Source organism: Falco cherrug, chromosome 4, assembly GCF_023634085.1.
Source record: "Falco cherrug isolate bFalChe1 chromosome 4, bFalChe1.pri, whole genome shotgun sequence".
NCBI lineage: Eukaryota > Metazoa > Chordata > Aves > Falconiformes > Falconidae > Falco > Falco cherrug.
This window is the reverse complement of record NC_073700.1, coordinates 95,495,492-95,639,670: the sequence shown is the minus strand read 5'-3', so window position 1 is coordinate 95,639,670 and position 144,179 is coordinate 95,495,492. Positions and strand designations below refer to the sequence as shown.

The 144,179-nt window shown below is 40.5% G+C and overlaps 1 protein-coding gene and 1 long non-coding RNA gene across 4 annotated transcripts; both read left to right on the top strand.

Annotated features, from left to right (window-relative positions):
* The first annotated feature begins 30,071 nt into the window (after nucleotides 1–30,071).
* Nucleotides 30,072–65,924, top strand: LOC114016745 (uncharacterized). The gene is made up of 4 exons (XR_008732148.1): nucleotides 30,072–30,299; nucleotides 56,766–56,871; nucleotides 59,997–60,090; nucleotides 63,489–65,924. It is a non-coding gene; the product is annotated as an uncharacterized LOC114016745 (long non-coding RNA).
* Nucleotides 65,925–66,158: 234 nt separating this feature from the next.
* STAC (SH3 and cysteine rich domain) lies at nucleotides 66,159–140,965 on the top strand. Of its 3 annotated transcripts, none has more exons than XM_005442451.3 (11): nucleotides 66,159–67,054; nucleotides 90,891–91,167; nucleotides 111,970–112,070; nucleotides 114,280–114,361; nucleotides 116,101–116,216; nucleotides 121,142–121,223; nucleotides 125,383–125,447; nucleotides 126,357–126,445; nucleotides 129,671–129,722; nucleotides 129,845–129,982; nucleotides 137,980–140,965. In XM_005442451.3, exons 1-11 carry the CDS (start codon nucleotides 66,938–66,940, stop codon nucleotides 138,076–138,078), a joined length of 1,218 nt encoding a protein of 405 aa, XP_005442508.2. In that variant the 5' UTR covers nucleotides 66,159–66,937; the 3' UTR covers nucleotides 138,079–140,965. The 3 variants fall into 3 exon arrangements, with proteins under 3 accessions (XP_005442508.2, XP_027665806.2, XP_027665807.2); XM_027810005.2 differs by lacking the exon at nucleotides 66,159–67,054 and adding an exon at nucleotides 67,472–67,569; XM_027810006.2 differs by lacking the exon at nucleotides 66,159–67,054 and adding an exon at nucleotides 71,936–72,035.
* Nucleotides 140,966–144,179: the final 3,214 nt, after the last annotated feature.

Genomic DNA, 144,179 nt, shown 5'->3' with positions numbered 1-144,179 from the left:
CTTTGTCCTCTGTTTTCTGTTGAATGTGTTTGTCAGCAAGTAACCAGCTGTGCTTTGCTGGGTAACCATACTCAATTCATGTAAATAATCCCATACATGGCTTGATAACCGCTTAAATACGTGCTGGACAAGCTGAGACTCATTAAGTATATGATGTCCAGTGAGAATAAGTAACAAATCCAGTGAATTTTTAAATCATACTATCTGTTTGTAATGATAGCTGATCACAGTGAATAGATTTGCTTCCACACTCTGCAAAAAGCTCTTGTGCATTTCTTATTATTTTTTTTTCCCTCTGGGGCCAACTTTTCCTGTGGAACTGAAATGGACTCCTTTGCTTGTCTTGGCCTATGGTTTTGTCATACGTGACAGCGTTAACAATTTCCACAATATTTCTGTTCATCTGAGGACTCATATAAAATGTATTTGGCTCTTTTCCTAGGTCTATAAATAACTTCTGTATCCTTTATAACATGTTCCTCTGTAACATCTAAGGAGTCAACATTCCTTTGGCATTAAACAAAATCCCCTCTAGTCCCTAGAAAAGCTTTTTAAATTGATAATGCTGCTGAGGCATTTGCTTCCCTGGCCACCCTATGCTTACAGATGGAATTAGGCTGCTCAGACACTGCTGCTCAGTAGAAGCTCTGGCAATCATAATTCACGTACTCTTTGAGACCAGACGTTTGTGCGTTGGTTTCTTTTAATGCGACAGAAGATGTATTGAACACATTTATTGAATGCTCCAGGGAGTCTGTGCATGTAATCGCTGAAATTTCCTTGGTTTGGGTTTTCCTACTATAGATTTGTAACTGAAAGCACAACCTCTTTGTTCTCAAGGGTGGGGATTTTTGCTATGCCCTTGTATCTCTGAGTGCTTTCATGTGTCTGGTGGGGCACTTAACTACTCTGTCCTTCCTCTAAGGGTATTCCAGTTTGTTCAACTCCAGGTCTCCAGCATTCTTCAATAATCACTTGGAGCCAAGCTGCCTGGAAGAGATTGGGTTCATTGGGTGCCTGACTGTCCAGTACTGCTTGGTGTAAACCACTGCATAGCACAGTGTCAAACAGTTTTCATCCTGGAGGCTCTTAGCTGCCCATATCCATGACTCCTTTTCTGAAGATAATATACTTTAGCTTAATATTTCTGCTGTTAAAATACAGTGGACCAGATATTCTCTATGCCTTTGTGGAAACGAGGTCAGTCAGCCTTGCTGATAGGAAATCTGTTTGTATTTTTTAATTCAGGCAAAGTAAGACTGATAAGACAAGTATCATTAGAGACACCAGAGTAGATCTTGGGAGAGTAAGAACCCTTGCATAGGCATTTTTCTTTCTCAGTTGTTGGTTGGGGTTTTTGTGGTTTGGTGGTGGTGGTTTTTGTTTTTTTTTTCATTTTTCCATGTATTATTCTACTTGGTGTCCTTAACTAAGGACATTCTTAGTTAAGTGCCTGTATTTTAAGCATTACTTTAGCTTTCCTCATGCTGGTATCGCCAGCACTTTTTGCCCTCTCTGTTATGCAGACATAGTAGCTTGCTCCGGCTTTGTTAAAATCTTGAAGATTTGAGTATGCATTTCAGTACTTACCCTTGGCATATTTAGCTTTCATATAAGTTAGTCAACTCATATCCAGAAAAAAATATCAAAGTGAAAAATGGGTATCATTTACTACAGCAATAAGAAAAGGGCCTTGATTACAGTGAGTAATGCAAAAGATTTTTGTCTCTAAGGACATAAAACACATTGATAAGCACTTAAAGGCAGAACAAGATGTTTTGGTCAAAATCTGAAGGATGCCTAGAGCAGGGGTCCTCAAACTTTTTAACCAGGGGGCTGGCGCGCGGATGAAGTGGCAGGCAGTCATCTGCAGCTGCTTGGTTTCCCCCCCCCAACCCCTGGCAGGGGGCGGAGGGGCGGGGGGGGGCAGGGGGGGTTTGTAAATACCAGGGGCCGGATTGAGGACCCTGGGGGGGCGTATCCAGCCTGCGGGCCGTAGTTTGAGGACCCCTGGTCTAGAGGGCTCACTCTCTACATCCCCAATACAGTAAAATGCAGAAAAACACAATGCTAAATTTCTGAAAGTTTCCCAGTCCAGTTTTTGGGTTGCTGAAGAAGGAAGGTAAAGTGCAGAGTAGTATTATTATTATGGTGGTGGTGATTGTTGTTGTTGTCATTATTATTGCATAACTCCTTACCCACCATAAATGCAAGATTTAGTGTCAGGAAGCAAATTCATCTTAGACCAGGTTATAATGATTGTTTTGCTTTGCTTTGTAATGGAGGACAAGAGACAGGAACATGATTCACTTCTGGGGTCAGTGGAGATGTTGACTAACACATTTCCTGCTATGGCAAGGCCTTGAGATGCTGACTGTCATGTCTTTGGCTTTCTGCATGTAGCATTTTATTAACCGACTTTTTTTAACTTTGGCTTTCTGCTAGAACAGAAGGGTAGAATATGAGGGTGTTTGGGGGCCAATGGTATAAGGGGGCACTCCAATGACCCTTCCGGAATAAATTCTGTTTCTGCGGTTTGGATGCAACAGCAAGGGAGACTGCATTCGGCGACCCATTACTCCTTCCTAGCACAGCTCTCCAAAAAAAGTAGTTGTTTACGTGTCAAATGCATGTGCACCCCCTGCCCCAGCCCCCAACTATCACTAAACTGAGCATCCTACATGCTAGATGCTCAGGCATTCACTGTTTTACAAGGAAGTCCTTGCATACTTTGACTGTGGACGATAATAAAAAGTTAATAAGTGAATAGCTGTGGGATGAAATTATAGGAACTCTCATAGGAAAAGGCCAGTTAGATTCCCTGCAAACCCTTCACTCCTCCGTAGTGCGGCATTGCTGCCTGATTATACATTCTCTAATAAGAATGTGTTTGTTCAGTCTCATTTGTTAGGCATCTGCTAATAAAATATTCATTCTCTCTTCTGTGCAGCTAGAGTTTTTAGCATTATGGAATAAAATGTTTTCTCCGTTTTATGAATTAACAAAACTCAAACTTTTTATTTTCCCTAAGTTTTTAAGTAAGTCATCAAGCTATTGGAAAAACATGAGTCACTGCTTATTGGGAAAATGTTCATGGCAGTGTTTCCTCAAAGCTGTTTTAGTCCTGGGACATATATTCCTAGAAGTACTTACTTTTGTGAGTTTTACGGAGAGATGCACCTTTAACAGTGGTCAGTGTTGCCATCAAATCAGTGCTCACAGGAGATAAACACCCTGTGTCTGGCACAGAAGACTGGAAATGTGCATATCAGGGAAACTAGTAGGAATACCTGGCCTAGTGTTATTTCAAGACAGTAGTCAGTAAAATATGCTTCGACAAGGAAGGTATTTAAATGTTTAAATTATACTATGTAAAATAGTGAAGTAATTTTCTTGGCAGGAGAATGGAGTTTGACATAATTCAGAATGTTTTGATCTTGATATTTATAAGCCTGCCTACTTTATTTTTCCTTTCAAGAGTGCCTTGTCTTATGAAATACTTTGGCTAAATATTAGTTTGTTTTGGTTTGGTTTGTTGTGTTGTTTTTTTTTAATTTTAGGCAGCGTATCCTTGCTGTATTCTGACAGCAGTAAGCAATGATGTCTGGTTGACTTGGCAATTCCAGCCACAAATAGCTCTGAAAGTCTCCCTTCCCTGCCCCCTTCTTCCAGCTTAAATAGGTCTATTCATTTGATTTTTCACTTTACTGGAAATCTTCCCATTTTTCTTTCCTTTATCTTTACATATTGTCCTGATCTTTTTGAGATACTTGGCAAATTATATGCAGTAATCAGGGCAGGGGCAGAGTGCTTGCTTCGTACTAGCAAGAAAGACTACTATCAGTGCTAATACCCGGTGTTAGTTCAAATTCCATTTTTATAGGCAAACATCTTGTTTTGGTCTTGCTGCCACTTTGTGTTGATAACATGGTCTTCTTTAACTGCCCACTGTGATACTCAGATCTTGAGCAGTTACAGATGACAGATGAAGCACATGTAAGCAATACAAACTGCTTTTTCCCTGTGTTTTCGGTCTGAGTCCTTAAAGCAGAATTTTGTCTTCTGTTTTGCTCTGGATGCTTGCTGTGCTGTAGACGACTCCTCCCCACCATCCATATATGAAGCTGAACGTCTCTGTGCAGTTCACAAGCTTTACTACCTTGTTACTCCTCCAGATGGTTTGAAACTCTGATACAGTCCAGCCTGTTACTCTGTACAAGTGTCCTGAAAAATTTTGTTTATGTACTGCCTTGTCCTATCAGTCCCCTTGGCAAAGATTTGGGCCAAAACCTGAAACAAAAATGAAATAAATAAACTAAGCAAAAATCTGGGCTAAACTTAGTTTCATCTCTGCTTCCCAAGTTAGTTTTCCAATTCAAGTTTTTAAGTAGTGAAAGGAATTTCTCAGATATTGGGATCACGAGGATAGTAATTGATCTGCAGATAACATTTACGGGAAAGGAGAAGAGGTAATGTAAAACCAGATTAAATATCAAAGAAAACCAGATGTACACCAGGAAAAAAAAATAACAACAACAACAAAAAACTATGGAAAATTATGGCAATTTACCAAGATCGCTTTACTATACTACCCTCCTTCTCAAGGGAATGAATATACTTAAAAGGTGAAAAATTTAATTTATCATTTTTTCAAGCATCTGATGTTATTTCAAATGTTCCACACCATGTATTCTGTCTAAAACTGTACTGTAAATAAAGATACTTCAAAATGTTCAAGAAAACTCACTCCAAGATATTCTGACAATCGGATGGTTTCATAAACTATGAGAATTTGTTTTAACTAGCGTCTTATCACTTACTTTTGGTTTTCATGTTTAAGACTGATAGTCTAAGAGTTTATTTGTAAATGTTTCATTAACATTTTTGAGCTGTAATACTCTACATATCAATATTAATTTGGCATAGCACGGAAATAGGTTGTTCAAGCTTCATCAGCTTGTGTGAGACCAGCATGTGGTTAGGTGTGCTTCTGAATCAAAGTAAAAACTTTGTTTGCAATTTCTGCACCTGGTCTGCTATTGCTCTGAATAGGGCTTCACACTATCCTGTTGGGTGAACTGCTTTGTGCTCATAAGTCATTATTTTGTGTATGCAGAGGCTGCAGTGCAGTAGAACTGAGATCCACTTTTCCTGGCAGAAGTCAGACTTCATATTCTGTGCTTGTTGCAACGCTTGGGTCAGAGGTGCCTCTGTACGGTGAACAACATGATGCACAGTAACAGAGGGAAAGGAGGGCAATCCAGTTAAGACTACAGAACAGTATTTTGGGGTGAGACTTGGCCACAGTGGCTTTTTTGAAAGTCTTGCCTAGAGTGAATGCTCAGGGCACTGTGACCTTTACCTTTTTGTTCTGGGGTATGTTTCAATGTCATGCTGAATCCTTTGTGCCTCAAATCTCTACCATTAAAATATAGAATAATTTCTGAGGTATATAAACCCCATAATCATTATTTCTTATCTCATGTTTATATTAACACAAACTCGAGCAACGCTGCAGGTGTGCATCCAGCCAGAAAAGTAGGGAAATGCCCAATGCATGTAGTAATATGCAGCTCCGGTAGCCTGACCCCTACTTGCTCAAAGGGTAAGCAGTGATCTCAGATGGTGTAGGGTAAGAACAGAGAAATCCAAAAATCCAAAAGATGTCACGCAAACTGGGCAAAATCTTAATTGCAGTGGTTCCAGGTGGAACTGTTCAAATTTGTGATGATGATATTTTGCACTTCCCTGAAACTCCAGAATCCTAATGAAGTGTTTGCAACATTGCTTGTCTTACTAAGTAATTTCTACAAACTAATAGATTTCTTAGAAAATAAAACAATAGAAAGATTATACACAAATAGCCAGAGTACTTGAGAATGGATTAAAACTAGTACAGTTCATAAATCTAGTGTATCAGGGCGTATTAGTCCATCAGTGATTTAGTGTGGCAGTGAAATTACAGTGAAACTTCTCTGCAATGAACCTATTTCTTTGATGAAGGTCCAAGTCTTTGAAAAAGGAGAAGGTGAGCATTTTTTTTTTTTGCTCCCCTTCTCAGATCTATTGATGTACATCACTTTAACATCAAGTGATTACTAGTGAACAGATTGAGAACCGGAGTTAAGTAAGTGTTGATTGCTTTTAATCCAAGAAAAATATACACTTCAGAGCTGTTTGTTTTCCTTCCTTCTTTCTAGACTCTAGTTCAAACAACCTATTGAGGGACTATCCAGTGCCAGCCATCGAGAAATGTTCCTTTTTTTAAAATCTGACCCCATAAGAGGCTGTGCTGGGCACTGCAGTGTGTGTGGGTAAAAGCCTCTGGCACGGAGTGCTCAGTGCAGACATGCAGCAGGGTGGTTCAGTGAGAATCTGAAGGCAATGGGCTATGCAGGAGCCTGATCTGGCAGATTTCACTTCCATTAGAAGAAATTAATCCCCTGTTCAACAGACCCAAAATAGAAGCTCTTTTGCCTGCCTTGTAATTAGTATCTTGCATAGTTGCATCTCATTGGCTTTTTCTCTATACTTAATGGTGCAGCTGCTTTTTGCTCATGATAAATTAGAACGTGGATCAGGAAAACATATCCATTTGGTAGTAATGGTGTGTCGAATAAACTTGTTGCCTCTTGAGTTTCTCCATCATAATGGTCATCTATTAGTTCCAGGAATGCTTTGCTTCTTTGCTTCCTTCCTCTCTGTTTCCTATTAGATGAAGCACAGGTTTAGTGAAACAGATTTCTGCATCAGCCATCTTTTATTGAAATCTCAGCTATTATTGAAAAGTTCGTACACCCCATCAGCCATTCAGAATTGGTGCCTGCACAAGTCTACAAATAATAAGGAGGGGAAAAAAGAGCAAAGTAGGGAGAAAATGGCTAGAGCAATTTAAGCAGAAATGTATTTTTGCTCCATTGCCCTTCACCTACAAGCTGCATATAGACAAATTAATATTGTCCTTGTCTGTTGCTCCCATGTAATGACTGAAAACCTTACTTTCACATCAGGATTTGTATGCACCTTGCTTTAGCCAACAGGAAAACTAGGCAAGCCCTAGTGCTTAAACAGCCTGTTAGTTATCTCATCCCTCAATGGAAATGATGAGTACAGTGGGGAAACGAATATAAGCAAATTACTAACTCTTCATTTGAATAGCTGGTGAGAATTTAGGCTCTTAATTAGGAAGAAACATCACTGATGGAGCTATGACTCATGGCAGAAGTCTGTTGACCACCAGGTTTATGTCAGAAACTTCTTTGTTGAGAGCAGGGGGAGTCAAATAGCTAGAGGCAGCTTTGTTGGTCATAAACCAAAGGAAAATTAAGCCGACACAAGCTGTATGAAATTTAAATTAGAAGTTGGAATGGGAATTTGTTCTGCACTGGATTCTGTTGTGTGAAATCGCTGCAAGAGAGTAAGGACCACAAGAATATCTCTGTCACTAAAACGTTACCAAGGAATTCCATGGTTGCCTTACATCTCTAATACAGAACCCACTGTGCAAGCAGCAGATTCGGTCTCAATACTGGTCACATTGAAAGTTACGTTATGGTTGGGTAATAAAAATAAGTTCTTCTTCTGCAGAATGTCCTGACGTTTCCATTTTTATAGTAATTTTTCCTTCAGATCGTCTTTCTCTGAAAGTATTTACATTTCTGGCTTTGTTTTCAGTATCAATGTTTCTCTTACTCTGTTCCTATTTTACTCTTTTACCTGAAACTAGTTGTTGTGAGTAGATTGCTGATGTCAGGGCTTAGAATTTGAGATCAAATTCTTTGCAGAAACAATAAACTAAGTGCATGTTTTGATCCCTGCTTTTTCCAGTGTAAAACCTTAAAATGACATTATTAGTCCTTTTACTCACACCAGTCAAGAATTACTGAAAATGTCTTGGCATTTCTGCTTTTTCTTTTGACATTCATTAGGCTAAATCAAGTGATAAATACGCAAGTAAAACTAGAAGACTAATTACTTTAACCTTTCACCTTCTTAGGATTTGTTATCATGAAAAAGAAAAATGTTGCAAATGGTGAATTTGTAACAGTACCATGAAAACCATTAAGCCACATTTACAATTTGTTATATCTGAATGGACGTAAAACCAGTTTCCTCTTTGCTAAGTGACATGGTGTTGAGTCCTGAGCTGAGCTTACAGGAACATGGTGTAGACAGGACAACTAATCCAGCCCAAATTCTCACGGGTGTCACTGGTGGACTGAGTCTACACTGGTCATGATCAGAAGGACTGAAAGAAAGGCCAACCATAAACACTTAAAACCTCAGAGAAAGTATAACCAGAATCTGTGTTGAAAGGGGAAAAGAAACCTGGAGGCAGTCATCAGAGAAACTGCTGCAGAGCAAGGTGACGAACTAACTAGTTAAACATAAGTACACAGTTGAAATGATTATATATTTTTAATTTAGGATGATATTTTTATGTGATATGATAAATTTCCTCTCCAGGTCTTCTAAGGACCCTAAGGACCCTTTCTCAATAACATGGCAAAGGAAAGTGATGGTTCTAATGAAAAAAAAAAAAAACCAAACCCAAAAAAACCAACCAACCAAACAAACCCACCCAAAAACACCAAAAAAAACCCTTGGACTCATTTTCAGAGTTTAAAAAATTTAAACAGAATTTAAAAAATGCAAGAGATGTAGAAAAGCCCTAGATGAATTGTTTAAATTTTCTCTTTATCCCAGCCAATAGCTGTTTTCCTTTATTGGAGAGGAGACAAAGATATCCACTGGGATTTAGCTGAAGAGGATCATGCAGACCAGGAAAGAGCAAACAGGAACTGCAGTGCTGAGGGTGCCCTGGGCTTTCTCTAACAAGCACTTGTAATATTTACCACTGGTGTGAAAAGGATGAGAGTGAGTTGCTTTCTTGCTTCTAAATTACGAAGACAAGTGTTTCACTGTTGATGAACAGCTGTTTGAAATAATGTTTTCAGTGTGGAACTCTTGATTTCCCCACTGAAAGCGAGGAAGTTTCTTGTATTACAGGTGAGAAGCAAAAAGCATGGCAGATCTTTCCCTCCTTACTTGCTAATTGCCCAGAGATGAAGAGTTTCACTCCTACCACCTTCATCTCAAGCAGCCCTGTGCTATGAGCTCCACCAGTGCCATGTCACAGACATTTGGATCTTTTGCAGATCTCTGACTTTAGAAAAATGTAGATAAGTAGCATTTTATTGTTTTAGGGTTGTGTCTTCATTAATTTTCAGGTGTCTGTTATGGCCTGGCAAGAGGGAATTGTTTTTCCCATTGCACACCAGGAGGTTAAAGGATGGTTTTCTTTGAAGAATGGGTACCAAATTAAGAATATAAAGAGAAAAAGAGATGCAAAGTATGATAGTGCATAGTGGGTGAGATAAATGTTTCTTCAAATACATAAATTCATCTGCCTTACTAGCTATTAATATAGTTATTGTAGAACTAGAACATCCTCCTACTGTAAACCCTGAACAACCTCTTCTTATCACAAATCCTAGTTTAATGAAAACTAGGAACTTTTTCAAAAATGTTGGGGGTTTTCCCTATAAAGTTTATCGACTTGTTTAAAAAAAAAAAACAAAACAACACACACACAAAAAGAAACAAACAAAAAAAACCAAAGAGGGGCAGGAGGGATTAGAAAGTGGTGTTGTCCAGTGAGGCTGTAGAGATGCCATCCATGGAGGTTTTAAAAACCCAAGTGGAAAAGGCTCAGGGCAACCTGCTCTAGTAGATGCTGCTTTGAGCGGCGGGGTTGAGTGTAAACCTCCAGGGGTAATGACATTCAATTCTTTGGCTGTTGTGCAGGAAGATGACCCCCAGGCAGCACTGAAAAGCCTGTGTTCCTGATTAAACCAATAGAGAGGACGTCAGCTTACCCTACTTGCCAGCAGAGTGTATCTCTGAGAGCTCATGTAATTTGTTGTAATAAAGTGGCTGGTCTAAATGTATTTGCAACTCTAAAAATAACATTTCATTTCAAAATTAGCATATTTTCAATTAAGACTTTCCTGTCTATTACAAAACAAGAAACATGCACATTAACTACTAATTGTTCTGTCATGGAAAAATATATAAATTAACTTGACAAATGTAGGAATAGAACTCTCTAAGTACAAGACCTGTATGTGTGAAAGCAGTGAATTGGAGCAAGAAGGTGATTGAAAATTGATTGGTTAAACATAAGCTTAGCACTGAAGGAAGGGGATAAAAATGAAGCAGGCAAGAGCACTGAAGGAAGGGGATAAAAATGAAGCAGGCAAGATATAACCATCAAGGCACAGTATTGACTTTTGTAAGCACAGATCATGGTGTTGGTTATCTTTCAAAATGGTAAGGTGTTCTGAAGATTTCTGAAGACAACCTGCTGAGGAATCATGTGTATCACTGTTGCAGTGTTCAAATACCCAGAAACTACTTGGAAAATGCATAAAGTTGTGCTGTGCATGCATTGATAATGTGTTGTCAGCCACAGTTGATGTCCAAAGATGACTTCTAGCTTTGAAATCCTGTGTTCCTTCTCCTTAAAATATGGATATTTTTTTCCAATCTTTTTTTTTTAAGCTAGAGCAAACCAATTTGCCCTACCCTGTGCCATGTAGGTACTGCTCTGTGCTGGGGATGCTCAGTATCAGCCCATCTGGATAAGTCCTGTGGGAGTGATGGTCTGTGCAGACCACTAGACCTCTTCAGGAGGTACCAGTCCCTTAGGCCACGCCAGGTTTGGAGACCCAGTTCCATCCCCCCTCTCCAGCCACACAGAAAATTGGTGAGGACATTGGTAATTCACTAAGCCAAGCTGTCACTTGTAGCTATGCCTTGAAAATTCTATCTTAAATCCTGTAAATGAATGCTCACAAAGCCAGACTTTGAGCTTGTGAGCGAGTCCTGGTTGTGGAAGGGCATGAGAAAATAACCTACTAATAAACAAATTATACATCTTATCTGAAAAACTGAAACCAAGCAAAGAGCAGCAGCTATGGAAGAATTTTAGAAATCAGGAAGAATGGAAGAAAAAGGATAATCTAGTAATTAATCGGAATCTTTGGATTTGCACTTGGTTCTGGCTGTTACTTGAGAAGAAACAAACACAGGACACATTTTTATTTACTAATTTGTTTTGGGGTGGGTTGTTTTTTGAGGTTTTTTATTAATATTCTCTGGATGTGGCGATGATGTCTCTAAATAGTTATTCAACATGTGACCATTGTTGTCTTGATCACTGTTGTGGGTTGCGGGGAGGTTGTTTTGTTTTTTGCTGAAACGCTGCATGCCTCTAAAAAACAAAGCTTCAGTGCTTGGAACAAGCTTTCAAAACTGGAGACAAGAATACAGGCACTTCTCTGCTTAGACTTACCACCACCAAATACTTTATTTGTTGCAAATTATTTGCTCAGTTGTCATAATGAGAATAACCCTCATGATCTCTTTCAATGCAAATCAGATTGAGACAGATGGTGACATCACCAAGAAACTTCTCTCTGAAAGGTTAATCTGCTTCTTACAAGGAAACCTCGTTAGCCAAGAGCTGTCATTCTAACTCCAAAGCTTGCACCTGTAGTAAGGGAAATTGCCAAGTTGCACGTAGATTTGTAGACATTAATCACCTTTCAGCCAAATGCCTTCTTTCCAATACGTCCTTGCATTGCTCTCTCCTCTCTGTTGCTAAGCATTGGTATTTTAATATTTGCTCTTTGCAACCCAATTTGTTGGCTATCTGATTTAACTTCAATACATTTAGACTGAAGCTTAATCTGGATTCTGAAATTTGATCTACCTGTGCAAATAGTTATGTTTCCCCGGCTAAACTGAGACACTCTCTCCCCCCACTGAGAGACTAGCAAGTTAAACTCCGATGGTGCAGAAAGATATGAATGACCCTTACTGTGATCTGTTTTAACTGAGTCACTTTAGTAACATAGACTTTTCCATAATACATTGAGGCTGAGTGATACATTGCATTTATGCTTATGTCAAAACCCTAGATGCACATTTTGCAGGAATTTCGAACTTAATGTTGTTTGCTTTCCCTAGTTCAGGTTTTAATACTCTGATTAACAAATCTGTAACATGTTCACCTTTCTCCTGTAATGTGTGCACTGTTCAGAAGACAGTGCCCTCACCACCATTTCTTTTATTATAAGAGGCATGTTTACAGGTAGTGCCAAGAAGATAGAAAAGTGAAGGACTAGTCATAGATACCACGTGGGTGGATGGGCAGCCAGCCAGCCTAATCAAGCTGAGATCATAGGCACAAGATATTGCCCTCCTCCAGTGTTTTCTCACCATGCTACCTCTCATGAAGAACTTCTCAAAATACTCAGCATTATAGCACTGGGCGCTGAACTCCTAGTGTCCAGCTTCAACTGTGTATGGTTGTCATGTTAAAGCAGCTATAAACACCTTTTCTAAGGGTGAAATACCTGCACGTGAATAGGTTGATGAAGTGCTATAGTATATATATCTACTTACTTATGTGTTATATATATAAAAATAGAGGTAAGCCTACTAATCTGTCCCAGTTTTATTCTTTAATTTCAATTGGATATGCAATAGGTATGCACTACGGGGTTGTTTACTGAAGACTAGGAACATTCTCTTTGCTGTTACACTATGCTCAGGTTCAAGGCAGAAAAGCTTTTCCAGCATCTTTTTACACCCTGCTTGACTGAGATCTTCGTGTTAGCCCACCATTTTTGGCAATTGTTAGTGTTGGTGACCTATAGACACACCATGTGCTAAAAGCTTTATTAAGCTGGTAAGAACTTCAGTAGGTGTATAACAGCAGCTCCCTCATAACCTTAACTACTGGGTGAAGGCAGAAATACTTTCATTAGGGATGTTTTAGACCACCTGCATAGGGATGTTATCTTGTAGTCATGATGCAGTGCCATGGGGAGCATTCAAGGGTTTCTTACACTGCTAGGAAAATAAGCATTAGCAATCTTTAATGCTTCTGATTCATGGGAGTACTTTGAATCATAATACAATTGCTATAAAGAGGCCTTGGAGAGGAGGGTTTGCATCATACCAACAATTTCTCAGTTTTATTGTCCATTAAAATGATTTTATGCCTTGAAAGTTCTGAGTCCATAACAGGACAATTCAGTTTTCCTTTTCTCTATGTGTGCATGTGTGTTGTGTTCCATTGTCTTCCCTGTCCTTGTCCCTCAGAAAATTTTTCACAGTTACTGTTGCAGGTGGTAGAATTTCACTGTCAATAAAAATGATGCAGTTAAGAACCAGTCACTGAACTGCAGTGTTAGAGGCATCATTTCTGAATAGATGTTACCAAAACATACCTTAAAATACTGGTACATCTAGGAGACTGAATACCACTGTAGGCACTCTTTTTTTCCTACCTTAGAAAAACATCTGCCAAAAGATGAAACCTAGTACATAGTATTGAGTAGGCTTGGTGATGCTGAAAGAAAAATGAGCTAGGTAGCCAGTTTGATGTCTCTGAGTTGACAGATGATCTTTGTCAGAAACATGAACCACAATAATGTGTATGGGGTTTCTAATTTGAAGAAGCAGGTAATCTGAGCAGTTGCCTAGACAACAAACTATTCCATGATGTTGATCATCTATCATGACATCAAGACAAACTATTGAAGGAGTTAGCCTTAACACCAGTCATTAAATTCAGACACATCCAGAGGGGAATTAATTACGTATTACCCAGTAGTCTGTTGTGGTGAGAGAAATGGGCAAAGCTGTTCTGTGAGGTCTTGTACTTGTCCAGTAACACTTATGAATGAGATGCAGAGTTGCCTGAAATGTGGCAGTCCCAAACTGAAATGGGCCTCGTTTGTCAGGAGCAACCAGTAACTGTCACAGATCATTCGTAAGACCAAAATGAGTCGGTGCTTGAGGTGCTATACATACAATATCTTTAGTTTGCATACACAATTTATCACCTCTCTTGAGTTCTGTGCTCTCCTAGTGAGTGTTGTGCTCTCACCTGGTTTTCTCACAAGCTGAAGAATTTTACTCTTTCGTGGACAGAGGAGTGCTGAATCTGTGCAAACCATGTGTTTCAATATCTCTACCTTTGTCTGCAGTACCAACTTGGTAATAACTCAGTGCATTAAGTTGAGTTGTCCCTTAGCCATCAACTCAAACCTTGCATCATATCTTCCTCTTAATATAAGCAAAGAACTTCCCAAGACAAAGACAGAACTTTGAGCTCTTGCTAAATGATATTTAGCAAGGTCTGATGGGACCAAGTAAGATACTCTGAACCTAACATGGTTTCCTGCCTTCTCATTGCTTGCTGCACTGAACTCCGTCTGAAGTAATGTGCTTAAAAATGTTTGAATTGCATCCCAGCAAGCCCCTGTAAAGCCTGTAAGAAGAAAATGCACTGTGTGTGTGTAACAGCGCGCGCACACACACACACTGTAGTTCAGTAATAACTTGAGAGGAGTTCAGCATGAATTTTCTGCATCATGGAATATGACCTCTGCCTTTTTCTACTTTTTTCCTTTTGGTGTTTGTGTACATATATATATTGGGTGCATGAATTGTGGGGTTTGTGCTTTCCTTCCTTGCTTTCATTTTTGGCTTGGAAACCTAAGGTACCTGGGGTTACAGCAGCAGGTACAAGCTAGCAGTTAATTTGTATTCTGTCAGGACCAGGAGAAATACAAACTTGCAATTTATAATTAACTATGAGACACTATATTCAAGAAATAGTATGAGAAACTATACTCAAATGTGTGGAATCATTTTTCATTTTGCTCTTCATAGGGCTTCTACTTTAAATTCCTCTTTGAGCTTTGTTTCAAACTGTACTGGAGATCTCATACCAGGTTTTCCCAGGAACAATTTGGCAGTTTAGCGCCCTTAGGGTATCATCTGATAAACCCTTGCTCTCTTAGCAGTAGGATTTACAAAAGGTGTCCTCATGACCTGGTTCAGAAAACACATCTTCCTCTGCATTTCAGTGGCCTGGGCATATATATACAGTTTGTTCTTAGACTTCAGCAGTTTCAGTAAATTCTTAACAGCACAAGTACACACTCCAAAGTATTACACTAATGTCGTCTTTCTAGAAGTATGCTTGTGTTTATTAGAGGTGTGGGTTGTGTAGCTGCTTTCTTTTTTGTGACGCACCCCCCCCCCTTTTTTTTTTTTACTGATCAATGGTGCAGTCCCAAGCACACTTGTAGCTGTACACATAACAATTCTGTAATCTTATATCCTAATCTTCTAATGCTAGGGATATTGAAGTGATACATGTAGTTAGATCCATCTGTGTATAGGCAAGGCTTGTATTTGACTTCTAAAGACAAGTAAAGAGAAGTAGGTTTTTAAGTTTTTCTTCAAAATCATATTACACTACACCCATTTCTATCACTTTACATACCTGTTAGGTGACCTGCATTTTTTCCATATTCAGGGCTCTTGCACCATGTACCCATGGAAAAATATGAAATGGTCTTCTGTTCAGATTACTCTCTTCTAATTGCGACATGAAAAAGGAATTCTTGAGTGACTTATTTTGTTTTTCAATGAACCAGGAAGTTTAACATCCTGCTTTGCATTTCACAGTGTGTTTTCTATTGCATATGTCAGATGGGTCCAGGTGCCTGCAGGAAGCTTTGGTGAATCTAACAAACTTGGTGATGTGGAGATATCCAATTGATTAGAACCTCTGTTAGACTAAAACTGTCCCTATGGCCAGGCCAGCTTAAATGGGAAATAATGTAATGAGCTCCAATCTTCTATGTTTATTTATCCTTGTGGGTTTTTTTTTCCAGAATTTTCTCTTCAGTTTTGATATTCGAGCACTTAAGTATTTACATCGTATTTTTCAGAAAGCACTCTGAGTCATGTTCTGTGAATGCTGCTGTGTAAATCATGTATTTCAACTGATTAACAGTTTAAAGCCTTCTTTCCTTAGAGCAGTTGCTAAAATTAGTAACACCACAAAAAGACTCTGTCTGTAAGCTATGATAATGTCTTTGAAATAAAACATTAAATTATTCACTTGGACTTGAAGTTTGTGCAAGCTATTCTGGTTTTGTTCAGGGTATGTTCTCAAGCACGTTAGATTGTGTTAGTCCATAATTAATGAACTTATGGTGCTTTGAGACCTATCGATGAAAAATAGCTGTAACGACTTCTCACTGTTACATTTCTTCCAAATCAGAAAAACCAGCATCTTACAATTAGTCTGGATGATTTCATTAACCATAATCTTGATGGGGAATGTTATGAACAAGAGCTCCAATCTGAGTGCTTTCAGAGTTCCTACTATAGAGATGATTAAAGAAAGTGTGTCTGTTTTGTAATGACATTTAAAATGCATTTTTACTTGGTTATTTTACAGGAATCAAAATGAAACACTCCCATCTTCCAATATTATGCAAAAATCTTCTACAATCTGCTGTTTCTCTCATTCTTTGCTCCTTCCTGTTCCCACAACTGAATATATTAAAAATGAAGCTAATGGCAAAAAGACTCTAAAACTCCAACCTTTCTGAAATTGGACAAATTTTGAAAGTGTTTTTTTAAAAAAACAATAAAAATGACATCATGGGTGGTAGTAAGAAGAGAGAACGACTTGTACTTTACAATGCAATTCTAATTTTTTCTCTGCAGCAGTTCTTGGTCACATTTCAGCTTCAGATAATTTTTTCCATTGGTTAAGATCTAACATTTTCTAGCATGTTTAGTCCTGCATTGGTAGGAGGAAATTCCTATTTCTCTAGAACACAATTCAGCTGTTTCAAACACTTACCAATTCTTCTTTGGGTTCGAACACTCAGGGTGGAAGCAAGACTGTTCATTCCTGGTTAAGAAGATAAAGATACTGAGGAATTAACTGTACATACCTTCAGTTGGTCATTTTTCTGGACCCTCTTTGTCTCTGGGCCCAGAATGGAATTCAAAAAGCCAATTTTTACCTTTTTTTGGTCTTTGCACAGAGTGTGCTTTCCTCTTTAGCTTTCATTTAACTCTTCATGGGAAACTGGAGTACTCTAAAGCTTTCTAGGCTATACAACTCGTCAGGGGTCTTGACTACCATTTGGTGTGAATTGGCATATATCAGACCAGTGTGACACTGTTTTACTAAATATCAGATGGCCACATGGCTTATGTTTATGGTAGCTAGTAATGCATTCATTATGGTGGTACTGAACTTTCAAGGAAGAGCTCCAGCATAATGTAATACCACTCTGGTCTATCTGTAGCTATAGAGAAAAAGTATCACCCATTTTGGCATACGAAAGTACACTATTTCTAAGTAAGTTTCTCAAATTTTCTATGTTTACTTGACTCTATCAAACCGCACATCCCAAGGTCAGTATCTTCACTCTTTCTTGTAATAGCTGATTATGTCAGTGACTGTGCCTTCCCTTTCTTTCCTTTAGAAATAATGATTTTTCATGGTGTTTATTTTATGGTCCCATTGCAAGGTATCAGGCACAGATAAGTTAATGTAGGGACGCAAGAGGAGGATAATGGGAACATGTTACTTCCTCTTGTGTTCTCCTGGGATTGAAACACTGGTCCTGGGGAAGGCAAGATTTCATTCTCTTGGGAAACACACTTTAAAATTCTTAATAAAGCTATCTCTGAGTCTTCCACAGGTCTAATTCAAGACAGATTTCTTTTTTTCTTCTAATAGCTTTTGAAAATAGTGGGAGAAAATTGGCTTCTCTGGTGCTTTTTGTTGTACAGCATATATCATTGGGACACATATCATGCTTTCCAGCTCTGTATAAGTTGAAGTGTTTGGAGCTCTGAATGACATAAACATCTAATTTAGAAACACAAGGCACACTTCCTCCCCATGCATATTTATGGAGCTTCTCGCCCTGTGAACTCAACCCAGAGGACTTTGAAGAACAAAGCAGCACTCTAGTATTGTCACAATAAACTGTAAGATAGTTTATAAAACTGAGGGTTCTTTTTTACCAGTTCAAAACCTCCATCAAACAAGCGTGTCTCTATTTTATTTTAAAGGTAGACCAGCAAATGCTTTTTTCCTTTCTTTAAAGGTAGAATGAGCTAAACAGTGAAGATGAAAACAGATCTGTTGTAATTCTAGGGCTTTCAGAGGAAAATTAATACATATTCTATGTTCTTTCAGTCATCTGTCATTCATCATTCTTGCGAATACAGATTAAATGTTGCCCAAGTATCCTAAAACTGTAATTAAAAAAAAAAATAAATAAAAGGTAAGGCACTGCTTTTTTTATTTGTCTTTGAGCTTTGAGAGATAAGATGATACACGTAGTGTAGGTTTTCCCCATGCACGATGTAGAAATTCCTTTTGTTGTAAGAGTCAAGTTTTTTTGCAAATGGTGTAGATCTGTTAATTGGAGCACTGAAGATGATGTCAAATTTTGAGACAAAATCATGAGAGTGTTGTTGAGTAGATGTGGAAAGGAAGGATCCTTCCAGTTGTTCTTGTTTAGAGCAGAGTAAGAAGGGGTGTTGAGTATTTTCTCTCTCCCACATAGGTTACATATCTGTAGACATACTGAAGATGGGCAGTTGAAGATGCAATATGATACCTACCAGGAATTTTCAAAAGTAATTATCTGCATCTTTAGCTAAATACTAAAAAAAAAAAAAAAAAAAAAAAAAAAAATAAAAATAAAAAAAAAATTATAAGCTTCTCTATTTCTTAAAGTATTTTGATTTCTCTGCTGTAAGACAGCCTTTCTTCAGTGCTGAAATAAAAAGCTTAGACTGCCATAGCAAGTTTCCGTTATGTGCTGAAATGACCAGAACCCAAACCTGTGGAGCATTATGCTATGTCAGCCTATCTTTAGCGTGCTGTTAAAGTCTTTCTCCCTTGCAATTCAGCAAGCTATCTTTATGAGCTAGATAACTGTTCTCTCAGAGATCTGTGCCATGCAAACCACTGTTTATGCCTGTTTAAGATACTGCTGTCTCTTGCCATACAGTCCTGAAGGACATTCCAGCAGAAACATGCAGCCATTTCATGCAGTTTGGTGTTGATAACTGTAGGCACTTTCCCAAGACTAACAGTCTTCATTTCTTTTTGAACCAGACTTAAAACATCAGCATGGATTTCTATTACTCTCTTTTCTTGTACCCTTTGTAGGATTTACCAAATGATTGCACTAGGTAGGTGGACTGTGGCCCTTTCTTTCAGAGCATCTGTGACATCCATAGTAAAATATTGACTTAGAAATTATGCAGTTTTCCTCCTTTGCCCTGATCATTCCCTAGACTGGAGATAGCATGGCAAATGTTTCACAGGTGTGGGTGAGCACAAAACTGGAAACTATAGGGAGCCTTGGAGTTTTACACAAATATATACCATGACTCTGTAGCGTACTATATAGTTTGCATTGGGATGGTAGTTGTCCTGTAATGCTCCAGTACTCTAAAATGTCATCAGGAAGTGCCATTCAGGCTCCTCCATCAATGTAAAGCTGTGTGACAAAGCATATTTGTTTGAAAAGAATTGTCAAATATACCTTTTTGGTCATAGTGGTGATCTGTCTCTTCGTCCCTATCAGAGTACACTTTCCTAGAACATGTGTATGAAAACAGTCCCTGGAGCAAAGATCCAGCCAGCCCCGCATGCAACCTTTGGCAGTCGTCAGGAGATGATCCTTAGGGAGGTATGCAATAGCAGGGAAAGCATATCATACTACTTCTTTCAAAGACTCGGATTCAAAATAACCTGGGGCTCTGCCACAAAGCTGTGTTCTTGGGGTTTTTTTCAGTGAAGATGATATCTTTTTAATTACTTCAAATTGATTCCAGTTCCATGAACCTGTTCAATTAGGCCTTGAGCCTGTGCCAGCTTTTAGCACCTGCAGTATCATGCAGCACGAAGTTTCTGTTCACACATGTGCTCTAAAGAACTACTTTTTTGTTTGTATTGAGCCTGCCATCTCTTAGCTGTGGTCAATGGGAACACCTGATGTTCATTCGCGCTTTCTCTTTGCGTCCATCTCATTTAGAAGAGCTTTGTGGCAGTCCTTTCCTCCCCTCCTCCCCTCCTCCCTCTGCCTGTGTCCCTGCAGTGACCTCCTGGGTTGAGAACTGAGCTTCAGAAAAACAGTAACCGCTTCTCTCTCTGCCACCGTTCCTTTTTATCAGGCAACATGTTCGTCATAAATGGCATAGATGTTTAAGAAAGCTAATTACAAAAGGTGGTAGGTACCCCTAATCCATAACCACCACCTTAAATTTTAACATCATCCTTTCTACGTTTGTCAGCTAATGTTGTTCTGACACACTTTGAGTGATGAGCATTGTACAAAATAAGCCTCTATCCTTCACTGTTCATGTTTCTAAAACTTATTCATATGTGTCCCAAGGTTTTTTTGCATAGTCTGAGTCTTATTCTTCTGACTGTTTTGGTAACAAAGCTGGGTCCTGGTGTTTCATAAGTGACTGGTGTATTCTGGGCTACTGCTGGAAGGAGTAAAATGCACCAAATAAAAAAAAAGAATCCATCAGCAAAACATCAGGCTTGGGGTAGGTGGGCAGGGTGTTGATCCCCCATCCCTTTATAGATGAGGTTTGTCTTGCAAGCAGGAACTGTAGGACGGCTCCTTCATCAAAGGGACAGCAGTGTCCACAATCGTTGCGTTAGGGAAGTGATGGGGCACCTTTCTGCCTGTCCCCTTTGGTTTATGGTCCCCCTGTCTCCTAGAGTTTGAGTTTACAGAGCAACCCCACTGGTAATTAATTCTTTGTACCTATCCAAATGGTGTCTTTGTAGAGAGCTCCAGCTCCTTTACAAGCCAGGAGTAAGTATTTCTTACTTTTAAGAGAAATAACTTGGTGGGAGGGGGGAGGGAGGAGGGGGAAGAGGGCCGGGAGAGAGAAGAGTCACGGTATCATACAGCCTAACAGGCTGAGTAACTTAGTAGCTGTAGATACTGAAATTATGTTTTCCAGTTAACTTTTCTTTCTGAAATTATTCTGCTGCTTGTAACTTTCCTCAATAATCACTAATATTCACCTTCCGTTTTTGCTGGGATAATTTACTTCCTCTTTCTCCGATCCCATCTTCATGTCAAATTCTGACACTCATAAGCTAAAATTGCCTTCTGTTTGGGTGTTGTAGGCAAACACCTCTCCAGCTGTCATGAATTTAAGCAAGCCCTGTTCAAAGTACTTTTCAGTAATCTTGAGATCATTCAGGTGGAAAAGACCTTGCAAGGTAATCTAGTCCAACCTCCTGCTCAAAATGGGGTCAGTGTGTGCTTTCTTCACTTCATTAGAGAATCTGCATTAGTGAATCACAGGTGGATGAGTCTTTCATACTTTGAGATCATGCATTAGCCAGTTTGTACAGGATAAAATTAAGTTGTAAATTTTGCTGGCATGGTATGGATTTGTCATTGTTGGAATCTTGGCTATGTACATAAATTTGTGCTGACAATCCTCTCTGCAGTCGGCATGCTGATCCTGTTGAAGCAGCAATTAACATATCTGCAGGGCCTGTTCATTATCTTCCTCCTAACTGCCCTCTTCTTTTTCATCTATCTTTATTAAAAAAGAACTGGATGGGAAATTTCCCTAGGGGCTTTTGCACCTTGTATGTTCCTAACTGGAAAGTGAGGTAGAAACCTCTAACACAACCACATTGTTGTCAGGCACAGAAGGGCAACTCCTTAGCAAGTTGCACACATCTCCTCCTCCAAAGGGGTTACTCCTACCTGCCTAGCATTCTGAAAGAAAGTCATAAGGGAGCAGAAAAACAATTTTATATGCAACACGTGACATATGTCTCAGGACAAAGGCCTCGTAAACATGATCAGGATGAGAGTGTGTAGCATTAAAAGGAGACATCTTTTACGGTTACTTAAGTCATATCTTTGTTAGCTTAGGGCATATACACACTGTGAGTCCACAGCAGTGAGTGCTAGAAGTTTGACTAGCTACAAGCATGACTTCAGCAAACTTCTTGTGCTTCAGATCACTTTCATTTTATTGTAGTGTCCAAGGACTGCAAGTATGCTGCTGGGAGCAGAGAGCTGATACACTGCTAATAGGTTGTATGTCAAGAAGAGGATTTTACTAGAATTGTGTTAAAAACTGTATAGGTTTGGGGACGGAAAGAGGAATAGAAGAAACTTTGAGCCTATGAAGCAGCTTCTTCACAAACTACTTCCCTATTTTTTTTTTTTTTGCCAGAGTTGCTGTGCAACACCCCTTTCTGTCTCCAAACTCCCTTTAGCATGGAATGTGGAAACTGTAAGGCAGAAAGACAGATTTAATATGGTTTTACACTCTTCAGTTGGCTGGATCTCTACTGTGTAGTCAGCAGTATCTTTCTTTCTGAGATAAAAAGTAAGATGAAAGGCAAGGGAAGTTCTTGCTCTGACTTCTGAAGAGATTTTAAAACATGGAGAAATACTTTCAGCACAAGAATACCATCTCTCCCTTCCCTTATTTACTGATTCACATTTTGATTTAATAAGGCTCTATGCAACCCAGTCTCACTTTGAAATCGTCCCAGACTGTGCAATGAGTTTGGATCACCTCTAAAGTTTCTTTCCAACCTAAATAATTATATTATTCTAAAAATAAAGAAACAAAGAAAAAAACAACAAAAAAAAAACTCCACCCCAAACCCCAAGTCTTAATCCTATCTAGTAGTGGAAAGTAGATTTTTTTTTATTCTTATTTTTGCTTTACATTACTGGAAAAAAATTGTTTAGCCTAGAATTTTGGATATCTAGAGTTTTTCCAAAGACCGAGGGGCACCAGATGTGAATCTTGTCCAGAGTTTAGGGTCTCTTGAAGTCTGGCATTATTGTGTTGTATCTTGTCAAAGACAAGATTCTGGGGAAAGCAGATTGTTGTTTGAAATATATAACAGCCTTTGATTCCAGCTCCTCATGCAATTCCCATACTGTGCAAAGGGTCAGGCAAGCAAACAGGCAGCTTGGATTGCAAGTCTGCTACATCAGTTCTCCCTGACCCTTTCTGTGAGTTGATATGAGTGTCAGAGGCAGAAGTAAATCTGTAGCTGTATCTTTGTGTGTGGGACCTGAATTATGAACAGACTTTTGAGCATTTCTCTAAAATGTACTATTATTTGTTCTGACAGATGACAAGTAGCTGGGGGATGTTCCAGTGGATGTAATTAGATCTAATGGGCCATGATGAAGACAACAGAAAAATGGGGGAAATGATGGGGAATTCTTTATTCAGTACATTATAGCATCCTAGAGAACTTAGTTTACAGTGGTAGTAGAAGAAACCACATAGCAGAGAGGTGGGGACTGAAGCAGAATGGCAGCGAATCACTGAGATAATATGCAAGTTACAAAGGCAGGTGCAAAGTACACGTAATAAAACTGTCTTGGTTGACTCACTCCTTTATTGGCTACGAGGAAGAAATGGGACTTTATGGGTGTTCAAAATCACGCTAAGAAGTATTTGAATCCAGTCCCCCAAACACCTCCAGGGTATCAGCTGGCTAACGTTCCAAGATTACCTCAGCCTGGCCCTACATCGGCATCTTACCTGAAATGAGTAAAGCTGATTTGGAATCAACAGCAACAACAAAGGAACAGTATTAAATATTAAGATTATTCACAGCCACATTGCAGTTGAAGCATCTGAAAAGGAAAGTCTTCATCAATCTCTCCAACAGCTGCTTTTACTACTAAACTTGACCACTGGGACTTCTGCCTTGCTTCTGAACAGGAAAAGTGGTCACTGTGTACCCCAAGTGTGTACATCTTACTGTATTCCTAGAAAGCATAGTTTGTCTGCCTTGCTCTTCTTCCCTGCAGGAAAAAGTTTCTTGCATCAATATTTTCCATAAACAGAATTTTTTCTTTTGCCTATATACTGGTTTCAAAACCTCTGCATCACGTTCTCTTGCACCTAATACTTACAGGAAGGAATCATGTGTCTTGATGGATATAACTTAAAAAAATATATTGGCTCATCAAGAGCAAGATATTTCCAGCCATGGACTGCACTGTATAAGCAACACAGTGTACTTTTGGTGTCTGATATTTTTGTTCTGAGATGTTTTATTTGTAGGTGTCTAAGTAGAAAATACTTTCAAAAGTACACATCTGGGGTAAGTAGCAAAAGAAAAGAGAGGAATGGGGAGGAGCAAAGGCATTAGTGCCTGTCTAATCCCATCAATTACTTGCCTACCATTCTCCATTGCTAGGACCTAGTGCTCTGATTGTAGAAGGCAAATGTGAGAATGCCACTGTTAAAGAACAGCAGTACTTAATATCCACTTTGTACAGACGTGATTGACTGTATGAGATGAAGACACAGCCTGAGCCTCTGCATGTGCAAAGTGGTTTTTTCTTGTCCTACCCTACCAAAGAAAATCTGACCTGGGGAGAGAACAGAGTAGTGCCTTGTGTTTCTAATCCCTTACTTTCTCTTCTTGTAAGGTATACTGTTTCTACTGAAAGTTTATCCAAACTTCTCTTCTGCTTGTGATCCTCCTGCTGACAGATGATGACAGAACTGTGTAAAATATTGCCAAAAAATTTTAATACATGGTACATCATCTATCATCTAGGGTTTGTATGTTCTAAAGTCATTGCCCTTCTCTATTTAAACATAATGTGAAATCATAGCTTTCTGAGAGCTATGAAATACTACCCACACCTTTTCCAATATCAAGGATATAGTATGAGTCACTGTTTCATTTAATTCAGCCAGTGACAGCTGTGTTCATGCAGCCTTAAAGCAGGCAGAGTAATGTTGCAGAGTCCTTGAACAAAGCACGTTGTGGGAAGCATCACAAAAAGCTTCTGTAGAGCGACTGGGAAGCCGTCTTGGAGGGCTTTGGGAAGTGGAAGAAAAGCATCTGTTGAAGGAAAGGGCTTGTTTAACTTTTTTACTGCAGCCAGTTGTTTTGGTTGAGTAACCAGAGACTAGAGTCTGAAAAGGAAATAAAAAAATGAAGTTGTGGGGTGATGGTCTCTTTAAACCCACTTTGCCTTGAAATTGTTTCTGTTGCACAACCCTTTTCCAGAACCACCTCTCTTTCCTTTTAATCATTGCTATGGGACAAGAGTGATGCTGTGGAGGTAGTTACATGACAAAGACATCTGGGAGGTAAGGGAGTGCAGGGACTACCTTCTGTTCATTTGCATTTAGGGGAGTCAGTGTTGCTCCTAAGTAGGTAGTGCTTGGGCAACACAGCTCTTCGGGCTCACAGTCTCCTCCTGCACTAAATAAGATGCTTCAAAGCATTAACTTCAGCCTCACAGAAATTCATCTGTTGGGTCTGAGGCCTTTGGTCCTAAGACCAATGATGGCTGAAGTAGAAAAGACCGCGTGTATGTTTGTTTATACATGGGACCCTGAGGCACCTGCAAGTATATCCCAAACGCATAATGAGGGGGGGAAGTGTGAGGGCACAAGTGTATGTGCACCCGCAGGAGTCAAGAGAGTGACGTTTTTACTGCTTTCTATTAAGGAAATTCGGAGATTCTATGAGGTAAGAAGAACAGACAAGACCAAGGTTTCTCGGTCTCTGACTGCCTGGTTCTTTTGCTCCCACCTGAGATATCTTCACTGGCTGGGTAGAGTGACTTTGGCATGCACACAGCTATTGCTAGCCAAAGTCTCTAGATCACTGGAGTAATTACACATTGACTTAGAGTAGCCTCTGGCATGGTCATGGGCACAGAGATCTCACCTCACTGCTAAAAGAAATATTGAGTTCTCAAGTAATGTCACGAACAGGGCACTAGTGGCTCAACATAGGTGAGAAATCTTTTAGTAGTGGCTAAAATACCTTGCAATGTGTTATTTATAATCAAGACTTTTTTAAACCCCATAAATTGACATATTTGGCTGCTTTGAGGATGATTCTGCTGAAAACACAGATTGTGTGATACAAAGATTTGCCTCATCGAATTTATGAATATCAAGTGTAGGAAAATCTGCTTTGCTCAGAATTTGTAATAATTCAGCATATGTTATTTTGTCACAGACTTTCATTTGAAAAGAGGAAATTGCTCTTAAACTGTTAGCGTGGAAGGTCCGTATATATGAATATCTGTTTAAGAATTTTTCTTCTTGTATGAGTTTTTTGGCTACATCTAGGCTTATCTTTTTGGGTTGCCCTATTTTGCTTACAGAAAATTCAGACAGGATATATCTCTATTATAGCTGAACTGCATTATTCCTTTTTATGGACTTTTCCTTCCTGAACCAATTGGCTAAAGTTAAGTTGGTTCATTTTATTCTCTTTTTAAGGAAAGCTGAACGCTGGCTACTCCTATACTGAATAAGTGTTCACCCATGGGTTTTAAGGCCAATCAACATTAAAAAAATATTCCAGATCGACTTTCCTGACTATCCTAACATAGATTAACTCTAACGAGATTTTTTTTTCCACATCTAGGAAGTTGTGACATTTGCTTGCATCATTTTTTGCTGTCTGTAATCTATAGGTGTTACTTATGAACCCCATAGTTCTGCTGGCTGAGCTCTGCAATTGCTTTCTCGTCTCTTTAGCAGGTCGGTGATAACTTGAGTTAATTCCATTGTTTGTTCTGACTAGACTAGCTGACTGAAGAGGTTATATTTGCAAAGGCCTATGGTACAAATGTTTCAAAGTAAGTGTGTTCACATTTGAATTGTATTGATGATATGTGATACGCAGCATACACATCACAAGTATAGGCTGTCAGACTCTCACAAAAACTGCATACAGACCAGGCCTGGATTCACTGTCATCTGTTCTTTCTGCAGTTTCTGCAGAGCTTTTACGTAATTTTTTTCTCCTCTTTTCTCACCCCCAAATAATACTGAATTTTTCCACTCCACAAATATTCCTTTCCACCTCCACTTTCCTCCCCTCCCCAACTCCCAGTGCTGTGGATGGAGCTGAAATTATCTTTGCTATTTTTATTTGATAACTCGAGTCTGCAGTACATAGCACCTTATTTGACAAAACATCGCATTTGTGCACCAGCATCCAGAGTGACACCAACAGGAATCTGAAAATAGTCCGTGCTTGCTAACATTTCTATTAATTGTTAAAATCTCTTCCCATTGCTCTGTCCCACCACCCATGGTATTTATTAAGAAAAAAATTCTCTGAGGTCTGAAACTCGGAAGTAATCCCTTAATAATTTTACTGCTAGCTTCTTGTGCCAGTTTTGAATGGAGGACGAAGAAAAAATAGAAAAGAGCGCCTTATTGCAGGTCAAGGTGGCAGCCTCTCTCACTTTAGACCTCGCTCACTTTTTCCTCTCCTTAGATGTAGAAAGCTCTGAGTTCTGGTTCCTTTTTATTGCACAGCTTTGCAATGCATAAGGTCCTGTATCCCCTCCTCTTTGCAGCCTTAACTTTGGTACTGCTGAATTAAATCAGCCACCCAGGAAGAGGCTGCATGGACGCCATCGCTGTTTCATCCCTGGCTTGGGGAAAAGGAGTAAGAGAGGGAAGTTCTGGAATGTTGTTCCAAATCTCAAATCTCAAGGCCAGCCCTGGCTCCTGGAAGAGTCAGAGCTCCTTCTACGCTGTATTGATTCCTGTTGTGGAGACATAGCCCCAGTTGATCTTGGCGCTGCCATAGATGTGAGGAATTCCTCTGCACCGTTCAGCCTGACACAGGCGCTAGCAGGAAGAGCAGAGGGAGGCTTTGGCACATCTTCCTTGTACTTCTAGCATTTCCCCCTCCACCTGTTTCTGTAATAGTTGCAGACCTCTTCCAAAGCTGTATCCTACCACAGCGCCATGCTTTGAATCCAGAATGAAAACTGGAAAATATTTTGCAGTTTGATTGCAGTATAAGAAATTGAGAACTAGGGGCTAAATGGCCCTGTTTTATTTAGGGGCTTGTTTACAAAAGTTGAGCCATTTGCAATGGCTTTAATGATAACACTCTTCTCAATTTCCAGACTACTCTGTGGCCAGTCAATCAATTCCCAGGGAAAGAAATTAAAGTAAAAACACAACAAGCCCGTTTTCTTTTGGGTTTGGTTTGTTGGGGTTTTTTTAGCATCCGACAAAGAAAGCCACAGCATCCGAAGTCTTGTGCTAGGCATTCCAGCAATCCATTTCCTGATTCATAATGACAAAACTCAGTCCTAATAAAGTAAGGCCATGCAATTAGATTAATCTGATGAAGACTGAACTGTTCTGCCTTCTGAGAAACGCTGCATTTTTCTCATTAAGTATGCTGACCACTTTACAATTAATAAAAGGCAAAAGCTTCACCTCTTTTGCAGATGGAAACATATGGAACATTTCCTTTTGAGAGGAACATATGTAGTCACGTTGCCAGACAAAGGCTTACCTGCAGCCAGAGGGATGTCGATAGCACTGAGATCCCAGCATCTGCACGGGATGCAAGGGAGCATGTGACTGTGCCTTCCACCAGATAATTTTAAACATTTTAGCAGGACTGAAACGATAGCAACTATAATCAAAAGAGATTGTTTCTCCCTGTTGAGAGTTTTAATTCAGAAGTGTATTTTATGACTATTTAATCTAGAGTACTCCCTGTTTCCCTTTCACAACATTTTTACTTCCTTTGTAATGAAAGGCATTTAAAAAAGAAAAAAAGTACAATATGCTAACTGAAATAGTCTGGTAGTGTAAAGTGGTGAGTGTGGGCTTTGGTACTATGTTCCTCCACTCAGCAAACTTCTAATACTCACCCATTTCTTCCTTTGCCACTGTAACCCAAAGCAGGTCTGCACTCACGGTGATTTCACCACAGGTCTACACTGCATGTGGGTACTATTTTGCAGCAAAGGACTGGACTTGATCTCTCCTCCTTGCTCTACAGGTACTTGGAGCAAGTCACTAAATCTTGTCTTCAGTTTGTTTGTCTATGAAAAGAAGTAAATCAAACCAAATACAGTTCAGAGTGATGAAGAACTCTCACTTTTGATTTGGTAACATCTATTGCAAAGCATGAGCTTGTTCATACTAGCTGTAGGAAGATACTGCCTCTGCTTATAACATGATGTGGTGCAATATGTGATGAACAGTAACCACTGGGAATTATGGAAGAAAATAAGGTCTAGGATTGAAAATCCACATACTTTATGTAGATTGCTCTGATCTAGAACTGGTTAATGGTAATGGATCTTTCCAGTGATTCATATGAGACTGAGACGAGAATTCAGCTGTCCACCTTGAGGTTTTTGAATTATTTAAATGAAAAAGGTAGCCATAAAGTTAACATTAGTGTATCTGTGTCTCATAGTATTGGATTTTTGTGAACTTCTTATTCTGTTCTTCAAATGCTCTTAAAAATCTGGTGAAGAGTACGTGCATAAGACAGCATAGAGTATAGTACTAGGATTCTTGTTAATGGCGATCATTTGATACATTGAGCAACGGTTAGCCAAGTTTTTGAATATTTGGTCATCTTCCTTTACTGGGAGAAAGGATTAAGAGCATGTAGATAGATAAAATTGCTTCACTTTGATATAATGTCAAGAAAGTATATGTAGTTTCCTCCTTGTTCCACTTGATTCAGCATGCCAGTGTGTCATTTGATGCTAAAACATAAATTAGACAACAGAGAAAATTCCCTAAAAATGCAAATGCATGATGCAAACAGGGCAATACTGTCCTTAAACATCCTGGTAGACATATGGAGCCTCTTTTCTGGAGATATGTGAAATGTCGCATGAAACCTTGTGTATGTGAGCTGGGGGGAGCAGAATTATCATCCATCTTCCATGAGGAGGTTAGAGGTGGTTTAGTGGGCTTTTGTTACAATGACTGTAACAAGAAAAACAAACAAACAAAAAAATCCTCACTAAACTGGTGATTTGCTGTGATTCTTAATCCTGATCTATCTCTTTCCATAAACCCAAGGAATTTTGCAGAAATAGGCTGGAATATCCCCTGCGGAAGACATTAATTAGGATAATGAGTGACATGACAAATACTTAACATACAAAATGCTTATGTCTGCTACCATTCACTCACTGTCTGCCAATTCAAATCACATCCTGTCTTTAGATAATTTCATTTCCTGTTGATACTCACTGTATACAAACAATTAGCACTTTGCACTGCCTTTTAGGACTTTTGGTTACATACCGAGTTAATTGCTAGTTTGTTTTGATGGCCACCATGCTGCTATCTTTAGATGAAGAAACATGTGTTTTTTTAAATCAGAAGTGGGACCCTTCAAGGAAACTTGTCCAATATTTTTTTACCATAAATATAGTTAGAACATGATGCAGCCTCTGATTTTTAAGCTGTAGCAATGCTTGTTCTCAAGTACCAACACAGCAGAAAAGCCATGGCTGATAGTCAAGTTGGTCTTTGCATAGTGCCTAGGGAGTACAAGACCAGCTTTCTGGAATCTGTCAAAGGTACATATTGCCTTGGGTATTGCTCTGGGCTGAACTGGTCTGAAATCTCTTTCCTGCAATCCCTTTCCAGGTGTAAGAGAGGTGGTTCTTTCTCTTGTGTCTCATCTTCTTTGGTCTTTCTGCATGTTTGGATCCTTCTCTCAGAACAGTGCTGCTCCAGAAACCTTTGTGGAAATAAAAAATCAAAAATCTTACTGCAGCTGTGGTGAAAGCAGTAAGTCTTTCACTGTTGCTATACTTGTCTGTGAAGATGGATGTCAGTAAAAATCTGGTCCTTTAATTGCTCCTATGCTCCCCTTAACTTACAGCAGTAAGATAGATAAGAAAAGGATTTGGAGAGTTCTGCTTCCAAATCAAATCTCCATAGAAGCAGAAATTTTTAGAAGTTCCCATTTGTGGGTTCATCATTTCAGTGCATTCTTACAGCAGCTTTAAGGAGACTTTCTAGCTTGTTGAAATAGAGTTTTATAATTTTAGAGTTACTTTGCACCTCTTTTTTTTTTTTTTCTTAGCCACTTTTGCTAATTGCTGGAAATTCTTGTTTTAAGGAAAACTTATGCTTCTCTGTTTCACTGTGTCTTGTGCTTGATCCTTCAATGATGCTGTAATAATGTTGTAGCATCATTGTGGATAGCAATAACCATTTAGAAAGAACAGCTTTTATGTCTTGCCTATGTTTTGAGTTTTTTCACTGCTAGTATCATCCTCATTCTGTACCCAGAGAAGCACAAGTCTTCTCTCAGGTTTTGAGAACTTGCCGATGGGCCCATCTTAACAAACTGTTTTAAAGTGTCCACAGCAAGCTTTTCAAAAGGGCAAAGCTTTTATTTAGGTCTATAAATAAGGGCCTTATTTTTAGATTCACTCAATATCTACCATGATGAGCTCTTCGAAAAGCTTACCATCTTCTCTGGCAATTAAATGAATGCTAAACCCCTGAAGAAATTCATCCCCAGTTATGTCTGCTAAAATCTTTCAGATTTAGATGATCAGTTTAGTGAAGTATGACAAATAGTTGATCAAATCTACATGTGTTTCACTTCAGAATTGAAAGGAAAGCAGGAAATCTCTAGCTGACAGAAGCTGCGTGGCTGCCTTTTGTTCACAAGCATCATCTCCAAGAGGTGTCAACAAATTAGCATGGGAGTTAGCCAAAAGAGTTAACAAGACATCGATGCCGATAGTCATCTATTAGTATAATCTCACTTTTCTCTATAACTCTTTCTATAATTCTTTCTATGACAGATGTACTTCCTTGGTTTTGTCTTTTATTGTTTTTTCATTATGCAACATGCTGCTGAATAGCTGTGAGATACGTGGAAGCCCAGATTCAAATGCTTTAAACACTGCCTAAAAGAGGTTGTTGTAGTTGTTGTTGCTATTTTAAGTGTAGGAAGAGATTTCATGATTAAAGGTTATTACTTATAGTTCATGTGGCTAAGATCTCAAGGCATGGTTTAGGCTCACCTTATACTATATGTTACATAAATAGTTAGAAATATCTTTTCCCCAGAGTATAGGACAAAAATGCAAGATAGACAAAAACAAGTTGCATGAGGATGGAAAGAAAAGCTTGGATAATGATGACTGGACTTAGCATATCTGTGGCCTAATGTTCATGTTTAGTTGTGAATATGTAGGATACAGGAGAGGGATGGGCACTAAATTGTGCCCTTTTGGAACTATTGAAGTGAGAGTTTTCAGGAAGTTAGTGGAGGTGGGTAATATAAAACGGCAGTTCTTAATGGTTTGCTCTTTCCAACTGTCAGACATAGAACTGGGAAAAGCCCGCAGTAAGATTATTTTCATATTTACAAGGGGAGCGGTGAAAGCCCGCAATGCAAGCTGAGAAGTTACATCCCTCTTTGCTTTGTATGGAATTGGAAATGAAGGGTTGGCAGGCATAAGCCATGAAGGAGCTGACTGAAAATATGAGGAATAAGTTTTCCAGTTGTTACAAGACCAAACCATAAAGTATGGAATATCAAAAGGATAGGGAAGTTGACATGCAAAATTAAATAGGCTAGGAAATGATGTCTTTCTTGTGATATTCTCACCAGGAACCCGCTGTGCTTCCTTGGGCAAGGGATACGGCTATTTGAATTGCGGACTTAATTGATCATGATTCTCGGGGCTTTGTTCTGCCAGCATTCTGTTACTCCAGGTATGCTTAATTTGAGGTAGCATAAAGGTTTAGTTGTAGCCTATAATAAAATTTCAGTTTCAGTTTGATTTTGTTAGTTTCTAAAAACAGACTGCGTTGCTTACACACATTTTCAGTTCAGCCTGCTTATAAAAATGGAATGGAAACCAGGAAGTTGCTAGGTCATCTTGATAACAAGTCTCATATCTCAGTAGACAGAATTTCAGCAAATTTTTATTAGCATGCAAAATGTCATTCATACTCCATATTTCCACAGAAAGCATAATGACTTCCATTACACAGAAACATATTCTGAGCTCATTTGCTATAGTTTCTCCACTGCATGTAATGTGTTTACATGCAAGAACAAACTGCAGTTTTGGAGAGTGGCACTTAATGTGAGCAGGAAGAGTTTGAAAACATGAAGCACAAAGTGAAACCCAAGGGAACAAGACTATCTCAGGACCAGGTTTGGGGAGTGTTCTCATTGATTGCTACAGCTTATTCTAGATTGATGGAATGAGGCCGAAGTGTTTGTTTTTCCATTGTTGTACACCATTATTTAAGTAACCTCTGCAGTCTGACTTGTATTTCAGTGTGACAGCTTAAGTATCTGACGCATAATAGACGTTTAACTCTGTAGAGATGTTTAAATATTAAAATCAGTCTCCAGATACATTTCCCCCCCCTTCTTTTTTCTTTAGTTTCTTGCTACCACTCCCCCGCCTTTTTTCAAAAAATTATTTGAGCCAGTTTCTCTGGCATGACCCAAGTCTCCTCTGTCAATGAATACGAAAGCAACAGAGGAATTGCTGACAGCTCTGTGATTCTATGCTTTGCTGGAGGCTGACCTTGCCACAGAATAGGTCGACTTCAAGACTTCTCTAAAACTGTTTGTCTAAAATTTGCATTAAAAACATTTGATGGGGACAGGTCCAGTCTGTCTTCCCACCACACCCATCTGTTCAGGCTCAACATATTCCAAGTCCAGACATACAGTAAATCAACACCAAAGGACCTATACAAGCAAACCTTGGGAGTACCAGGATGACTATTCTGGTTCAGTCACTGTTTTATGAATACTTTTGCTGCTTTTTTTTTTTTAAATATATATTTTTTTTTTACATTCCTGGTCACATATCTTTTTTTCAGCTTAAACTCCAAGGTACGTTTTAAATGACCAGCTACAATTGCTGTGTTTGAGTCATGTCTTGTTTTAGTCATTAAAAGAAATTACATTTCTTAATAATTTATGTAATAATATTAATTGAAGTATATATTCTTACAAGTGCTAGAATCCATGCCCTTAACCTGTTTCCATTAAATATATCAGTTTCTGCTAGCTTTTTAAGTCACTTAGGCACTGAGAGACCACAACTCGATGACAAGCATTGCATGCTGTTCTTCCCTGTGTTGAAGTCTTCAGAAGGGGCAGCCCCATGGCAGAAATTATGGTCTAGAAATCAGGCACAAACTCCACTTTCCAGAAACTTTCTTTGAGATTTTGGAGAAGTCATCTGATGTCTTCTCACTTTTTTCTCACCCCCAGGTTAAAAAAAAAAGCCAACTAAAACCCAACAAAAAACTCCAATAATGGGGTTTTTCATTTATTTAATTTCCCGCTTTTCTATTTATCTGAAGTGCAGATATTAATATTGATGCATAGGTGTTTATAAAGAGTGAGATTTCTGATGACCTGGGCACCTGGATGGAGACCACTGAGGGGAGTTAAGTTTTGGAAAAGCTGAATGATCAAGCTCTTTATAAAAAGTTGCAGATTAAGTTTGTAAAATAGCCCAATTGTGATTTTTTTTTTTTTTTCTGAGATACATTGAGGTAGTTCTGTGGAGGCTATTGAAGACTAATTGCAAAGTATCATTCTTTACATATTTAGGCACGATTTGTGCAGGCTATTTGTATTATATCCATACTCATATCTGGCTTATGCTACCTTTGATAAAGAGATACAGGTCCTCAGGATGTAGAAATGGAAACCTGTATATTGTGCTTAATGCATGTATTTTAGAGTCATTCTATTCTATAATGAAATTGCATAGTATGTAAGACCACATGTGGGGAAGTGATTTCTCAGGAGCATCGTTGCAAAACAGCGTTGGTTTAATGTGAGGCGTAGAGGAGACATGATACCATACACTAGAAACTATCAGTTCAGTATTTTGCTTAGTCCCCTAGCAATTCTAGCTTTGGGATCTTGTCCCCTAAATGCCCTATCTTAATTAGATTGTACTTTTGGTAATTAGTTTTCCTAATGCAATACAGTCAGTCCTCTCTGAAGTCTTTCATTTGATGCCTAGGGACACATTATGTCAAAACCTGATGAGTGCTATAAGCTTATGTATGCAAAAGATGATTTATAGTCAAGCTTGCTCCTCTGTACCAACATAGTGAAGAAAGGAAGGACTAGAACTATAATATTTTTGACATCCCTAGCAGGAAACCCAGTTTGTTTTTTTTCTATTGTAAGGTTAATGTCTTGCAACACTATGAACCACAGATATTTACCCAGAGCCACGGAGTGTGGCAAGTGTTTTCCATTTCCATCTTCCATTTCTTCTGTTCAGTCATCAACAACTGTGCTCAAGGGTGGATGTATCAGCCATGTGCACTGATCACCAAATTGCAGCCAGAGTAGAAAAGGGCAACATTTTTTTAACATTATTTTTACACCTAAAAATTTTAGCTTTGACTTGATCAAATTGTTTTTCTAAAATTTGCTTATTTTACTGAACTGCTTAGCAAAGGAAAAGGGGATTAGAATAGTTTGTTTCATGCTTTTTTCAGCAGCATTTTCCAAACTGATAACACCTCATGTCTAAGTATATTTTTTCTGTGAATAGCATGTTGAAAACAATCAACTTTCTTTCATGAAACCTGGGGTTGGGTTTTGTTTTTTTTTAAAATTTCTTTGCACACTTGGGAACTTGCTATACCCCATAAAAAGTTGGGAAAATCTAATTACTCAAAACAGAACTGAAGTGCTAAGTTCATCCCTTGAATATGCTAAATTGCTTTATTAAAATATCTCAGTTGCAGCTTATTTTATTGTGCTCCTTTGAGTATTAATCTATCTTGAAAATGCTACACAAGGGTTAATAATTTATTTCTGTACATGACTTCTAATGACACTGAAATCAAAACCCAAAGGATTTCTATCTCATAGAAAAGTCTGGAATATTTTCTCAGTTGGTGAAAATGGAAAAATTGGAATAGCTGTGAGGTAACAATTCTCGAAAGTAGTTCAACTTAGAAATGTTTCAGCAGTTCCAATTAAAATTATCAAAGGTTGATTCCTTCAAAATTGCACAATACTTTCTCATAAGTATGATTTATTTTTTTTAAAAAAAGAAAAAAAAACTTAAAAATTCGGGACCAGATGGATCTCCATCCAGATGGAGCATCTATCCCACGGGATGCATCTCCCATAATACTCCCATCCCATGGGTATAGTGACTCAGTAGAGTTAGATGGATGGCTGCAGTGGGCATTACACAGGGGCAGTCTGAGGGTATGTAGCACTTGGGGCTAAAGCTAGACGGGGATGCTCTGGTCCTCAGCTGCTCTTTCCACTCCTCTGTGCTGATGCAGATTTTGGGGGCCACAGGGTAAACCAGATTAAAAATAGGCTTCCAGTACAGTTGTTGTCATAGTCTGAATCAGCCCAGTCATCCAGGTTAGATTGTAATCTCCTGGCAGATGGCATGGGAGGTGGAGGACAGGAACTGGCTGGTGCTGGCACATCTTACATCATTCTTGCTGTAGAAGGAAAAGTACTGTATCACCTTAACTTGAAAGAATTACACTTCTATGGAATACAACACATGGGGAAAAAAATCAGACCCTGGACTCATTTTTCTGAAGTCTGTGTTGTGATGTGAGGGGCATTTCAGTATAATATTTTGTCAGACTGATATGCAGTTAATGCTTCTGGATGAACTGTATAGATTGAAATATTCTGGGTTGAATAGGCACAAACCAAAATAGTTCCTTTTCTTCATGTAAAATCAGCTTTTTCTTATTGAAAAACTTTTGATATTCCACTCCCCCACCCAGCCACCCACCCCAGATCTACACTTTTCGTCAAGAGTTTTCATCAAGAGTTTGTTCCATCGAAAATTCCACAGTGGTTCTAATTAAGTAAACTGAATATAAAATATAATGGACACATTAAATGAAGTTTTAAATGTTTGTGGAGCCTTTGCCAGATCCAGAAAATGTGCTCCATTTTAAGTGCAGAGACAGTGCTACAACTTGTACTACCCCTAAAATGGGAATGAACTAAAATGAACTCATTACAACATGGTTTATGGCAGGCAGAGAACAAACCACAAGTATGTCAGTCAAAATGTTTTGTTTTGTTATTTTTTGTTGTTTTGTTTCATATTAAGGAAAATTAGAACAAAGAAGAAAAGAACAGTCATTTTCTCACTTGTGGACACAATCTAGTATTCTGCCTCAAAAAACAAAGCAGCACATTTCCTGAAAGTGAGAAAATGAGATCTCAGTATTTAAAAGAGCTCATGAAAAGGGAATATTAAAGCAATTCCTCATTTCATTTGTGTAGCACATTTCTGCATCTGTAGCTCTGCTATATCAATGCAGGGGTTTGCGGTGGCCGTGATACAGGAAAAGAAGGATTAGTGGTTAGTCTGCGGTGTGGATATTTGTCGAGTGAGGGGCTGGTGCTGTGTCGTCTGGCTGTGACCCACATGCCCAGCTCCCCTTTCCATGGAAAGCACATCAAAGGGGTGGAAAACACCTTCTAACCTAGAGTTAAAATGCCACCAGGTTGAGCTCTCAGCTCTGGGAAGTGACTCTCACAGTTTATCTGCAAGTTTCTATCCTCCGTTTGTCCCCTATACAAAAGCAGGGCCAACACCTCCCTTAGTATCCTCTCTGTGCTGTATGTGGATGTACACTGAGGATTTATACAAAACCAGGGCCAACACTTCCCTTGGCATCCTCTCCACGCTGTACGTGGACGTACACTGATACAGTATTTCAAGGCAACCTTCCTCATCTTCATAGCATGCAACACAGTTTCTCAAGGCAGTAAATACTGTCCATGTGGGTATTTTGAGTGGGCATTTTTGTCACAGTTGATGGTTTTCCACGTGTTGTTAATTCATTGACTCTCCTGTTTAGGGACACTTTCTCTTGCAGGTTTCAAAGGTAAAGAAGCCTGGGAATGGATGTTTAGTCCATGAAGCTGATGAGAGGGTTAGTCTAACTGCATGCAATTAGCCAATACAGTTATTAAGCACTGTTTTACTGTGATTAACAATTGTTACACAACATGCAGGAAACCTCCTGTAATATTTTTCTCCTTAATTCTGTAGGGGAAAATACAGGTTCGGCACAGCTCCATTGCAACATGGATCCAGCTGATTCTTTTAGCACTTTGTACTGTTAAGGAAGGGGTGACCATTTCACACTCTCTTTAACCAAGAGCAAACCTCAGTTTAAAAGCTCTCTGCATAAGCATAAAAATGGGGAGGTTTCCTCAGGCAACCTTTTAATCCCTTAAGGATCAAATAAGTTCCCATGTTCTGGGCATTGCTAAAAGAACCAAAATCGAGCTCCATACCAAAGAAGAAGCACACAAAGGAATGGGGACCAGTTTCACTTAAACCCTTGACTGGAAATATTAATGGTTAACAGAACTAATATTGATTGTTAACAGAACTAATCAAATCCTTGGCATTTACACTGTTTTAGGCTTAGGGGGAAGAAAGAGCCTTTCTCTTACTTCCAGCACTCTCATATTTGCTCAAAAACTTGGAAGAAATTATGATCAGCTTAGCCTCTTAAATTAATAAAAGCTCTGAGAGGAACACTTTGATGTAAACCCGTTCAGCCCTCTCTCTACCAACACTGATCTCTAATTACAGCAACAGTATGTTTTATAAATATTTGTTTACAGCTTCCTGCATGAAAGCACAGGGAAAATATGGAAAGAAATTTATATAATTACAGTTTAATGATCTGCATTTTAATTGAGATTTTACCAAATAATTTTGTAGGAAGTCAGGAATGCTCCAGTAACGCTGATGTATGGTTAAGCACTTGAGGTTTGAATTCTTCTACTTTGTTTTATTAACACTTATAAGGACATGAAGACAGCGGCATTAAATTTTTAAATCTTAGGTCTTTTTTTTTCTTATTCATATTTGCAGTAGTCTAGAAAAACATGTCGTCTTATGTCTGGTTGCTTCTGATCGGTCAAAATGCATTACACAGTGTTTTGAGAAGCACTTTTATCAAAGTTGATAGTGAGGTCTTATACATACTTGCAAAACACTTAGCCATGCTGCTGTTACTCTCTGAGATGCCTGCTCCCTAATTCTTCTCTGAAGACAAAACCACACTTTCTTTGTTTTGCATTTGCCTAGACCTTCAGTTTCGGCCCTATTTCACCAACTAATGCTTACTTGACAGACATTGTTACTTACTGAATAGAGAGTTAAGAACAAGGTAGTAGTGGATGCTGCCAGAACTGCTCCTAAGATTAATTTTGTATAATTTATGGTAGTGTGACAGTTACTATGTTGGCTAAGCAAGCAGCAATTGAACCGAGATCTCTAATGGCCTGTGATGCTACTATTTCATCCTTATTTGGAGCCATAACAGACTCATTTTCCCTGTCACTTTGGTCTAGAGGACAAACATACCCTCAGTAGTGCTTAAGTTAATGCTTTCCCCATTAAATGGTGTTGGAGACCAACTTTCCAGAGCATTTTTTGCATTTCCTAGGACAACAAAATGTTGATGATCACAAAAGTCTGGCTGCCAATCTTCCCCCCTTCAGTTAACCCTGGTAACTTTGATACCATTAGCAAACCTTAACCAAACCCGTCAAAAGCATGGAACTTCTTTTTGTGACAACATGCTGGGTGGGAGAGGGAGACCCAAGCTTGTGCCTCTCTGGGAGAGGTGGTGACTTTGCTCTTAGTCGCATCTATACAGGCTCCCACACCTCAGATGTAGATCTGCTGGAAATCAGGTCTTGTTAGGTGAGATATTGACAAAGTAATCACCAGTCCATATTTTGCAGCTTTTATTATAACTCTTTTTTGTGCACGTCCATATTTCAGACCAAATGCTGAGAAAAATATCAAATGAATGCAGCTCACTTTTCAAAGTGCTTCTCTATAGCAGTTCTTGTTTTCCTACTGCTATGTTCATGGGGCCAGGGTTATCAACTTAAACGTACTTCTTTTCTTCATGATTTTTCTTTGCTGCCAATTGCTAAGGCCCACTTAACAGTTGCTAAATGCACGTGTTTTGTGATTTCTAGATTACTACAGGTGCTTGGATTTTTTAAAATATTATATTTCGGTATAATAACACTAAATCAGAATGCTCTCAGCAAGTGAATCAAATAAAAATGCGGCTCTTTCCACCTTGAAGCATAAAACAATTTGAATATATCCTTACAGATATGGGGTTTTTTTCAAATACACAGAGAGATTGCTATCCTTTTGGATTTAAAAGATCACAACTGGGCACAAGAGCCACTAGGAATGAATGGAAATTTCTGTTTGAATTTGATTCTTGTAGAAATAAGGTTGTAATGTTGTAACTTTTTTGTGTGCCACTTTTAGTTTTCCCAGAAACCTTTTCCTCTTCACTACCTCGCCTCCACTGCCCAGCCTTGTCTTTTCGGTTGTGGGTTCTCATCTATTTAAAATACATATCTTAATCTATGGAGCCATAAACAGGAAATTAGAATATTGTCCCTCCTGGGCATTGAGCTTTGCAGTCTGTGAATATTCACTGAGCTCTACCATACCTGTCTGAAGTCAGTCTTTGATTGCAGACTTGAGTTGCTAGCATGTACTGTTCCCACTTGGAAGAACCACTTGTGTCACATAAAGTGCACGATGAGCAGAAAGCTTATGCTTATTTCTCTGCAGGTACTTTTCAGCTGTGTGCTTGTGTAAAAATAGGTTATGTACTTAAATTATGCATAGAAGTCATCCATAAATAACCTTCTCATTTGGTTAAGAAAGAACCCTCATGAACACACACCTCTCTTTTGCATATAGCTTTTATAATCCATATCTTGGATAATATCCTGTTCCTGATCTTACTGGGTATCTTTCAGGTTAAAAATCTTTTTTGCTTCATTATCTTTCTCTGTACTTTACCTTTTTTTGTAAGATAAGTTTTCTTTCCCAGGCACAATGTATAGGTATCTCTGGGTAGAGAGTAGCTGAGAGTCTCTGGCTTTCATTTCTTTTGATAACCTTTTTTCTTGTCTTCAGATAATGTATTCTCTGCTTTGTCATATGCTGAGCAGCCAGCCTGATGAAAAATGTACAGTCATCAAACAAACTGGTACTTAAACCAGGAAAATTAATGTTGCATCTAATTATCTGTACTCCCATTTAACCCTATCTGATATTCTTTAAGGTTTTGATCCAAGCTTCCAGCAAGTATGTATGTACCCCAGGAAACAAACAACAGGGAGTAATACTCATCCTCTTCCACAATGAAAATATAATCTCATCACTGCAAAATAGTATTGCTTACTACTGGTATTCCACCTCAGCTGATAAAAAGAATGCTCAGTTGCATCAGACAAAATTTAGTGTGTCATTAAAGGTCTGAAGTCCAGTACCATAGAAACAACATCAGAGATGTTGTAAAGCACAGGCTAGTCCATAACATATATAATTTTTGTCTTTCTTTCTACTAATCTACTCATCAGTGGTGGAAAAATTATAATGAAGTAGAAGGAATATTGATGTGGTATCCTGAAAATAATTTATATCAGATCAAATTTAGATGTAACAAGTTGAACTGTTGCTCCTGTACTGAAATCAGCAGCAGTTTCCAATGGGATCAGGGGAAAAGCAGCTGAGTCACTGACTGCAAGCCATCATTCTTAGGAAAAAAGAGAGCTTAGACTATGACATTGTCCCATGACTAAATATAGGGGGAAACTAAACCTTCCTGTCTTGTTTGTGCTGTTGCAGAGTTGTGAAATCCTCAGAGGATGAAAGGACAGATCTGAGCGTGAAAGTACATAACATTTGCTATGTGAAGAATGTTAGTTTTACAAACTAAATATAGAGAGTGGACAGACTACATAACATTCACAAACTCCTAAACTCAGTGGAGGAGAAATAAAATTAACAGGAGTGTAAAATTGCTGTTTGTGTAATGTCAGAAGAGTCCTGACCCATGCCGGAATGAAAGGAACCAGCATTTACAGAAAGTCTTGTTATTCATTGATGGGGGCTCCTAACATATGCAGAAAGATGTGTCCTGTGAGAATGTTTTTCCTATGCAGAAGGTAGATATGTATAGAAAATGAGTTTATGAGAATATACAATTTTTGGAGGACTCGAGATTCAAAGGATTAGCTGCAGAAACTGAATGTAAACCAACACCAGTTCACTCCAAAATTGTCTTTATGCAGAAAGCCAGGCTGTATTCCAGAGCCTTTTGGACTTTTTCTCTGACTTTTCTCCTTGACCCTTACTTGCTGATACCAGGAAGCATAGAGCAAATTCATATTATTCTTCTCTTCCTCTACTTCAGAGCAATATTTAGTCTTCAGGAAGTTTTGTTCTTTTATGCTGCCTCCTTCAGCCCCTTGGATTTTATTGTTTTCACACTGAATGTCACCACAAAGCTCAGGTAGGCTGCTTGAGTTTGGGTCTGGGGGTGGGGGGTGGGGGGCACTGGGCTTTTGATTGCAAAGATTGCACAGCTGCCAGTATAGAAGATAGGTGTCCTGTAACTTTGCACAACTTTTTACCCAGGGAAAATGATACAGATGGCCATAAAATCAGAAGTGATGAGTGTGAGAAAACCCTCCCCAGTCTAGGGGGAGGGTGGTTAGTTCACACTCTAGTAGTCTTCCCTTTCGTGCTGCCAACAGCTATTTCTCTTCTATTGGTGCGAGAGAGAAACTGGGACTGCTCCTACGCTTACTGCTGTCTCCATTCATTTGTTCGTACTGTGGGGAATCGGGTGAGAAGCTCTTGTTCCTCCATTAAATGTAGAATTTGTCAGTCTGGGGCGGAGGGGGGGGGGGGGATGTTGTATTGAGCATAGCCTACTGCACTGATACATTGCACTCGGGGAGGGCTGTTGAATCCTATGCTGTTGAAATAAAAGTTTTGTTCCCTCTCCACTGCTTAGGGTTTTTTTTTCCAGCTCCAACAGTATGGATTGCTAGTGGGTTTGGTGGGAGTTGTTAGTTAGGGAACAGTTAGAGAGAATTATTTACCTAGGGGGAAATTCATTTAAAAATTCTTTCAAACCAAAAAGCTGTGTCTGGTCTCTAGCCTCCTTTTTTCTTTTATTTTTTACTTTGGTCATAAAATACAAAACTAATGATGAAGAGCTAAAGGGGGAGTGTTGAGATGGTGACGAAAATAATTTGATGGCCCAAATGAGTCACGGCACTGCTTTCCTTACCATCTTTTCCCGTTTCTTATTAGCAGCCAAATGGACATACACACGGGAATGCTCCCTCACGCAGGCTTACAGCAGAGCTGTAGGGTCAGCTGCTTATGGTCCCTCAGCCGGTTTTCTCCTCCGTCTTTGCATAAGTGACTCTGCAGGATGCTATTGCAATGGTTGGATGTTTGGCCATTTCCAAAAATAACCCCTTGGAAATGTCTCTGAGTTTTTAAATGAATCATTTCAGACTCTGAATCGCTAAGATGTGCTACCAGGGGAAAACAATAGCCCCAATCAGTCACAGTGAAATTTACAGCTAAGAAGCTATAAACCCAAGGCTGGTAGAAAGAGCGTTCTAATTTGGTGAAATACTCCAAACCCAAGAGGAAAAGTGAGGACAACAGCTGCCTCTGAGCAGCTCTTGTCAGGCTCCATCAGCTGATGTCTGTGGTTCAGGGTGCTGAGAGGAAGAGCTGTCCTGTGCTGCTGAGCAAAGGTGGGACACTCGCGTCTCCTGGGGACCAGTCAGGTCTTGTTTAATTCCCAGCAGATGACACTGATGACTTGGATGTGTATTTCAGGCAAATGGACATATACAATGAAATACCTCTCTTGGCTACAGAAATTGGTCTGATTTATGCCAAAGAAGCTCAATTAAGGCCCCAAATAGCAGATCATTTGAATTTCTGCTACACACTACTGCTCTTCAGCTTCATCAATGAAATGCAGGTAAAGGCAGAGATATGACATTTTTATTAATGAGGACTTTTCAGGAGGAATGCATTATGGTGTACTAGCCATAGAGCACAGAACCAGGACATAAAGGGAGGGTGTTATAATCCTTTTTAACCCGACTTCTTTAGATCACAAAAAACCCCAAAAACAAAAAACAAAAAACCAAGCTTGAACATTAATTATCCACTTTATCTTCCTGGTACTTTTCTACCTCCTCCTAGCCATAGTGAGACTATTTACCCTGCTCCTAACTCTTTTATTAAACTGGGTTTTCATACATTGTTACATACAAGTTGTTTTGGGGTCTTTTCCAGCATTGTAATTCTACAGGAGTTAATTTTTTTTTTCCCCTGCCCTGGTATTCTGTAGACATTCTCAAAATGCCCCTAAATGGCAAAAGTTTTCAGCCGCATTGTTTACTAGCTGAAAAATCAATTTCTGCATGACCTAAACAGTATTTCAGTGGAAACTAAGTTTAGAAGAAAATTTCCTTTGGGAAAATTGAAGACCTTATCATAATTTTCCTTTTCATATTTCATGCAGCATTTTCAAAGTTAAAACATTTTCTCTTTTCAAATCCACATTTTAGATTGTGATAAACAAAACTGAAATTTAGAAAAGAGATAACCAATGCCAACAGAAAAGTGCAGCTTTAAATTCTAAGAAATGTTTTTGCTTTTTTTTTCATCTAATGAGAAGTTGGAGGAGGAAGTATTGCACTTCAGAGCACCTAATCCAAATTAGGTTTTGTTTCTTGCTGGCTGGTTTATGGTTTCAGTCACGAAGCCTAAATAATCAATTATTTCTGCAGTTCCATCTTTCCAAGTGCTACGCTGGAAAATAGCTTAGAACTGTTGAGACTTCATTAATTATTCCTACAGCTATGGACTTTTGCCTTCATACAGAATTAGTAAAATAGCAGAAGGAAACCTGACTGCCTTGCTTTTATATCTGGGACTAGAAGGATGAGTCTGAGAAACTTATGAGATGACCTATGACCTATTTCACTAGGCACAAAGAACTTGTCAAAGTTGGCCAAAAAAAAAAAAAAAAAAAGCTGCAAGACCTTCGGAGAAGTACTCAAACAGCTTCATCCTGCTATAACTGATTCCTGAGCTTTCCACCTTTTACTATTCTGCCAACCTTTGATGAAATTGTTTCACCTAAACAAAAAAAATAACCTCCCCTCCACCCTTCCCAAAAGGAATCAACTGCAGGGAAGAATATAAACTCTTAGCATTTATTTCTTTGTCTGAGAGTTCAGTTTAATTCTTCCATGTGTTTTATCGCATTCCTCAGGAAAAGAAATGCCATTTTTGAAAAGTGTTCCTGATTCTGAAGTGGTAAAAAATTTGCTATAATAGTAAGTCTGTTTCTTTAATCCATTTTCTTTTCATATTTTTGTCCTAGTAAATAGCCTGTTTTGGTTACCTCCATAAAGAAGGAGAGGGAAAAAAAGATAGCAAGAATTCAGCTACAATTTCTTTGTCAATCGAGATAAAATTAGCTGTCAGCTTAAAAAAAAAAGGGTAAATAAGATAGCAGGAATTCTGGCTAGCACAAAATAATACAAAAATACTAAAAGAGATTGTCTGGGACCTTGCTGTTTATCATTCTGAATGTGAATATGTAGAAATGAAAAGTACTTTGACATGTCATGGTAGTGGCTGTGTCTACACAGTCCTGCAAAGACATCCCTAGTGACAGGTTCAAGACCCAACACCTCAAGTGTCTTCCTGATGTGAACCTCTGGGCACTGTCATGCAAGCACATCACCCGACGTGCTGGGATCCACAGAGGGTATTTAGGAGCGCCTTGCCCTGTTATGCTGACAACAGGAGCCATACTCAGCATGGCTGACACCTGCTTAGAAAGGCCACTACTCCTTCCCTCCTGAGCCTGTGCATCCCTGGAGCGCTGTGGTGACCATGCCCCAAAAGAAACCTTAGATCTTACCAGCCTCTGCCTTACTGTGTGACCCCCAAGGCTCTGGCAACACCAGGCTTTCTGCTAAAGCCATGCTTTTGGCGTCTTAGGCACCTTTTCTACTGCCCTCACCAAGGAAGAAACATGTCCAATCTACACATGTCACCTGAACTTGCTTTGCAGCTACCACCCATGGGTGTCAAACTACCCGAAAGACCTCACCACTTGCAAAGGCAACTGGAACACCTCTGAAGGCTTTTTTTTTTTCGTTTTTCTTTTCCCTACACAGGTTGCCTTTGCACAGAGGTCACGTTTGCTTGGGGATCAAAATCTCCGTGTTTGATCTCAGGGTGCCATTGGCCATCCCCCCTGTGCCTTCTTGCGCCTTGCACGCTATTACCTTGGGCCTATTCAACTTCTTTACACGGCTGTGACCGCTGCCATCTCAGCTTTGCCTCTCTCTTTTCTCATCCTCATCAGCAGACCCCAATTCAGACAGTCTTAATAGTTTCAAATAGATACCAGTTTTGCTTCTGGAAAAGAGCTATAGAAAAGCTTAACCTTTATGGTCTTCCCTGACACACACCAGTCCCTCTTTGCCTCAACTGGGCCACGTTCCTCTGCTCCACTTCTCTGAGCTGCTCCTGGCCTCTGCTGGCATACTTACAGCTCTGTCACCTTCCTCACCAGAGTTTTAGGAAAATCTCCTGCTGCCTAATAGGGTTGAAGTTGAGTGAGGGGATAGAGTCATACTTATAGATGCCCTGAAGAGGTAGGCAAATAGACCAGTGGTTTTTTGGTTTTTTTGGGGGGTTTTTTTCCCTTTTTTTGGTTTAATGAAATATTAATTAGTTTCAAAAGTCTTTGTATCACTTGTCTGTTATAGTCAGTGGGTTTTAGGCCATTTGCTTTTGGGAATCTAATGTGAAGAAAAGTTAGGTGGTCCTCACATTCTAGGCCAGATTTTGCAAACTGACTTAACTCACAATGAGCATTTAGGCGTCAGGCTCAGTGGCTAGATTTTCAAAAGAGCTCAGCAAGTTGGATTGTGTAGATGCTTAAAATTCTACTGCAAATGCTACAGCAGGAAGATGATGAAAGTTGTCCAGTTTTCAAAACAAACAAAAAGTAAGTTCTTTGTCTTGTTAAGGGAAGAGATAATTTGAAAAACTCTCCTATATTTGCAGACACTAATTCCTGGAAATGGCACTGCAAATAATCTTGGATTGATTGTCCAATATACTTGGTAAAAATCCGGTTCTTATCATTAATAAGAATTGTAAGTCTTGTGTATTCTGGTAGCAGAGAAAGTTTATATGTCTTTGTTGCCAAGTTTTCTATATTATATTTTTCAGAATTTAAATCAAACTTGTTTTGCAATCGAAAAAAATGTTCAGGTCAGTGCATTTTCACTTCTAGTTTAATTGGAGGGCAGTGTGTCTGGCTGGCTTCCTTTGTTTGATGGGTTTTTCAGTTTCTGGAGGTTCCAGTGGTTTGTGATGTCTTTCACTTGTAAGTACTTAAAGGCACAGTCGACATACAAGGGTTTTTTTCAGGCATTGTTATTCTAGTATAAAGCTACTATGGTCATAAAGGAGTTGGTGCCTATAGATAATGAGCAACAATCAGTACTGTGGTGTAGAAAAGCCATCCTCTTCCTCTTCCTGCCTTTTTATTTTGTCTTGAAAGTCTTTCTCTCTCCAAATATTCTGCTTGGGCTGAACAGTGGCTGCCGCTCAGTGAGTGCAAAAATAGTGAGGTTGGCCTGCAAGGTGGGGTGAATCTCTAATTTGTCACTGGGGGGGCAAGACTTTAGCATAAGCAATCCCCAAGGTACAGGACTAGATTTGCACTTGGAATCGCAGGCCAGAACGGTGCTGGCAGTTGGCTACAAGCCTAAGGAAAAGCTGTACAAGTGTTGATGCTGTCTGGAAATGGCGATTCACTTCTTTCCAAGCATGATGCACCACAGTCCACTGTAGTTGTGGAGGATTTCCTGAGAGTGCCCTTGATCACAGATTTCCTTTATAGACTCAACTCATCTACTGCTCATGCATCATCACATAGGTATGGCGCCATCCTTAAAATAAAAATTAACAGTGGCTCTTCAACTCCACATACAGAAGGAGAAGGTTTCAGTTTTATATTGAGGAACTGTGTTGTTTCCACAAAGTGATGGCATTAAGGAACAGTCTCCATCAAGCCACTAAAAAGTCCTGTGTGCAGCTGGGAGGAAGAGTGAGGACTGGGGAGGAAGTGTAGAAAATTGAATCAGAAGACTATAAGACCAGAACTGAGCACAGTTTATTCCCCTTTTTGATAATTTAAAGAGAGAATTCTGAAGTCCCTCTCTCTTTTCCCTTTCCCCCTTTCCCCTTAACAAGAATCAGTTCTTCTCACATGCTCTGCTAGAGACTTTGTTCTGTTTCTTTGTAGTTTCTGGCACATTCAAGATCCTTGCCTTCAGTTCTTACAGCTGGTACTAACAGCCATTTTTTCAGGAAACTTTCCATACAGACATCCTCACAGAAACGCTCTACTAAGTCTGCTGCTCAGGAGAGAATTATCAAGCAGCGAGAGGAGCACAGCAGGCAAGCATCTCAAAATGGAGTCAAAGTTGTAGTGAAACATTTGCCTCAAGCTAAAATAAGGCAGGTAGACTAGAACTAAAGTGACTGCGTGGTGCGGACACATGCTGAGTAGATGTAGCATTGCTATTTTATCACAAAATCTCCCATACTTCATTGTAGAATGTAAAGAGGCATCAGCTACTCAGCACTATCATTCTCTACTCTCTCACGGCAGATTAGCACCAGGTACTGGCCCAGGGCTCCCCAGTTATCACCCAGGTATATAAAGCTTCTCAGAGTGAACCCAATGCATGCTGGATTTATCAGACATACTGTTCATAGGGATGTTGATTCTACAGTGAATACGTTCATGTTTCTGTCTTGGACTTTAATTTAGTCTATTAGATGTACATTTAGGTCATATACAGTTGTCTAGGGGAAAGTTTGTTCCACCCAGAGCATCTAGGCTCTGTACATGTGTGGTGTACCTGTGGCTGGTACCTGCAGAAGAGCTGTCTAGACCTCCAGATTTTGGGTAGTCCACTCAGACTTAGTGTTCCAAGTGGAAGTCTGCCTATGTTGAAATCCCAGGGGAGCAGCTAAATGCTTTGTCTCTTCCTGAAAAAATTGTATGAGGGACAAGAGGTCAAGCCAGGAAAATTCAGACTTATGGTAACATCCTGGAAGAAACAGGTTCATCTTTTATTATACCTACATTCTGTATATTCACTATCTTTCTCATTTCAGAAGGATTTAAAATGTAATATTTTATTAATTATTATTATTGTTATTACATTCTGCTGCCTTCTTTTTCTCCCCTATTTGTTTTTAACTAAAACTATTGCTGTAGGAATTTCAGCCAGAGCACCCAGCAGGGCAGCACGGGTGAAACATGCTGAGCTTTGGCTGAAATGACTAAAAGGGCTTTCCATAGCAGCAGGAATCCTGGCACACGTGTACAGCGCTGTTTAGGAGCCTGTGAACTGGATGGTGGCTTTTAAGCCAGAGCGCTGGTGTCTAGCTCCTTGCAGGCAGTGCAAGTGCAATCTTTTTCTCTCTATTAAAAGTGCTTTCCTTGTCCTGTGAGTGGACCTGTTGTGTGGGTGGTGGAAAGGGAAGAAAGCCCTGTCACTTCTCCAGACTTCCCTAAGCATCCTCCTTCCCCTCACGAGAGTAAGAGTGAAGGAATAGTTTCTGAATGACCTAAAATATGGGGATTGCTCTTGTTGGCTGACCCCCTCAACTGGCTGCTTGCAGGGAGGAATAGTCTGCAACTGAGAGAGGTCAGAAGGGTAGTTGAAGTGGTTTTTCAGTTTTTCGTTGGCAGTGTAGAAGCATAATAGCACTTGAGCATGTATCTTTCTGACGATCTTTAAAAACATCATCACCAGTTAGCCCCAGAGAGACACTTGCACTGTTTTACTGTAATGCATACATACATTCTTTATATTCGGCAGATGAAAACAACTGTTTGTTTTAATTGTGCAGCAAAGGAGGAAGAAGCATGTATACTTACTTTTACCACCTTGAATCCTCCTGATCATATATAAGGAGATGCTAGCATTTGAGAGCAATTGAACTTGTTCTAGTCATAGTCTAGATAGATGAGAGTAGTAGTTGTTTCTAAGATTTCCATTCTTAAATGTTACAACAGTACTTGAAATGACTCAAAGTTCAGTGTAAATGTTAAGTGCTGGCTGCTCTATGTTGATATTACTGTGACATATTTCCCAGTAGCAAAGTAAATAATTGGCACATGGGAAGAGGTTATTTTGTTAATAAAACAACGTACAGTGCCAGTTCGTCCAATATAAACCTATTGTATATGTCTATCTAGACAGCACATATACTCCATAGGGCCATGGCCTCATAAATTCTAATAATCTGGCCAGGGTAAGGGTGGCTGCTAAGTGGCTGGAAACCTGGAACAATGCAGGAAGAGATGATTCAATAGTTGTGCTTCTTCCTCAAATTCACCAATGAACCAAAGTAGCTGTAGGGGATACCCTGCCTTTGGACATGCTGCCAGAATAATAATATTTAAAACAAAGACCCTGATGAACAGCAGGCATAACATAGTCTCATATGCCTTGCCATGAGAGTGGAGTTTCCTATCCATTGTAGTGAGGATAACTGTATTAATGCTTGTCTCAAGCTCTCCTTCCAGTCAAACTGAACACGGTGCAGTATAACTGCTGGTGGGACCTGTAGCAGACCTGCTCAGGTCACATGGGAAAGGGCAGCTGAATTCAGCAGAGGACACAGTGCAACACCCTTAGAAAAAGCTTCCTAGTGAACTCTGTAGTACAGGTGGATTTGGCTGAACAGTTGGTCTCTAATCCTCCTCCGACCTCCTTGAGAAGGGGTGAGGATCTGGCTTTTCATATAGGTGTCCACAGAGAGGAGGAGCTGGAGACTGAAGCCCATCTGCCTGATGGGCCACCAGGCAAGTTCACTCTGTGGGCGCTACGAGGGAGACCTGATTATCAAGGGAAGGGTGATGAGCCTTTTAAAATCAATTCACAGTGATCCAGTCAACATTTACAGAGATGTTTCAGTCCCTGAACTTCTTGCTACTTAATGAGGAAAGGAACAAAAGCACCAGCAAATTTGGAAAGCATCCAGAGCCCACAGAGACACACGTTTTGAGTTGGCATTTGCCCAAATCTGAGACAAGAGGAAGGAGGGAGGGTGTAATGGGATAGCAGTGAGGTTCAAAAGAAATATGTAAATTATCCCTAATAGCACCAATGGGGATGCTTGTTTCCCTTTTCTTGAAGACACAACTTCCTAAAACCTGTGACTCTGTCTTAAGGCTGTGGCTTCTTAGGGCTCTTTCTTTTTTCCTTCCATCTGTCATGCAGTCATCAGATGAAAGTGTAGTTGCCACATACTTAAAAGCAAAGCTTCCTTTACTTTAAAAGTACTATTTCTCACTCCCCTTTGTCACGTTTTGAATCACTGTGACAAGTAAAACTGCTAACCTTAGCTCTCCTCCTTCTAATTAGGCAGCAGCATTAAAACTCTTTATTAATGCCACCCCTCCCAGGTGGTTGCAGATATATATACTTTCACAGAGTAATTGCTTTCTGGCCCTCATTTTAATTGGAGTCAGTGGGGGGCCTGTGGAATTCCACTGCCTTCATCTCCCACCAGCTCATTGTGCCTGTGACACAAATTCAGGAACAGGGAACTACTTTCCAGATCTGCAGCTGAAAGAATGTGTAAGTGAGGGAGGAAAAACCCCAACATCACTGAGGTGTAAGAGGAATTAGACTGGGAGAAAACAAAGTCTTCACTTGGGTTCCTTCCTTCACGAGGAGGAAAAAAATAAAAAGGAAAAAATTGGCGAAAAAGCTTTCCAACGGTTCTGTTTTCTGGCTTTTGTCTAGTGTGGTACAGCTTGTAACTAGGTTAACCGGATCCTGAAGGAACTTAAAGACCGTTTGAGGCTAAGCTTAAATCTTAGTTAAGGTTATACCTATTCTGTAGAAATGACCCTCAGTTTTCTGGGTCCTTGGAGTCTCAGACAAAGTGAGAGAGAACACACAGCACAAGGGAAACGTAATACACAATGTTACACACCTGAATATGAAAGGAACTGCTTCTCCCAATTCACGTTTTGTCAACTTTAGCTTCAGAAAAATGTTTTAGCATTATTGAACATTCATATTTCATTGTAAAATGACCCTTTCTGAGGAGCAGAAAGAAACCATTTGCCAGAAGGCGGCATTTCTGTTGGAGAAACTCCAACAAACCAAGAGGTTGAAAGGAAAATATCTTTTCATGCTTGATTATACAAAATACAGTCAAGGCTTTTTTTTATACTTAAGAGAAAATACAAGTTTTTGAGATATGTGCTGTAGCTAGATTTTTCAAATGAAATGAATAGTAGTGAAATGGTAACAGTGTTGTTAATACCAGTTTTCAGAGTTAATATTCACTGAGGTGGATGAAGTAATTCATATCCATCCAAGCTTTTGTTTCAGAGAGTGATTGCAGGCACTTCCACTCTGTATAGCGTTCCAATTAATGTTTTCTAAATTATAGTCATAATCATAAGGACTAGAAACTATAATTTTTCAAAAAAGTGTGCAGATACGACAGCATGAGGAGAAATTCTGTCTCTTATTTTAACAATTTTAAATAAGAAGTTTTGTTACTTTTTTTATATTTATTAAAGCAGAAATAACTTCACAAAACTTCAGGAGTATAATTGCCTCTTTTGGAGCTTTTTTTTTTTTCCCCCAGCATCTCAGTTTTGACAGTTTTCCATTAATTCAGCTAGAACTTACATCTATCCTTCATTCTTTTTCTCCTTTCTCCGTAAGCCTAGTTACTGGAGCAGTTTCATGACAACCTAAAAATTCCCCAGTTCCAGGCACAGATACACAAGGCTCTGCACCCAAGTATCATTCCATGGTAATTGTGGTACTAATGTTTTGCTTCTTGTCTCTGATAGAAGACTGATTACTCTTGCCAGCCCTACACACAGTTGGGCGTTTCTAGAGAGGACAGTAACTCCTCATCACATCTGTCTAATTAGGCTGATTGGTTCATAGCTGTGAGCCAACCTGATTGAGAGGTGTGCTTGGCTCATTGTCTTTATTTCTAACTGCTTTTGCCTTGCATGAAATGAACCTTCACTGAGGCTCTTTTTGAGCTGCTTTTCCATTTAGAAGCAAAGTGCATGACCAATGTAATGCTGAAGAAGTAAAACCTGTCCTGCTGACATGATGTGGGTAAGCCACGCCACTAACACGCTGGGGTCTGAGTTCTAAGTTGTAGCTTGCGTTGAGAGAAAAAATGGTTGGGGGTTTCACAGATTAAGAATTTGAAAGGACCTTCACATAACGGTGATCTGTACATAGGGATTAGTGCACATTGATTAATCTGATTTTCCATTTAGTTTGGCCATCCCAGATTACCTTCTACAGTGCAGACTTAAAGCATAAACAAAAGACCTGAGAGGACTGTGCTTGTTTCAGAGGCTGTGAGGCTACAGCAATGTGGTTCTGGGTCCCAGATCTTGCAGCCCTTTTATAATTCAGTGATCCCATTCAATTCTCCTCTGGAACTGAGACATTTGCTTAGCACCGTTGACCTCAGAAATGCAGCTTCCAGTGTTGCATAAGACAGATTTTGTACGAGCAGCAGCATGAAGACACGTGAGGAGGGTGCACTGGATAAGTTACATTGGAGCAACAAGAAGGGTTGTTGGAATGAGCTGTCTGACTCCTGGACTGTGAAATCAAGAGGGAACTAGGGAAAAGGAGGAGGCTGCATGGTGTAAAGCAAAATTCAGATGTTGGTTTGTCTTTCAAATCCCAAACTTTGAGATGTTTAGATTAACAAGATTTATTCACTCCATAGTGGTGGTCCAGGAGCTAATTCTCTGCTAGCTATAATTCTTGTAATCAAAACAATTAGTACAACACATCATGCCCAGAAAAGCATTTGCAGCATTCACATATATATCTATATAAATGGATTTTGAACTCTGCTGGACATATGATTACTCTACTCACAAAGAAAATTTAGCTCTTACATTACAGCCTTAAAATTATCCATTGACTTTGATAAGCAGTCAGAGGAATGCTGTGATAACATTGAATTTAATGTGGGAAAATTGTTTTTTTCATTGATCCTTGTAAGGAAAATGGCTCTAAGTTTCTGGAAGCATAAAGCTATCAAGTGCTCTACTGAATTCAAGTTGTTCCGGTTAAGGCGCAGTTAATGTAAAGCCCATCAAAATTTGCAGAAATCCTGTTCCTCTAAAAGAGGTGAACCACCTGACAGATTTACATCAAAATCACAGGCATCCATTTTGTGGGTTTCATTTGATTGCATGTGAGAGTGTTTCATAATTCGACACTCTGCTGTGCAAATTTAGAGTGCTGCATTAGCTTTGAAAGCACTGCAGTGAATTCCACCATCCATGTATCTGACCCAGCAAAACCAAACCCCAAGCCACGTTCCTTGTCAAGATCTGAGTTCTTAATATTCTGCTCTTTTACCTTCATTTATTCTTAAGGGACAAAAAAATAAAAATATCAAATTGTTCCATTTTGGAAGACAAGGAAGCTGTTACAGCTGCAGCACTGTGCAACATTTGATCCATTTCCCATTTCAAACATGCATCGGAATGTACAGCTGACTTCCAAGAAGAATTTTACATTCAGAATTAAAAGCTCATTTGAACACAGTATGACCAGTACATTCCCTCCTTTTGTAGAAAGACCGTTGCTGATGAGCTGTTGCCTGGTAAAAGGCTTACTTCAGACACACAACAGGTAAGAAAGCAGAGCATTTCCACAAGCACAGTCCTTCCTCCTTTCATGAGCTTGCATGGCTTGATCAAGCTCTGATGATTCACAGATTTGAAAGGCTTTGTCCATGTCATAACTGGTAAACACTGGAGAGATCTGTCTGAAGAAACAAGTTAAATTATGCACAACTATTCCAATCAAAGGCCACAGTAGAGTGTGGGTGGGAGAGAGCAGTTTGCACTGGTCTACGAGTGAGGGAATGTAGAGATACGCTTGGTGGTTCAGTGAGTAGATAACCTTCGGAGTGTATTACCTAGCATCTTCATGCCAGCACGATTAAGGCATTACAGCTGCAAAGCTGGGCTTAGGAAAGGTTCAACAGTCATAGACAGGATATTTTACATTGATTTAGAATTTCAAAGAGAAAAAACACACCTATTCTTCTTCAGGTTGAACGACAGAGCTTCACTCTAGCATCAAGCCCAAATGGCCAAGGAGTCTGTGGTGGATAGGGATTCATTTCTAATAAGTAGGAAGCAGTTATCCCTCTCGCGGCCACCTAAGGCAGCAGCTAACCAGTCACCAAACCCTAGCTTTCTCCTAAACATGTTCTGAAACCTGCCTGCAGTCCATTCCTGACTCCACGTGGTGTGAACACAGTCACACAGGTTGTGTGTAGACAAATCACGCTATAACTCCGTGCTCTTTCCTTCCCCACCTGGGGAAGAAGCAAAGATTTTCTGGCCACAGCTCAAAGCGGCATGCTCATACACCCTCAGAGCCTGTCACCCCAGAAGCTTTACTGTTGGTGGCTCTACCAGGTGTGTGACGAGTCTTTACTAAAGGCCAAGACACCGGCAGTGCTCTCACTGAGCAGCAATTTGCATCCTCCACCTTGGGAAAACCTAAGCTGGTTACAATGCTTCCTCACCTTACAGCCATGTTTCTCTGTGTCTACCAGTAAATCCCAATAGAGGTTATAGCGTAGTGGAGTAGAAAATAGTAGGTTAAATTTGTTGGAGAGCCCTGACAAACTGTTTGTTAGATAAGATCCCCAGCACCAAAGCTAGCCTTATGGGGAATATATAAATCACTTACATGTCAAGGACTGATAGTGGAATATGAGCTGGTAACTAAGGTGGCTAATTAAAGTAGAAAATCCTTGTTTCCTGAACTAACATTTAATGTTTGAAGGGAATTAATTGGAATCCCTGAGGCTGAAATAAGGACATGGCTTTTAAACTGTGCTGAAATGCATTGGAATAGTTACACTTCTTTGTGAGACAGACTCTACAGAACAATACAGAAAATAGGAATGTGTGCGCTAAAAACAGGGATTGTCCTTTCTGACTAGGAATGTCTGACAGCTAAGACAAATTGGTTCAGCTTCATAGTTTAAAATAGTGACTGATATTTTGTCAAGTTGCTGCCTCATGGGTAGACTCTTGCAAAATGAGAGCAATGATTCCATTAATTTGTGTCTCTTCTGTGGTCCCAGGTGATATACTTAATATAGTTTCTGTAATTTCACGTTAATACTTATTCCTCCTTTTGGTGCATTCTATAAATTTGCCCTCAGCTCATATTATACCCTCTGGTAGTAAAGAAGTTGCAAGCTGACAATGGAGACTTTAGGCTTGATCTAAAAAAAACTATAAGAGCTACAGAAATGAAACTTCAACATGGATCTTCAGGTGCAACTTAGTTTCTGACTTACCTGCTTTCCAGTGCTGCTTTGTGCTTCTAAATCCATTTGTGTAAATTAACACAGCTCCATAAAGTCAGTTGAGCTATGGCTGCTGAACCCAGCTGAATGTCAACCCAGCACCTGGACGTTTCAAAGAATTTTCCCTCTTCTTCCATTCACATTTGTCTCTGCTTACTTGACGACTTTTTTTTTTTTTTTTTTTAAAGTACTAGATTTTTAAAGGAAAAAGGTATGAAGCGCAGAGCCCCATGGCATCTTGACCTGTGAGAATGACAAGGTATTCCAGCAAGAAATCTGCTCTTGGCTTGGATAATGCTTCCCAAGAAGCCTGCAGAAAGGTTGGTCCGGTCCTCAGGCTGGGCAACCTCTAGGTGAAAGGTGGAAAGGAGCCTAGTAACACTGTTCATGAGAAGATTTCCTAACTCAGCCGTTTCATTGCTTGAATTAGGTGAAACAAGCCAAACACCTATGTGGCGAAAACTTAAGTTTTCAGGAAGGAATTTCACCTAAACTCTAATTTCTGGGTTATATAACAATCACAATTGATGAGCTTAAATAGTTAACAGAGCAGTTACCGACATTCTTCATGTCTCTACAGCTGTGTGAGCGGTCTTCTCAGAGGTGAAATGAATACTGGTGTAAAACTGTATTTCACAAAGTAATTTTATGTGTTTACAGGGATGCTACTGTCACAGTGAGCAGAAAAGAATGAAAGAAACATCAAAGAAAAAAGTGAACAGGGTAATTTGGTACAGTCAGGTGGTACAAGAGATGTAGGAAAGAGGTAAGCCTTTGAAAGTAATATACCCCAGGAAAAAAAAAAAGCCCACAGTTAAGACCTAGTCAAAGTTGATGCTGATCTCTCAAGTTAATGTTGTCAGGAGTGAAAACTTTGGGGAAGATTGGCTGTATTCCATTTTTTCAGTTCTGTGCTCTTTTAGGAATGTTAATTTTTTTTCTTGGATAATTAGATGTCTGATATTTGATGCATATAAGTAACAGGGGAAATGGTCTGCATGCTGACAGTAATAACACTGTCTGATCTGTTTGCCAGATAACTGTTCTGGCCTGTTTTTTCAGAATCATTTTATTCCCACAAACAACAGCAGGCACACCTGACAACAACCACCTGGATTTCTCTGCAGGGGTGAAATCCTGGGACCTTTTACTGATTTCAGCGGTCCCAGGATTTTGGATGCATCCTCAAAATTTCCCTTTAAGATAATCCTCTTCCAAAATATTTTTTTCTTTTGATAGCTGATTGGGAATGACGCCCCCTTGCCAATAGAATAATAGAACTGAAACTTCATGTGCAAAGCTGTGTTGCTCAGGGAAGTCGCTTTTCAGAATTGGCACAGAAGCTTTTACTGTAATTTTCAAAATGTGCCTCTCTAGGTGGGAGGGAGGTGTGTTCTCCTTAGACTAAAAATCAGGTTTATCTGTCTTCTGTTAACCAAAGTTCAGGACTCTGGTGTCATTCATGTCTTTTAGAAAATTGTTCCTGTCTTTTTTGATAGTCTATTTACCAGCTGCTCAGCAAACAACACCTAACAACAAAGGACTGGGGGAAAACTGGTGGCAGCTGCTTGTTATCATGTACCTTATGCTACTTACAACTTATTTTTTTGCATTGAGATCAGATAAAGTTCTGGTTCAATAGAATAAAGCTTTCAGTCCTGGCTTTTTAAGGAGTAAAAATATGGACGTGAGGTGAGTGAAGCCAGCATCAGATTACTTTTGGTTTTGTTTCTGAGCACAGGATCCAGGAGTAATAATATGGACGTGAGGTGAGTGAAGCCAGCATCAGATTACTTTTGGTTTTGTTTCTGAGCACAGGATCCAGGAGTAATTTTTAGATGCCTAATAATAACAAGGAAAATAGACCTAAACTGTTTGGGACCAAAGTGGTATTAGGATTTTCAGCTAAGTGCTCAATTATGATACAACATTTCTGTTCAGGTCAAAGGGAGGCAGCTTTCACATCTGTGGAAGAAGAGAAAGGTCCCTGAAATATTTTTGAAAAATCCGATGATGATCTGAGCACAGTGCATTTCAGTTCATGAAGAAATGGGTTTTAACATACATTACAAGCATCCTTATAACTAACTCTATGGGGTGCAATGGGATTAAAAAAAAATATCCCAAAGAAGTCAAAACCTTTACCAACTATCTGCAGGTACGGAACATCATTCATAGCCCTGCACATTCTTTTCTTTTGAATGTGGAAGATAAAAATAGATTTCCTACACAAAGTTCTCATTAGGGGGTCACACAAATACACAGCAGACATTTTGTTCTGAATCAGAGCATTCTCTACACTACTTCTTTTGATGTATGGAATCCTTACTGCAGGGATCTTTCCTTTTACTGCCTATTATTGTCTATTATTCAACATGGCAACAATATATGAAGCTATTACTGAGCTAAGCATGCAGCATATTAACATATCTGTATATATTTATAAAACTACTGTTTAGCTTTTTTCTTTTTTTTTATTTCAGTGTCATTTTTTAAGCTTTCAGTCTTGAAATTATCATGGTGGATGTTTTTTTTAATTTTTAAAAATATTTTTATACGTCTTCCTCTAGTTTCTAATGATCAATGCAGAAAAACAGAACTTTTTTTTTTTATCATAACAGAGTGGGGAGTGGGGGGCAGAGTGGAAAACAAAGAGAAAATTTTGATGATAATATCTTTGAATACAGCTAAAAAACCCACAAGTTAGGTTTACAGTGTCATTGGGATTGAGGCAGGCACATATCCACTTCTAAAAATGATTGCTTGTTTCACTGTGATACCTAAAACAGAAAGCAAAACTAGCTGCTAGATGATGTATAAACTCAAACTAGGACAATACCAAGCCTGAAGAGCTCACAGTTTAGATATAAACTTGCTGTGCTTGCAGGTGTGTGTATGTGAGGGCTGGTCACATCCCCTTGGAAAGACAATCTAATCCATTGCATTCCAGCTTGATTATTAGTACCTTCTTTTCCATATTTTTTTATGTATAAGAATTTTTTTTCTGACTGATTCTCTCAAATGTTCTGATCATGTGGACTGCCAAATCTGCTGGATTTCCTTGTATGTGGGATCCCAGAAGAATGTCCCTGTTTGAAACAAACCCTGACATTATGAGATGATTACTATCCCTTCTGCCATAAACTGTTACTTTCTTTAATTGTTGGTCCACTGGATTTACACGCTTAGTTCTGTTAGTTTTGCTTTTGGCTAAATTAAAGCATCCCAGATCTTAGTCCTCCCTATGAATATGTAGTGACTTGCTTTCCTCCCTATTTTCAGCCATCCTGGTGCTCATTGCTCAGCAGTCTTGTCTTTCCTCAGGGTCCGGTAAAAGAGACTACTATGACACAGAAATATTATTGACTACAAAAAGAAAACAGAATTTTAAAATCGTACAGAGTTCTATTAACCGAAATCATCATTCATATAACTTCAAGTGTCTCAGTTATCTCGTCAAAATCTATTTGAACAATTATATGGAAAAATCTACAACATACTTCAGCACCCTGCTTACTCAGAGTCTGAAACCATAGAGTTCAATTATTAGGCATCTGAATTTGAGATCACCCATTCCATCAAAGGTGCAGGAGAGGTCCAGTTCTTATTCTGTCCAGTGTGCAGTCCCTTTCTGCCTGAACACTTCAGGCACTCTGAGGCACCAGAAAGAAATTATAGAGTAGTATTATTGCAGGTGGTATGACTAAGTGATTTTTAATATTTTTTTTTCTTAAATCTAATGGAGAATAGAAATACTTACGAACGTAGAAGGTAAAGGCATTCATACTATGGACAATTTTCCCCTCGTTTTTCTTTTATTTTTCTTCTTTTCTGAAAGGTACTTCTAAAAATCTTGACTATCTTTGCTAGTGAAATTGTTTGCTCTTACAGCTGAGCTTGACCCTGTTGAATAAGAGGCAGTGATATGCAGTTACCGAAAGAAGCAGTGACTCCAGAATGCTCTGCGCTGAGATTTCAAATGGAAGTAAGCAATCATATTCTTTGCCATCGCTTTAAGCAACAAAATATAACAACTGCATGCACTTGAGCACTTTAAAAAATGGATGTTACTTCTATGCAGTACTCTGGTTGGAAAGGTTCTCAACTACAATGCTTAGTGCTTTTATCGCTGCTTGTAGATGTAATAGTGAGATCTGGGGTTTTTTCTATGTACATTGACCTGAATCCTTTTTAAAAAGTATTGATTATATTTGATAGGTGCATAGGATAGTGATAGTCTTGTCTTTACCAAGAAGATAAACTTATCTTCCTATTATCATTCTGCACTGGACTCTAAGACTTTTTATTTCTTTAAATAAAATAATACAACTCATTATAGTTAACCTCCTGCAGTGTTTTTAAGGTTTACCTTTCTTTTTTGCTCTGTGAAATTTTACTTCCCATTTTGAACTAGTAACTATGTAGAGAGATAACAACCCAGCTACCATCAATTTCTTTCAAATTTTGCACCTTATTCAAGGAACAAAACCAGTATATTTGCGCTGTAAGATATTCACTTTCCCATCAGATTTATAAAAGGCTGAACATTTATTTTCTTTATTCTTGTTTGAGAGCTGTAATAGATCATTATAATAAGTTACGTAATTTTGGGCAACCCTCATCAGACACACTTCTATTCCAGTTGACACATGCACTAATCTGATAGAGTGGAATGTTAATCTTGATAATGATAATTTCTGATATTTCTGCAAAGCTTTTCATCCTATAGAGTTTGAAGGCATTTGAAAGATCTGCTGCGCATAACTGAGTTCTACCACACCCTGTAGAAAAGCCCCTCTTTACTGACGAAGGTCATTGGCATACTGAGAAATCTTTTTTTCTTCCAAAGCAAAATACAATAGCACAACTGTTGCAGGTCTGTAGTTGACAGTGAGGCTCATTCTGCATTCAGCATGTATGTTTGTACCTAAATACTACAGTGACAGGCAGGCTGTAACTACCTAAGACAAGAAATACTGTGCATGCACAGCCTGTTAAAAATTGGTGCATAGCCATAAGATAAGTGTATGGAGAAAAAAAAAAAATGCATATACATATCCTTGTGTTCACCACCAGTTACACTGGGAATGTGTGCCAGGTCTTATTTTGGATTCTATTTACAGTCTAAGCAAAACTCTGCTCTCGATGCATTTTCATTGACATTAGTTAAGAACTAGCTCATGATGACAGTATTCAATGCCAGAGTGAATGGAGAAGATTGGAATGCGAGACAAATCCAGTAAAGCCCTGTGAGCTGTAATACGTAGCTCACTTGTCAAAAGGCTATCAACCAAAAAAAGGAATTTAAGGGGTAATTTGGGTCAAGGAAGGTCTAGCAAAGAAAGAGATGACTGAAAGCTCCCTCTTATCAAAAGCTTTTCAGAAAAAAAAGCCCAAGATCTAGTGTGGTGACCCTGTGTGGGACTCTTCCCACCCTGCTCTGGAAAAGGCTGAGGAAAAGAGGTAGATAGAGCTGGCTGAGATGGTGTGGTTGTATGAGACTTCTGAGTGGTACTGAGAGTCATCAGGAGGAGTCTTAATGACTATCCAGGGAAACAGAAGTGAGGTTAAAGCAGAGTCCAGAAATGGAGGAGATGATGTTATTTATCATATTCTTGTTATCTCTTTAAATATTTGGAGTATGGATGCCCTGAAAGGGTTTAGTACATGGCTAAATCACCACTGTGGCAACCCATTGAACAGGTTCAGGGCATTCCTGTTACAGTCATGTTGGACCATGACAGTAAATGGTTATTAAATGGCAGGAATTTATAGGATCATCTGTGAGTTGCAGGAAATTATGCTCCTGATTCCACAAGCCCCTTCTTTTTATATCGCATTCCTATAAAAAGTGAGAAGGAATCACATTGCCAGCAGAGATGTAAAATCAGGTCAGGACTGTCGCTGGTTATTTAAAGGTATTGCAATGCTTTTGTAAGACTGAACATCATATTACATGCTGTATCTTGGCTAAATTCCATCTTTTATAATTGCATCCTCTTCTCCCCTTATCAAACATTTCTTGCTGTAGCAAGAGGACGCAGCATTCTTCTTTCTCCTAGTCTAGATGTCTGAGTAGTGGTGTTTCAATCTCATCATGATCTCTCTGAAAGACAGATCCAAGGTGCAGTATGATCTTTGCATCACTCCCTGTGGCATTGTTGTGTATGGAGAGAAAAAGAGGGTTTTGAAATTAATGCTCAGGCACAGGTTCCATTTTTCTCCCCACTTAAGAGCAAGTACAAATCTGTTAGTTTGGCTTCCTCCACTGTTACTCTTTTGCTACAGTATAATCACTCCCTGGAGCAGTGGGAGGCTTAACACTTTAAAAACTACTTTGAGATCATTTTAGTCAAAATGCAAACCACCAGTATCCCATTAGTACTGGGAGTACTTTCAGTGCATTGACTTGCTTGTGATTCCAGCTTGATGAGCTCGTGATTTTAGCCCTTAGATGGCATCTTGATAAGCAGAATCCAGGGGGGGTTCATTACTATGTTAGCTGCTCAATGAACTGCCAGATTGGACTGAAAACAAGCAAGGGGTGGGTGACTATAAACAAAAAAACTCCGCCACCTGATACTATTTTAATATAGTTTTCTCTGTGGGTACAGTGTTCGCTGGCGAGAAGTGCCCACAAGCTCGTCCCTTGGAAACACAGGCAGATACTCCACTAAAGCAACGGTCTGGTCTTTGCTGCCTGATAGCCAGCTGTGGGCAATAGTGCGTATTTGATAGGAGAGCCTAGTGAAGATGTCCACCAGTACAGCTGGCCAAATCCACCATGCCAAAAGTAAAATTCCCATCATAAAAGGTACTAGAGGGGTATCCTGTCGCCTGTTTCCACAAAGACAAAATTGGACTGACTAACAAATGAAGCTCTTTCTCACCTGTAACACTCACAAGTTGTACTGAGGGACCTGGGGGAGGCTGATCAAGTTGCACTGCAAGTGCCAGCACTACAACTTTTTTTCCTGTGTCTAATAGTTTTCTGTGGTCCTCAGTCTGCACTCTCTCGGAAATTGGGCTGTCAATGGACTTAACTCCTCTTTCCTTTGAGAGCTCTGTTTTAGTGGCAACCAGCCAGATTCCTCATAGCTTTGTACATTTCTAGAGAGAGGTAGCTGTGGTTTAAACCAGTGCCGTTTATCAGTAGTATCATCTCTATATGCACCCTTAATATCCTTTTTACTCAGGACTCTGGGATGATTTATACACCAGGTAGTGAATAATGATACCTATAGCTCCCTCTTTCCTTTTCACTCCTTATTTTTCTCTAGTAAATACATGGGAGTCTAAACAGGAATAACGCCTTTTGATAAGCATTGATTTCATATCTTTCCTTTGGCGAAGTCCAGCTCTACTCATATACCTCTTTTGCAGAAAGGTGCTCAAATATTGCAGAGGAACGTCTGTACCAGGAAAAGAAGGCAAAAGTGTTGCATGGGCCAAAAGCCCTACAGCATCTTGCCACTGGGGAGCTCTACAGCAGGTAGGACTTGGCAGTACAGCAATGTGTATATAGTGCTGGTGTCAGGAACCTCTGGGATGCTCTTACCATGCTGGCTGCAGCCAGAGCTTAGGAAAACCTGCTGGAGCCCCGAAGCAGAGGAATGCTCTGCATCACACCCTGGTCACCTTTGTGTGTGGGGCTAGAGGGGGGGAGAGAGGGCGGACGGACAAAGTGTACCACCCATGCAGTCAGCCTTGGACCACCCAGCAGGAGAATGCTTGGCAGCGACTCCAGGCAATATTCAAGTGCCTTTATATGATGCAACAACTTCAGCTGGGGGCTGAGAATCAGCTCTCATGTTTTATTCATCCAAATTGCCTTTCCCCACTCCAGAAATCTACACTCATCTCTTCACTAGAGAATGTGTTCAATTTCCTCTTGTTTAGCACTGCGCTGCAGTGCTCGGGTTTCCGCCGAGCGCCTTCACTTAGAGACTGAGTGGCGCTAGTCACAAGTCCAACTTCTCAGGAGCGAAGTGTGGGAAAGAGAGGGAGAAGTGGGTTCGTCTAATTCGATGTGTTTGTTTTGTTAAACTGAATATTTGATTTTCAGTAGCCAGCTCCTGTGGAAGGAAAGAAAAAAAATAAGAAATGCAGCTTCTTTTCCTTTTTGCTTTTTTTGGTAAGATTTTAGGTTTGACTCATCTTTCCCAGGCTAATTGTCAAGAAACTGACAAATCAGTCATGGTTGACAAGTGAGTAATTGGGAGAAGAGAGGGAGTGCAGCAGGTGTCGGTACTAATTTGGTAAAACAACAACAACAACAAGAAAAAAAGTGTAGAGAGTGGTATGATAGTCACTTACACAGTCATGACGTTACAAGCTCTCCATACAGAATGTGTGCAGGATTTTACAGCGCTCAGAGCATTAACTATTAACTGGCCGCTCTGGGTCCATTTCAAAGGTCACCTACAAGTTCACCGGAAGAGAACGTTTTTGAGCCTCTTAGCAGGGAAGACCAGTTCACAATGCTGCTGGGGAACTGGACAAAAAATAGTTTCCTGATTCTCACCTGTCACATTGCTGGGCACACAGAACAGTCCTTGCAGGGGTACACCCCATGCCCTGGCCCTGACTTTCCTGTGCTAGGCTGGACTGTCAGGGACAGGTACCTCTGCCAGAGCTGGAGCATTCAGTCGCTGTCACCCTGCCAAGATCTCTGTTGCCCACAGCTGCCCTAATTCTCCCAAACTGTGACTTTGCCCAGTCCCTGCTCATTGCTAAGAGGCTGATTTTACAGTAAAGCCCAAATCTCACTTGCTGAGTAGCAGAAATAAGCTTTGCACCTGGAAAATTCCTCAGGCACTGAAGAGAACAGTCTAAGATGCTGCTGTATTTTAGAAATCAAAGCCTTGGAAATAAATTCTTTACTTACTAGCCCAATCTGCCCCTCTGACCTCTATATTTCCTTGCTTCAATCTCAGTTGTTCACTGACGCTGCCTCAACAGCAACCAGTGTTCCCATTTTGATCTCTGTAACGGTGCTAGTGACTGCAGGCCAAATAATAGGTTCTACTGGCAAACTCCTAAGGTGCACTTTTGCTCTGAAGTAGCTGTGCAAATAGCATTACTGCATTGCATGTTTATTGTCTGCTAAAGATTTCAGTATCTTATATACTCTATTTCAAAGAAATAAAGCTTCCCCCCCCACCCCCAATCTAACTGCCAGTCCTGAAAATTCACCAGGGACTCAAGAAAAGTGGATTTTTTTTTCCTGGCTTCTGCATGGTTACTAAGAATACAGAGGCTGCAGGGCAATTTCTGCTCTGGCTTTCATCTGTATAACCCCTACTATTTTGAAAACTTGCCTTCACTTTCACAAATGAATTCTTTGAGGTATAGGGGACCTGCAAGGCAGGTCCAGGTGGTGGTACCCGCTCCCAGAGCTACAAGGTACTGAAGCTCCTCTCTGACTCAGAGGTCAGCAAATCATCTCCGAACACCTGTATCTCCAGTATAGATCAACTAAGAGACAATTCTTTTCTTCTCACTTTCCAGGATGTAAGTATTGCTCATTGGAAACACGTTTGGGTTGCTTTTCTCTGTTTTCTTTAAATGAAAGAGGCATCTCCACCAGCCATATGGAATGGCTCCTGCTCTGCAAAGCGTGTATCTGGTGGGGAGTGCATCCATTCAACCTTTCACAATACAGATCTTAATTCAGCAGGGAAGTGAGCTGACAGGTGCCTTTGCAGCAGATTTAAATCGGAGGCAAAAACTGGAGCAATATAAAGCAGTCTGAGCCAGCCAGCCAAGTCGTGCTGACCTTCTGCCAGTACTACCGCAGCCCCAAGCGTGACTTTGGGTGCCACATCCTCAGGAATGATGGCGCTGGGAGAAGCCAGCAGGTCCTTCCCAACAGCTGCCTCCGCTCTGTTGCTGTCCATTGGAGTGTTATCACTATGACAACCTACAGGTATAATGATGTGTGTGCTAGCGGGAGCTCCAGCTGACCCTGATTGCATGTGCATGGCTCAGAGCTGGGCTTCCCTGCCTGGGAGGGGAGCAAAGAACACGTGGATCCACAGATGACTCTCCCCTGACTCTGTCCTGCCACTTGCTAGCATGTTTGGGATGTAAGGCAAGGTGGGAGCTTTAGAGACACTGGGTAGCTAGGATTCTAAATAACCTTCTCTAGGACAAGGGAAGGGAAGGCTTGGTTTTCTCCTCTGTTTCTAGATTCCTCCAGGAAAAGGCTTGTAAGAATACAAAGCTGCCTTTCAAACTCTGCCTTCTCTACGCCTGTTAAAAGGTAAAATGCTTCCAAACCTCATGTACACTGCCTGCCTCCCTGTGTGCTATGAGCGTGCGTGCATGCGCGCGTTACTTTCTCTCACTACTATGACAGCACATGCTCCTCCAAGGCTATTCACAGCATTAGAAATACAACTCCTCCCTCCAGTGCCCCGTGTGTGCGTGTGTGTGTGGCTCAGGCTTTCTGCTTCGGCTCACTCCCCTCTGATCGCGGGACTGACGGTCACGACTCTGCTCCACACCTCCGGGCTTCACGCGGAGGGGAGGAAGGTCGGGGGAAACACAGAAGCAGGCGCACAACTGACCTACAGAGCCATCAATAACTTACTTCTCTCGCAGCAGAATTGCACAGGGGAGGGGAGGAAGGAAAGAGGGAGAGGAGAAAGGGGGAGGAGGAGGGGAAGAAAAAAAGAAAATCCAGAGAATTCTAGTCTTACAAATGTAGTGAAACCAAGTGGTTGGAGTTCATTTGCTATAGAAGAGCAGAGAAGAAAGAGGACATTAAATGAAAAAAAGCAAGACGGGTCTGTAGCTTTTTTTCCTGATAGCAGCATTTTAGAGGTAAAATGATTCCTCCGAGCAGCACGACTGAAGTCAGCGTGGATAGTGTGGAGAAAGAGAATGAAGTGGAGAGCACAGAGCAGCCCCCTTCTCCAGCATCAACTACCAGCCAGGAATCAAAGGTACTCAGAGAATGAGATTTTTATTATTACTTTTTTTTACTCTTTGTTTTGAAAAGAGATGTATTGCTTTGATTTTTATTTGGAGACCTGTGCCAGGATCAGTGGTAGAGTGCTATGAGCCACCTCTGATTGCGGTGCCTGTTGTGACACTCCTGCTTCTGAATTCTCCCCATCACTTGGGCAGCTCAAGAGTCTGAACTGGGAAAATACCTGCCTTACCTGTCTGGGTTTGGGGATTTTTGCTTGTGTTTTGTCCTCCTTATTAAAGTAAAGGTCCTGGGGGAGTGGTGGGGCTCAGGGAGGGGATCAGTGCCAATAGATAGTGTTAGCTGTTTTCACACCAAGCATCAGATCACTTAAAAGATTTTGTTCATGGTTGGAAAGATTGATTTTTCTTGCAGGTTCAGAGAACAGAATATTGCCTGGGGGCTTGGGGTGTTTCACCTGCCTTGCCTTCTCTGGCAGACCCATCAGTGAACTTTCATTGCTTAATGAGCCAGCAGTTGAAACAAGATGTAAGTGACAGTTTTGGCACAGTAATCCTTATGTACACCACCCAGAAAAGGATTTTTTTTTCACAACCTTTTATTTATTTATTAATTTTAAAGCGTGGTTTAATTTACCTTACTGAAAACCAACTTCCAGTTAAAATGGCATGGCCTCTGACTTTTTAATTGACTCGCATACGAAAAGTTTTTCCGCCTGCCAGTATGTTACATGGAAGATAGAGAGATAAAGGGAGAAAAGTAGTAACCTTAGAGAGGTAAAGGGAGAAAAGTAGTAACCTTACATAATGAATATTCTTTGCAGCTTACCTCAATAATGTGCTTTTAGTGATTCCCTATTAATTTCATATGATTAAGATCCTGATAGCACATGACAGATCTTCTCGTGAACTTCACAGTGATGCTATATGCTATGTAGAAATAGGGAGGTCCTTGTCGCTAGGAGCTTACAGCTGGCTAGAGCCTTAGGAGGTACCATACGAGCAAAACAGCTACTTGACAGGGAAGGTTTGTGCTGGCCTGAGTTTAAAGGCAGTGGCTGCCTGGGTCTAACGTAGGGAAGACTGCTACGTTATTCCACAGTTATACCTAGGTTTCTGGAGAGTGAGTCAAAATTATCTGTCTGTGTGGGTAGAGTTCTGACGTGGGCTTTGGGATTTTTTTTTTCTTTTTTAATTAAATGTTATACTCCAAGGAGGAGAGCTAAGGTATTCCCTATGTAAAAGAGACTCTTTAAAGGAAAAAGAGCTCTCCCAGCAGCAATAGCATACACTATTCACTATACACATCCAGCCCTGCTGGGACACTGCTGCAGTCTTCCTGGTTAATGGCAAATAAAAAGTAAACAGGTTATTGGTTGAAGCCCGTGTTCTAAAAAGATCTGGTGAGCCAGCTGATGGGTACCTAAATTCCCCCCTCCCGAGACCACTTCTCTGGAATTGCTGAATTGTTATTTGGCCAGCGGGAAGCTCAGCGCCCCCAGAGAGGTCCCAAGAGCAACCGGAGCCTTCACTGCACTGCCAGCACCAGCTTCTCATGCATGCTAGCAGTGCACAGGGCCTGCTGGGCTGTGTGCTTGCTCCCTGTCCTCACCCAGCCCTGGGCAAGTGGTTACGGAGCTCAGGGTGCTGCTCACATGGTCAGTCACTTCATTACGATGGTGCTCGAGGGGCTTCCCCGCTGGGGCAGAGCGCGCTGTGCCCACAGCCAACTGAGCAGCATGAATCCAAACCTGAGAGGCAGTGAAGTGCTGCGTGTAGGGCTCCTTCTTGCTGTTTGTGCATCCGTGAACTTGCAAAGATGACAACAGGAATTAGGCACATCTGGCCAGAGAATAAATAGGCTACAAACTGGTTTATAATCAAATGTTATTATCATCAATTTTTTCCAGTCTTGTGAGCATTTGAAGTGATACTTTGGAATACACAAAAGCTATGACTGTGCAGTTGATGCCATTACTTGCATACAGATATTCTTAGCAAACATATAATCTCTCTGTTTGTATTTCAGAACTGCAAATATGATCAGAAAGCTTGTTGTATTGTCATTTCAGTAGATGGAGTCAAAAGAACCTTCTGATCACTGGAGTAATGAGATAAGCTTTCTTTTTGTGGTCCTAGTAAACAGCAGGATGGAAAAATTCTCAGTGATTTCATGAAGATGTTGATCGTGTTTGCATTTTTTTTCTGAGAGAACTGATGTACTTCAAAAGCTAAAGACTTTGACAAAGGTATAAGTCAATGCTGCCAAGGGCCTGTGTGCAAGCTTTTATCTTGCTGTGTCCCCTGCTGAGGGAGCTATCCTGTCATTCACGGAGTGCTAAGCTTTCTTCAGGTACTCTCTGTTGCTTAGGTTAACAAGTTCGTGTCTGCTGCTGCTACCGCAGAACAGTTTGTGCAGTATCTCATTACCCCACAATGACTTGTTTCTGTGGCAAAACACTATTATGACTCCAAATATAGGAACAGAAACAACAAGGATAATAGCAACCTTCAAAATGCATTTGAAAACATTCAGCAGAAAAACAATTTTGAAAAACTAATGTAGAGAGCTTGCTTCCAGTCCTGTGTAACCATAAACTGTGACACATAGTCCCTTCTAGTACCAAAGTCCAGAAAAAGAATTTTATCTAGCACACTCCAGACTGCACTCACAAGATGACAGGGAGGAGATATTGCAGTTCCTGACTAGCTGAGCTGGAGAGGCAGAAATTCACACTGCTATCAAGTAGCTGAAATTTGGAATAATGACTCTCATGTGTTAGTCATATAACCCTGACACAGAAAAGCAGCTCAAATAAATGCTAAAGCCTCCCACCACCTTTTCCGGTAGATTAGCAGCATATTTACAGGTGAGCACATGTGCATGCTGAAAGCTGGAAGACTAGACCCTCACGCGTGTCCTCCTCACCACGAGCACCTTCCCACCTGGACTTCAGTACAACAGCTCGGAGTAAGAAAATTCAAATACACTTTCAATTCACCACATTCTCTGCACCCTAAGAACAAACCCATTTACGAATTCTAAGTATATTTTTGACTTATGGCATGGTATATATATTGCTATATAATGTGGCTGTGTCTTTTGGGTTATGCGTCCTTGAGTACTTTACATACGGTACCTTTGGTTTACTGTCTCATTCATGTAACTTCAAATGGGTGTCTAAAGGGTAGCAAACGTGCTGTAACTGAGCCATCCTGTAGCACTATATATGCTGCTACTGTGCTAAAAACCCTAGAGCTTGAATGGTTAAGAATGTTGCAAAACTAATGATTAATTTATTAGATTAATTTATTGGCTCTTGAAAAGTTACTTCACACATAAGTATGACTTTGAGTGGATACTTAAAGTTTACTAGGAGACTAACTTTATGAAGGTACCTTACAAATACATGTAATTGCTAATTTTATTACATTCGTATCTTTGTAATTATGGCTCCCACCTGTTTGGGTCCTTCACATCTGGCTTCCAAGAAGGCAAATTACCAGCTTGTCAAAAACTTTTGCAGATTTACAACTCAGCGAGGGAGGACGTTATTAGCTAATGAAACCTAAGGCAAATTTTCCTCCTGGTGGTGGCTATTAAAGACACACTGCACACTTGTACAATCACTAACTTAGCAAAATAAGCAGAAATCTAGTGACAGCAATAAGAGATCATATTTCTGATGCCTTTTATGTAAAAGTACCTTTGAATCTGGTAAACTAAAATTCAAAGGAACATGTGTCTAAAGAAAAGATTCCTACACCTGGTAATATTTCTTTATGTTTTGACATACTTGGCACATAACTCTGTTAGCTTTATGCTTCTTATATTTAACTGACATTTCTTCTACATGAAGAGGAAAAAGCCCATCTGCTGATTTCTTTAGGTGTGAGTCATTATCACTGTATTGTGAAAAATGGCTGGGGGTATTCATAGACCATAGGGTATATCTTAGAAAATTCCCTTACCATTTTTAAGTTCTAAGGGGGGCCTGAGCATCTACAATGTTTGAGCTAGTACCAGCAGAGAGATACCTGTGAAGACCCAGTGGCTTTTTTTGCAGCTTTGCCCATTTTCATCCACTTTTTATAAAGTCTAGCTACAAGTGTGATGTACTGCAGTCATGCATCTTTGGTGTGATAGCTTCAAAATCTTTCTGTGAACCACAAATTCATGTGCCTAACAAATTGCTTACACTCAAGTCAGTTAGGTAAGTTGAATAGCTGAAAAATAAAAGGAGGGGGGGGGGCGGGGGGAGAGAAACTAGACCTCCAAATAAATACGGCATCTGGACTACATATGTTTTACAAAATAAATGAGTCTGTCTCAGTCTGACAGTTCTACACAGTTCTATCTAGTGGCCAGTATTCAGGCGAATGCAGACCATTACCTTAAAATTTAGTTATGGCAATTCAGGAGATGTAGCCTAACTTTTTGAACACTAGCTAACCTGATAATGTAGTAGATAAAATGGAAGTTTCTGAAGAGTAGCCAGCCAAGAAAAGGATTAAGCATTAAAGTTCAAGATGTAGACTCCATTTATGTATATCCCCACATGGGGCAAGAGGATTGAACTTATTTTTCCCTGCTGGTCCTGCTGGTCCAACCAAGAAATACTGCTTATGTGAGGTTTCAAAACTAGTTAATACTAGATACTGAACTACCATAAACAGCTTGAAACTCTTTGGATTTGGATAGGATTGCATGGGATTTAAATCATGTGGGATTTGTACTACACTGTTAAGCAGAGATCTTCCCCACTTAAAGAGTTAATACTTTATGAGGCTCCATATATGGTTACTCATCAATTAATATTTTAAAAGGGCAGGGAGTATGGTGTACAGTTAGTGTTTCACCCTCCACACCAGTGACAAACATCCAGTATGTAAACTGCTGCTGTAGTCTTCAAAGGAATAAGGGACAACTTTAAAAAAATCCTGTTGAAAAGGGAAGAAAAAAACGGTTCTCCTTACATTCCTCTGCGTAAAATGGTGAGTACATACTGTGAAGGTAAGACTAAGGGAACGAAACACGCTGAAGTATTTTTATGTGTTTTGATGAAGCATTAGAACAAATTATGTACAGGAATATTTTGTTAAGAGCAGGAAAGTAATACTCTACCCTGTCAATAATTTCTTGAGCAGACTTGTTCTTGTATTTAAATTCATTTTGACTCTCTTTCTTACTTTTTTTTTTCTGATGAAAACACTCTAGTATTGTTTTCGCTTTGATTTATATATCAGATCAGTTCCTAGGCACGTTGAAATATCTGAGGCAAAATAGAAATGTGATCAGTTCATTCCCTTCTATCCACACTTCTGACATTGCCAAAATGAAGAAAATGTCTATTACCATTCAACAACTAAAGATGACTTGACTGAAATCTGGTGTGGTAAATGTATTTACTAAAAAATGCAAATTTTCAGTAAAACAAAACAAGTTGCTTTCAAAACTGGAAAACAGTTCAGTCCTAACATCTCAGTCTCTTATGCTGTATTCTTTTTCATAAAGTATTACTGTCAAATTAAGGTTTTACCACTCCTTTTACCAACACCTGGATGCTCTAATGGCTAAGGGATGCCCTCTGCCCCTCGCTCCCTTCCAATTCCAGTCTAAGTTTATTTCTGGCCAGTTTGTGTGGCATCGTAATTTTGATGATGTTGCTTTAGCTTAAACATCTCTTTTCCATTCTTGGTGCAGGTTTCCATTGTATAAGAATAGACTTTTATATCCCTTCCCAGCCTTTCATTTTCTATACTAACCAAGCCAGGCTGACATAAACTCTCCATTCTTCATCTCATTCTAGTGGCAGATTCATATATCAGTTTTGAACAATCTTTCTTGAAAAAGGGTGACTGAATTTGTGCATGGTATTCTGCACGAGATCTACAGTATCACTAATGCTTCACTAGCTTTTCTAGAAACCTTGCGTCTGATGTTTGTGTCTCCTAGTCACCCCTTGGTCAGCAAGGTGTCACCATTCTATTTCTCTGTAATTTCCAGTGGATCCAGGATACCTTTTTCTGCATTCAACTAGAGTGCTTTGGATCATGTCTCAGGTGCACAAGCTTGCATTTCCACAACTGAACTTCATCACGTTTCCATGACTTCATCCTTCAAGCCCCAGTTTTGGCAATGCCTCCAGCCTCATGTCAGAGGGAAATGGCCTTATGACATGCCTACTCTTTGCATCAAAATCAATAATAAGAATACAGAGCAAGACTGACCCTGAAATTAGGCCAGTGTTCTTTGAAGAACTCCACCAATGACCTTCCTTCAGCCTGGTACTTCTTTCAGCAGTAGCCATCTCCCGTTGAATACATTTCCTTACAATTTCTTCACTAATTCCCTTCTTTTCAATTTATGCTAATAGATTCCCTTTTGGCAGCATACTCATAATTTTCATGAAATCCAAATAGACAGAAGCTACCTTTGACTCAGAACATTTCTTTGTCTAGAAAGTTGTTCATCTTATCCAAGACAACTGGTCTAGGAGGATTTTTTTCTTTTCTTTTTTTTTTTCTTTTTTGTCAAGGAGAGTTGAGGTCAGATCTACAAATCTATATTTGGTGGGGTCACTTTTCCTGTTTCTTGAAACAGACTTCTGTTTTACTTTGTATCATTTCTGGCTTGATAAAGTTTGTGAAGAAAACTTGTTCTTAGACTTCCAAAGTAAAATTTCATGATGGAGGTTGAATGGTTTCTTTTCTCCCTTTCACTTCAGCAGACACATTGAACTGCTTTTTTAATGTCATACTATCAATTTCTGCAACCTCTATCTTATTATTTTGCCCCAGGATCATTGTTCTGGGCAGAAAGTAAGAAGAGTGTTTGCTGAAGTTCTGAGCCAGCCTTTTATCCTATCCTTACTGTACTACATCCTGTTTCGTCTTTTTCTTTCCCCAGCCTGAATCAATCCACTGACATTTCCTTAAACACCTTTTTCAAGGACTCACTCAGCTTTGCTTGACAAGTAACATGCTTAGACCTAAGGAACTCTGCTTGAAAGCTCCAGTTATATTTGCACACCAGGGGTTTTTTTCCCCCCTTCTCTTTCTCTTGTTCCCCTCCCCACCATTCTTCGTGGGCTCTGTTTATTCCAGACTTCCTTTCTGAGGTAACTATTTTCATGCAGTTTGTCAGGAGCACACGTTCACAGAATCATTATTTTTTTTCATTTCATATTCCAGCTAGTATTAAAAGATTTGCTTTGAATAAATTCTATGCCTTTTACACATCCAAGCACATCCAAGTTTCTGATGGTTGTGTTTATCAATGAAGCACATCTCTAACCTGATACCTGAAGGCTAGCAAAGGCCAAGGTTCTTCAACAACCTATGGTCATCTGGGTTCATCAGCACTCAGTACCTGCTGAGAGCCAGCATTTGTTAGCAGATGCAGTGACCTGCTCACCCAGCTGTGCTGCTTTCCAGACCACTCCTGAGACCTTCAGACAGGCACTTAGCTTGGGTCCTTCTGTGTCACACTCCAAAGTGTGATGTGGTCTCAAATATTTCACTAGGGAGACGAGAGTGCTGAAGGCTTGGAATTTTTTCAAGGGAACATAGCACATCAAAGACTTTCCTCTTGCAATCCAAAACATCACTGAGAGGTTATTTTTTCCCTTACACTTTATTTAATTTAAATGGAATTAAATCATAATCACCTGATAGAAAACTGTAATTCCTTGTATGACAAGCATTTCTCCTACTGGCTGCCTGAGCCATTGCTGTATAGTCTTGGTAGGTAGAAGATTTCATATTTGATACATTTGTTTGTCAAGCAGAGGACTAATCTTTCAGATATGAGCAGGAGTTGAAGATTCTTGGCAGTGTTCAGTCCCACACAACTTCCAGCTGCACTGGCAAATGGTCATTTAATATTAAATGAGCACTGCCTTTTCCAGGCAAGTGAATGTATATTCTAGCTGAAGCATAAGCAAACTTTGCATGTTCATCATAGCAAAGAGGGACAGCTGTGAAAATGAGAAATGTATGTGTGAATGATGGAAATAACTTGACCTTCTTTTCCTTTTGATATATGCCTCTGCTTGAGGAAAATCCCTTGATTCGTTAGACCAACAGATATAATATATGCACGTTGTCAGGGAATTCAACTCGGGAACACTGTAAAATATATTTACAGTAGATGTCTAAAAAACAGACTTCTTGTGTCTTTGACACCAGCAGTTAAATACGACAAATGGCTTGCATATCTTATTTTAAAAAATGAGTCTCATATCTGTAGTCTTGTATAAACATGCTAGACACTCATAGAAGATTTCCCATTGACAAGTCAGCATTTCTTAGCTGACCTGCTTTTAACTGATGAGAGTAGTTTGTTTAGCACTGTCAAATGGACGTGATACAGGATAGGGGCTGCAGTGGTGGGACTTAAAAATACCATGGAATCATAGAATGAATAATTGTGACAGAAGTGTTTCCCAGCCACAGGAGGCTGCACGTTCAATATGGAATTGAAGACAGAGTCCTTTAGGTGAGTAACAGTGACAACTTGAATGGTTTCCTTTCCTGTAGACATAATGTGTTCCATTTCTGAGTGCCATTTAAAAGCTTTATTAAAATGCCACACATGCACTGCTTCATTAATAAAGATAATTTTAGCAGTCTAGTGTTCTGAATAGAAAAGCGAAGTGTGGCTAACCTATAGTAACTAATGAATAGGTTTAATTCAGAAAGGAGTAAAATGCTATAAAATAGTATTCACAAAGCTATTAAAATCAGCATTTAGAATTTTTTTATCTCAGTTTATTCATTAGAGTAAGACAAAGAAATGTACACTACAGAGGCACAGCTCAGGTGAGAAAGCCAAGTCAACTTGACAGTTTGTTATAGAAAATACCGTTGAATATGATCTTAGAGACAGACTTACAGCTCCATCACCTCAATATTTAACTTCATTTGCTTTTTACAAAAATTGTTCTTGCGTACTGAAGGGAGGCATTAGCTTTTGTTGGCCAAGAGTCAGATTTCTAGCATGATACACCTCCTCAAACATCACATGTATATGCGTACTCTTCATTATTGATTTGCCAACATTCTCCCTGCCGGTTTAAATGCTGTGGTAGCAATTCTAAAATCCAAAATGTCTTGGGATTGAACTGAGAGGCTAAAAACCTTGATTCAGTCTCACCTGCCTTTGTGTCTACACAGAAAGAAATTATCTTGAACTGGGTATCTCTGTCCTCGCAAGTAAACAAAATATACTAGGCAAAATTCAACATGGCAAACTTGGTAGAGTGCCACTGACTTTGTGCAGTTAAACTGAGGATCCAGTTGTTGAGATATTCAGGTCCATATGCATTTTTTAAAGGCAGCCACTGTGAGGTTATCAATGAGTATCAATCAGCTTAAGGATCCAGCATATACAATTTCTGTTATACCTTTTAGTGTACTTATTTATAAGTGTGCATAGCTTATTTCTCACTTATGTTCACACATCCTTTTTTAATTCAAATTATCTAATTAAGGAATTAAACAAATAAACATAAGGTGACTTGTGAGGAATTGCCAGACATTTCTGGTAAAGAACATTGCAGTGAAATGTATGTTTGCAGAGTGCTTTTTTTTTTGCTATTTTTTTTTCATTTTTAAATGTCAAAACATCTGGCTGTGAGGAAATGTTCAGTTCTCTTGATTGTACAAACTTTTGCCAGGAAGCTTTCTCTCTTTGCAGGTGAAATTTCTATTTAAAAGAGGAGAAAAATGCATCCTAGGTTAGATTGTACAGCCCCACCTGTAATTAGAGACCGACTTTTGGCAGTTAACTTAGTAGTTCAGTCTCCCTGTGTTATAAAAGGAACGCTGACTGAAATTGTTTTATGAAAGGTGATTTAGAGGAAAGCCTGCCTTATGTGTTCTAGATTAGGCTCTCTGAGGGGAAATCTTTTCCCAGTGGCCGTAGTAGATAGCTACAGCAAAGTTAAAACCTTGAATTTTGGTAGGGTAAACCCCACTGTGAATCTGTCGGAGCAAGGTCTTGAACCTTGCCTACAAAAGCTGGCAGCTCATCTGTTCCCCTGGTTGGGTTGGTCTGTCTGACTTCTCCCCTCTCCTGCCCACAGCACTCTCAAAGGCATTTTGAAAGGCTGCATTTGTTTTTTTATGTCAACGTGGAACAAAATCATTCAAACTTTGAACATTTTTGCTAAGTGGAACTGCTGTTTTCCAGCCAGCCCTATAATGGAAAGTTATGCACCTATGACAAAAATTGAGAAAAATGTGAGCCTATCCAGGCTGCAAAATGTGAAGTGCTGCTATTAGATTGTAGCCACGAGATGAATCATGTACCAGTTTCATGAAGTATGGGCACACAGCATTTGGCAGGTTTACAGCTGTTAGATCTATCTCCTGTAGTTAGTTGTAATGACAAATGGACTTCATTCTCCTGGCTGCTAAAGATCCAGGCAAACAATTAACTTTTTTTGCTAGCTCATCTGCTCACTCTCTGCCTTTCAATGTTTCTCTCTTTCTTTTCTTTCTGTTCCTATTCACTCAAATGTTTTAATCCAGGACCAGGTTCTGATACAGTGAGCCAGTGCAAGGTCTGTCTTTACAGGAAAAAACTTTCAGGTTTCCAAGCTTAGCCAAGATTCCTGTTAAGAAAATGGATGGTGGTTTTCCTGTTAGGGAGAGAGGCCTTATATAAACACTGTGTGGATGCTGGTGCTCATGCCATAAGTACATTTGGAAAAAAGCGAACCCTACAGTTTGCACTTTTCCCTTCACCTATACGAAGCTGTGCTGACTTTATTCACAAAGAAATGCCATAAGTTGTGTTTTAGTTTCCATATGTTGTCTAGTATTACGTGGTCTGTTCCTTGAGTGTGGGTGCCTATTTATCTCTTGATGTAACCTCATGTTTTCTTTATATGTATATGCAGGAAACTATACGTAAATTTAAAACGTAGGCAATGAGGTAGTAGAAAACACACCTAATGCAGAGGGAATTAAGGCCTCTCCTTAGTCTCTCCCATCTTTTTAGTCTCCTTTCTGGGTAAGTAGTTGAAGAGCAATGCAACCCAGGAGACCCCTATTCAACTGCTCTGCCAGTGGAGGGCTTCTGAGCTCCTGCTCCTTCCCTGGGCTGTGATCCCTCCTTCCCTGGGCTGTGATCCTGTGCTTCGGCACCACTGGCCATTATAGCACTTCCTGCCTGATACCAAAGAGAAATGCTCTGGACAAATGATTCCTTAAAGATTATTAAAGCTAAAATGAATGCTAACAGCTGTGACAGACCTACTTGAATCCTGCTATGATGCAGATAAATTAAAAGCGTTTCACAAAGGTTCAAAAAATGACAGCCAGGCCTTCAAACAAAAATTTTAACAGCGTGATCTGCCTCTAAAGAGAGCTCAGCTGCAACTAGGTGCTGGCCATAAGAAGCAGCCACTCAGTCTGGTCAGAAAAACCCAGGCCTTTTTTAAAGAAGATGAGAAAGCTAACCTATTTTTTCTGGCACTGTAGGGAACATGCTGCAATAAATACAATATTCCTGGAGTAGCAATAGAGGTAATGTCATCTGGTCTTTACTACCAGCAGCTGAATTCCAGAAAAAAAATAAATCTCCTTTCCATGAATTATCATCCCTCCAGTACAGTCATACTCATGGCCACTACTGCATATAAAAAAAAAACAACAACAACAACAAAAAAAAAACCAAAAAAAACCCCCAACCAAAAACCAAGCCAAACCAACAACAAAAAACAAACACACCCAACAGACAGGAGAAAACTGATATAAATCTCCAAGGTTAGCACTGCGCTTGCTCTTCAGTTCAGCAGTGGCCGGTAGCTCTGATTTCTGCTGTAATATGTCACGCTCCTTACAAGTCAGTGCTGCTCTGCTGATACCAAGAGTTGTACCTGCCCTGACAGTAGACTAGACTAGACAAAGTGAGGCACTTCATGTAAATTCCTTCTCTTATACAAGATTCGTGTCCTTTAAAACTCTCTCTGCCTTAACTTGACTTTCCTTTCCCCTTCCTTCTATTCCCTGCCCTCCTGCCTGCCTGCATCCCTCATGCAGCCCCATGCAATGTGCTCTTCCGGTTGAATTCACTGATACTATTTTTTTCAGACAAGGCTTTACAGTTTTTCTGGTTCAAGATCCCTCACTTTCCTACCAAATAAATAATTCCTATTAAATCTGTTGGTATGTTACATCAAGACCAACAGCTCATTTTTTCTCTCAGCACCAAAAAGATGAAATTTGGATACGCTTAATTTATTGGGTGAGCACAACCTCATGACAGTGTTGAAAGCTTTTTGGTGTGGGCTTTTGGTGGTGTTTGGTTTTTTATTAGTTGTTTGTGTGCAGGCTGTCATTAGCAACAATTCAGAGGATGCTGAGAGACTTAAAAACCCCCTTCTTTTAACATTCAGAACAAAAATTGTAGTTATTCAGGAAGTTATAGTCTTAAATTCTCTACCTTTCTGTTCATCATATTCTGTATGTAACTATCTTTTTACATGAAGCCAGCTATCTCAGTATAAAAACACATTCTTGCAGTTCAGGCAGTCATTTAATCTTGAAACTTTGATAGAGGTAATTTGAGGGGGAAATTTTCACAGCTGGTGAGGATAAAAATAAAATGTTTTTGTTTTGTGGGGCTGATCTTGAAACAATAGCTGGCTGAAGACTTTCTGCAGCTTGGAGATTTAGGAAAAAATATGAAATAAATGGATTAGCCTGAGGGAAAAGGAGTCAAAGATGTATGATAAATATCATACATAACAACTCTTGCCAGTTAACACCTCTAAATATATGTATTTACATTGTCAACTTTTTGAAGCAGTGTTTAGGCCTTCAAACATCTCCATAAAGTGCCAAGTAACTCTATGTCATATATGTGGCAATATTGTTGTAAAGTTCAACAGATTCTTCACACGGAGAGATGGCCTATTCTGTATGTAGGACGCCGAATGCAGTTTTTTCTGGGCAGGACAAACTCATAATAACAAGAAGACAAAAGACAGACTGAGATGGAAACTTTCTGTACTAGTAACAGGTTTCTTGGGAGCTGGGACTACAGGCATAATTTTTCCCAAAATGTTTTGGAAGTACATTTTCAAAATTAGAAAACGACTACAGTATAAGTGTTGAAAGGGATAAACGCATGCCGTAAGTCGCACTTTGAGAAGAGCTTTAATGAAAAATGTGCCAGATCTGGACTGGATCTGGAAATAAACAGGTCTGTGCTGTGGTGGACAGTAAGATAACTGGATGCAGAACAAATAACAAGGAAGATGTTATCGAGGTATGAAAAAAATTTTGATTGACACAGCATTTGTTATGCATCTGGTAGCTGCTGTAAGACTAGAACTGGAAATAGGAGATGAAGGAAACTTGGTGGGTACCCAGATGAAGCCCAGAGGAATTAACCAGCTTTGCTCAGCCTGTACTGTCAGCTTTTCCCCAGACGCAGGGCTTCAGACCCGAGTGGTACTAGGGCAGCAATAAGGCTCTGCACCAGAACCATGTGGGTCCTGTTGGATTTGCGGTGTCAGAGCAGGCAGTGCCAGGGTGGCTGCTCGCCCCGGCCTCCAGGGTGGCTGGCAAGAGGCAGCCTTCACAGGATGGGACAGTGTCAGTCTTAGGGAGGGGTAAAAAGAAGGTAGAGGGCAGCAAATTGCTACCAAATTGCAAAAATATGCACAAGAAGAGGAAGGGAAGCATGAACAAGAAAACTTGGAAGTGAACAAACAAACACTGCTAATATTCTGTAAGGCGCAAGTTCCTACACCGTCTCCCACTGAGAAGGGTTTGAAATGGAAAGATGGAAGCAAGCTGTAATATTTGGATCTGAATCTGTGCTTGTGAACAGGCAGCAAAGAAGGGAGTGCAGAAACCTGTGGGATCAAATAAGCCATAGTATCTGTGTTTGGGGGCTTTATTTGAGCCAATAGGCCATAGAGCAGCCAAATTCCAGCACTGTGTTTCTGGTTATTTCTTTGATGGAAAAATGAGTTCTCAGAGTTAGAGCACAATGGCTAAGTGGGAAGTTTGGGCAGAATTAATTCACACAAAGCATGAATTTGAAGCAGGTGTCTGGGAAAGACAAAAGAAGCAAGCAGCCGAAATGTCCCCCTGGATCGATCTGTATTTGGTTGTGGAGGAGCAGAAATCGACAGAGATGATTTAAAATAGAGGGAATTGAGAAGGGTTAAATAACATCAGCTAAATGACAGGATGCAAAACGTGGCCAGGTGTTTTTTTCACGCTGCATGCAGAAAGCCTTTGTTTTTAATGCATAGTGTAAAACAGTAAAAAAAAAAAAAAACTTTTCAAAACAAAGTACACAACAACCTAGCCAAGCCCCCAAGCCTTTACTCGGGAAACACGCTCACTGAAATCAGCAGGAGTTAGCAGTAAGCAAAGACCTTATGATCTGGCCCAGTTACAATAACTTTGTTGTAGAGCTAAGCACTTACATGTTTTCATTGCAAAGCAATTTTAACTGTAAGTTTGGAACCCCAGAAGTAGGAGTGGAAACACTGACAGAATATTAACTATAATAACTCCCAGTAGATCTCAGTCTTCCTTTTTGTTTTAAGATGGTACAAATGAGATTATACAGTATGTGGGATCTGGTGCTGATGTTAATTTGCCCTCAGTTAGTAACAGCCTCCCTGCCAGATGTATTTCCATATTCGCTGCAAGAGGCATACTACCATTTAAAGTATTATAAACCGGCTCTGGTTAAAAAAAAAAAAAAAAAAAAAAAAAGGAAAACATGGGTAACATAAATTAGTGGAAAATATTGCTATAGGTACACCAACACTTTTCAGCAGAACACTTGTTTTTTTAGAAAGTCCATAGGGATCACATTAAGCTTTAATTTTTCACAAGGTCAATAGTGGAAAATAACGATGCATGCTTCATAGATGGGCAGACAAGAGGTACAATCAAGGGCGGTTAATCTTACATTCGCAGTCACATTCACTGCAGATTATTCATGAGAAGGTAAAGAAGCAAAACTCAGGCCCTGTTATTATTATTGTTAATGAAAGCTCTCAGCAGGTAGATACCAGTGTAGCTTCTTTCACCTCCGCATGGCTGCCTGGGTTTACATTACTCTGAAATCCAGCCTTTTAATCTCCAAATTTCATTGTGCCACCCCCACCACAGCAAAGATTAGTAAATGACAAAATCAGGAGTTGCCGAAGGGAAACCACTGTTCGATTAAGAAGCTAAAACGGAAAAGAGATATCCAAACAGGGCAGCAAAATGCAGGATTCCCAGAAGGGACTGCAGAGATAACAGTCCAAATTCCTTCCATGTCAAGAGGCCTCATCCTAATGGGGACAAAGCATGGAGATGACTGGCTGTTTAGCAACCAGATGCCTGACATGAAACCTAAAGTACAGAACACGATGTAGTAAACACATATCCGTCTTGAAACGGAAAGTACAGGGGGGTTAAAAAAAAAAATAATGGAAGGGCTATTCCTAACCATCTCTTGCTTTCTTTGTAAGCTTTCCTGTTGGTTTCAGGCAGAAAGAGTGGAGACGATTCAATTGCCAGACCATGAGAGAGAGGCAGGAGCCACACAGAGGTCTGCAGCTGGTTATTCCACCAGCCGGCTTTCATAACCTGAATTATAAAAGATCTCCTGCCACCCAAGTTGGAACAGGTATTGAGTAGCAGGGAGAATATAATCTTGGATATAAATACAGGATCTGCACTCTTTCTTTCTACCCCTAAGAGGAGCTGCTCTTCTTTTGCTAGGCAAGGTAGGAGAGGAGATCAAAGGGACAAAACATTTTCCAACCCCGATATAAAACAGGCAACAGGCTTTGGTTGTGGCTGAAGGTTGCATATCTGGATTTGTAACGTGTTTTGATTTACGCACATGTTCACAAAGAAGGAAGAATTGACAATCATTGAGCTCAACACAATGAACCCAGCAGAGCTTACTTTGGGACTGTTAAACTGGTTTTCATGAATTGGATGATAAACTTCTGAAAGCTACAGTAAAGATTCTCTGAAAGGTATTGTGAGTTGTTAGCTTGAAATGCTGCAAATTTGAGAAAGGTTCACTGTTCTTCCTCTCTCCTAGAAGCAGGCTGAACACAAAGCATGGTTAAGTAATATGGCAATCATTTCCCCCAAACAAAACTTGAATCAAACCCATCAGGAATTTAGAAGAAATGCTAACAGACACTACTTAGAACAGACACTACATTTCTCTTAGAAAGAGAAATGTAATATGCATTCTTTTCTTTCTAGATTACTCTTTTTAATATAACTTGATTAAAAAGGAGGAATACACCAAAACAGGGCTGTTCAAAAACACAAAAATGCTGTTAGATATAAAATTTGAGAGTTTTGTCTAAATGTGTTGGGAGGGGGGGGGGATTTTACTTGCTTTGATAAAAAAGCCTTAAAATTGTCTTAAGTTGACATGCATACAAGTATTACCATATTTATTTTACATGTTTCCTCCTTTTTACAAGCTGTTTTAAACCGTTTAAATGACTGTGGGGTTTTTTTGAAGTTAATAAGAAAATATATTTGGCAGGGAAGATAGTACGAGCTCAGGGTAAGTCACAATTGCAGAATGTCTAGCGCAGAATTTACTCTTTTTATGCCTTAATACTAAGTAGACAGTTTTGAACATAATGGAGACATAAAAGGATTTCCCTGAAATTTGATGGCAGTTGTATAGTTAATGAATTGTTCGGGTTTTCTCAAATCTGTCATTCCCTGGAGTGCATTACTTTGCCCTGTCACACCTTATGCTGAATTTTTAAAATATATAAAGGAATCTGGAGCACAAGGGAGACTTTTATATGTTTTCAGGCCTTAAAACTTTCAGCACTTTATTCCACATTTGTCTCGTGTATTTGCTAATCCTGGTTCCTTGCAATATTGAAAGAAGGCATACCCAAAACTAGATGCAACAAACTTTTTTAAACCAAAGCAGAGAGAGTGTCGTACAGAATTAACAGGTCTGCTAAGCAAACACACTGTTTGGCTACACGTGCAGGCTGTATCTCTTGATAATTTAGAGGTCTGCCGATTAGAGATGCAAACGGACAGCTGCCAAGGATGTAGTACATCAGGAGAGGGCTGAGAACGTGTGATTCATAACAACATTTGTGGGAGCAGTGACAACTGAGCATCGCATCAGATTTCGTGCTTTCAAACCCTGAGGCTCTTTCAGGGAATTTTGCTGTTGTGCTCTGGCACGCCAATCAGAACATTTCATGGTTAGGACTCTGTGTGTGAAAGCAAATCACAGAAAGAGCCCTGCCTGAAAATATTTATATCCAAGTAGGCTTGGGGATCAATGAGTGGGCTTAAGAAGCAGTATAGGGCAGGGAGGAGACTCTGAGGATAATGATCAGAGCAGCAAGAGCCAACCAGACTAGTTGGAGGTACCCAATAAATCACTACCAATGTTATTGTTAGTTATTATGGAAGATGTCTCCTCTTTGACTAGTCCAATACAATATTTAAACAGTTTGATTTATTTGGTTTTTTACAACAATAACAAACATATTTGTTCTAATGCCAGCTATGCAATCTGTTTGGGAAAATACACAAATATAATATGTAGCAGATTCTCCAATAAGGAACACTCCCCTTTTGTCTGTAGTGGATTAAAAGGGTACAGCTTCCAAGAAAGCTGGCTAGGGCAAACACAAATACATGATAGGGCCAGATTCGCAGACCGTATAAATCAGCTACAATTGAAGTCAGTTTTGCTAATTCAATTTGTACTAGTAGAGTATTTGTACTATTTATTATTTAGAAAGAAGGTGGTAGAAAAAGAATAAGCTTTGCTCACAAATTTTATCACGGATGCTTTGCCAATAAACAATACCAACCCCTTAAGTGGCTGACATATCCTTTTATCTTGTTAATGCTATAAGACATGGTACTGCTCTCATCAGCAGGCAAACACACATATTATTCATGAAATTGCATACTGGCTTTGGGCATGTCATAATCTCATTTTTGCTCATTAAAATGCCACGGCAGTGCATTTTCAAATCAAATCCAGAAAAAAAAAAATCCCTTTGCCTGTGCTCAAAAATAATTTACTTTTGTATGCCTCAGTTTCAAGAAGAAAATTATGAGCTTTCTGCTTACAAAAAGTAAGTACTTTTGAGCTGGTTCCTTGTTCACCCCCAAGCAGCACAGCTAGCTGAAGCCCAGCAATGCCAGCAGGCCAGCTTGTACCCTGGTAACATCCAGTCCTTTGACAAATCTAGTTAACATCTGAAGTATGTTCTGAGGGTTACTAATACGAATTGAATGTTCCCTGACCCAGAAAATGGGCTGTACTCAGTAGAATAGATGCCATTCATCAAGACTTTTGTTCTTTTTTTATTTGAAAGGCTTTTGGTCTGAGTCCCTTTTGCTAATATCCCGCATACCTGACATGGTCTCCAGTGAATCTACACATCATCTGGACCCTATGTGTTTAAGTCTTTCTTTTATAACAACGTGAGAGTCAAATAATTTGGAAACTTGCTCTAAGAAGTTGAAAGGAAGAAGAAAAGGATCCTTACAGAAGGTGGATGTTTATCTCACAGCAGACTGCAATCTGCTGACAGAGCATTTTTAGTCTGCATAGCTAAACAAAAATAGCTACATTTTATAAGAATTGTAGGAATCAAACTGGCTTGATGGCTCATCCCAGCTCTGTTAATACCCTGTATTACTTGTAATCCATCTAATGATATTGTTAACACTAGTGTAAAGAAAGGGATAGGGAAGAGCAAGCAAAATCTTTTTTTTATTGCTGGCACAGTAGCAATACAGCAGACAGCTGATGTCTGAAAATGAGTGTCTGGTTATATGCCCTGTCAGTAAAGTATAGTTGATAAGCCTGGTTTGTCTGTCCATTTCTCCTGCAAGAGAGTTAAGTGTGGAAACATATAAAAATAATGTCCCTGTCAGCCCCACGCTCCACAGAGCCTCTGGTGCTGGCAAGGATGGTTAGCAGTGGCTGAGAAGGGAACCAGACCAAGTATATCAGGAAATAAGCTGATGTGGGCAGACCCCATAAGGGTTACTCTGAATGCCAAAGCTGATGGCCCAAGCAAACTGATACGCTATGCTATGCAGTTTGTCCTCCTTGTAGCCACCATTCACTCTGAGATGACTAAGGACGGAGCTTCAGAAAGGGGAATGAAGCGTTTGTGTGTCAGATGTGGGGGAAGTGAGACTTTCCCTGAGCTTTGAATGTTGAGAAGGTGTGATGAAGAAGTGCTAGAGAAATGACAGTGACATAGGGGACACTTATCTCAGCATTTCAGTTTGATTTGGGAGTGGTTTCAAAGAAAACCTCCCAGTTGTTGCTATTCACGCCACTTTGGTCCTTGTTGTGGTGCATAGAGAACAGGCTGCATCACTTGAGGGTTTGCTTGTGCTCCAGGTGTGCACTTAACGTACACCAGGACTGATGGTCTGGGCTGACTCGGAGTACTCTGTGCCCTGAAGTGCGTATGGTGTGTATGCTGCGTCCTCAACAGCCCCAGTTTCATTCTCTAGATCCGCTCCTGCTGAGCCATGCTGGCTGCTAATGTAGACAAGCTGTAGAGGCAAGGGAAGAAGAGTTTCTGGATATCAGGGAGCAGTTAGGAGCCTGAATAAATTACTCTGCAGGGTGGACAATTACCTTTTGTAATTGCAAAAGCTAGGGATTGTAAAACAGCTCAGATCACCGATATCTTCCTAACTTCCATGGCAAGCTCTTAAACCAAAATTGTAGGAGAGTTGTGTGCTTCCAACACAAGCCAAATAAAGTCTTAGTGAGGACAGGTGCAATTCCCATCTGCATCACAAGCAGTGGCACCTGGTTAACACAAGGAATGAATTTTAATAACTGTCCTTCTGCTCTCCTGTTTTCTGGTTATAGCAGCTGAAGAGTTGTAGTATATGGGAATTAGGAAGAGAGGAGATGCTGATAAGCTGTGGTTCCTCAGAGTTTCCTGATCCATTGAAGCTTGAACATTCAGTACCTCAGAGGAAGATGGAGATTGTGCTGGAAGATGCTGGGAAGAAAAACAGATTAGTCAAGCTCCAAGGTTGAGCTAATGCATTTATCTCTACCTTGCCCGTGGGGTTAGTATGTGCAGTCACTGAGAATCTATGTGACTGATAAAATGCTTTTAACTAGAGACAAACTTTTGATATCAAGGATTGATGTTTCTGAAGTGTCAATGTTGTGAAGTCTTGTGATGCTCCTAATGCTTCTAGGCTTGTGATGATCACGAGTCTAGAAAAACTTGTGCTTGTGGGATTTTATTTTTATTGAAATGAAAGCTAATTTGTAGCTTTCCTTACACAAGAGAAAATGTGAAAGGCTTAGGAGATTCATCTCAAATATGATTCTTAAAGCCTTTTTGTGCTTGGTTTAGTGTTTTTTTTCAATTCAAATACATGATTTTTTCACTGAAAAGTTGAAGTACTGAGTATGGAACAACCCTAATCACAGGTTTTGCAAAGTTTGGTGGTGTTTCTTCCTAAGATTTAACTTTGAACTCATTCACTCTGCAGAAAGAAATTATAAATAATAAAATTTAGATACTTTTGTCTCTGTTGAAAGAGAAGGTTTCTGTCTCAGATGAATGCTATAGCAGCTATTAGGAGCTGGTGGCATCACAGGTGCATTAAATGTTTGGGACAGATCGAAATCAAGCATCTATCACATGCCTGTATTTAATTACATTTGAAATTCTCCTATAAACAAACAGGGTTAGGCTATAGCAAACTTCAAAATGAGGAGATGGTGATATTTAAGGGAAGTGGTGCTCACTTGGCTGCAGCATAATAACCACTTAAGTTTTTATGGTTTTACAGTTTACACTATCTGTACAACAAGCTGCCCTTGCCTTGCTTGGGCCAACTTTTCCTGAGTAAACAATCACATACCAGTACCGTATTTCACATTCTCTTGTGGGCCTATTATGAAAAAGGAAAGCTGGATCATATTTAAAAACCTGATGCCAATCTTCCATTGCCCTACATACTCTCACTTATGCAAGGTGGGTGTAAAACACTTTAATCTGAGAGGTACTTTTCAGCAGTACCGACAAAAATGTACAATCAGCTGTGCAAAATGCTAAACATTGCTGATGTTCTGCATTTTTGCTTAGTCACTTCTGTACACATATAACCTGTTTTGTATATAATAGCTGCAGAATTTCATGGGCATTTTAGGTATGCAACGCAAGCCGAACATGTAGGTGTCTTCAGCCTGAATGCAAATAAGTGTGAAATCTGCATTTGGGTAATGACTACGTCACCCGCCTTGTCTGGAAACTATTTAACAATATTAACACAGAACAGTTCTCAGGGAATCTCAGGGAGGACTATTAGCTTATGCAGAGATGCCTGACAAATCTGTGAATGTAACTTGGTCAACTCATTCCTGAATGTGTGTCCTGCTCTGAACATGGTGGTTGGAGATGCACAGAGTTTGCTTGGTTGCATGCTCATCTGTGTATCCGTGTGGTTGTGCATGTGTAGGCTGGACTACCTGGACTACCCTTCTCTGAAAAAACAGTTGACTTTTCTGCCTGGAGGAGGAAAGGCTGCTGGTACATCCCTTGACTGGGGAGGTACCCCTGTGCAAATGACTGCACAGGAGAAGGGGATAAGGATAGTAAATGCAGAGCTCCTTAAAATATACTGCATACTTTGTGGATATTAGCAGAGCAGTTGTTTCCTGATAAAACAAGTACTATATTGCACAGCTTAGTTGTCTTTCTGTGGCAGAAGCAGCATTTTGAAATTTAATTAACTTCCTGCGGTGCTGTAGAAATGGATGGCAAATCAATAACGAATGCCATTTCAGTCACCTTGTGGTGGTGTAATTCTCTGTGTTTTGCTACACTAATTAGGTCTGACTTCAGTGAGAAACATTTCAGGAGCAAAGGGGTGAATTATTGCTGAGTTCCTGGATGTCACTGGGGAGATGAAGTAATCTCAGTACTGAGTAACCTCAGTGGTTTCAGGAGCCAGTGACTTAACATCCAAGCAGGAGAAGGAATATTTCGCATTTTGCTGGTGCAGTTGTACAGGGGGTTTTGGGCTCAGATAATTCATGACTTAGACTTCAGCTGAAAGAGACTTAGAAACCAGAAACTGCCTTTGCCTGGTAGCTGGCATTCAATGACTTAAATTGTTTTTATTTACACATCCCCCCAGGGACCGGGAGTTTCTTGCAAACAGGTGAGTGTTGGCTTCATTTGGATCCAGGGCTCCTCCTGTGAACCCAGAGAGAGCCGTGGGTGAGAGCGGGCTGTGTGGGATGGGCCCCTGGCTCAGATCCCTCCCTGTTCCCAAAGTCACTGTGGAGAAACAGCTCAGGAAGTAGAATGAAGTTTTCATTCCACTCAGCAAACCCAAACACTGTTAACCAGAGGCAATGGCAGCTCTTTGCCTTTTTATTGGACTTGGGGAGTTTATTGTGAAATGTGAGGAGGAGAGCTGGATTGCCTTCCTTCCCCAAGAAAAAGCTGCTTGTGTCTGAAGGTGGGAGAAAGGTGTCCCCCCAGCCAGGATGACTTGAGGCTCCTCTCTGACAGCATGCTTTCAGCTGTATTATTATAAAGCAAACAGATGGATCGGGAATAGAATCCAGGGAGACCAAGCGTTTTGAGGCCACTAAGTCAGTGTGACAGACCAGTGCCATGCTTTTTTGGGAAAGCATGTGAACTCTTTCCCTTTATATTAGTGTGAATTATGATTCCCAATCATCACTGCTTCTAACATAAACAGTTTCTAATATAAACCATTCCTGCTGGTTACCACAGACAGCCTGAGCGGCATGGAAAATTTCAGTTGTTACATCATGTTCGCCCAGGGAATTGCAGCAGTGATTGAAATGATTTTACAGTGGTTGGAATAACACAGAGTGAAAGGTGATATGGTAGTGTTACACTTCAGAGATGGCAAACATGAAGTGGATGCAGAGCTGGCATTCCTTTTACCTGGACTCTGCCTGTGGGCCATTGGAGTTGAGAAACCTGCAGGTTTCTGTAGCTGACATCCCGATAGTTTCTGTGCCTCAGGTAGTGCCCTCCTTAGCCTTAGATGGGGGAGGGGCGGGGAGGGTAAGAGGAGCTGTGTAAGGTACAAGACAGTTTACAGGTAAGGAGTTTGAGTTAACAAATTGAAGTTCATAATGCCTTATTCTGACGCTTAATAGTCTGACAATCAATACAATGTAAAAGAATATATGTGAATGTGTGTTAACTAGTATTAATACATTACCTATCAATTGGCTAGTTGATTATACTGTTACTGCTCCTTAGCCTCCTTTACTTTAAAAAAAAAAAATAAAACAAACCAAGAATTTCTCAGTCAAAACTACATATGATTTCTTTTTCTGCCAAATTCAAAAAATTTAAGTATATAAAATACATTTACTGAATTCACTCATCTTGTACTGCCATTGAACAGCTGCTCCTGAAATGGCTTTACAGGTTGCTTAAGGACCATGTGAAGATGAATAACACTTGAAGTTCTCTCATGCTTGAATACAAAGGATATACTCTCCAATGCATACAACTCTCTGCAGTACATCTTTGTTGTCATACCTGAAAGATAAAAACAATAAAAGCATTCATTAGGGCTATCAAGTTTATTGCCCATCAGAAAGCATATGTAGAGTACTTTATTTTCTGATTGGGATGCGTTTTCTTTGCTCTGAAATTGCTGCTTGCATTCTAAAGTGAATTTTGTCATCCAAGGTCTGCCAGTGGCTCCCAGGTTCACTTGCCAACAGCCCACCTCAAAACCAGGAGCCTTGCCTTGCTGTTGAAGAGGAAAAGGCAGTAATTGTAACTGGCTTATTTGTTGCAGCTGCAGAAACTGAAACGATCACTCTCCTTCAAGACCAAGAGCTTGCGGAGTAAAAGTGCAGACAATTTCTTCCAGAGGACTAATAGCGATGTGAAACTGCAAGTAGACTTGATGCCTGAGGTGAGCACGAGCACCGGGCAGCTCCCCAGCTCAGAGAGCCAGGCGTCCTCCCCCACCAGAGCCCAGCAGCTGCCAGAAAACAACAAGGCTCACATCTTCCAGGAGCATATCTTCAAAAAACCCACCTTCTGCGATGTCTGCAACCACATGATTGTTGGTAAGATATTATTTTTTTACATCTATGTGAGTGTTTGTGCTAGAACTTGCAGGGTGGCCTTTCCGTAACAGGTGAGCCCAGATGTCTACTTGAGAATATTCATGCAGAAAGGATATGGCCTTATGTCACATCTGCTACAGGCTAATATAAGCTCGATGTTTGTTGACAGGTCTCTTGCCTTGTAGACACAAACTGTTACCACAAATCACAGGTGAGGGTTTCAGCTAGCATCAAATGTCTCTCTTGCTCAGGTTACACTGCGCACCAAGCACGAGCTCTGTTGTACGTTACATAAGAAGCAGCAGAAATCCACCCTGCAAATTTGTGTCTGCTATCCTTACTCTTTCCCACAGCAGTAACTCTCTTGCTCCTTGCCCCTGCCCCCACCCCTGCAGTATTCCAGTGCCCATTCTCCGTGGCAGTGATGCCTGCCTCCTCCAGCTGCCTCACATCTCTCCAAAGCGACAACTGGGCAAGGAGTAGCATTTTCTGGGTGGTAGGCTCCAAGCTACTTGTGTGTTGGCTACCTAGGATATGAGTTTGGGGAGACCAGGTCAGTGGGAAAAGTAACAGCTGAATTCACCCTGCACACTTTCTTGGGATTCTTCTACCTGGTCCCTGCTACTCAAAAAACCTCATGCAAAGTTTACACCTGTGAAAGACCACCATGTCTTCTCTCTAAAACTGTCCATGGGCGTGTAAGTTACTGCCAGGGATTGACTGACAGACATAGAGGACAGCACTAATAATTTATTAGTCTCTTCAGCATGCAGAGGACCGCTCCATACTAAGCCCTGCTTGTAAGGTAATTTTCAGTGCAGTGTGAATGCCTAAAAAGCCAGCCTTCACGCTGCAGATTATCTGTGAGGCTGTGCAGGGAGAGGTCAGGAAAGAAGTGGTGGTGGTCACCGCCATGGGAAGCTGCAGGAGTTGCTACTCAGAAGTCTGGTCCTAGAAATTTACATCATTGTGGCTTGCGTGTTATGCACAAGACTTGCTACTTATCACGTAATTGTCCCAGCAAGTAGATCAGGAGTAAATCCAGAGGTAGTGTACCAGTGTGAGAGTGAGTGACGCAGTTGCCAATTTTTTAGGCAGGACAAGGAGTAAAACTCTGATTTAGCTTCATGTAGAAGTAGCACAGCTCTCTTGAGTGCAAACCAATGTTTGTGATTTGTCTAGCTTACTGTAAGAAATTCACGTCCTTTGGCATGGAAGTCACAGCCTTTCAGATAACAGTATGGTAAGTTCAGGAAAGATGCTGGTAGGATTGCCTAACCTTTTTCAGAGGATGGTACCTCCTTTTCCACATGAGGGTGCTCAGTGTCCCCTACTTGTGTGGGGAACTCACGTTCTTTGGAAAAGACAGCTGTCTTCAGAACATTAAATCTGATGCAAGATAATCTCGTTTCTATAAAATGAAGAATTAAACATGAGGCCTGATTTCAATCTTTCTGCACCACAGCTCTACTGAATCCTGGGAAACAGAGGAGTTTTAATGCCAGATTTTTGGTGTTATTTACCAGTCTTTTAAGACGGGTGGGGGGCGTCTACTTTAAGTGGTAGAACAAGTCAAAGGTGGAAGGAGTAAGGCATCGGTATCAGGGAAGATCGTAGTCCAGGGATTGAAAGGAAGTCTGGAAGAAAGTTGGTTAGCTGAAGTAACTTTGTGTGTGGAAGCAGGCCCAGAACTTGTCTCCTGTAATGTGGATGGATGTTCTGTCAAAGCTTAGTTTCACAAATATATACAGCAAATATAAGTCCTTCGCATTTCTGGCAGCTTCTTGTGAAGTTGTATGGAGATTAGTATCACAAATCTGCACGACTCAGCAGTACTGTTTCAAAACACTTGCTCAAGACAGATTATTACTGGCAGCAAACTCTGCAGGGAGTAACTCCATTCCATGAACACCCATGCCCTTCTCCTTCACTGTGCAATCTGTGTCCAGCCTGGAATAGGAAATGCCTGAAACATAGCTCATAAGCTTCAAAGCATCACCTTTAACCTCACCTGCCTTCTGAACTTTCTCTTCTTTTCTACCCTCTGAAGGCTTCCCTTTCTGTTCTGTATCTTAGCCACTTTGTTACAGCAAGAAGCCTTCCATAAATGCTGAAGAAGCTAACACAACCTATTTTGTTTGGCAGCAGGCTGAATCAGGTGAATTGCTCTGACCTCCTCCAGCTCATGTTTGCTTGGAGGTATGGCAGAAAAGATGTTAAGAGTTTTACCTTATAAATGCCTCAGAGCCTTAGATGCCCTGATTTTCATAGACAAACATCTACTCTATTCCTGTAATCCTCCCTCTTTGATCCTCGCCACAGTCATGCTTGGTTCTGCTCTATTGTAGTTTAAGCAGCGTGGGAGATCTGGATGTTACTGTTTGCAGCTCAATTAATCCATATAAGTTGTGCAACTGTTGGTTATGGGGATGTTGAAGCAACACAGGCAGCTTTTCAGGAAATCGTGTCAAGCTTGCTCCCAAAGGCAAACTAAAAAAAGTCACTTCTGTGCAGGGACTCTGAATTTACACTTGCAACATGGAGCCTATTCGTGCTCTCTATTTGCATTTTTCACTGGCAGTGACATTTGAAAGTAACAAGTCTATGGCTTTAAATTCCTTATTGATGAGAATAAAGGCAAAGACAGATACGTGTTTTGAAGACTGGGGGAAAGAGTCCAGGAAAATCCCGGCTTGACTTTAGATGGTTTCAATTTTACCACCAAGAATGATTCCAGGTTCACCTTAAATGGCTCTCTGATCTATGAACTAAGCAGCTCTGTTTGGTGCAGGGCAGCAAGATGAACCTTGTATGCACTTCTGTCTCACTAGCATGGCAGAATCCGCCCGTAGCTCCAGAGTGAACAGGACACTCAGAGCAGAGGCAGAAGGCTCCCTGTGCTGCTCTTGCCACAGCAAATTTAAAGCAAAGGAAGGTATGACATTATCTTAATGAAAAAAAATATGGGTATCACCTCTTCTTGATTGTTAGGTGCTGTGAGGTAAATGCTGGCTTTGGGATGCAGCACGTGTGTCTGTCTGTTTATTTGACAGAAGTATAGTTGTAAGATAAAGGCCAAATGCATGTAATTGGTTTCAGCATTCAGAGGAAGGTGTTTACTAGGATCGGTATAATGCAGACTTTTTCATTCCAACGCTTTCCATACATCCCAGAGTGCAATTTAACATATTGAGAAGAAACTCTGTTCATTGATTTGACTTTAAAAACAAAACAAAACAAACCCAAACAAACAGTATTCATAGTGTGCTTTATACCTTACATTGAAGACAGGAGTTGAAGTGTTCCTATAACTGTACTAGACTGAGGTTGAAGTTCCACCTCGGCAAACAGAAGGGAAATTCGGTATAGAAGCAGTAGTTTTCTGCCAAATTAAATAAGGGACAAAATTCAGATTCAAGGGAGCTCTGAGGAGTGCAAGGAGGATCCATGTTACATTAATGGGGCCTTCTTGCAGCATCAAATACTCCAACACAATTGTCAGTTCTAATACTGGAGTCAACAATAATAATTCACGTAATTTCAGAGCAAATCAACAGCATGTTGGAGCAGACTCTGTAATCCTTTCTGCCATTCACTGTTCTGCTGCTGTGAGCTCCAAGCATTCATTAGTTTAGGACTGAGGTTTCAGCTCCGTGTGGGTTACATATTTTCCTGTAACCCATAAACATCCTCTCACAGTATGACTCTTAGAAACCCGTTCATTTGCCGTTCTTACCAGTAGTATTTATTACTATTTTAATAGCTAATGCAGACAAGGGAAAATTTTGAAAATCAAAGTGTCATGTGGAATGTATCACTAGATTGTTATTTAGAAGACACTGATTTGTTTATTTTGCATCACTGTGAAAAGAAAATCAAGTCAGAACACCTCTGAGTTTGCTTCATGTTATCTACCATTTTCTGTGTTTAGCAAGAATGTGGTAAGCTTTGGCAGTGTCCAGTAAGGGGATGCAAAACTGCCTGGCACCAGAAAAGTTAGAAACTATTACATTAATTTTGAATCAGATCAGAGTCTTAAACTATGCTGATCAGAAGCAAGTACTTGCTCTTCTTCAGTCTCTGGTGTGTCATCAGTCATTCTCTGTGATACTTGACTCTTGAAGAAAACATGATGTCAGTACTCTACTCTTGAAAAACATTGTGTATTTAAAAAAACCCTCCATCTGTAGACTTCTCAACATTTTACTCATTTGCAGTTCATTTCCTGTGCTGACTCATATGGAAAAAATGTTATTTTCCACACATTCCAAGCATATTACATTCAATTAATATATTCCCATTTAAGTCAAATATAAGTAGGGTAGCAAAAAAGTAAGCCACTTTGCTCTTAAAAATAGCTGACTTTAAAGCTGTGTGTTAAAGAAATAGCTGCTAATTTATAATAACATTGCTGGATGTTTCTTTGTGTTTCAAGAGTGTACTTAGCAGCTTCATTCCAAGCTTAACCCTAAGGCCAACACAGAATTTTGACTAACCACATGTTTTATTGACACACTTGTTGGGGTATCTTTGCCTGGAAAGACATGCTAAAAAGGCCACAAACTTTCAGAAAGACAAAAATTGTGGGCTGCAATGTCCAATGATAGTCAAAACCAGGTCCTTCTGGATCAGGCCATTGCTGGTGTAGGTACCTGAAATAATAAGCATTTATACTTGGTCTCAGGGCAAACAAGTTTCATTTGGATGCACATTCTCCACCCTTTGCAGCTCTGGAGGTAAATAACTCAGCACCTGCCTTCCCAGGGAACTAACTAGCTTCCAGCTAGAGAAACCTGTAAAAAATAAGCAAGCAAGCAAAAAGCTAAAACGAGTAATAAACCCCTAGCACAGTTTACTTCTAGTCTACTAACCAACACCGCTTAAGCGATGAAATTGTGCTATCCCTTCAGTATTGACTGACACCCTGTTCTGGTGTAGCCGCTCATTCTGGGTTGCAACCAACCAACAGAGAGCTATGAATAATTCTGTTTGGCCTCATCTTTTAAAAGCAGCCTGTATTTCTTTATTTCACTATGCTGCTACAGCTACCAGAACTTTCAACCACTTTTATCCCCAAAGATGTAATGCAACACCCTCCACAGAGCTAGGCTGAAAGTTGGTAAATTGGCCCAGCTTTTCAAATGCAAGAATGAAGGAAATAGAGGTTTGGATTGGAGCTATGGTCCCCCATTTCTGTTAGCTGCTATATCTGAACCTCTTCTCTTCTCTTAGACCAGGGGTCCTCAAACTACAGCCCACGGGCCGGATACGGCCCCCCAGGGTCCTCAATCTGGCCCCCGGTATATACAGAAACCCCCCGCCCCCCCCGAGGGTTGGGGGGGGGGGAAACCAAGCAGCCACAGATGACTGCCTGCCACTTCATCCGCGTGCCGGCCCCCTGGTTAAAAAGTTTGAGGAGCCTTGTCTTAGACTATCAGTAACTGCTACTAGTAAGTAATGGAAAAAGTCCATAGTTTGAGGAAGTGTTTATATAGCTGTAATTTATGTGGACGTATATTAAATATAGAATAATGTCACAGGAACTACGACAGAGTGTTTTCTGCTTTCAGTCTGATCAGTTCCCTTATAAAGAATATTCCTGACTTTTTAAGCTTGCTGCCTCACTCCCTTAAGTAGACTTTCTGGTTTGATCCAAGCCTGCCTTTATTCAGCATTATCCAGCCAGACCAGGATGTGGTAAACAGTCACAGGTTGATCACCACTGCTTGGCAGCTAGACAAAGTAGAAGTACTCCTGGGAAGCATGATTGTAACTAAAGCTGTGTTACCAAGGCTAAGGTAGCTTGGAGTACTCTTCCAGAGCTCTTTTTTTTTAAAAAGAAAAAAAGAGAAAAAAAAAAAAAAAAGAGGCAGCATTTTTATTAACTGAGGCTTTTCTTGCAGGATAAAGGGAAAAATAATATTCATTCCATGTTCACCCTGCCCTCTACTTTTTCCGGTCTCTCTAGCATCTCCCAGCCCAGGTGACCTTGGGGGAAGAGGTCTGTGTTGCCACTGCATCAGTATGAGAGTTGTCCCCTGTAGAGAAGGGTAAAGAGCTGCCAGTGAGGAGGAGATGCCCCTGGAGCAGCTTGTGGAGGCAGCTTCATGTCCACCTCTCCAATGGGCTTTTGCAGTCACAGCAGAGCCTTCCCAGATCTATTTTCCAGGTGATAGACTATTACAGTATAAAACTGTGTGTGTGAAAGTAATTTATTATTAATACAAGGCAAAGAGTTTATCTATGGAAAGAGGGTATTGGAAGCCACTGAATCCAGCCTCCTTTGGCTTTTGATTGTGAGGAAACAAGGCAGTGGTATAACCTTGTCGGCGACTGGCACCAGCTGCCATCCCATATGTTATTAAATGGCCTGAAGTCCCTGTTTCTCCCTCCTCTTTCCCTCCAGTAAATCTGCTCTGGAATTTAGGAGACCTAAGTTCTTGTTCCAATTGATGCTGACTGGCTCTGGACACCTAGATCTTGTGGCACTTTTGAGAATTGGTGTGACTGAGAATTACTTCAGTCCTCTCTGACCTGCTGTGCTAGGGTTTAGGGTAAACAAATACATTGTATTTTTTAACACACATCTACAAAAGATTGATGCAAAATAATAATTTTAACATATCTATCAGCTTCAAATTGAACCTGGCTTCTCCTTCTTTCTTAAGTTAATAATTCTCCATAAGTGTAGACCTTCCCACTTTTGAGAGGAGCCCTATAAGAAGAGCTAAACAAAAGCCTTCTGGAAATGTGAAGTACTACATTAATCAAACCATACAGGATGCAGTCAACAGTTATAGACTGGTCAGATGTAGATAATGTCATCTGGACTCCGCAAAATCTCCAGAAAGTAGATAATGTCTCTATTAAAATACATATAGTGGGAAGGAGCAGATGGAAAGAGGTAGAAATACGTATGGTAGATGCAGTATAGGTGTGCTCCGTCAGTACATCCCCTATTTTTAATAAGCATGACAAAAAGTGTCCAATTCATATCCAGTTCACGCAGCCCCACATTTGTAAAGTAGCTACACAGGGCTACACATTATCTTTGGTAATGAAGAGTTAAACCTACATTAAAGCAAATATTTAGTCTGTTTATCCTCTGGGAGGGCTTCCACCTCTGAGATGAGGCAAGAACGTTATCAGTAAATTGGATAATCAAGAACTGCTTAGCTGAGAAAAGAGGGTGGAAATGTATTTTAAATTTTAATTTGTCCTTGAACAGCATCAAGCATGTTTCACATTTGTTACCAGATAATTTTCACACTCACTGTAACTTTGGGGAAATAGCTATTAATATAAAACTGCAGTTAATCCTCAGTGAAAAGAGATTTTAAAGATGTTGGCCAACATTTGCTGCCTAATTAATTAGATGGAAAACAATAAAAATTTTCCAGCAATCAGTATTTTAATGTGACGCTAGCTAAGATTATTTTTGACCAAAAACTACACTGAAAAACACCAGACACTCTACTCAGTAGTGGCCATTGCATCAGCTCTAGTGAAGAACGTAACAGTAAATTTAAGGTTTTTAAACAGCTAGGGAAGAAGCAGAATGTAAGATTCCTCTTTTTTTATGTCCTGCCATGTACTTTTCCTGAGCTCATATGGAACATCGGGTGTTTTCAGATAAGCAAATTAAATGCATCTTCTTTGAAGCTGACCTTCTAGTAAAAACATTATTTTTCTACTTAAGAGTCTTTGTCTACCAGAGTATCACTGTTATGTAGATAATTACACTGCCACATAGCTGACAAAAGCATCATCTAGAAGGGAAATTATTAGGAGCTTCACCTTACTATGAGCTGCAGAAGTCATAAAGCGAGGCAATTAGCAGAAATGTTTTTGCAAGAAATAGAGCGTTGCCATCATGTAGAGTAAAATGCCTACCCACAGTCTCTTGTTGCTGTCCTTAATATAGAAAGATGTCTTGGAGAGCAATGATCCTTGTGGCTTACATGGAGCATTGCATGCTTTTTTCTGTTTTGGTAATATGAACACAAGTACATGCAACTTTAGCAATTACCTTCTGTAAATGGCCTAAATTTTAGTTTTCCAGGTATACATATATATATATAATCTATAACATCTTCCTCTTTGACTTAAGTTTGTCTTGCACGCTGAAGGGTGCTGCACACACATGGATCCCTTCTCTCACTTCTAATTCTGAAGGCACTCTGCAGCTGAAAATTGTCACTGCATTGTAGTTTCCTTTATAACATGCAGGCAGTGATCTTGTAAATCTTGAAATATTTTGTGTTGACCATTAGATTATTTCCTACTTAGTAGAAGGGCTGGAAACAAGAAAAGAAAGAAAGAAAAGAAGGTGGCTACATCTTCCCCCTACTGCCTACCACAATTCCACTTTCCCAGCTAAGAGAGGAAATGGTATATGGCTGCTATAGTCCCTGAGCCAGTGTGAACTACAATGTTATAGTCAGTACGTTCCTGGCTGGCTTCCTCAGCCTTTAATGCACAGGAAGATCCCTCCAAATGAGGACTGGGTCTACTGATGCAGGAACTTGTATCTGCAGTGCTAATATTGCCTGGTTTTGTAGAGGCACCTCTCGGAAGTGTAGCAATCTTTCATATCCCAAGATCTGTGGCACATGAAACTCACCACATAGTGTTTGTGCTGCCCCAGATCTTTTTTTGTGAAGCACGGAGATGAATTTTTAACATTGCTGGTTGCTTCCAGAGCTCCATCATCAATGGGCTTAAATCATTTTGTTCCACCACTTTGCTTTTCTTTGCAAGCCCAGGCACAGCATATTTGTGCCATCAGGGGTTCATCTGCACATCTGTTTACAGATGCAAAGTGAGGAGATGTCCGTTTGTTACAGCTAGCAAGTATGGAGAGGCTACACCAAGGTGCTTGGTCTGTTTTGCTAGATCTAGTCCCTCAGCACAGCTGAGCATGGAAGTCTATTTTCCATTAGTAACCTCTGGATGAGCATCATGGTTTAATGTCACCCGGCAGCTAAGCACCACGCAGCCGCTCACTCACTCTCCCTGAAGTAGGATGCAGGAGAGAAGTGGAAGTATAAAAGTGAGAAAATTCACAGGTTGACATAAAAACAGTATAATAATTGAAATAAAATATAATTATAATAAATTGTAAGGCAAAGGAAAATTACAAAGAGGGAGAAATAAAACCCAAGAAAGACAAATTATGCAAATGAAAACAGTTGCTCACCAACCAACTCATGCACAGCCAGTCCCTGAGCAGCAGCCCTCCCACCAGCCTTCTTCCTAGTTTTATTGTTGAGCATGATGTTATATGGTGTGGAAAATCCCTTTGGTCAGTTGGGGCCAGCTGTCCCAGCTGTGTCCTCTCCCAGCTTCTTGTGCATCCCCAGGCTACCCATTGGTGGGGTGGTGCAAGGACCAGAAAAAGCCCTTGGCTCTGGGTAAGCGCTGCTCAGCTGTAGCTAAAAGCATCCTTGTGTTCTCAACACTGTTTTCAACACCAATCCAAAACATAGCCCCTTACCAGCTACTTATGAAGAAAATTAACCCTGTCCCAGCCAAATCCAGCACAATGGGATAAACGGCCACTGAGCATGATGGGTCCCAAATATCACCAGAAGGGAGGACACAGGATGGTTTCTCTTGGAGAGCAGCAGATGAGTAATAGCCTCTGATGAACAGTTGTTTTCCATAACAAGCTGATGACACACTTTGGAGACTGAACCACTTAGTGGTATCCTCCAAGGGCAACAAACTCTTTGTTAGCTGAAACAGAAAGATTTTCTGAAAAGCAACAGAAAATTCAGTACTTAAGACATTGATGGGTTTTGGGTACATCTCTCATGGATGCTCATTGAAAATGCCCCATCTGGAAATTTAGGCTGTTTCTTAAGCAGCCAATCAAAAATTATGCAAATCTCTTGTCAAGGGTGAGACAGCATAAATGCCAATATGCAGAGGAACTGGATACCAGGTTTTATTGAAGAATCGGTGACATTACAGCTTTTAACCTGTTTCTACTTTCTCATGCTCCCACCCACCAGCTTTTCATTCTCTAGCTCTCCCCTTCCCTGTAGTGAGGTCACTGCTGACTGGGGAGAAAGTTGTGTTGGTTTCTGCTGTGACGCTGCTTGCAGTTACCGGTCTCAGGCACTACCAACCACTGGGCATCCCCTGGCATTGATGTCCATGGCTTCTTCATCTCCAGAATCTTCCCCCATTTCCCAGACCAGTATCTTCACCTTCTTCTTTTGGGGCTGCCTTCTTTCCAAGACCACTTCTTCCTTTCAGTAACCCCTCTCCTGACACCACATCTTCTTTCTTAAGCTCCCAGTTCCTTCAGTCTAAAAAGCGTATGTGCATAAGAACAGCACGTGATCAGCCTCTAGCTAGTGGGTCAGTCTCCTGTCTCTTTATTCACTGAAGGATTTGTGATGCATTACTTTAGTTGAAATGTTGTCAAAATTTCCAAGCAGTCCATATTGGTTGGAGCTTGCAAGTAGTAGGCTTCTGTCTGAGAGTCCAGGAGTTCGGTTTTGGGCATTCACCCACGCACTTACACACTAGTTATCTGCTGCCTGTTTGTGTTCACAATTTCAGCTATTTTTTGATGATGACCGCTCCTAAATCTGAGTATGTGTATTGACCCAGCTCTGTTAGTAAGATCCAGCTATGCGTCAGTGCCATCAAACACACTGATCTGCTTTTCTTTTTTCCCCTCCAAATTATGTCTTCAGTGACTTTCCACTAATGGCTCCTGTGCTAAAAGGAAGGTTATCTGTTGAATTTTGCTAGTATTTTTTATAGGTTACATCATTGCACAGCCAGACAGTTGCAGCTACCAAGCCTATTGCTACCCCTATGGCTTTCCTTATCTCTGATAGTGGTAAGACAATTATGGTCAACATTAATTAAGATTTTTTTGGACAACAGGCCACGTATTCATGCTAGCACAAACCACACATGTAGATGAGAGAAGCTACAGCTTGAGGTGGCTTAGCTTGTTCCTAGTTGAATCCAGGGTGAATTTAGATAATGCAAATATTTTCTAACTGTGGACAGTTTATGAGTGATGTACTGAATTATTTATGTTGGTAGACAACACGTTAGCAGATATTTGGTATTTTTGTTTTAATGATTTAAAAGTATAGAAACAAAGTAAAATTTGAGCTTAATGTCCATGTTTTTTGCTCCCCAGATTGACCCCTAGGCAAGTAATACTCCTTTTGCATTACTGGGCTGCAGAAACTTTTGTACAATTATTTGTCAGAAACTTAAACAATGATTGATGCCCCGTGGAAGTGTACTTGTAGGTGTGCTTTAGGCCAGCATTGATATGTGTCAAGTATTAAATTCTCTCAGGTTGTAACAGTGAAGGCTGAGATTGCCTCTTTGAGCAGATGACAGTAGTAAAAAAAAGTGTTTTTCTGCCCAACTTGTGTGATTTCACTGAAATCAGTAACTATTTGTGGAAAAAAAAAATAAAAAAATTACACTTGCATTGAAAAGTTTTGTTTCAATGTTTTTCCACATTTCCCATTTAATTATTTGTTTTCAAGGCTGCTGTGGATAAGAAACTGAAACTATTTGTTATAAAATGTGATTGTAAAATTCTGTGAAGAAGCAACACATTGTGATTAACTGTAAAAATAACTTCCCTCAAAACTGATTCCACCAAACCGGTACAACTGCCCAGTCAGTTAATAACAGCGGTGCCCTGGATCATCTCTAGTCTGAGCAAATCATGCTGACACACCTGTAGCTTCTGATGAAGTCCTCAACTATGTGTGATCCAAGGGAAGAAACAGCTTCAGAGCAGAAGCCTGTGTGTGGCCAGATCCTGGCCATGCACTACATTTTTAGGTGGAGTCACGTGTCATCATCTTCTGTTGCTCCACTCTCCAGCTCCATCACTAGCTACTGGGAAATGGGCGGAAGAGGGAGAGAGGGCACTGGTGGCCATGGTGAGTCACACACCAGCATTTCATATGCGAGGCCCACCACTGCCAGTCTGTGCTAACAAAGACCAGGAACAACGAGAGGTTGCACTGATGAGGGAACATTTTTGCTGCAGGAGGAAAGAGCCAAAAACCTCAGCAAGTTTGCAACAGCAGAAGGCCAGAGAGTAAGTGACTATTTACATATCAGGCGTATTTTTGAACTAAAACTTTCAGTCTTAATTGATTGTTCTAACCTCCTGGCATGTAGCAGCCTCTCATTTCAAGCTCATTGGTGATGGAGCTCTGTAAGCAACAGGCAATGTTAAAAACCCATTAGCAGACCAGAGAGGATATTAAATCCCTTTGCTGAGGGCAGACTGTTCTTTTGTTTCATAACTCTTTTCCCATGCTTTCAGCAAGCCCAGAGCCCTGTTCTTCATTTCCCAGCATAGTTTTTGTTCAGATGTTGGTTTTCCATTTTTTAACTCCTCTATAATAGTACAAGGCCCTTGAAAGATCAAAATTTTGGCATATAAAAGTGGCCATAAAAAATTCAACTTCTTTTTCAAAGCATCTCAAAACACAAAATAAAGGCTTTAACTGAATGGCTTTTCATTTCGACACATGTAAGAACATAGGTACAAATACCTAAGCCTGACAACAGGGAGATCTTGTTTGAAATCTGGCTTTCATTATCTTCATCTTAAGAAGAGTTACTGAACACACTGTGTTTACTAATTTTACTGAAACCAAGACCATCTGCTTATCCTCCTTTGGGACACCACACCAGGTTTAATTTCTTCATGTTTTTTTGTCCTGTTCAGCTCTGGTACCATCATCATCTCTGGAGCAGTTCAGCATCACCACCCATAGGCAAGTCTATATCCACCTTCTTTGAGCTATTTTTCTTCTCAGCAAAGCAAGCCTGTGCAAAGATCTGAAATTACAGGCTCCGCAATCTAGGAAATTGTCTACAAAATTGTCTGGAAAAGCAGGTGTGGAGATAGCAGTGTCAGTTCGTTTAAAGGACGTTAGATATGGTTTATCATGTTCGGGTTTTAGAGGACTTGGACTTTCTCTTTCAATAACAGTTAGTTGTTAGTTTATTTATCATGGCATTCCAGCATCTTAATTAACATTTAGATGATCAAAAACCTGAGATGATATTTTAAGAAGCACGGAGGTGGATATTTCCTTTCAGGGACAGACATTTATAGCAAAGCTGCTGAATATGTGAAAAGCGCATTGCAAAAAAACCCTCTTGTGGTCAAATTTTTCAGCACAGGGCAGTGAGTTTCATCATCTTCTGATCACCAGGCATCAAGAATGAGAATCCTTTTTGCACTTAAAGACAGGAAAGGCCTATTTGCATTTTAAGTAAGTCTCATTGTTCCTGAACGACAGAATAAAAGGTCTGGCAGCATTGGAAGTTCTTTGTCAAGGAGTTACAGAGTAGATTTGTAAGAGGGCTAAAGGCATTTCCTTTCCCTGATATGTATGTTTTAAAACCATGAAGTTAGAAAGGACTTTATTTTAGCAGGGATATTTTTCTTCTCTGTAACAGCCTTAAAGAAAAACCTGCCTATTACTGCCTCAGTTTTTTCTCAGCATGTCGTTTCTAAAGAAAACTATGTCGCTAGTTCTAATGTTATGCACTGTTTTGTAGCCTGCCTACATGCAAGGCAACTTTGCTATTTAAACATCGGATATTGTGATGGGGAAATTGGGTTGGGGTAGGCACTCAAACAGACCCACACCTCTCAGTAACATCTAACCTGAAATGTATTAATTTGGCGGGACAGGTACCATGGTTGGCCATCAAGTCCTATTGTACAGAATGTAAATATATGACTCCTAACTTCTCCTCACACCCATTTGGTTTAGACAGACACAAGGTGGACTCAGGGTAACAGGTAACTCCAGCCAGTCCAGGTGTCAAGTCCAGACTTGGCAGCTTGGTCCCAAATGGAGGGTTCCTCTTCTAGCTCCCACATGTTGTTGAATGTCCCTGTACAGTGTACCCCCATCCCAAGCAGCTACTGACTTAGCCTGCCCACAACTCTGCACATTTTGAACTGGTAGATTTGACCATAAAAACAAACAACAAAAGAAAACAGCAACAAAAACACACAAAAAAACCAACACAACCTATCCACCCCCTATTAAAGACCTTTGAAGTCAATCCCATGCTGCCTAAACCAGATTTTTGCCTAGTTTTCTCTGTATGTTTTGAACTTTTTCATTGTATGCTCCTGTCGTTCATCCATAGAGTGCCTTTGCCACAATGTTCGAGTAAGTGTAGAATATTGAGTCAGGTCAAAAGAGAAAAGTATCTGTAAAGGGCCGTTTCATCTCCTTAAAAAAAGAACTTTTGAATCATCAAAAAGACAAAGCCAAGACCTGCCATAATACATTTATCTGTGGGCCAGTTAGGAACAACATACAGCAGACCGCAAAATTATTATGTTCACTTTTGATTACTTTTTTGAACAATCCATTCGGTCCTGTATTTGGCAGTGGGAAGTGCAATGGCAGAATTGCTAATAGTTCTGGTAATTTTATGTGAGGTGAATATTTATGTATCAGTCAACATACAAGGCAACTGTGCATCCATCAGCTTGTGTTATCAGTCAGGCACTGCAGATGGCAATGGCTTCTAACGGCAAACCATCTAGGCTGGCTGGGGAAATCTGGGTTCAGGTTTAACTATAGCTCGCCTGATGACCAGGTGAGGACCTGTGCCTCTGTCATCTCCATGATGTCAGCTGGGGCAGGCAATGGGGTCCCAGCATCAGCTAAAAAAAAAGAAGCAGGAGGGTGCCAGGTATTAGGGCAGAGAAAGGGGGAAATTCCTGAGGTAGAGGGGGGCACCTGAGGAGGCTGAAGGACAAAGAAGGGCAAGCAAAGGGATGCCCAGCTCACCCCTGCAAACCTAATGATTTAGGGGAATTAGGCTCAAGATTTTTAAGTTGGGTGTGGACGTCCTCTGTGGCAAATGCCATTCACTGATCTACCAACTCTTGACTGAAGCAGAGCAGGGGAAGGAGGAGGGTGAGCGCTTGTCCAGCAGCAGCCAGACATGGAGGCAGGCAGTAGCCGTAGAGGAATTTTTAAAGATACTCTCCCTTTCACCATCACAGTTTTTACACAAAAACAATTGATTAAAAATTAAGAAGGGGGCAGGAGAGAAGGTTGCTCAAATACATAGATATGACTGCAAGGGCACCAGTGCCATTTCAGGGACTTATCTCTCTCTTTCTAAGGTGATATCCTATACCCTTCGCTGCTTCAATGCTGGCCCAGCTTGCTTAAAATTCTCCATTTCCCATAAATTCCAGCATGGAGATAAATTTCTGGTCACAATTGTAAATGTGCTTGGGGAGGAAGGGGTAAGGCACTTATTATTTTTATCAGCTTCCCACAGCAGAAGTTGTTCTACGGAAAAATAAGTAATTTAAAATGTATTTATTTCTTAAAGTTTTAAATCAAAACAATTTCTGACTGGCATTTTCCTTTCAGCTGGAATGATACAAGGTAGTTGTTGGGTCATAGCTGGATTAGTTGGAGGTGACAGTCTCTATATGTCTTTTTCTTTCTTTCTTTTATAGACCTGAATCTTTTTATGCTATCCTTTTCTTTTCCCCACTTTGGCACAAATGCCTAATATAGTTACCTTTATACAGTTAGCATAACATCATGTCATTACTAAAATCTGCGGTTTTCTTTCCAATTTCTCCAGGCTGTAGGGCTCGTTCTCCCTCTCTAGCTGTTAATCTTATGTTGAGCCTCAAAACAACAGGCAAAAAACACCAACTAATGGTGCTGCGGCTGTAGTGGTGCTGGCTAAGAGGGTGATAAACGTTCCCTTCTCATGTGTGTGACAAACAATTCCTTTGCATTCCTTAAGATAAATGTCACTTTCCTGAAATGCAGAGTAGTTACTAAATTATTTTTAGAGGAGAGACAGACATAAAGACTGGGAATCAGATTCTGCCCCATCTCTGTCCCTCGCTGCCTCCAAACCTTTCCATTCACCTATATTGAGGTGTTCTCTTTCCATTTAGACTTCCTCAAAAAAGGCTTAGATTTACAAAAGCGATGCAGTGTGGCGTTTTGGTAGTATTTAAGGTCAGATTATCAGAACAGTTTATGCCTCTATTTTCCATGGCTGTTCTGGAAAACCTAGCCGTTGGTTTAGACATTCAAATGGGAGCTGACCCAGTCGTAAAGTGTTTCTAGCAAGGCATTATTAAACATGACCTGCTTCTCAAAACAGCGCATCCTTCCAGTGCTGGGTGTCTGGATGCATTAGCTTGTGTCTGAAGAAAATGACTGTGGCAGAACCTCATTTGTAAGTTTATTTAAGAGCTACTCAGGTATATCTGACATCAAATTTCCTTATTTGCTTCCGGTGAAACACTTTTTCTTTTGTCAGTTTTGGCTTTTTCATTTGCAAAAAGAATACCAGCCTTTACAGACTGTGAAATAATAGATACATAAATACATAGGACACAGAGGACATATGTGCAAATGTAATTGTGAGTGGGGGTTTTTTATATGAATTTCACAACCACATTGACAATTATGTTTACAGGCATTACAGGGCAGTCAAACATTTCCAGTACTTTCCATTCTAAATGCCCGGTTTTAGAAGCTTGCAATTTTTACAACTTAAACTCCAGAATCTGGATCAAATAGTGCCATATCAGTGACACCTCTGACAGTTTTACCCATTAGTCTCTCAAATGTGAGCCATCCCATCCAAGTTCTGGCAAACATGCTCATATTGCAAGGCATAAAGAGACAAAGACAGTGAGCCCATAAGAAAGCCCATGAGGCTATTAATCACCTTCCATTTGGAATTAGGATAATATGGTACTCAAGAGATGATGCTTAAGGACACACATAAAAGGTGTATTGAATAGAGCTGCCCATTCATTGAACACTGTCCGCCCTGTTCAGTGAGCAAAGTGTGTCTTGAATAAAAATAGTTACAATCACATCCCTAGATTGCAATCAAAAAGCGGCTGAGCGAAACCTTTGTTCTGGCATGCTCAGCATTTAACAATTTGATTAAGTAACCTTAGTAAGGGTCTTAGGAGAAGAGAGTGGGAGGGATGATTACTTTTTGAAGGTAATAGCAAGGAGTCAATCAAAGCTGTTAGTCTACTCCCCCTTTGAATGAATACCAGAGCAAAAAGTAATTAGGGTACTCCAACTTCAGCTTGTTTGTTAAGCTTTTAGTGCCTCTATTTCTGATCCACCACAAATTCGAAATGATTCCAGTTGGACTAAGACATTTCAGTGAGTACTTTATACCAGTAGCTTCCAGCTGTGCTTTAAGGTTGGCATAGGGAAAATTTGCTAGTGGGAATAAATGGTAGGCTGCAATCAGGCTGTCAGCTATTTAGTGGGGCAGGAAGCAGACAAGACAGTGATGGTTGGGCTTGCAGGTCATCAGAATATATTCAGCAGAAATCCCTGCAGAGAATGTTTTAGTATCCCAGACTTTACTACTTCTGCAGTAACACTGCCCCTTCCAGACACTGCTGTGGCCATCCCAAATGTGAACTCGCTCCTTACTCTCCCCCTTCCCCATGCTTCTGTCTACAGAAAGATTAACCTAGAGGGAATAAGAACACCACAGAGAGGCTTTAAAATTCAAACAACCCCTGGTACCTTATGGCAGATAAGTGAAATTATGCAAATTCCCTTCAAATAATCTGCCGCATTATAGTGTTGCTATTATTACTATTATTGTTGTTGTTGTCATTGTCATAATTTTTTACTTTTAGTCATTAATACCACTTAAATTCTACTATTTAGTGTATGTGCAGACCAAATTGCTAGCTTTCTCACGCTCTCTGGGGGAATTTATTGGCAAATAATGTTTCAACACATTGCTATATCCTGTGCCACTACTATAGCCATAATCAAATATTCTCTTATACTAGAATAACTGTAGGCCTCTCAACGTACTTGCTCAGCTTTACATAGCTGGTTTGCCAGATCCATGTTCTACCTGCTTTTTCCCCATTTCAAATTACCAGGATGCCTTCCAAAACCAGCTCCTTTCAGGCAACTGTAAAGTCAACAAGCTTGCCTACATGGGAGGCCACAACCTGATGCAACAGGTCAAACCCTGGTCCCATTTAAACCTATACCAAATGTTTTCCATATGTTTTCCATAATGTGAGCTGTTGCTCTGCCTCAGTTCTGAATCTCAGGAGCTGTTGGGTCAGATACATTGCCAATATCTAGTTGTCTAATTTCTGGTGTGCAGTTTTGAAATAGCTTAGTCATGATTCTCTGAGGAGGTTTGATTTAGTGTGATGGAGATCAGAAACTGAAGAAGAAAGCATTATCCTGGGGAAAAAAGAAAATGGGTCTTGCAGAAATGCCATTTACAGAGCTTGAGATATTGTAGTTAAATGTAAATACAGTATAAATGCTGCTTCTTTAAGCCCTTTAGTTATAACTCAGCAAGAGGCAGGGAGATACATGCAAATCATTTCCAAGCTGCCTAGTCCCACAGTAAACCATGTAGTTAGAAATGACAAGGAATTAAAAGACGAAAGCTTTTGGTAGTTAGAGGGAATTTCATTTCAATTTACAAAGACTTCTTGTAGACTCAAGTGTGTGATTGAAATACTTTTCCTCTCTTTGAAGCCACTACTTACCTACCCACAGGTAACAAATGGCATTCAGCAATAGAAATACGGTGTTGCTCATCTGTACTTTGTCTTACTCATTTTCACATGACCACAGATTTCTGTTCTGAAGAAGCTGGGTTTTGATTTTTGAAAATAACACAGACAATTTACATTCATTTTCCATGTCATTTGGATACGCAGTTATATTGGTAAATGTGTATCTTCTGTGATCACATGGCTATAACATGTAAAGCCCAATATCCACCTTGTAATGTTAATATTAAAATGTCTGGAAGAGCGTAACACAGCCAGCAGAAAGGACTGTGAGCCTGCCTGCCTTTTCAGCTGAATCTCTGAAGTAACTTGGTAAAGCAGGTGAGAGCTATGCCAGTGCAGAACAGTGTAAGAGGAGAATTAGATCTAGTGTAAGCACTGACACTAAATACGTGTTCTATAGGCAAAGCATGATGCTGTTTTCCTTTTTTACATTCCACCTTATAAATATAATACTAAAATGTGGAGAAAGCCCTGTTCTCTCACTGTGTCAGTTGTTGACCATCAGGAACGGTGATTCAGCATTTCAGCATCAGTAATAAAAGCACAAAGCCACAGACATCAATATTAGTTTGAGTATGTGTTATTGAAAAGAAACTATAACTGAAAAAAACCTCACAGCACAGTAATACAAGTGGAGCTGTGCATGGGGAAAAAATAAAACAAAACCAAGGATGTGTTCTTCTAGTAAATCCTGTGTGTACTAGGAAAAAAAGACCCCAGGAATGAGGCTAGATGTCTGCACGTACTGAGAGGGGGCTGAGAGGCGCCGAGCAGATGCTGACCCTGTTCCATGGGCATCCCTGGGGTGCACCACACATTCAGCCCCATTCAGTTCTTGTCTTTCCAACAGTCTCAGGAGGAAGGCAGGGAGGTTGTTGGTTCTCTGTCCTACAAGAAGCCCACAAGTGAAGCATCTGAGCCAGGCATGCTGCAGCCACCCCTAGCTGCTCCAGCCTGCCTTGATCTGGCTTGAAAGTGGCCACTTCAGGAACCTTTTTCCCTGAAAACAGTCCTGTTAAGGCTCAGGTTTTGTCACCGAATTGATGAGCCCTTCCCTGAAGTGCTTCTTTCAGACACAGCAATTACCTGAATGAAAGTCAACAGCATGTACATGGCGTTGACTACTCAAATAACCAAAAGCTACATGAGTACTTTCAGATGTAGGATCCTTCTGACTAATATTACTATCACGTGTGACTAATGAGGGCTAGTTAAAATGTCAAGAGTTTTGGGGGGTTTTTTTACTACCTTTTTTCTTACTCACTCTCGCAGTAGATGATAATGAACTGACATGTTGTTTACTCATTCCATTTAAACAGTCCTGTGGGGACAAAAGAGTTGCCATAGTCTAACTGCTTCTGCGTAGTTTAGGAAGTCTTATGAGTGTTCGAATAAGGGTGGTTTTGCCTGGAAGCAAACAGACTTGGTTCTCTCACTTAAGAGTAGGTTGACGTTGAAGATAATGCAGAGCTACTGTTCCCAAGTGGGAGAAGACTGCTTCTGTAAGGCATAATTTCCCCTGGAGTTCCCCTACCTGATGCACTGAACTTTTTCACTGCCAGTGAAGGAAAGCAAGGTCAGACCCATGGCATTCTTACTGTCCCACCCAGGGATGTGCAAGGAGTCCCTCCTGCACCTTCCCAGCACTGGCCCAGGGAGGTGACAGCAGTAGTTCCCGGGTACGTGGGCAGGCGATGGTAAAGGGAGATGGCTTAGCCTTCTCACCCAGCCCAGGAGATACCTCTCATCTGCAAAACCTGGCCCTCCACTGATGGCCTGGCTCCCCAGGGCAGCTCCAGAGCCTGGCTGCTCCTTCAGTGGCTCACTCAGCCATGCACGGCTCTCAGGCCAAGTCCTTTCAAAACAGCAAAGGGATTTTGGTTGCTATTCATGAGGCAGAGACATCACTGATAAGACTACTATACAACAGAGCATAATCCAATATATATCTAAAGGCAGCAAGAGCCTAAGAAAGGGCCTGGGGCATAAATGCCTAAAATTGAGAGACGATAAGGAAAATGCATGTATAAATGTATATGAATAAAATCAGGCAAAGTGAAGAATGCTGTCAATATTTACTTTACTGCAGCTGACCTCCCCATCGGTTCTTTCAGGTCATTCGTTAAACGTATGGAAACTATTGATTTTGTCTAATTAAATCATTGCCGTGCATTTCACAGGGACAAACACTAAGCACGGACTGCGCTGTAAGGCTTGTAAGATGAGCATCCACCACAAGTGCGCAGACAGTATTGGACAACAGCGTTGCATGGGCAAGCTGGTAAGTGCAGTGGGAGGCAACAGTTTGTGCTGGAGCCACTTTGTGTGCCTGGCCCCCTGGCTGGCATTCAGCTGGTGCGTTGGCAGAACTGATGCCAGGCCACTTCACTGAGGCTGGGAAAGCAAAGCCAGGTGGTGCCCTGTTACCAGTTTGGGCAATTGCTGCTACTCAAAAACCTGAACAAAAATGAAATGCAAAATCCGGTGGGCTTCGTGGATGTGAAAATAACTTCATAATCCAGATTTAGCTAAATAACAGAATTAATTCACTTGATTTAAACCGTTCTTGGTGTAGCGTAAATCTCTCAAGAAATGCTATAAATTAGCCAAAATATTTTGATATAGTTTAACAAATGAAAAATCCTTCAAGTTATGTTTTATTGGCTTTTCCACTGCTAGGGCTTGAAGGAAAACTATAATTCATCTTAAAAAGAAAACCAAAGGATATTTCACAGTGAGATACTACAGAGTCTGAAGCAGTTTCTCAGTAGGAGAGGCTGGGAGGAGACCTGCCTCTGGATAGACGCAGCACCTTAGTGCTTGGGTCACATTTTGAGCAGCAAATTCTCATTATTGGTGAAGGCAGGCCACTGTATTTGAGATGATTGTAACCCAGCTCAACAACTTTTAATGGGAGTATGGTTCTTTTGGTTATTTTGGAAAAAGAACTTGGGAAAATGACCATTTGGAATATGAAAACTGTATACATATGTTCATGTTTCAGATGTTCTCGGATTTGTTGCAACCTGAAACAAATATGAGCTAAACCCAAAGAGTTTCACTGTGTTAAATGATGAAAAAATGCAAGCATTGACTTCAAAAGGGCCACAAAACCCATCTTTCATGGGAAAAATCTTTTCTCTCCAAGAGTATTCAGTGAAAGCTGTTGTTGTTTATACACCTGATGCAAATCTTTATGCCTTCAAACCATAATCGCTGTCCTCGTGTGAGGCATTCTGGTATAGGAAGTTGGTCTGTGAGGAGCTGAATGACCCCACTGCAAGCCCTGGACAAGCCAAGTACTAAATCATATGAGTTGTTTCAAGTATTTCTTGATTCCAGCCTCAGCTCTGGTGGTCAACAGTTTACCAAAGTGGAAAAGTAGCGGCCAGATTTACAGCAGAAAGTCATTCAGCAAAGTCACAGGTGTTTCATAAGCTGATGTTGTATCTGAATCAGTTTGGGAGCAAACTAAGGCTAGAGAATCTGGAATTATTCATCTAAGAAACCAAATTTATCAATCCCCTCATTCCTTCTAATCTATACTGCAGCTCATTAGCAAAAGAACTAGTTGTCTATTGGTTTTTTGATGTATACTGAACATAGGATATGGAAAATATGCACATCTCCACGAGGCTTTACTCACAGCGACTGGAAGTTCTTAAAGCCTGCAAAGATTAGAAAGCTGAGAGCCCATCTGTGAATCTCTGACACCTTGAAGGGCATTTCCAAAGATTTAGATGTTAGCACCTTCATTTGAGGTACTTAGCCTTTGCCTGACACATTTGCTAGCTAAGTGAGTAAATAGAGAGGTCGTAGGAAATGTCTAACCTTCTAAGAATGGTTTTTCGAGTGGTATGGGGCACCATTATTTGCCATATTGTGATATTCTTTAATGCTATAGCTTTAGCTTTTATACTGTGTTTCTCTACAAGTGGACATTGAGGAGACATCTGTTGACGAGTTAGGCAGTTTTTTGACCTTACAAGACAAAAAAGAAGAAAAAAGAAAAAAAAAATCAGTCAGCCCTTGGAAAAACCTATAGAAAGGCTCTAGATTCCTTGGGTTTCATAAGTGCATGTATGGAAACAAGAGTATTTGGAGTTAGTGTGGGGAAGGATAGGCGCATGTTTTGCAAATACAAAACAATGCAAATTCACATTATATAAGAAAAAAGGGAGAGGGGAAACTTCCCAGAACCTCTAATGATTCAGCACTTCTCCTGCAATTAATTAGTGCTGCTTTTGTGTAAGACAAAGGGGAGCTGAATATGAGCCCCTCCTTCCACATAAGTACGGGAAATTGTGAGGTTTTTTCCAGGAGAAAAATCAAATAAACCCCTGATCTCTAAACCCCATACCGACTCAACAACAGGAGCAAATTTCTAGCCTTGTTACACTGTTACACCGCTAGCCAAAGAGCTGAGGTTGTTTCTACTGTCAGTCATGACAGCAATGCACTTCACTTGCTTTTGCTTTCTCTCCCTCCAGCCAAAGGGATTTCGACGGTACTACAGCTCACCACTACTCATTCATGAACAGTTTGGCTGCATCAAAGAAGTGATGCCTATTGGTAGGTTGTGATTGCTTTTCTGTTCAGTCTTCCATTGGCAGTGCTCTGCAACAGCAGCGGCAGACTTCCAGCCATGGTATTTACCCTCAGCAGCCTTCCAGCTCCTTTCAGTGACTGGATGTCCTTCTGCCATCTCAGGAAAGGACCACTTCAAAGATACAAAGCTGGAAGAGGAGAGGGTGTGTTTATTGTGTGTTTTGCTCAAACCCCCGTTCACATAATCTCTTAAAAATTACCCTGTTTATAATAATAACTACCTGAGATCAAGGTAGGAAGTTAAAAGGGAAGAAACACTGGAATATTGAGGTGAAGGTCTGAGCTGGGAAGAACCAGGTAAATGACAGAGATCAAAACATCAGGAGGCATTCAAACCACTGGTCTGGCTTTGGAGGGGTGTTGCTTGATTCCTATGCTTTTTCACCCACACTTCTTACTTTCCTTGTATTTTTCTTTATTAACCATGCCTACACGTTGCCTGAGTGTGTATAGGCATTTAATAGACCAGATTCTGCTCTCTGTAACACCAAATTCCTGAAAAGAAACATTTTTGAAATGGAGAAGTTGAGTTCATTCTGGAAAATAATTTTCCCCACCAGTCCTCTGACCAGGTAAGCCTGGCAGTACAAAAAATGAAAGCCAAAATTAGGCAGTCAGTTTTAAATTACTTCTCTGAGGACATTTGCTTTGTTGGTTCTGGCAGCTTAAAAAAAAAAAAAAAATAGTATGTTACATGGATCTCATCTATGGTTCTATTTCTAAAAAAAACACCTTCCAGTTTTGTCAGAAGTAATAGAAACATTTTGAGCAAACTGGCTAAAAAATGTGGTGTGCTTTGCTCTCATCAAAATCCCGTGTATTTTGTCAGTACTTTGCCCAAAAATTCCCTCCTTCTAAGTAGTGCTACAAATGTACTGTATTCTCCACATCTACTGCCTTGTACTGTAAGGGAAGCCGAGGTCTAATAATGCAGTATGTAGAAGAGAGTTTGAACCGAATTTGCTCATGCCAGTTGAAGGAGACATCCATTTCTCTGCCATGGGAGATGACTTTTGGGGCCAACTATGAGGGGGAGTGGAAGCAAGACTTGAACAGACATTTGCCAGTGGGGATAGTGGCCTTTCTGTCTACACCTAGACTGAGCTGAGCAACTTCGAGCACATTCCAAGAGCAGGTCCCTACTCATGCCTACCTCCAAGCCATGTGTCCCTGCAGTAAGGCCATCAGTACCTTTCAAGGAAGATCCACATGAGCCAAGTAGGAACATTGTGAGGGTAGATGGATAAAGGAGATGGTTCACCCGTACCACAAGGACACTCAGGCACAATGCAAGGTTTTTCCCTTCAAGCATCTACTGTTGAGAGCAGTCCAAGAGGTCAGTGGTAGGAATAGGGAGCAAACATTGATTAAAGCCTCCCGGTACTTTGCCTTGCTTACCTCAGAGTAGGCAGCATCAGTGGTGATTAAAGAAGGAGGATGGCAGGTGGGGAGAGACAAAGCAATGGCTGGGACCCGCAGAGCCTGTATGAGGGGAGGACAATATTTATGGGAGTAGAGAGGCAGCAGAAAATGGATAGCAAAAGCCACTTTCACTATGTTAAACACTTTTTATCAGGATAGTCTCTCAACTTGTGCCTAAGCATATAGCCTAGCATGTTGGTAGAGGCAGGTGTTTCTCCAAGTGGAAGAGGAACATGACTGGTTTCAAGGGATTGATGCATGTTTTGCTCCTTCTGTTGCAGCCTGTGGAAATAAGGTTGACCCGGTATATGAAACCCTCCGCTTTGGGACATCCTTAGCCCAGAAAACCAAAAAAACCAGTTCTGGAAGTGGGTCTGACTCTCCCAACAGGAACTCTGTAAGTACCCCACATCTTTTTCCCATTTCTTTCTGGAGGAGCAACAGATTTACTCATTCACAGGAGTTTGTATCAATGTTCATAAAACTTGTGTTTCAAACGGGGAGGGGGGTGGGGATCTCTCAGCTTCCAAAATCACAGAATGGTTTGGGTTGGAAGCGACCTTAAAGATCATCTAGTTTCAACCTCCCTGCCATGGGCAGAGACACCTTCCACTAGCCCAGGTTGCTCAAAGCCCCATCCAGCCTGGCCTTGAACACTGCCAGGGATGGGGCATCCACAGCTGCTCTGGGCAGCCTGTGCCAGTGCCTCACCGCCCTCACAGTAAAGAACTTCTTCCTAATACCTAATCTGAATCTACCCTCTTGCAGTTTAAAGCCATTGCCCCTTGCCCTATCACTACATGCCCTTGTAAAAAGTCCCTCTCCAGCTTTCCTGTAGGCCCCCTTTAGGTACCAGAAGCTGCTATAAGGTCTCCCCAGAGCCTTCTTTTCTCCAGGCTGGACACCCCAAACCCTCAGCCTGTCTTCACAGGAGAGGTGTTCCAGCCCTCCCATCATCTTTTTGGCCCTCCTCTGGACTTGGTCCAACAGGTCCATGTCCTTCTTATGTTGCTGGCCCCAGAGCTGGACACAGTACTCCAGGTGGGGTCCCACAAGAGCAGAGTAGAGGGGGAGAATCACCTTCCTGAACCTGCTGACAAGAAAACGTGTTATTTTTGCAAACTCAGGTTTTATATATCTTTTCGATGACTCTTGAGAAAAAGAGAAAAATACAAATTAAATTAATAATCTTCTTTTATCAGATTGGAAAAAAAAATTATATTCTTTTGATTTTGCATATCTGTGTAAAAGTCGAACAGAGATATTTAACTGTTGTGCTGTACTAGATGCATACTGCCTGTTGTTGATGGTGGGCATTTACCCTTTATTCAAGCGATAGAGATGGGCTGGAGTCCTCAGAGCCTAGATTTAAAAGTACGAGCTCCACAGTACAAACCCAGAAAAAGTTAAGGCACTGGTCCTGCAACAAGGCGTGGGACTGACACCTTCACATTTGCCCGGTGTAGATTCAGGAAGGAGGCATCACCAATTTGAGTTTTCCTCTCAACACCCAGATACAGGCAGGGGACTCAGCCTGTTGGATCCACACAGGGAGATTTTCACTTTCATGTTAATCTTTGTCATTCACTCCCTCCTATCGTAAAAGTCACTTTCTTCATGATCGTGGCAGAAGAGCTGGAGAAGGAGGACAAGTGAAACAATAGTTCTCTTAGCTCTGTCTTTTCTAAATCCATACCTAGTTCAACAGTAACAATTACTAATTTCTTCCTTATAGAACTGGGTTTTCCAAAATGGTTGGGCCCCATGAGATCAGAAGCTCATTCATAGTGTTGAAAGAACATGTCTTTCATGTTCTCATGAATATGTCTCTCACCTCTCATAAATGGGCACTTAAGCCTATGCTTGAGGGTCTCCTTTTTTCCCCAAGATCCTCCCCACTCCACTCCCCTGCCAGAAAGAAAAACCCAAAAAACCAATCCACACCTGAATACTCTGGAGGCTAAAGCTGATTGTCAGGTCTAAAAATCAGACTCACATTATCTGACAATCTCTCCTGCACTCGCCTCAGAATAAAAACCACCAGGCACAGAGACATAATGAGACTTGGTGTCCCAGCCTCATAGCAAATACTTACATGTTTAATTTAAAGTTGTGCTAATATCTGTATATGTTAGGTAAAACATCTGCCTGGCACTTGAATGTATGCTTACTCACGTGGCTCGACTGTAACCTCAGGTGTATAGGGGACCTCTAAACAGATGCCCGTTTGTGCCAGGTGGGAAACAAGGCAGACAAATTTAAATGAGAACAAAGTGAAATCTCCAAGGGAGTTATTAAAGGACATGTACTCTATCCATCCTTGTTTGTCCCTTAAAAGGAATTTGGTGGCTTCCATTCTTTTTTAAAACCCAAAATGACTCTAGAACTGCCACATGGCAATTACAGTTCTTTCTTTCAATTATTTAATTTACATTGAAACAGAAGTTCTACAAATGTAATTATTGCTTTCTAAATCAATAAAACAATCTGTTGAATTATAAATGACAACTCAAGCGTAGAAATCACGAATGCTGTGTCAGCTTGCCCTAGGGAGCTGATCATAACTAGGTGGGGTGTGGGTATAGAATGAGGAATGCAAGTTCATTATGGGAATTTCTTCAGGGTATTGAGGCTGAGAGAGAATTTAACGTGTCAGTGTGCAGAAAATAGAAGATATTAGAGACCTGAATAAACAGACATGTGAAAACATCACTTTTGCCAGTGCAAGCCTGTGGATTGAGATAAGGATAAAAAACAGGGGCAGGCACAACCCTGATCCAAGTGATGGGGCCATGGAGCTTTACAGCTGTGATGAGTGACCCAGGAGCAGGCACCGACCAGTGACCAGAGCAGGGAGGTGACACAGAGCATCTACAGCCCAGGTGAAAATGCACTAGAGAATGTGAGCTAGTAGTAGTGACCTTTCCCCAGTGGTCCTCACTTCCGTGCTGCTCTGCTCCTCTCCAAGCAGAAGCAGCAATGCAGCTGTGAGGCTCATAGCAGCACAGGGGCTTTGTGGCTGGGATATGCCCCAGCCCTGGGAGCTGGGGAGTGCTTCAAGGTTCTGCCATGTCACCAAACCAGGGACATGACACCAGGGATCCTACCTCACCTCGCAGGTGTGTCCAAGCTGTCAAAGGGCTAGCTCTGGGTCAAAGCAGCCTAGCTGCTGCTTCTGAAGGTACTTGAAAGCAAAAGCGACTAGCCTAGGAGCCATGCCTTCCTTCTACATCCATGCAAGCTTCCAGGACTGCAGTTCATGTTTCTGCACAGAGTAGAGATAACAGTCTTGCTCTGAACTAGTCGAGGTATTTTTAACATGACGGAGCAGTGTGGACGCACCCACTGTGATTTTTCAGCCCGGATTCTGCATTTCCCATAAAAGAAAGTGGCCATATGCTCCAGATTTACTACCTACTGCTTCCTTAAAAAATGTGCTTCTGCAACCCACATTTTACAGACAGTCACTTGAGGTGATGTAAATGTAATTCCAGTTCTTGTTAGCTTTTCGTGGATCAGCTCCTCCCAAAAACAGCTTTGCACCTCTGTCATTTCTATTAGACCATTTGTTATCTAGCTGTTGACTGAAAAATCATTAAAAGTAACTGAGATACTTCAGGAGATTTTGGATGAGGTATAGACTGAGGAGGCAGTCACTGCACATCCTGTAAGCACTAGTACCCACCCAAATGTGAAACTAATCAGCAATTAGGAAGCTAGTCTATGAAGACTGAAGAACATGCTGCAGCAATGAGCCAACAAAGCCAGTCTTTCCCTTCCCCACCCAGCAACTAGAAATCCCTAGATATGCTCTACACTGACTCTGCGTTAGCACGGCTATGTCAGTGCCTTCTCACCCAGAGCTGACCCCTTTGTGCAAGATGCAATACAAGCATAACCTGCTGCAAAAGGCTGAGTCTAAAAACCAGGCATAAGAGAGCAGTAAAAGTAGAAGGTTCTTAAAATAGCAAAGGAAACAAGATAACCACCAGATACCTGTAGCACGAATCTACTTTTAACCTCTTTTTTCATTAGAATCTTTGGATGGAGAAGTAGCTAGGAAAGTACTAGACAGGGGCAATAAAATTTTTGAAGTACATTCTAAAAAAGTTTTGTTTTCAACACTAGTAGAAGGGAAAAAACTTATAAAAATGTATAAAGCAATTTGGATTTTGTGCTCCCTAAACAAAAGTAGCAAATGTTCCTAGTTTGGCTTTTCTCCCTGTAATGCAGGCAAAGGTCTGCAAAGCAATAAGCAGAGCTATGTGTACAGTACAATTATAAAGTGTGATGGAATAATGAAGTTAAATCCTTCCACATGTCTCAAAATCCTGTTAACAAGAAATAAATGAAACTTAGGAACATATAAAGGTTTACAGTTCTTCAGATTAGAGAGAGCACCTGACTCAAGTTCAATGTTTGGGGTTTTTATGGTTATCAAAAATGTCTTACCCAGAAGAAGTCACATGCAGAGAGTTCAGAAACTAAAGTTCTGTAAGGTCAGATTCGGACAGGGTTGTTTGGAGCAGCTCCTGGTTCCTGTCGGGCTATACACGGAGAAGCTGACTACCCGACCAAGGAATCTGGTGCCTTACGCAGAGTATACTTCTGAGGTTTGAGATTATGTCATCCCATGTTTTCCTACATTCGAGAACAATGGGTCCCTAATCATGATTGACATTAATATGCTACAAATAAGAGATCATAGTAATTCTAACAACATTTGAGTTTTGTTTTTCCCTAGCTATGCCAGCAGGATGAGTACGTAAAAAGCAAGTTAGGGCAGATAGTTAAAGACTGACTTCACCAGCTCCATCGCACTCCAGCTCCTTCTTTGCAGCATGTTAACAGAATTAAAATTACCCTTACATTACAGTTATTTTACTGACTAATGTATTTAGGGTTAATAAATTGATAGTCAATAGTTTCAAATAATATCCAGTCTCCTTGGTAGGTAGCTATTTGCTATACCTGCAGGATCTACAAATTCCCCCAAGCCTCTTCTATTTTATGCAGAAACCCACACTGTTTAACATAATCCTTTGTTCCTTAACTTTCACTTCACTTTATACTGAAGAAATGTATCTGTACTGCAGCCCGTAAACTTGGTCTGGAGGTCTTTCTGGGCTTTCGCTGCTCCCTGTGAAGTATTGGTTGTGCATCACCGGACACAATGTTTTCTGCAATCCCATGAGGCTGACTTGCTCTGCTCTGATAGCACCCAAGTACTGCATTCTCCAAAGGCTCTTGTGTGCTCTTATTTCACTCTCTGCTCACTTTTTCTGGCTTATCCCATCTCATCTGCTCTTTCTGTCCCTGCAGACAGCTGACCTGGCAGAAGTTCCTGAGGAAGGTGATGGCTCTGCAGGCACCCTTGACATAAGCAGGAAACGCAGCAACAGCGGTGAGTGCTGCCAGGCCTGGATAGCATCTTCAGCTGTACAGGCCTGCCTACAACCACTTTCAGATGTTTTTCTATGGCATGTCCATGTTTTAACAGCATCCTGGTTTTCAAAGTGGGAGGTGAGTGGGGCATATAGTTGGTGCAACAATGTGGGGAATGTTTTTTGCCATTCAGGTGAAATGCAAGCCACCAGTTTTCTGAATTTGTTGTGTTCAGACCTGACACTGGACAAGGTTCAGGTCCATTCTCTGTCTCCTATGCTTCATGAACATGACTTTAGGCTAACCACTTAATATGCGTCACTTCCACGTTGGCAAACTGGAACAAAACCAATACTTTCTTTTCCATGTGTTTGACTTGTCTATGTGTCTCTATATACCATAACCTCTTTGGGACATATGATACCCATATATCTGTAAAATATTCAACAGAACGAATGCTGATTATAACTGCAGCTTCTCAATACAACTATAGTATGTGGCCAGTAATATTAATAGCCCAATTCCTTTGCTTTGCAGTACAAGTGTAATGTTTTTACAGCATTGGTATGATGGGATTTCAAGACCATCATACCAATCAAGAGCTTACTAATTAAATCTCAGCCACTAAAGGACATTGTTGGTGACCCTGTTCTTGCATTCAGCCATAGCGAGGGCAGCAATAAGCACAAAGGGGTTTGGAGCACTAAGTGAAACTTCAGGCACAAACCACCACAGCAACTTCTCTAACAGCACCTGAAGGCTGCTTTGCTGAGTCTCACATGAGATATACACTATAAAACCAAATCACAGTGAGCGTAGCTTTCCTCTTCATAGCACCCCCCATGCTCCTCACATGCTGCTAGCAATTCATGTAGGTGAAACGTCAGCTTCAGCTGCCCATTCCCATTTTATGCCACCTCCTTATTTCTTCCCTCCCTTCCTCCTCCTATCACTTCTCACTGTTTTCAGTCATTTCTTCCCTCTCATTTTGTGAACATCCTATCTATGTTTTCTGCTTTCCCCTGACAATACTTTTTTGTCCTCTGTCTTGCAAGTGCAAGATGACCTAACCTGGTTAAAGATGAAGAATTCAGTCTGCTTCACATTGTTTAATCCTGCCCACCTGAGATTATTTGGCCTGGTTTGAGTTTTCAGATAACTTTTCATTTCATTGTCAATCAGTAGTTTCATTTCTGAAACCTAAAAAAACTTTTGCCTCTGAAATCTGTATTCACTGAATGCACTGAGGCATTCAAGGAACTTACTCAAAGAGATTAGTTCAAAAACTCAGCATGTGTCAAACCTCCAAATAACTTCCGTGGCACATTAACGATTCCTTTGATCAGCACTGGCTTTTTTATAATCCATCCTTCAGAGGCTCAGGGTATAAATTATGCATCAGTCACTCCAAAAATTTCCCCTTGGTAGATTTTTAATAAAACGCTTGCACTGTTTGCACAAGCTATGGAAATGGTAAAATCCTTCTCAGAGTGTAAAAATCCCTGGCTTTTAGTTTTGTTTTGTTTTTTCTTTTTTGCCTACTGCTGCTAGGGCAAACAAATAGGAAAGCAGATGGATTTCTGTTGTGTGGAGACATGAACTACATACCTCTATGGCCTTCAGATTCAAGTGCCTCCAGAGACCATGAGTTAAAGAGAGATTAAGATTTTAATGAAGTAAATTCAAAATGTTGTTACAGGGTGATTCACTACTCTTTTTCCTCAGTTGACCACTGCCTCTTTATCAGGCAGTTCCACATTAATACCTTGATGATAAATCAGATCCATTCCAGTTCTTGCTTTTTTTTTTTTTTTTTCCCCCATTAAAAAGACCTCTTCTGCAAATAAGATTTTAGGAAAATGTACATTTGAGACTCTTTTCTTAAAGGGAAACAGCAGAAAAGACACAGCCTGCAGAAGGGTGAAGGGACCTAGCGTATGTGTGGCTGTGTAACCAATCCTATAGCTACAACAACTTCAAGGAAAGATTCTTTTATTCAGGCTCCGGCATACATAATATGAAGCAAAGCTTCCTAGTTTAAAACTGTAAAACAGCATACCTAATTTCCAGCCCTTCAGCCTCCTCTAAGCCAGTCATACGCCTTCGCTACTGTGAATTGCCACCTGTAATAGAAGTTCCGCAAGTCAAAACGCACCTTAAGGGACATGTATGAGCCTGTTATCAACAGGAATTTAAGCACTTTCCCCTTGAGTCAAATATGGGATGTCCCTGCAAGCACAGGTTTGGTGAGCACTTCTGGGCAAACACAAGATTAAGTCCAGCTCTCTCCCAACCGGCTGGGTCGGCCCTACAGCTCACGAGGCTGTACATTAGTAACTAGCCTTTATTTTCTGTCACAGAGCAGAAATTACTCCAAACATGATGCTGAAATACTTCCACTTTGTCTGGTGAATTACTTTTTGCAAGTCCAAAATGCTCCTAATAACCCAACTTATTACTCATGAGAACTTTTCCTATTCGTCTCCCTAACTCCTTTTCCTCTGGACACAAAAAACAAAGCATAGGAAGTAGGACTTAAACACTGCCAGACTGTAGCAGCAGCACTTTACACCCCTTTATACAGATGTCAGATATACGTGTACCCCTATAGAAGACACAGGAAAGTAATTTAATGTTTAAGGGTGTCCCTCTGGTGCCTGTGACAGTTTGCAGGGTCAGAGTCCCTCTGTGACGGGACTTAGTGAGGAGCCCAGTGGGGCCCCCAGGTCAGCTCCAGTCAGGCCACCTGGGCAGAATTTGGGGCATTTTCAGTTGAAATGCTGCAGGTATCAGCTCACATGCTGTCTTCCCATTCACGCATTGAAACTTATTATGCTATTTATGATGCACAATATTGTCTTACATTTTATCAGAGAACCTGTGTTTGTGTGTGCTGGTCAATGGATGTTGCTTTGTACAAAATCTTCTCCACACATGCTGTGGCTGCTGTTTTAGCTGCCTTTCCTCTGTTAGAAGAACACTATGGGTTTTTTTCAATGTCTAAGTACAAGTGTCTACTATTAAGGAACCTTACTATTTCACTCGTAAAACTTCTTCAAAGGCTCTTTGTTTGGTTTTCAATTACAGTGTAAAATAGCCACAGAAATACGTGTTAATGGAAGAAAGGGTGAGCAAATGAAAGAGCAGAGCAGGAAAGAAATTCAGCAGTTTGGTATTCCCTGGCACCTTCTTCCCCCCCAACACATCTAACTGTAGCACAGAGAAAAAGAAAATGTTCTCAATCAGCCTGCTACTTATTACCATTTTTAAGATTTCCAGATTTTTAGAGGCTACAAAATCCAGCTTCTGCTCAAAACACCTGCAGAGGTGGGAGAAGATGCTGATGGTTCTAGCTGCTCAAAGAGTCCAGCTGTTAAAATAATGTTCAGACTTTATCCAGAAGCAGGAAACACTGGGCAATTCTTAAAATGTGAAGGGGGAATTCAGTCGATGTAGGGAGATAACTGAGGTCAGCTCATGAAGCAGTTTCAACTGACTGGATACCGGGTACGTTAGGTGCTGTGACTGTTGTCTTATTCCGTGAGTTTCTGATTTGGTAACTTAGAAGCAAATTTTCACGCATACAGGCCTGTGTCTCAGATAACCCATCCTGATCTGAAAGCAATTCAGGTACCTCCTATAAAATCAGAGAGGGAAGCAGTGTATCCAGTGCTCCCCAGGCAGGGACTGCTGGAGAGAGATCAAAGGCGGCTATCAAACACGTAGAGGTAGAGGGTCAAAGGAATGGGGTTTGCATACAAACTTCCCACAATATTGCTCGTATATGGTTATCAGGTCTTGCAGTGCTTTTAAATGGAAATGCTGCTCATCCTAAACATGAAAACACAGCATTCACTGTGAGGAAAAGGCTGCTGGACTTTAAATAGCAATGTAATGAGGGGACCTAGGTTCTATTCCCAGTGCTGTACCTGTGTATATTCATCTGATCAAAATGGTTATTTGCTACTAATTTTAAATTCTTCAGGACAGAGATTGGTTTTTGCCATGTGTCAGTGGTCTATGTGGTTTTGTTGGGGGTGTAGAAGGGTTCAGAGGAGAGCACAAGGGATCAAGCAAAGTAAGGGGGGAAGGGAAGAGACTAACAAGTTAAAGGTGATCCTGTTGAGGTGAAGAGTCTTAAACTACTCCTAAAATGTCATGTGATTGCTTTATTTCAGTGTTTACATACTCCGAAAACGGCACAGAACACTTTGGAGAAGAACCAAAAAATATACATACACTGGTAAGGTCATAAATTTTGTGAGAATGCAATGGGAATGGGAAGTCGTATAAAAGTCTTTATGTTTTTATGGACAGCTGTGGACCTTGAGTAGGTCTGCTGGGGAACTATTCTGGAGAAGCATCAATATCTGACTGTCTTGTTCTTATACCATTTCTGGACCACTGGTCACAGCTGGAAGCAATATACAGGACTAGATGGTTCTTTGGTTTAACCGTTATGGTCCCTTTGATGTTCTTCTGTTTATTACAAATTGATACTGTGAATGTGAAAGATCCAGTGTGAAGGCCAGGTCATTACAATAGAACTGCAGTAGCATAAAAATCACAGATTTGATTGAGAGAAGTATTTGAAGTTTGTTTTAGGTGCTTTTTATTCTGCAGATTATCAGTGGAGAAAGCAAGGAGAGTATCCAGACTTCTCTGTGGGAAGCCCAGCACAAGCAACTTTCTCTTTAAGAAACCGATTTTCCCACCGTGGTTTTTTTGACCTGTGTACTGTATCGTTCTTGCTTTATCAATAATGGGGACTATATAATAGACACATTATATAATGGCTGTAATACACTACCGGGCTTATAAGAATGTACATTAATAGAGAGCAAAAGGCAGACTCCTTTTTAAGATCTCACCCAAAAGACCAACTTGAGCAGATTTCTGCTTGTGTTCTTTGGAAGCTTTGAATTTGATCCTGGGGTTCAAAGAATTTTATTTCTAAATGAAGATAGTTGCTGCTTTAGTGGCTTGCAATGTGTCTGGGCCATAGTCCTCGAAGATGTGAAAGTGGTGAGATAATTCTGGGTCATTTCTCGGAAGCTTAGGCCCTGGTTCCTCAGTCTCTAACAAAGTGAATCAAATTCCTGTATAGGACAGACTTTTAAATTTTCTCTTTCTCTTTTTTTTTCTTTTTAAGGGACCTTTTTATAAAAGCACGTTACAAATGAACACCTATGTTGCCTTGTACAAATTTGTACCACAAGAAAATGAAGACTTGGAGATGAGGTAAAGCCCAAAAATGTTTGTTCATTGATTTGACTAATGCAAACTGAGGGTCATGTGGCTGTGTATGACTATGGGGGAGGAAGGGTACATTCTGACATTTGTATTAAACATTTTTATAGAGGTATCCGCTTGTAGATACAAAGATGTTCTCATAGGTAAAAAGCTGGTGAGTAACTTTTTTGGCAAGGACACAGTAACTAAAAAGTTTCAAAAACACTTATGTCACTTCAAGAACAAGATGGCTTTCAGCTAGAAAATATTCAGTTTTCAGTTGCTTTGTTTTTTCAGCCAGAAGTTTTCAACTAGGAATTCCTTACCAGCTCTCATGCTGATCTTGAACATTTTACCAGTTCCGTTTGATTTTCTCTCACATTCAGGTTATGTCTGACAAAAGAGAACGATGTCCAGCTGCTGGATGGCAGTGTTTTCACATAAGAAAGATGCATTCTGGACTTTGCAAAATAACCTTGTTAATTCCAATTTTTAACATTTCCTTCCTTAGCTCTGCATCAGTTGCTGGCACTGCAAGGTCTAATCCAAGCCCACTGAAGTGAAAGGACATCTTTTAGTGCAATGTTTGACTCATGCTACTCACATTTTTCATGGTCTTGCTAGAGCTCTTGTTGTGAAATGTGTCACCTCTCTTTAAGTCATCTCCTATATCAAAATAACCATGCACGTGGCACAGAATTTAGAGAATTGCCAGAGAAATGCCCCTCTCATCAGCATCTCCTTCACTGAAAGCCTTTTTCCCGTTCCCAGCTGTGCCTTCTCACTGCTGTGAAAACAAGGGGTGGGATGTAAGGCAGAAATTACAAACTTCCCTATCATTCTGCTTTGCCAGTTTTTCCTAATCATTATTTCCTCAGAAAATAACCAGAGGGTATGGTGACCTTCAGTGCAACTTGCCAGCTATTCTGTTTGAGGGATTCCACTTTGCATCCTGCTCCTTTAGGGGTGTATTCCAGCTTGCACATTTGTTCCACAAACAGGAACACCACTCAGACAAGCCTGCACTGAACCACCATCTTCATCAAGACATAGCAATCCAGAAAACACATCACTTTCTGAAATTCTTCTGGCCCTCATATTAGGGGAGAAAGTAGCCTGCAGCCTGCATCCTGGACTGTCATAACTAACCAGCTCTTTGCAGAGCCACCCACCAGCCAGGTTTTAGACTAGTGTTACCCACCTACAGCAGCGTCTTTTGTCCTGTGGCCAGATAGTCAGTAATGCATGGGTTAACACTGTTTCATAAGGGATGCCAAATAGCTAGAAATGTTGTTTGGTCACTGCAGAGCCAGGCAGGATTCAGCTCAGCTGTGTGAACTTTCATTTAACATAGCTGAGTTGCTGTAGACGGGTTTAGCATGGCAATGTTGTCAAGATTGACAAGCACCGTCCTGGGAACCCAAGTCAGGGATCAACTGGACACCAATCAGCCCTAACACAATGAAGGCAAGCAGTGGGGGAGGGACTTGGGATGGGAAGAAGAGTTAGAGCAGATTTCTGGAGATCTCAGCTCACCTCTGAGGGGGTGCAATGAGTAACAGCAAGAGTAATGTAGGTCCAGCTAGGACTTCCACTTTGAATCCTTTTTGGGGATTAAAGACATCTGTGTTAGCCCTCTGCTAAAAAATATCAGAAAGCAAGATCTGCAGGTCTCGCATCTAAATATCTCAGTGCTCAGACTGTTGACATGGAAAGACTTTAGGTTCAGTTGCCATCTTTATCTGACAACAAAAGAAGTTTATATTTTCTGTTACTTTTCTAACAACCATGCTGAAGGGTATTTAGAAGAGGGGGTTCTCTAAATCTTTCTTGTAGGTGTTCTACCTTGCAGTGTAAGGGCTCCAGTGGTGTTACAGCCTATTCACTTTGAAGTGGCAAGATTGGCTCCCTCAAAACCTCTATCAGTGTTGTATATTAAATATTAACTGGAATAAGGGACTCAGATGTCTTTTGCTATGGAAAAAAACACTTTTACCACTGGGATATGAAGTTGTCCTTTTTCACTAGCTTCTTTTCTCAGCTCAGCAACATTTAATTATTCCAAACACATTGGAACATCATCCTGAGGAAGACTTGAGAAAAATCCTACCTTGCTGCTCTATTGATAGCACCTTTCTGTGAAAGCTGGAAATTTCTGGTTCAAATTACACAGTGTTGTAAGACTAAATGCCTGCTTCTCCGGTTGTCAGCAGCAATGATAACCACTTGGAAAGCGGACCAAAGAGGCCCACCACCTCCCCCATTTCTAGTTGCATCCTGGACAGGTCCACATCTTCTATGTGTGCTCTGAAAGAGCCTGTTACGTTGGACCCATTATCCACCACATGCTCCAGATGTATTTGCAAGCTCTTGTTCTGATACCTCACAATACAGTGAGCTTAACAGGGACTGGAAGGAAAACTGAATAATTAGGGGTCAACCATTAATTTTATTAAGATCAAAGAAATGCCTGTTATCAAGCAGACAGAGCTTTTTGAGGTTAATCTGTTTGGAAATGGGCTGCCACTTACTTTCTACAGTGCAGTGCTATTATAATTACATAATAACGTTGATGAAGTGCCACCAATGGGAGGAAGGAGGTCAAATAACTGTACAACTACCTGCACAAAATCCATTCAGCACATTTTGCTATTAGCATTTCCAGCCAAATTATTCTCCTAGCTCTGCTTTGGAACTAGTCAGCTGGATGCTGATACTTAGCAATTACAACCCTGCAACACACATTATAAAGGTAAATATGTCCCATTCAAATAAAAAAGACATTCTTGGGCAGAATTATATCCCTGCTGACTAATTGCCTTTGTCAGTTAAATAAAACTATTTGCCTGCTGCCTTCCTTCTTCAATCGCAGCTTGAAAACATAGATGATAAAGTGGTGTGTCCCAACAATGTGAAATATCTTGAAGTACCAAGATAATGCCTGTAACAGAGAGGCACTGTATTTTAAACAATTTCGTATTAAACAAGAAGCAAGAATTCCAGTCCACAGATGTGGCTGCAAAATAAAGATCTAGCACAAACATACAGAGACTCTCTTTTTACATTGTGATGTATGATTGAAGAGGACCTTGCTGCCTCATTGAGTCAACCTTCAGCAAATGCTCAAATAAAAGGCAAAGCAAGGACCACCTTCCTATTAGAAGGTAATTGTGGAAGCTGGTGCAGCATAACAATTAAGAGTCATCTCAACTACTATTCCTCTTCTAACTACAGGCCAGGGGATATGATCACTCTTCTGGAAGACTCCAATGAAGACTGGTGGAAGGTATGTGCTAATTATTTTATATCTGTTTTCTTTCTAAAGGGAAAAATATGTTATTTTCAATACTGAATTTGTATTAAAGCTACTAGCGTTAACGATCTTCTATCAATCTGTTTTCTCCACAGGGGAAAATCAATGACAGAACTGGATTTTTTCCTGCTAACTTTGTTCAGAGAGTGCAACACAATGAGAAGATTTACAGGTGTATCAGGACGTTCATCGGCTGCAAGGAACAGGGACAGATAACTCTGAAAGAGAACCAGGTAAGTTCCCTTGTGTTGGATCCCCACCATCCCCACCATCCAGCAGTCTGACTGGAGGGAAAGTTGTGCAAGATGAACACAGGCAGATGCTGTACCCTGCAGTTTTACTTCAAGATCTATTATTTGCGCAGTAACAATGTCTAGTAGCCAGTTAAGAGCAGCATTGGCCTTGTGCAAACACACGCTCCCTAACCTACCCTAAATTTTCAGTCTGATAGACAGTCATGAAGATATTTCACATATTACTCACTCTCCTACTGACTTCAGAGGGACAGCCTGAGGAACACACAGTCTTAGAGGCAGACCTTGTGTACCCCAAAAATGATCTGGTTTTCTTTTATTAGAGCTAATGTAATAAAAAAAACCATGTAAGTGCTAATAATCCTTGGGTATACACAGCATGGCACAGCAATACAGTAACCAGAATAGATTTGAACTGCTCCTGTGCACATAGTCCATTGGCAGCCCTGAAGTTGCTAGAAAGAGAGAAAGTGCTTAAACTATTTTTTAACCAACACCTCCTTTGATTGTTTATATATGTGCACACAGAAGGAATAAATATTACCAAAGCAAAATGAGAGATTTTGCTGCCTTTGTGCTCCACAATAAGCAATACACAAAGGGCAAAGCTTGGGAAAATGGTAGTGTGGGAATATGGCAGGCCAGCATGAAGGAATGGTCAAGGTCTGAGTGCCTTCCCATCAGCGGGCATACCAGACCCTTTCTGTTAGTGTAGCTGCTGCTGCAAACAGTGAAGGCTCAGCTTCTTGTCCCATTTCTCACAAAACCAGTTTCTAAATGGGCAGGTCTGGCAGCCTCATCTAAGGATGAGGTTTTCCTGTTGTCCCTGTTTCATAATAGGCTCACAAGAGAGCTCGTAGTCAGGGGCACGTCATCATCTCTGGTAGGGCAGGAGGCAAAGAAAGGGATGAATCTGTCCTGTCGGTCTATTGCTTCCTGGGTTTTTGCAAATTTATCAGCTCTGTCTCAAACCCACACAAATGCTAAGGCTGAACGTGAATGCTGTCAGGTCCTCAGTCCACGTGGGAGAGGCTTCACAGGAAGAAAGAAATAAATATTTGCTGTAAAGCAAAGGGCAGAGATCAGGCAGAACACACAAATGCAGAGACATGAGAGGGAAGGAGTGGAGCCAACAGATCCCACCCCCAAACAAGGGACATTCAAGTAGCTTCAAGGCTGATTTGAGTAATTTCCAGACAGGACATGGACACTCATCTGCTTCCCACTGTCCCTCTATACAGGGTTTGAGCCCTCCACCAAATAGAGAGCTTTGCAGGGGCTGTCTGTGCCTCAGTTTCCCTTTGCACTGAAACATGGTTTTGTGGTGGATTTGGCAGTGCTAGGTTAACAGTTGGACTTGATAATGTTAAAGGTCCTTTCCAACCTAAATGGTTCTGATTCTATGAACCTATAACAGCCCCCCCGTGAGAGCCTGCAGCGTGCACAAGGGCCAACGTGTCACAGCAGCATGGGGACAGGAGCACAGGGGCTCCCGAACATAGCCTGTGCAATGTGTGTACACATCCCTGAACGGCTGCCTGAATGGCAACATTATTTTTTTTTTTAAACCAGAACAATATTCTTATTCTGGAAAACATTTTGTTACTGGGAATTTTTTACTTTAAAAAAATCATTTTATATTTCCAAAGTCAAACTTCCTTTCTTCTTTCTTCAGCCATTGCTGTCCTTATTTTCCATCCTTTACTTCCCTGTTTTCCGCATGAAGCAGAGAGAGGGGTGCAATAGGGAAGGCATAAAAAAAAAAAAAAAAAAAAAAAAAGTGTCATCTGGATGGGACTTCTGGAAAAAGTTTGGCAGAATTCTTTTTTGTTGTTGTGCTATCTGGAGATTTCTGTGGGATGTAACCAGCCATTTCAGCTGTCTCTGAGCACAGTGTCCGGAGTGCTGCCAGTGCAATGTGTGTACTATCTGCAAAGCACTGGTTTGCTCCAGATTAGCGAGAAGGGGATTTTTATTTATTAGCAAGAAGGTAGCTTTATTCATTGCTATCAATTCCTGTCAAGGCCCACTTTAGCTAGAAAAACTCATTAGATGGTCTAATAAATTCTTGTGAGTATAGTATGGCAAATTGTTTCAATTTTATAATGTTCATTCACCCAGTCAGATTCTGTAGGATCTAACGAGAGTCCAGAAATAAAAAAAGGCAAGGATGATATACCAACAGAAAAACTTATCCAGTGACAGTAATATGAATTTTCATTATATTGCTTGATACCATCCATGGTTTATAGAGCAGGTCTCTATCCCCTTTGTGCCTTACATGAATGTTCCCAGGTAGAGAGTCTATTCTTGTAAGGCAAAAGGCAATGTATTCACATCAACAAATCCACATGTCTACCTTAAGAAAAGCCATTTCAGGAAGACAGACATTTTCGAAGTTTGAAGCACAGTGGGCGAGGCTTTCTCTGGAATCACTTGGCATTTTCATGCCCTGGGAAACATTCTGAGCTCCAGCTTCACGCAAACCTTTCTGGCAAAGCCAACCCTCAAGAAGAGGACCGAGGGGAAACCAACACAATGTGCTCACCCATCTCGAGCAATGTGCACCAGCTAGTCTTCACAAAGGATCCCTTGAAAATTTCATTATGAAACACAAAACCCAGCCTGAGGGGAGAAAAAGTGTACTGCCTTAGAGACATCAGCATCTTGGAGTTCGGGGTTCACTGACAGATTTGTGGGTCCTGAAAGATGACTGGGCACCACAGGGCTCAACCAGGAATCTGTGGGAGGGAGGCAGACATAGCCTCTGACATCAATAAAGCAAGATTATTAACAGGGAGACCAAAACCAGCCAAATTCTGTGGCTTTCCACTCTTTTAAGCTGACACACAACACTACCTGCATAATTTCCAACTCTGATTGATTGTACTATAGCTTGGATATATATAACGTTTCCTTCAGCCTGTAACTTCTGCTCTAGCCTACCTGAATTCATTACCATACATTACACAAATTCTTTGCATGACTACAGGCTCTGATGTGACCTCTTTTCACAAAGAAAGAGTCACCATATCTAATATATAATCAATGTTTAGAAAAACATCTCTTAAAATGCCTCTAATGATTTTGGTCATCCTTATTTTTAAAAGAAGTCATAATACTGTATTGTTTGAATGTCTTTTTACTCTAACATCCTAGTTAAATGAAGGAAATAACCACTTAAAAAAAAAACAAAACACAAACTACTTTTCACATCCTTCGCTGGCTGCCTCTCACACTAATACAAACCACTTTAGAGTTGGGCTTTTTGTGATTAAATTACAAAATTGATTTTAAATTGCACAAGACATCTTGTGCAATAGCAATGACCCCAAACCGTGACATTTGTAACAAGACTGGCAATCAGAAACTCTGCCTCAGACAGATGTGGACCGTGAGTTTACTAAAAGGTCAGTGCAGCAGTTCCATTTCACGACGGATGCATTTCATAAATGTCACTGATGTAAACTAGCCCTGTTACCAAAACCACCTTCGAGCTTCTGCAGCGACTGCAAATAGGCCACTGCTGTTGTGATGGCTACAACCTCTGAACCAGAGCTGTCAGCCCTGCTGTCCCCTTGGCACCACAGCTCAGGGGACAACTCTCCTACCCCAACACCCAGCCACACAAATTTCAAGAGTGACTTTTAGGCATGTGTACATTAGCAGCTATGTGCAGATATGATCCAGCCACTCCAGGAGAGCCTGAGAATAGGCTTAAACATATCCACAAGGCTAGGCTCAATAAAGCAGGATTGCAGCCCAGATCTCCAGCCCCAGTGGATCCACCTGTCTCAGATCATCTTCTGATAAGTCTAGATGCTTTGTTTCTACTTGGCTTTTCACTTCACAGCCTAGGAATTACTTTATGTCCCCATATTTTTCGTCCTGGGATGCTCTAAAAGAAGCTGAACTTCTAAGAGCATGACTCAGCTACCTTTGAAAATCATTTCCATCACTGTGACTTACGCATTCAGACTCACTCACTTAAAACACAAACCATGCACAGAAAGTAATGTTGCAGTTTTTCATGTGCTCCCCAATTATAACTGCTGCGCTTCACAACTAGGCTTAAGGGGAAAAGGCTCTTATTCCAGCTGTCTCTGATTTTTATTGACATCAGTCTTGCTGGACAGGGATGGGTGTCCCCATTCATTCAGAGATACTGAGTGGCACACAAGTTTTCAAGAGTCCAAAACATGGGCACAGCTAGTTCAGTCCAGGTCATCTTTAAAACCCGAAAGAAGTGCCATAAGTAAAACTAGCTGGTGTTCTCAGTCCAAAAGCTAATGAAACAGCTGATATAAAACCTGTCATCATCATTTGCACTATGGCTGAATGGGTATGAAAACTGAACTACTTACCATTTCCATCCACAAAATTCATGTAGGCAAGAACTTCGTGCACAGACAGCAGCAGATGTAAAAACTCAGTGTCCCTGTGCTGTCATTCTTACAAACAGAAGACCTGAGCTTTCAGACCTCTTGACCTGGAACTGTCTGCAGGCTTCAGGGCAGCTCTTGAAGCTGTACTGTCCTCATAATCAAATTCCTGCTTCATCAAAACTAGTCTGTGGCCGACAGATGGGTTAAATATATGGGAGAGAGAAGATAAGCAAAAGACAGCTGCAGAAAATTAGAGCAAGTTCAAAATTACTCCTGGACAAAGAGAATTTGCCACTTGAGCCCAAATTCAAAACACAGGACTTAGAAGAACAGGAGAATATTAATGACCGTGCAGCTTAAAGGATCATTTCCTAATTGCTCTTCTTCCCCATCTGCTCAGGGCTGAATGACAGAAAATCCTCAGGGCAGATGTTGACAAGTTCAGACAACAGTCATAATACGAGCGCTTGCTTGTTTCATTTTGGAGACTTTTTCTAAACAAAATTAAATGAAAGAATGGGGAAGGGACTTTATAATAGTAGATCCCACTTTCCACTAGTTCTGAAGATCACTTGACTGAGAAATAGCCTGAGGTGTGGTTCCTTACCCTGTGGCTTACTCCACTACTAACCTCTTGAGCCAGGGCACAGGGAAAAAAAGCAACTGTTTGTCTCCATTTGTGTTGCTACCAATCATTGGAGTGGCTGCTTGGTGGCTCACTTACCTTGTCAGGCCAACCACCTTGCCCTGAAATCACGCCAGCATGAGTAGCTGCCATTTTAAGCAGTTTCCAATTGGATACAGAAAACTGTGATCGCCTGAAGGTAGCTGTGGCACCTTGTGCCTTCACAGTCACTGTGTCTGCTGTCTGCCACCAAGGCTAGTCCCCAGCAACAGCCGATTCATCAGATGAAGTCCAAAACTCTGGATACTACCATGCACTTCTCTGGGGTTACTCCGGATTTACACCGACCTAAGAAAGACAAGAGCCAAAATCTAAGGCTACAACTTGTGGCAGCACTCACCGAAGGGGATAAGGACAGGAGTGGCCAAAGATGGTGTTGTGTTCCCAGTTTTCTGAAACCACAAGGTCTGGAGCAGCTTCAGGGCTTTGCCAAGCTCCAGCAGCTGCCACAGCCCCAGGAGACCTCCCGAGTTGCACAGGATTAGGAAAATGTAGCATATTGTGGCTAGGCTTGCTCTGCCCCCAACGCAGAAAAAAAGGAAGGAAAGGAGTGGGAGAAAACTCTGCTGTCTGGGAATGACACATGCAAAGCTTAGGGTATTAGCGTGAAAGAATCTCAGCTGGAATTTGGGTGAATTCAGATCCATCGAGTGAGAGTTCTTACAGAAAGGCCTCATACTCCTCATGCCCAGTGAACATCTAAAGTCACTGCTGTAGCGGAGCACTCCCACTGATATCAAGGAACACACAAACCAGCTGCAGAACAAAAAAAACCCAACCAAAAACTCGAAAAAAGACCAAATGAACCATCCTTTTTCACTCCAAAAAATAAAGAAAACCAGTATTCAGAATACCTAGTAGTTTTCTTTTGTCCACAAATCATTCTGCTGACAGTACAAGACATCAGGAAAAAGCACTCTATTCCCACAATATGTTCTGCGTGGCACCAGAGGTTAAGCAAGAAATTCAGCATGGCTAGTGAGCAGTGCAGAGCTGCTGTAGGTCCCTTCTGGAGATCTGACAGTTTGCGGGATTCTTTGGCCTATGCAAAAAGCTAAAGGTGTTGCAGACATCTTTATTTAGTAGGAAAATGCAGTGATGGAGTCAGGCATTAATTTTACCCAGCCAGCTCTAGTTATGGAGAAGCTGCTAATGCTCATTTTCCCCTCACAGCAGCAGAGATCAACTGAGAAGGGGCATCTCTCAACCAGGATGCTCTTTCCCACTCTTTGATACTGTGCCATGCTTAGCCATCCTCAGTCTCATGCTTCTTTGCAAGTTTTCTCTCTTATAATTGAAATTTTCATAGCCTTTCTTAGAGACACAGACCAACATCTAGCAGCAGTCAGAAATATCTTTCTGTGTACACATGCTTTAAACTTCTCTGTTTCCTATGCAGAGGGAGCAGCTGCTGTGCTAAGGATTCATGACACAAATGAGTTTGACTGTTTTGCAACAGAATCTAAACTAAATGGCATCAATTCCATGCCTCTTCCACACTTTCCATGTTATTTAGCCCAAACAACAATACATTAATTTTTTTAATTGCTTGTCAGCTCTGTTGGTGTGCTCAGTAATTCTGCCCCAGGGGTACAATCCAGTGTTAAGTAGGTAGCTAAAGTAATAAAATTAATGAGTCTGCTTTTAAAACTTTTGTTTGTAGGTACAGATGCACCTGACCATTGCCAAATACTGGAGGTGGCAAATATGAAGCAGCTTCACCGCTTTTTTATGACCTTTTATTTCTCTCTTGCAGCACCAGTGTTGCTAGTAAATTTTATGTATGTAGCAACAGGACAAGCTGGCCCAGAATTCAGAAGCAGTATTTAGGTGTCACCATGCCATTCATAACAGTCATGCTGAAATGGATTTAGCCAGGAACAGTTTAGAGCCATTTTTGTTCATTTCATACCTTCTGAATTATTGTAATTAAATGCTGTAAATGTCTATCAGACAGAGCCTTTGTGAGTGTTTAGTCCAGACAGAGAGCTTTAAAGACCTGGCACTGACATCGTGGGGAATCAGCGAGTTGGTCTCAATAGGACCATCAGTTTTCTGGCTATTTTTTAACCTTGTTTGATTAGTAGGAAATACATAGTTCTTTGGCACAGATGTATGAAAACAGTTCTTTATTTTCTGTGTCTCTGTACTCAAGTGCCCAGTCTAAAATACCTGTGCCACTAGGCTTTCAAACGGCTTGGTTACCAGCAGCATCCCAGGAAGGGCCCCAAAATGGAAATAACTGAGATCACAAAGGTCTTCAGGAAATGCAAACCTGTACCACAATGTAATATTTGTGCTATTCTGAAGACCATATGGTTTCACTGTGAGTGCCTCCATTTGGAGTGTTATGCAAACATGCTTGCAGAGCTGGATTCAGATCACACACTTTGGTACGCAAAACAGGTGCGAGGGCTGAGTAAATAACATAACTCACCGCTCACCTGAGAAGTGCATGGGCTCCTTAAACACGCAGAAGAGAATACACCTGCGTTCATATCAGCTGCTATCAGTGACCCACCTTGGCATCATGATTGCTTTTCACCACCACCAGCTAGTTCATAATCTGAAATACCCGTTCCTCTCATACACAGACAATTAAATCACAGTCATTACAGTAGGTTGAGGTCACATTTCAAGTTTCAAAACCTTTGATCCACCACAAAGTTCTTAATGATTTTAACATCTCCCACATACCTGTGGCACTTCAGGGAGGCGGGGGAAAGGTAACTCTCTAAATATATAAGTTTAAGTTTCTTATCAAAGCAGTGAGAGTCTAAAAGGGATTGTTCTACTTAAAGAAGTAACTAGCAGGATGTTTAATCCATCTAATAAATAGCCTGGAATAATTTGTCGCTTTGATCATGGCAAAGAGTTTATTATTTCCATACCTTCTTTGCATTCAGATTTGTGTGACTTCTGAAAAGGAACACGATGGCTTTATCAAAGTATACAGCGGGAAGAAGAAAGGCTTTGTCCCCATAGACATCTTAGAAAACATCTGATTCCAACAGCCCGCTTGCTGCAGTAGGAGCCCTCTGTTGGCAATGCCCGCCTGCCTCATCTCACACTGTGTCAACCCAGACGGGCTGTCTTGCAGATGTTCAGGGAAATAGTGAGAAAACTGCAACTACAAGAAGAAAAAGACATTTAGACTGCCACAGCAACACTACGAAATAAGAAAAGCAGAATGTTTGAAAGACAATATAGTCAGAAACCACTAGGGAAATGAGAGGTCCTTGGATACTAAAAGGAATAAGGTAAGGAAAAAGAAAGAAGTCTGGGCTGATTTCTGGTGCAAGATGGGTGTTACAGCCCTGATGGAGACAGACAGCTTGTTCTGAAGGACTAAACTCACGTCCTGTTCTTGTGTCTTAGAAAACTGTTGGACTGCTTTCTTGTTTGAAGTGCGTATTTAGGGGGGAGGGGGGAAAAATACCATTCAAACTGTCCTCGTACTACAGTCCAATGCTTGTAGTAAAGTGTGGCTGTGGTTCTGCAGTTTAGTCCCCAGTATCAACCGATCAGTTTAAGCGTTTAGTCTCATAACAAAGCAGTTCGGAGACACCACGTGAACGTCAGTTCAAGAAATGCACTGTGCCCTGGAAATTGGCAGCTTTCTCTTTCTGTGCAATCTTCCCATAGGAAAGAGTAGCAAACCTGTGTGTCCTTTGTTTTCTCGGTATGCGAACAAAAGCTCTCAGCGTATGTTGGGTGTGATGGCTGCCCTCATAGCTCACAAAAATAGCTGGTCCTCTGATTCACAAGCCTGCCTGGAACTGTCCCTCTTTTTCCTGCACCTTTATCTGGTGATACAGAAAATGGGTGAAATGCTGGGAGAGAGCCACAGGCTTAAAGCGTTTTATATTTTTCTGTGTTTATTGCACTTAAAAGATTTTATATATTAATCCTATTTATAAAAAAAGTAAAATGGTTATCTAACCCCCAGAAGACAGAAAATGCTAGGAAAGGACAGACTGCACATAGAAGTGAAGTCTGTAATTATCAAAATCCAGAACTCGTGACAGAAAGGCACCGAGTGTCTTAGCATTGTGTTCACACACCAAAGGCGTCTTCGTCATTTGCTAGATAGAAGTGTTGCAGATTCAGCAGTGACTACATTGGCATGAATTCCTCCTTGGCATAAACCACCGTGAGCATCCCATAAACCTTCTCCATCCTAGTGAGACTGAGCAGACAGCTCTGGGTTGTCCATGTAAGCCTCCATCTTCAGACATGTTTTGGGCATATGAACCTTTTATCACCTGGAGAACAGTCTGTGGGACCCACGGATCTTGACCAAATCATACAAGTCAGCCAGAGCCAGTACTGTTGTAGAAGAGGGGCCTTAATGAAGTTTAAAGACTGGGAACCTAATTTCCAAGTATTTAATTGGATGTAATGGCACGAAATACACTTAAACATCTTAGTTTGTATTATGACATAGAGATTAAATCCTACCCCAAAGCTTCCTGCTGAGTTCATGCCTTATTTGACCAGCTTGAGACTGAATGCCAGTCTTTAACTGCGATTAACCCCAAATTAATTAATGTCCTGAATCCCGATGCTGCAGGAATAAATGCACATGCAGCAAGGCTAGCACAGGTCTTTGGAAAGCTGACATTAATTCTAAAAAGAAGCTACCGGTCCTGCTTCCATGTACTGAGGCAGATCTAATTTTTGTTGCACCGCCCAGTTCTCAATAGTTTCCTGATCTTACTCGAAGCCTTACGAAATCCAGTGCGACTTTACACACGGCCAGAAGTTCCCGGAGCAGATCAGTCTTCAGCCACTTAGACCCATTTTACAGCTCTTACATATCACTTAATTGCAGGGGTGTCAACTGCTGAAACATGGTCCTTCGTAACATAAGAAGTCTATACCAACTATTAATATCCTCCTGGCTGATCAAAAGTATCCAATTTCATATCTTCTATGGGAATATCAGCAACTTATAATTTTTTTTTTTTTCAGTTCAAACAATGAACATTTGCTCAGCTCATTTTCTTAGTAACCAATAAACTCAGTGAGAGGACAGACAATTCTGATAAGCCTTAAAGATCAAGAAGAAAAGCAGTAGAGATGTATTAATCCACTCTGATTTATAGGATTATTTTTTTAATATATATTCAGCTGTTCAAAAGAAAAACTCAAGTGTTTGTTAGAATCAAAATATTTGCTACTTTTGATCAGGCCTGTCAAGTGGACGAAGGAAATCTGTATTAATGTGCTATTGTTTACATGATTGTATCATACTGTGATTCCCTATTTCAGTCTTCTATAATTTCAATTTGTCCCTACAATGTGCATCATGCTATTCAAAGAACTATATGAATATTACCTACAACTCACAATGGCCTTTAATTAATGTCAGTTTGATTCCTTTTGATACTGAGCAATAAAATAAAATGACTGAGTAAAAACAAGACAGACCTTATGTGGACTGTATTACATCTGAGAAAGCATTGCTTCTGAACCAAAGCTTTCATGGTTATCTTTTCTTTGTGGGTTTTTCTTGTGTTTTTACTGGGCTTTTGCTGCCATTTGATATGTAGATGTAACATGCCTAATTTAGCAAGAAGCACAATACGTGAGTCTTACTTTAAGCATGTGATTCGTTGGCTATTTGCATGCTTAAAGCTGAAGCACCTTGCTGAATTAAGGTCATTTTCCTTACATTTATTTTGGATGCCTTACTCTGAATCCAGATGAATATCCTGACATTTTTTTCCTAACATATGCAGATCGCAATAGATACTGCATTAGCAGGCAGTTAGAAGTCAGACAGAAGATGGAATGGACTTTATCCAACATATGCTCAGAAAAACTGAATTTTAGGAGATAAATACTGTTCAGATTTAATTTAATATTCTGCTTAATAAAGGCTATGCGATGGATGGAAGGAGAATAGAAGCGTATGTTTCTTGGGTTCTTTGCATCAGACTACATCATTTTCAGTTATCCACCTACAAGAACATTCACTAAATCCATCAGCAACAGATGTTACTGAGCATTTTCATTTAAAATCTACAGCACTTGCATTTGCCACATTTAGCAAACCATTTCTAAAGTAGTAGTTCCGCAATATACGTAGCATGTATAGGTTCGGAGTGAAGTTTTGTGGTGGGGCCATCCTGAACATTTGTTTCTGGCAGATCAGAATGTATTTTAAGCCATTCAACATCCCATCACAGCGTAGAACTAGCTACAGAACCTTTTTGTAAGTGCTAAGTACAGTTAATCAACATGAGTTGAGGATGAGCTGCCTGAATCACGATCTCCTCCCATCTGTAAATAATACAGTATCTCGCTTTATTATCATCTTTCTCTACACTTGGCCGTTTTGGCTCAGTGACTTCCTTCAGAGACAGATCATGCAGTGCACGTTCAGCTGTGGGCTCACTGCCCCCAGGGAACTGAGACACTTATTCCTACGAACACTGTGTATCTTTAGTATTGCTTACAGGCCTTTTTTTTTTTTTTTTTTTTTTTTTAATTATTTGTTGAGATTCAGTTGACTAAATATAGCTGTGGCATCAGAGCAACCTGCACATTGGAGGTCTGTAAGAACCACGACCTTCTGAAGCAGACTCCAGAGACTATGTAGACTGTCTAAAATGGAACTAGACAGATGTTTCTGGAAAATGAACCCAGCTCACTTATTTTAAATCTGTGCAGACAAGTCTCAAATTATATCTTTCCTTCCCCAAAGGGCACTGAATAAAGGCAGCAAGCCGTATCAATCTTATCCCATTTACATCCACTGTAAGAAGAACCCTTGAATGACACAGAGACTGAAGTTCAGCTTTATCTTGGAAAAGGCTAGTCAACGTTATCGTTCTCCCAAATGATGTAATTTGTCTGATCTAACTGTAAATGTCTACAACTAACCTAGTAAATTGATTTGCTTTCACCCCTTCCCAGAAAACAGAGTAACATGGACTTCAGTACTATGGTTCATCTGACCGGCTGAAGACTTCTGCTTTTGCACAAGCTAGATTGTGCCCTGCAATCACCACTTTGTGCCTATCAGCAACCGAGGGAGCATTGGATAACCAGGTCAGGTGTAGAGCTCCACAGACATAACATCAGGGCAGAAGAATTCTTAGCCTTAACTTCTGGATGTGCAGCTGTAACATATATATCTCTGTCACAGATACGTTACACGTGTCTTGTACTTTTTACAGTGTCTCTGAAGTTACTAGTCATGGTTATTAGTAATGAGAAAAAAAAAGGTGCATTTTTCCACCTTTTCTTTCTATAGAATTTCCTTTACCATCTGGAGGATAAGGGTTATTAGAACATTTTACATTGAAATACAAACATAACTTTAATATCATATAGAACTTATCCTATTAAGGACATTTTAGTTTTAAGTACTGAACAGGAAGAATATTAGCATGGCCCTATCCCTGCCTGCAGAAATAACAACTGTCCTAAAGTTCCAGGAGCAACAGTAGCACGTGCTTATCACGTGCCTGGGGAGGTAGGTTTGTGTGTGGTTCATTTTCTACTAACATTTCACAGCGCTTCTGCTGGACAACATTCTGAGATGCTACGACCTGCCAGAGGGAGTAGTATTGACCCGTACAATCAGACCAGAGTGGTCTGGTTCTCATGGTCTCATTCATACATGACAAAAACCAAAATGCAGATATGTATTTTCTATTCACTGGTGACACACTTATCAAATACCTCTTACAGCAATGAAAATAAGCACAAAAAAGTGAACAAGTACCAAGAATGTCAGGTTCTGGAGGGAGGAGTGGGAATGAAAGTCCCAAGCATACTCCTTGTATACTTTGCTCTACTACAAATAGCTACAGAGCAACACAAGTGTTTTAGTTTCATATTTGAAATTCACAAAAAAATTTAGTCCCAAATCATCCAGCTTGTGCGCACTACATTTTGTAAAGCAAGGAGAATACGTATTTTCCCCTGTGGGAATAGACGTCATCACAACATTGAGTTTTCCATGGCTAAGAAGAACATCTGAATCTAAGAGGTACATGAGAGTTATTTTTAAACCCATTCTTTATATAGAAGGCTTTTATGTGCCTAGGGAATGAACACTTGGCAGGGTCTCCACAAAAAGGTCCCAGAAAAAACTATAGCAGGACTGCTTCAGGTCAGCACATTTGTCCACCTCCTAAGTGGCCCAAGGCTCTCTATATAACACCTACCTAAATTAATGTCCTTTGTTCAACCAAACAAGCTTAATGTAATTTCATTTATGTAAATACAGTCAACACATAAATACATATATATGTATATCATGCATTCATTAACATCAACCCAATGGCAAGAGCACATGCCCTTAAAAATCTGTCCTGACTAATTTTTTTTTTCCTTATCTTAATGTGCTCAGCATCTAGTTTGGATGGTACTTGGTGGCTGATAAGTACTGAGACAGACAGCTGTACAGCCAGGGAAATCTAGCCTTGACAAGCTTTATGTCTGACAGACAAAGCGTATAACACATGAACCCAGAGTTACGGGCAGTTGAACTGCAAATACATTGAGCACAGCCAGGATACTCAGCTGCTCCGAAATGCACGCCACTCATCCGGCGCAGTTCGGACTGCATGCCACACACGAATTGGTAGCCTGAAAACACTGTCAGAACAACATGTAAATCACACCGCTTTGACCTCGCTGCCTCACAATAACAAGATACTGAAAATAAATAGCTTCTCCTCAGGGGCCTGAGAGAGAGGAAACCAGCAGCCATTCCTGGGGGCTTAAATTTTTATTTTTTTCTTTAAAGTGCTGCTCAGTCCCACATACACACTATGAGGAGGGCACATATATTTACCTTCATTAGAATGAAGTAAATCAACATCTGAATAATTACTATGCTACCAGAAGTTCGCCAGTGGGTAAGGTCAGAGGCTGACAACACAAAACTGAAAGACTCTGAGTGTTGCTTCATCACAAACAGGAAAAAATGAGAGGCAGCTGTGGGTAAAACCCAGCTTTTAAAAGAAACAGTGCAGTAGTTGTACTGAGGCAAACACTTCAGTGTGTCTTTTCTATGTAGCCCCTGCTCTCGGCGGGGCCGGTCCTGGCAGGGTGGCCGTGGCTGGGGCTCCCACCCCATGCCCGC

Bases quoted from the DNA above. Each gene is read 5' to 3' on its own strand.
- STAC (XM_005442451.3), top strand. From the start codon at position 66,938: ATGATTCCTCCGAGCAGCACGACTGAAGTCAGCGTGGATAGTGTGGAG. The intron at 121,224-125,382 runs GTGAGTGCTGCC...GCTTTATTTCAG, and splicing joins CAGGAAACGCAGCAACAGCG to TGTTTACATACTCCGAAAAC. The intron at 126,446-129,670 runs GTAAAGCCCAAA...TTCTAACTACAG, and splicing joins AATGAAGACTTGGAGATGAG to GCCAGGGGATATGATCACTC.